Here is a 117079-nt window from a genome sequence, read left to right on the forward strand (position 1 = left end):
ACACAATATTAGCTAAAGTTACACGACCCAATTTATTAAGGAGTTTACCTTTCTATGAAGCGAGCTTAGACACCACTTTATCACAAACCTCCATGGATTACCTCTCTAATAGTCATTCTATAGTGCATTTTGAAATCCCAAATACTATTCAAGTTTATTAGTGAACTTAATGTTTGCTATCTCAAGCTCCCCTTTGACGGTACTACTCAAATCGCCAGAAGCATATGTTATGGACTTGGAAAGACTAATTTTTAAACCTGAAAAATGAGCAAAAATCATTTAAAAAACATAGAGATAAAACGAGCTTAAGAATTCTTAGCTCACCCTTGGTAAGATAGTGAATATACTAATTCTTATATGGCATCTCCTTATCAATTATATGACCCAATCTCTCAGAAACTACTCATCTCCATTTTGTTTTTGCTCATTCACACGCCAACATGAATTAACTCACGATGAAAAATGTTGAATGTGAGTTAACTCACATTGAAAAAGCCGAACGTGAGTTAACTCACCATGGACATGATTAATGAAATGAGCAATTTTAAAAGAGAGAAGAGCAATTTTCCAATCTCTCCATAAACATCACGAGTAAATAAGGACATAACGGATCCCCAAGACACATGCCCCAAATCGGTGTAAAAAGGCATCTACAATGTTAGAACTAAAATTTTGTTCTTCAATCATTTTTTGTGGGTCCATGGATGACACATAAGATTTAAGAACCATCGCTTATTTTTACTCCAATGCAAGAACCATATTTGTGTTCTTATATTACTTTTTAGGGTCTCACAATAAACCCAACATATTTCTATATTAATAATAATAATAATATAAGGCTTTATTGCATCCTACAAAAAGCAAAACAGCTTTTTGTTATGTAGAACCAGTTCTTATGGTACAACCGTTCTCCACCTTGAATGACAAGTGGATGTTCTCCAATGCTAAAAAATATCAAAAACAGTTTTTGGGTGTGTAAAACATGCATTGAAGTTGCTCTAAATCTTATTCTCATTCGAGAGAAGAGAGAATGATTTAGATGAAATGTAACTGGAATTGATAAATGGACGGAGCTAAACACTTTATAATATACTGTAAAATATTCCAACCCACCTAATCATTAACCTTATCCAAATCAAACTTATCGATCACATCTCCCTTTTTTCTCTTAGATTTGTGCATATGGCAGATGAATTCATGGAGAATAATGACATTGTCCATATTTTCCCTTCCCAAAATAAATATAATTTGAAGAGGACTCACAATCCCATTCAACGTAGGTCGGCAGCGAGCCACTAAAACTTGGACACAAGTTTGTAATTCACATCACAAAAATTAAAAAGCCTAGACTTTTTTAAGGAGTGAGGGTTATCCACTATGAAAATGAACATCATAAGAGTTGCAACATAATAAGGATCAACGATCCCCCTTTTGAAAGTGCTACTAACAAAGGAGCATACATTATTACCAATAACCTCCCAAAACATCTTATAAAAGATTGGTTGGAATTCATCTAGACCTGGAACTTTGTAGGACTTCATGCTCATGAGAGCTTGATAAATCTCTTTGTTACTAATGAACACCAATAAGCTTGTCTTGTGCACTTCCCCTAGAGGATTAGGATCCACGATCATAGTAGGATGCACAATATTTTCCTTGGAACAAAAAAGATCCTTAAAATAACTTTAAAACTTCAATCTTCAACAACATTATTTGTACACCATTCACCTGTTGGAAGAGTGATCCCGCATTTTTTTTTCCCGATAGATAGTAGTTTGAGTATGGAGAAAAGCAATGTTCCTACTTCCAAAACGAACCCACTTCTCTCTATATTTTTGGAACCAAAGGGTTTCTTTTTGGAAAAGTATATTCTCATATTCTGCAAAAGTTCCCACCGAAAAATCAAAGGAGATGTTGAGTCACACTCTCTAGGGATCTTTGAGTAGCTTGTGATAATAACTTCAACCCAACATGTTAGAGGTAAAACAAACATCCTTATTTTTTCAATTAAAAAAATCTTTATGTTTTACACTTGGGTAATTTCAATTCAAATGATGGTTTATGTCTTTCGAAAAAAGATAAATGAACTTGACATAATCGGTCATTACAGAAATATAGTAGACGTATATCAAAAATTAGTTTTGAAAAGGATAAAGTATGTGAAACCTGTGTTAAAAGGAAAAGAAATCGAGAGTAGTTTTGACTATAAAGAATACAATTTCAACTAAAAATCTCTTGACCTATTTCACATTTGCTCTTGTCAAAACTACAAGTCTCGTAGCTTTGTAATACTTTATGATTTATTCAAAGATTCGTTTGACTTTGTAGTTTTTTTCATAAAAATGTTTCCTATGAAGCTATTTATTATTTTTTAATAAAAAGGGTTCAAATTCTAAAAGTTTAAACATCATGCCTATAAGGAGGGATCACATGAGCATTTGAAAAAAATAAATACTATTTGATATTTCACATTATTTATTTTGTTCAAGGACTCCCCAACAAAAATAGACTTGTTTGAAGGAAAAATATAACAATGAATAGTGTTAAAAAAGGTTTGCGAGGAGAAGTCATAAACATTGCATATATGTTTTGAATTTTGGTTCTATTAGAAAAATATTGAACAAAACTCGATATAAATTTAAAAAAAATAGAAACCTAGATATTTCTCATTTTCACAATTTTGGTTGTGATTGTTGCATTTTAGACGACAAATAAAGCATGCATGTCATTTTTGATGATGACGACGTCGACAATGATGATTAAACACCAACAAACATAGATAAAAAAGTTGATAAAATTCAAGCATTATTTTTACAAACCCCTCCAAAGAGTTGAAAGTTGATATACTATCATTTTGAAGATCAAATTATTGAAAGCACCATTGATATGGAATAAGAGATATATTGTAGTTCAAAGAAGATGATAACAACACGATCATAATTTCTCAAATATAGCAAATATTAATCAATCAAGTCAGAATAGAACAATATTGAATTGAGATAATGATAACAAAACTCTATCTACAACAACAAGTGTTAACAGTATGAAACCTTGTTCCAAATCCAAATGATCTCTACAGACTAAAGGATGAAATCACATAAGCTCATACCAAAATGATACGTCACAAGTAAATTGATTTAAACAGGATGCCATCTTCATCCTCACAACCAAAATGAGGAATTTGTTACATGAGAAAAGGAAAAAAAAAACTACTTCCTAAGGAAGGAGACGTTTGGGGCATCTACAACGATGCAAAGAAAATAGCATGATAAGGCTCATGCAATCGAGCAAGAGACTCAAAACTTTTATTTCCCAACATGCATTCACTTCTTGAAGAATATGATGAAGCGAGATCACTCACTCCTTACTCATGTACTCTTTGATAATCTTTAACTTGTTGCAGTAATGATGAAAATAATGAGCCCCCTCTTTCACTAGCTAAACAACATGTAAAGAGTCGGTGCAACAAACTATAATTCTAATGTTTACTTCCCAACAAAGCTTGAGCATTACTATAAGAGTTTGGAGTCAGCATGTAGATTGTTTGACCAACCTACACTTCCATAAAAAACCAAAGATGATCTTCCATGTAAAGAAACCTACAATTTATTCTCATATTAAAGAACACTCCAAACTAATGTTCTTAGAAATGCAACAATTTATAGTTTTAACAATTTATTGCTTATTCTGGTGTGTTGCTTTGTTTATTTTGGTAAGGGTGTTTTGGATATGTGGATTGGTGCTTTGCTTGTATCAATTGTTGTGTTTATCTTTAGTGTTTTTTTTTTTTGTTGGTTTATGTGGTGTCTTTCATTGTTAGACATTTTGACGTGCAATTAAGAATTTTTGTTATCGAAACAAACAATAATTAAAGAAGCACGTCCTTTGAGATTAGATGTTCATTCATAGTATTTCGTTGTGTTGTGTTATTTTTTTAGAGCACTGATAGATGGACCATCTTAGGTGGCTCTACCACTCATACCACCCTTGTGTGGCACATTTAATTATTAAAAGAAATAGCTTAATAATCCATGTCATGCCAGAAAATAAAAATAAAAAGAAAAAGAAAGTTGTACATTCTCTCTCTCTCATCTCATTCACTCGGTCCTCTCTCTCTCTCCCACTCTTGTTCCATTTTCTCTAGGGAAGATGATTTCCACAACCATTCTCGCTGATGCCGTCGTCGTTACATCTTGATAGATTTTTCGGAAGGTTGATCTCCAATCACATCCTTGTTATCGCTGTCGATTTCTCTGTGCTCAGGAATCCCTACTTTGTTCCTCCTGTTTTCTCCCTCTTCCATCTTCAACTCAGGTATATTCATCTCTGGTCTTTTTGTTTGATTCACTAGTTCCATGTTGCGATTTTTGTTTGTTCCTTTTTTTGTGTGTGTGATTCAATTCTCTTGTTCCTCATATCAGTTTAATTTGAATTAAATTTAAACATTTTTTATGAAAAATATAAATCTCAATTTGGTTAATTTATCAGTTTAATTTGAATTAAATTTAAACATTTTTGTGAAAATTTTAATCTCAATTTGGTTAATCCACAGTACTAATATGGAATATAAAGTGATTTTTTTGAACCATATATGCACTTTAGCTAAGATATTGAAGATGTGTAGTTAATTGTGGGTGGAATTTGATGTTATTGGTGTTTGATTGAGTTTGATCGATTAAGTCTTTAGAGACTGGGTTAGTCTCTTAATAAATCCTTACTTTTTTTATGGAAATTGAGTCAGTTTATTAGTTAACAATGGAGGCGTAATGCAAATTAGATTTCATAATAAGATGATTTAATCAAATGTTTCTTGGTCTCTTAATTGCATTAGATTTCTGTTGTGATGTTGATAAACTTATAGGTGACCAATTTTAAATGCAGAACAACAATTTGGTCAGGCCTTTGAAAATTTGTGGCTATATGTTTCAATTATTTGGTTATATATATTTTCCTGTGAAAACAATATCAATTTTTCAATTTATCAACAAAATATCAAAAGTGACCACCTTCTATGTTTCTCGGTCTCTTAATCACGCTTATAAATGACCAATTTTGAACGCAGAAAAAAAGACTATGGTCATGCCTTTGAAAAATCGTTGTTATATGGTTTTGTTATTTGGTTTTGTGTATTTTTTTCTTCGAGAAAAATATCATTTTTGAGAATTTATCAGCTAAATATCAAAAGTGACCGCCTTCTAGGTCTCTTGGTCTCTAAATTACATTTGATTTCTGTTGTGAGTTCACTTCAAAGCTCAATTGTACAAACCATTTCTGTTGTGATGAATCTGAACATGTCTGCAGGATGCTTCAAGGATGATACAATGAGATAGTAGTCTAGAGACTATAGAGGATTTATAGAATTTGCTGCAACAAAACTAGAACGAAGGCAATTAGCCTCTACTTTGGCCGAAGCATTAGCTCTTCAGTGGTGTCTCCAATGGATCCTCACAACAAATCAAAATGGACACTTCCTCATAGAAACTGATTCTAAAGTCACAGTGAAATGTATCCAAGGTCTGATTTGGATGGTTGAGATATAAAATATTATTCCAGACTACGTAGACATTTTATCCACTATGTCCAATTGTGTTGATACTTTAATTAAAAGAACTAAGATTGTTGTTGTCCATAGCCTAGTGAGAGTAAAAAAAAATTGGTTTTAACTCATGGTTGGGATATGTCCCTAAAGTCGCAACCTCTGCTACTTGTACTAATAGGGATAACCATCTTTAATCGAATACTTGTTTGATTGTAAAAATAATTATTCATGTATCAATGTTGCACTATGAACACAGATATTGCATCTAGTCACTTAACTTTCTATCTTGATTATCATGTAACTTATAGATGAGTGATTTTGGATGCATGAAAAAAAGATGGCTACGTCTTTATAATATTGTGGTTATATGTTTCAATTATTTAGTTACGAGGAATTATCTTGTGAAAACTATATCATTTTAAGCCAATCTATCAAAGAAATACTGAAAGTGACAATTTATTATACTTCTTTGAATATAATTCCATTAATTTTCTTTTGTGAGGTTGGTAAACTTACAAATGAGAAATTTTGAACGCAGGAAAAAAATATGGTTACTCCTTTGTAAAATTGTGGGTATATGCTTCAATTATTTGGTTACCTGGGTTATCATATGAAAACTATGTCAATTTAAGTCAATTTATAGTAAAAATACCAAAAATAACCACCTATTACGTTTCTTGGACTCTAATTTCATTAATTTTCTGTTGCGAGGTTGGTAAACTTATAGTTGAGTAAATTTGAAAGCAGGGAAGAAAGATGGATATACCTATGTAAAATTGCGGCTATATGCTTCAATTATTTGGTTACCTAAAGTTATCTTGTTAAAACTATATAATTTTAATACAACTTATCAGTGAAATACCAAAAGTGACTATTTGTTATGTTAATTGAAAGAAAAAAATATCAGGGACTTGTGAACTAACCAAACAGTTGAAACGTGTATCCACTTTTTATCAAAGGAGTAACTACAATTTTTTTTAGTATTGAAATTAACATGTGACTTTGTATATCGTCTCTTAAAATTACAAGACACATAAAAGGGGCACACTCATGACATTTATCTTATAAGTTTTGATAAATTTTAAAAATTTGACAAGAACTTGCGAACTTAACAAATTGTTGAAGCATTTACCCACATTTTATTAAAAGAGTAACTGCAATTTTTTATTTTTTTTTGTAGAAATTAACATTCGTAACTTTTTTATCACCTCATAATTTTACAAGTCACTTAAAAGAGGCACACTCATGGTATTTCTCTTATAAATTTTTAGTAATTTCAAAAATTTGACAGCAACTTGTGAACTAGCCAAATTGTTGTAGCATGCACCCACATTTTATCAAAGGAGTACCTACAAAAAAAAAAGTGTTGAAATTAACATTTGTTACTTTTTATCATCTCATAACATTATAAGACATATAAAAGGGACACACTTGTGGTATTTCTATGATAAGTTTTTAGAAATTTCAAAAATATGACAGAAACTCGCGAACTAACCAAATTGTTGAAGCTTGTATCCACTTTTTATCAAAAGAGTAACCGATTTTTTTACCAAATTTCATTACATACAAAAATAAGTTACAAACTTATAAAAAAATGATAATATCTTCCAATGGAACTATAACTTAGCATGTCTTGTTATAATTTTACAATAGAACTATAACTCATCAAGTCCTATCACTAATTTACAAATTTCCTGCAAAGGGATGAACTTTTCCTTGTGATTGAGTCCACCTCATCATGTATCGTCTATGATGGTCATTAGGTTGACTTGTTGATAAGTATCACTGCATTCAATATCAATGCTCTCATTTTCACAACGTTCATGGATGTGTTGTTTTTATCAAAATCAATTTGCTAATCAATGGACCAACCTGAAAATGCATCAATGTTAATGCTTCTATATCGAACTTAAGAAAATAATAATAGAAGGCAACCAAACATGTTATTGCAATGAGCATAGTCCTTTTTTTTAATCATTACTTGTTCAATGGCTTAATGAGCAACTATATTTGTTCTTGGTCCAACTTTTAATTAATCATAATCTAACCAGGATACAAAATCTTAACACAAAGAAGCATCATTGATCGAAGGAAGTAACATACCTTTTTGTTTTGTTTCACGGTTCATGACTAAATGAACATATTGAAAAGCTTGAATAAGGAATGCTAAGTAAATAAAACTAAATCCAAATAAATTCATCACTGTATAAACTAATAGCAGGACTTAACATACAAAGCTAAACAAAAAACATGCAAAAACACCTCAATGATGCTAAAAAAGCAATGACAACAAATCAAAGAAACCCAAGATAAGATATGTGTAGCCAAAACCAAATGCCTCTACAACTAAAAGTACAAATTAGTCCAACTAGCCACACAATTAAAAGGGCTCCAATAACCCCATGAAGCTTAACCAAAGAAGATACATGATCAAATGAAACAACAAAGCAATGAATCCCAAAATTATGTTATGTGAAATATATTGTTTGGCACACCTGACCAATACAAAATTGAACATGAGACATCTCCTATGACCACAAAGTCATTAATATAATCACAAGATTCATCACCAAAAACATCACAACTCCGCACAACCATACAATTCAACCTACAAGCTTATTCACCATGAATCATTTCCGCACTTAGCCATTTTTTAACATAACTTTGACCACGAATCACTAAAGACATACTAAATAATTGGAGGAGAACTTGTGAATTTTGACTGAGAAAATAACAATGAGAGGTGAATGTTATTCTATGTATAACATGATTCACACAAACTAACAAAAGAATGACATAACTTAACCAACACAACTTATCATCCGAACCCCATTTGTAGATCCCATCAAATGCAATCAACAACATAACATCTTAATAGACAACAACCCAAAAGGCAACAATAAGACAGTAATGTAATAGAAGATTTTAACAAAATTATGACCTAAACTTCTAAATACTATCAGGTTTCAATTAACCCATAATTCTCACAAAATCAGTATCATACCCTAATATGATTAATTTCTACACCATGAAATTCTAATTCCTTTGAAGTTGGTCACAAATAATTTCAAATCAACACAAATTACCATCTCATTAGGGTTTAACAAATCATTTAAAAAAAAACATTCAATTTTGGAGAAAAACATTCAAAATGCAGACAGATAAACCATAAGCACAAATCCTATTCATAAAGTAAAATGAAAATTTGAGATTAACCTCACCTAAGAATAGAGAGATTGTGGGAAGAAAACAGTTGTTGATTGTGAACTGACAATGGCTGTGAGACAACAATTGTTGTAACGAAAACGGGTCGGTTGGAAGAGATCACATAAGAGGACAAGCGGTGGGAGGAGATCGCGCGTTGATAGAGAGACTTCTCCGATGAGGATAGAGGGAGATGAAAGATATGTTGTGTCCTTTTTCCTTTTTATTTTATTTTAAATGTTTTATAAGTTGTTTTCCATGTCACCAGGTCTCTTTTTTTAATTTTTTTTTTTGCCAACTCAAGAATGGTAGGAGGGTGTATCACCCAAAGGGTGTTCACGTATCTTTTTCCATTTTTTTAATGATTGATCAAATAATTAACAATACTCTTGTTTCCCTATTAAAAAAAAACTCATTTTTTTAGTTTCCGTCTTAAGATATCACACTAAAAAAACATACATTTCATAGTTAATTTAGCAAGACATATTGGATCATTTCTTTATTTATTTTAAGAAGGTTTAAATATGTGTTTAGTCCCTGCAATTAGGGATCATTTAAAAATTAGTTCCTGTAATCGTTAATCCTTGCAAAGTTTAATCATTTAAAATTTTGTCCCTTAACCCACTTAATGACTGTCACATCATCAAATTAACAAAAGAGCATGCGAATGGACAAAAATACCCCTCCTCCATTTGCTCTTTCTGGAAAACGAACAAGGAGAACATGTAGACATTAATATAGCTACTTGTTCACTTCTTCACTATAATTCACTATAATAGATCAAATTCATCATAACAATTTCACTATAATAGAACAAGGAGAACATGTTCTTGGAGACATTAATGTCTACTAAATGAATTGTTGATTTCACTGTTGACGTCCCTTCCTACATCCACCATTTTTCAACACCAAACAACAACAAATTCATCATAACAATTTCAATTTTCTTCATCAAATTCATCATAAATCAATCACCTAGATCGAAGAAGTAAACGAACCTAGTAAACAACAACTGAGAAACAAACAAACTCAGAGGTAACAGAGGATCTGTACAAAGCCTCAGTTTCTGCCGACGCCACTACCAGCGCACCGCCATCGCTCTTCCGGTACAAAAACACGTGTTTGTTGTTTTCTTATTTCTGATTTGTGTTTCTTGTTTCAAATCTCTTTCCATTTCGCGACCCAAAATTTCCAGAGCTTTGAGGGTTAGGAGGTGTGAATCTTATTTTCTAGCTGTGTTACTTTCGATCAATCATTAGCATTGTTGTTCTTTTGCTTTTCGATCAATTCAGTTTCAGCTTTCAATTTCATCTTCCAATTTGTTTTCCCAAATCACGAACAAAATAGATAACACTGCACAATACAAAGGTAAGCGTCGATGCCCAGAATTGGAGGAAGTGTTGTTGGTGTTGGGTACGGTAGAGAAGAAGAAGATGGTGGTTGTTGTGGTGGTTGTAACACCCCGTTACCCAAAAGTAATTAAATAATAAAACATACATCAGAGTAAATCCCAAACGGGCATGTCACACTACATTTTCAAATTTTTCTTAAATAGAAATATAAAACTATTTAATTAAACCTCAATAATCTGCAGCGGAATATTTGCATTAAGAGCAACAACATTAACTGTTTAATTCTCCATGATAATCCTTGGCATAAAAGCCTCAACAACATAAATTCAACCACTAAAAAGGGCTACAACAACAAGTTTCAAAATATGATACATAAGGAATGAAACATAAATAAGGTAAATCCATCCCAAATGTATCAGAGCCCTAGACACTTGAGCCACCACCAACTACTCAGGATCACCTGCAAGTTACCCATAGGAAGGGCAACATTTTCAAGCAGAAGGGGTGAGATTCACAACAATAAGATATAGATATTAAAATTCGTCAATTGAATCTAACACCCTAAATATAATCAGTTCATCATCTTATATGCGTATGTATATATACTTCATAAAACAACATCATCATCATCAAATCAATCATCATCATATAGGTATAAATATATACTTCATCAAACAACATCATCATCGTCAATATGGCAACTACAACCAACAACACCAACTCATGCAAAGGTCATGACCACAACGCTAAAACAACACCCTAGACTCCTCAATAAATGCAAATATGCATGTGGTACCATAATCAGGGCCGTGACCCACACCGCTGTCGAATGGTTAAAGCATTCTCATCAGGACCTAAGTCCTCACCGCTCAACACCGCTTTTGAACAACTAGTGTTCCACCACTTTGAACGACAAGGCGTTCCAGAGCCGAAGCTCTCCCACTTTGATGTTATGCAACTACCCAACCTGTGTATATCTACATACAACTCAACAAATGCATATATATATGTATATGACTCAACTCTCCATAACTCCACACTTGTATGATTTAATGAATGTAAACATACAACACAGTTATCAATAGTTCATCATTAATCAATCCAACAATCCAGAAAAATGCACAATTTATCTTAATCATGCTCATACATCAAGCTCCATTCAAAACGTTCAAACAGGATTCAACAACTCAAGGATATTAGTAATCAACAACATCAATTATATTAGCTTAGATACATTGAGAGGCTATACCCTTATAGACAACTTCCATCCCTACCCCAAGGACCACTCATGAACTCATTAGACCCTTATACAACGTTATATCTTTCCTAAAAACATCTCTATACGTTTAGGATAAATTCCCTACACTTAGGAAGAAGTTTGGAAGCATTTGGAGTGAAGAAAATTGCATTTTAGGGTCTATGGTAAGACAACATCAGTCATACTAAAATTACACATTTTCTGTCAAAATCGCCTCATGATTTCGACAGTATCAGACATACTAAAATTACAGATTTTTCTGTCAAAATCGCCTCATGATTTCTAGAATCGCCTCATGATTTCGACAGTATCAGACATGCTGAAATCACAGATTTTCTGCGATTTTCTACCATGGGAGCCTCCTTGGCTTCAATTCTCAACCCTAAACTCTCCAAAATCATCCATAAACATCACCGTATGATTACCCTATCATTAAAACGTTAACCCATCACTAACCTACCTGATTAACAACTCTTTTCACCATTCAATTTTATGGTTTCTACACTTTTTCATTCAAAAACCAATAATCAAAACCTAATCCCAAATTTCTCAATTTCTACCAGAAACATGTTAAATCAAAATCAGAATTACAATCTATACTATTGAAAGTAAATCTCAGCCTTACCTTAGTTCAGAAAATCGCACGACACACGGTTGATCTTGGTTCTACTTGTTCTTCTCTCCCCTTGTTCTTGGTTTTCTCTCCCAAAACTTGTCTGTTGTACGTGAAACTGCTTCTGACCTTTTCTTTTCCTAACTCCCAAACTATAACTCCCCTTTTATTTCATTAAACTCCCCTTAATTCTATTAAATCCTAATTAACTCCCTAATTTCTAAAATAATAATAATTCCCACTAATTTTAATTATTATTTTATTAAACCATATATTAAAATGCACACACCACATAAATCACCAAAAATCATATAAAATCATATATGAGACTCCAAATAATTCAAAATAAAATAAATAACAACTAGGGCGTTACAGTGGTGGTGATGAGGTGGTTGATGGTGTTGGATCTGTCACCAAAAAGCTTCAAATTGACAAAGAATTCATGTGCGGGGGTGAAGGATAAAAAAAGGAGAGTGTGGTTGGATTTCCTTTATTTGATGTGTTGCGTGATTGTGTAGTATGGATTTAACATGTGATACATTTTTTTCTTGAAGATTAAGTGTGTGTTTGGGAAGGCTTTTGGAACCTAGAAACCACTTTCCAATGCACTATTCACACTTTCCAATGCATAAAAAACATGAAAAAGTAGAAGCTCCAATTTGGAGCTTTAGCCAAAACGTGGTTTAAGCTCCCCCCCCCACCGCTATACCAAACAGGCACTAAGATTAAATGTTTTGCGTGATTAGTGGAAAAAAAAATCTGGATTTGTGTTTGCTGTTGATTATAATGTTCAATGGGAGAGATGAAGGATTGATGTTGATGATGAAGATTGTTGGATTGTGGTGGAGATGAAGATATAAGAAGAAGGATGATGAAGGTATTTTTGTCTATTCTCATGCCATTTTGCTAATTTGATAACGTGGGAGTAATTAAGTGGGTGTAGGGACGAAATTTTAAATGATTAAACTCTGCAAGGCTAATTTGCCAGGATTAACGATTACATGGACGAATTTTTAAATGACCCCTAATTACAGGGACAAAACACATATTAAAACCTTTTAAAAAAATCAAGTATAATGACGGAAGACTGTGACAGTACCATACCCAAATCGGGAAGCACTTCAGTGCCATTGTGCCATTACCCCAATCAAATTTTGACACGTGGCAATGCTAATTAAAATAATAAAAAAAAAAGAAAAATCAAGTTTAATTGAAATAAAACAAAACCTGATGCACACAAACACAGTCTCCCCCCTTCTCTGGTTTTCTTCAACCCCATAAGCACCACCACTCGTCCCCATAGGCACCACCACTTGTTTTCTTCGCCGATCGCCGCCATGACCTGCAACCACCGCCCTCCGCCGCACTGTCGAACATCAATTTGTCACAGGTTTGCTTTAGTGTGTTTTCTGTGTTCCACCGGCACCGGTGTAATTTGCTCCTTGTTCTTTTTTCCGCCCGCGGATTGTAATGTTATTGGTACAATTACGACGTAAATAAATTTGCATTCATTCTTTGTTTCATTACCCATCTCCCAAAGGCTCAAAAGACTTGAAATTCTGTTATAGCAGAACCGAAAAAACCAGCACAGGAAAAGAGAGGTTGCCAAATTGATTTGAAAACAAAATTCATTGCATATGCACATTTTTACTTGAAAGGGGGAAGAAAACGAGTGGTGGTGCCGATGGGGTTGAAGAAAATTGGCGAAGGGGAAAGACTGTGTTTGAGTGCATCACGTTTTCTTTTATTTCATTTAAACTTGCTTTTACTGTTTTTTTAATTATTTTAATTAGCATTGCCACGTGTCAAAATCTGATTGGGGTAATGGCACCATGGCACTATGGCACCGAAGTGCTTCCCGGACCCAAATCATACTTAATGTTATGTCTAAGTTAATTCGATCAAATTAAAATTAAACATGTTGAATTGATTTGGATCATCAGATTTTGGTGTATTGGTAAATCTATTGTCATTTTCTTTTTAGCACCACAATATCTTCTTATATATTAAAGTTAACACAGAAGCATATTTTAGTCCTAATTTTAACCTAAATTTATTGCATAAATTTACTATTTTAACCCTGATGTTAAATTCCTTTGTTTAACCTTATTGAATTTTCCCCCTTCTCAATTTCTCGATACATCTTATCTTATATATTAAAGTTAACACAGAAGCATATTTTAGCCCTAATTTTAACCTAAATCTATTGCATAAATTTACTATTTTAACTCTGATGCTAAATTCCTTTGTTTAACCTTATTGAATTTTCCCCCTTCTCAATTTCTCGATACATCTTCTTATATATTAAAGTTAACACAGAAGCATATTTTAGCCCTAATTTTAACCTAAACCAATTGCATAAATTTACTATTTTAACCCTGATGCTAAATCTTCTTATATATTAAAGTTAACACAAAAGCATATTTTAGCCCTAATTTTAACCTAAACCTATTGCATAAATTTACTATTTGAACCCTGATGCTAAATTCCTTTGTTTAACCTTATTGAATTTTCCCCCTTCTCAATTTCTCGATACATCTTCTTATATATCTTCTTCTTCTTATATATCTTCTTATTCCTAAACAAAGCTTTGTTGCCCTAATTTTAACCTAATATTTTAACTTAATATTTTAGCAACTTTTCCCTCCTTCAAAACCTAACCATATTCCCTAATTCACCTCCTCCAAACCCTAACCATGATTTCCTAACTTCACTCCTCCAAACCCTCACCAATATATTTTAATTCTTTCTCTTAAACCGAAATCTCTTTCTAAAACCATACCTTTCTCTTAAACCGAAATTTCTTAATCAACATGGCTTCCAGAAACATTCAGACTTTGTTGTCATACCACTGCCTCACTGATAACCATATCTTCATTCCACTCTGGTTTATACTAAATATATAGACTTTTGCTCTTATTCCTCGCTGTTGTAAAGTATAAATCATTCTTTCAATCCCTTTTAATCTTTTGTAGGTCTGTTGGTGAAAAACCCTCTTTCCGATCTTGACAAAGCAATCAACAAGCTGAGACTGAAATACAGATCATATATCGTTGAATATGACATTGATGATGTATGTGTTTTTTGCGAAATATGCCTATTCTTAATTATTTGCATTCTATTTTATCAACGTTTGTGATGTTTTTGTTTGTTATTTTTTTAGGGTGCAATATGCTTGCCAAACATGTTTGGCGGTGATTTTGGAGATCAAATTGGGCGCTATGCAATATTGACTGATCCTAAGTCCAACAAGTTTGAAGTATTGGTCGACAGAGTAAACGGAGCATTTTTTTCTCACAAAGGGATGGAAAGCGATTCGTGACTTTTACGGAATCGATCTTGGTGCCTGAATTACCTTGGTTTTTGTTGGTGACGGACAGTTAGATACACAGTTGACTGATAGGTTTCACAAGAGTATCCCCTACCCGGTTTTTGATCCCCCTATGCATTTCCTTCTTGACAAGATGAATTTGCAAGCAACTTTCGATGACTATCTCCCCCCAATAACATCTCTTCTCGCTTATCGTCACAATATCACTGACATGGTTCTTGATTTCGAACAAAAATTAACTGAGTATGATGTTACTAAAGGTTGCATGGTATGATACACTTTTCGTGTCCACCTTAACTTCTTTTATTCCTTTTCTGTTTAGTTGATATAAGTTACATGGATTTCTAATTTTGCAGATTCTACTTTACACCGGCAATGTTCCGCAGATGCTTGATACACTCAAGACAACTGTGAATATTATCGACGATTGCGGTAACTTATGGGTGTGTGAGCTAACTTTTGCAACTTTTCCTTATGAACACTTCAAGATAGGACGGCGTTGGAATAGGTTTGTGGAAGCTCGCAGGCTCCGTGAAGGTGTGAAGATCAGAGGGGGTGCTCCGATGGTTGGGTCACATGATACCATCTACCTTAATGTTATTTACAATTAGTTCATGTTTAGATAAATTGTCCAACACCTTTCCACTTTGAATTTTAAATTTTAGTTTCTTAAGAGTTTTGGAAGCATCTATTTTTTTGTCTTTGAATTTAGCAAATGTCCCTTGAATTTCATAAATAATTTAGCCTTGCTTGCTTTGGTTTTTGATTTATATATTTGTGTTTGTGCTCCTCAAACTATATTTAGTAGCATTGCTGTGTTATTGAAGCATTTTAGTAGCATAGCTTCTGGTAACATTATTAGTAACAATTACTACCTTTTGGTGACACTTTTAGTAACATTATTACTAACAATTACTAATGCTAATCTCTAAAATATGTTTTGGGTGGAATCAAACTAAAATCCTAATCATAATTTCTCTCATTCAAATACTAAGAAATTTCATCCACATCTCTAAAGTAACTTTTTGGTGGAAACAAACTAAAATCCTTATTTCTCTCATTCAAATAATTACGGGATTTCATTCACATCTCTAAAATATGTTTTGGGTGGAAACAAACTAAAAATCCTAATTCCTCTCATTCAAGTAACTACTAAAGATTTCATCCACATCTCTAAAATATTTTTTAGGTGGAAACAAACTAAAATCCTAATCCTAATTTCTCTCATTCAAGTAACCAAGAGATTTCATCCACATCTCTAAAGTAACTTTTTGGTGGAAACAAACTAAAATCCTTATTTCTCTCATTCAAATAAGTATGGGATTTCATCCACATCTCTAAAATATGTTTTGGGTGGAAACAAACTAAATTCCTAATCCTAATTTCTCTCATTCAAGTAACTAAGAGATTTCATCCACATCTCTAAAGTAACTTTTTGGTGCAAACAAACTAAAATCCTTATTTCTCTCATTCAAATAATTAGGGGATTTCATCCACATCTCTAAAATATGTTTTGAGTGGAAATAAACTAAAAATCCTAATTCCACTCATTCAAATAACTACTAAAGATTTCATCCACATCTCTAAAATATGTTTTGGGTGGAAACAAATTAAAATCCTAATCCTAATTTCTCTCATTCAAGTAAGTAAGAGATTTAATCCACATCTCTAAAATATGTTTTGGCGAGTCAACTATGGTAATTCTTAAGTCAAAAAAAATGCCCCATCAAAAATATTAATTTCATTTTATTCATATTAATCTTTATCCAAAAATATTGAGCATAATTTTATTCCACTTCAACTACATCCCTTTGTTCTGCGCCCCTTCCCTATTTACATGCCAATTCTTAAGTAAAACAAAGTGCCCCATCAACAATATTAATTTCATTTTATTCATATTAATCTTTATCCTAAAATGTTGGCCACTTCCTAATTTTGTTCCACTTTTTTGTGCTTATCCTGATAACTAATACTCTTTATTGCTCAACCGACATATCCTACTAACACGTATTGCACCTTTTTCCTATAAATATATCATAACCTATTAGCCAAACCATCTCAATCTAAATAAGCATCCTCTTTCTTGGAAAGGAAAAAACAAGTCAATGATGTCTGCCAAATACACTCCAATCTCAGCTGTTTCTGGAGGAAGAAGGAATCTCAAGATGTGTGTGCGAGTTGCTCACATTTGGTTGATTCGAGAGAAGAAGGTCCCCACTAGCATCATTTTCATGAACATGTTACTGGTCGATGAAAAGGTTTCTATATGTTTGCACTCTTAGCTTTAAAATTAAACTAATGTCATCGTTGTTTTTTAGTTATGTAATTTAACCAGCTGTTTAATGTTGTTGTTTTCGTCAATAGGGTGGACGTATTCACGCCACAGCTAGAAAAGATTTGGTGGCAAAGTTCAGGTCCATGGTTGAAGAAGGGGGTACATATCAGCTCGAAGGACGGGTAATATCTGGTTCTAATATCGATGAGAAGGTGTTTATTCCAAGGTTATCGCTAACACCATCTGATAATAGAATTCCTTTCAAATTTAAACGAAGACAGTTTCCGATATCTGTCTCATTTGCAATGATTATTAACAAGAGTCAGGGTCAGTCGCTAGAACATGTTGGTGTCTACCTACCGTCTCCTATTTTTTCACATGGACAATTGTACGTCGCAATATCACAGGTTACTTCGAGGGGTGGTTTAAAAATATTGATTAATGACGACGACGACGATGATATCGATGTTGCATCAAATGTGGTCTACAGAGAAGTTTTCCGTAATGTGTAGGACTTTTTTGTGTACTGTTCATTTTCTTACTTATTGAAACTATTTGCATGTCAACGAACTTCAATTTCCCTTTCAAAATTATATGTTATTTTAAAGTAACAGGAACTACGTACTAGAATTATGGAACAATAACAAAGTCTTTGATATTGACATTTTGCTTTGATTCACGACAATTTTTAGATTCACGCGAACTACAGTGTCTTATTTTTCAGTGAATATTATCTTTTTTAAATGACACGTGCGTTAGCACGGGTCAATGGTCTAGTTAAAGTTAACACAAAAGCATATTTTAACCCTAATTTTAACCTAAATCTATTGCATAAATTACTATTTTAATCCTGATGCTAAATTCCTTTGTTTAACCTTATTGAATTTTCCCCCTTCTCAATTTCTCGATACATCTTCTTATATATCTTCTTATATATTAAAGTTAACACATAAACATATTTTAGTCCTAATTTTAACCTAAACCTATTGCATAAATTTACTATTTTAACCCTGATGCTAAATTCCTTTGTTTAACCTTATTGAATTTTCCCCTTCTCAATTTCTCGATAAATCTTCATATATATCTTCTTATATATTAAAGTTAACACAGAAGCATATTTTAGCCCTAATTTTAACCTAAACTTATTGCATAAATTTACTATTTTAACGCTGATGCTAAATTCCCTTCTTATATATATCTTCTTATTTTCTTATATATCTTCTTATATATTAAAGTTAACCCGTAAGCCCTAATTTTAACATAAACCATATTGAATAATTTTTCTGTTTTAACCCTAATGCTCACACCTAATCTCCTATTTTCATGAACAACCCTAATGCTCACACCTAATCTTCTTATCTTCTTATATATTAAAGTCAACCCGTAAGCCCTAATTTTAACCTAAACCCTATTGCATAATTTTACTGTTTTAACCCTAATTCTCACACCTAATCTCCTATCTTCTTATATATTAAAGTTAATTATATATTAAAGTTAACACAGAAGCATATTTTAACCTAAACCTATTACATAAATTTACTATTTTAACGCTGATGTTAAATTCCTTTGTTTAAAATAAAAATGAAGGAAGAAAAGGTGAAATGTGAATGAGGATTGCTGTTCCCACATGTTGTTTGGCTGTGCCACACGAGTAAAATACCAAAATACCCTTCGGCAGTTTGCTACCGAGGTTTTTAGGAAACCGGCGGTAGTTAACTGCCGAGGAAATTTGATTATGCAGACAGCAGGTTCTGCATAATTCTAAGTATTTCCAAGCCATTTTTTCGGCCAGTTTTTACCTGTAATTAAACCAGAGCATTCCAAAGGTAATATAATTCATATGTATGATTGAAACTCGGACATAATGAAGATAAATACAATATCTTTTACAATTGTTAATAATTAAATTAAACCGACATTTGGTTAAAATTAAACAGACGTTTGAAATTCATCAAAACATTACAAAGTGTCCATAATTAAACTACTCATTACACATCATTAAATTAAATCCATACTTACATTCAATGCAATTACATATGGAACGAACATACATATATAATATATTGTCTTCCACCATATTCCGAAACATAAATCCGACGTCGCCGTCGTCGCGAATAAGCAAAGGCATATAGCTTGCCGTTTTCCATGCGTATTCATCTCTATCTTCTCCTAGGTCTATGCATGGCATTTGACCAAACAAGTGACGTGTATATTGATTTTCACCAAGATGCTCAAAATAAGTGTGTGAGTTGTGCTTTCAAATTGTCAAGAGAGTCCGTCGGCGTTATCATAACCTTAACCGTCTTTTTAAACGCGGAGTACCTAACCCGCCCTTCAATTTGTGCAACCTCAGACATGTCTCACTTGAAAAATTTTGTAACAAAAGAATCATATATTAGAACAAAATTAAATGGAATGTAATAACGAATAAATGAAATGCGGAAAATATTAAAAAGCTATAAATTAGTATTGCATTATTTTCTCCACATAAAAATCATATTATCATATATATATATATATATATCAATATAAATTACATAATGTTAGTTATATATTGGCCACCAAAAAATTGGCGTTACAATTTCGACCCAAAAAAATACATCGGTGTAATTTCTACCAAAAAAAAATAACTAACACCGACAAAAAAATCACTCATTAAAGACCAAGTGATTGGAGAAGATCAAGTGACATAGAATCTTCCTCATCTTTCGCAATAACTTCAAATTGTTGCTTTGGTTTTTCGGGAGTGTCCAACAAAATAGGCGCCGCTTTGTTTGACTCCTTTTGTGGTTTGCACGGTTTGTTTCCACTTTCAATAGCCATGAGCTTTCGGAACAAGTCATGTCGATCCAAATACTCATCTTCCCAAGTCACCGCATCTTCTTTCTTGTGATTGTGCCACTCCGTAGATAATGGAGGTAGTGGACAACCATTCTTCAAGGAAATAAGCACAAAATGATTTGGAATTGCCCCAAGGCACAAGATGGGAGTTTTTTGATTACCCGGCGGTGGTGGCCCTCTTAGTGGGAAAAACGATTCTGATTTTCCAACTTCAAGATTTGTCAACACAACCACACACATTTTGTAATAATTAGCAACAATGTGTCCCATGTCCGGAAATGTCAACCACTTATCAACAAGATGTGCACAAGTTTTTGTATTTGCGGGAGGATGTAATCCGTTTAAAATGTAGTTATAACGATCCTCACCCGCAAATACTTCAACATAATCATCTCTATGATCCATCAACTCTTGGATAAGATGTGTACGGATCATGAGATGATTTTTTTCGGTCAAGCCCATGAACTCTGCTATAGCCCGGAATCCGCAATGTCCATCGCCGATAACATCCACCACTTTTTCAATAAATGGAACCATGAAGCGTGGCATATAATCAATAGGACGCATAACCGGGATAGCTTTAGGCTTTGGATACCGAGTAGGTGGTGGAAGTGGGGAAAGTGATGTTTTACCAAGACGAGCACCTTTTTTCCTTTTATATGATGATGTAGTTGGTGATGGTGACGGTTGGCTATCCGGATTTTGGGAATCAACAACCTCCCAAGAAGAAGGGATCCGACTAGTCGATGTAATTTTTCCTTTAGACCTCGCAATGTCGACTTTTTTCTTTGCTCCCTTGGTTGGTACTTTTCGTGGTGGTGGAGACATCAAGGTGGTTTCAGGAAATGCCAATTGCCGCAAACCCTCTTTGACCTCAAGCTTCATTTGGAAAGGGAGTTTCTTTAGACGCTCTACAATAGCCTTCAACTCAACCTCGACACAAAAAGCATCTTCATTACTTTGTTCACCCATAGATAACCGAAGCCAATGGTGGTATATCTCATCCAATAAAATTGGCTTCTCTTGAAGGAGTTTTGTAGCAATTTCACATGCACATGGTAGTCCATAAGATGTCCTTTGAACACAACCACAAATGTCATTGTCCATGCACAATGTTTCCCTACAACGTTTTTCTTCCAAAGCAATGTTGTCCAAAGCATTTCTAGACACATGACCACCTAACCCCGAGTACAAGGTGACATCTTTGAATCTATGTTCCAACACGCAAACATTTTGACCAAAGGATGTTTGTATAGCGGTGAACTGGAGCAACAACATGTGATGTATTTTCTCCCAACAAGTACCCAAATCACCCACACTATTGTCCAAGTATTTCTTCAACAAAGCATGGGCCGATTCGACCCTGTTTGTGGTCCTGCAACCAAGATGCAACACATGGTCTGTCCATGCCCTCACAATTTTGTCCTTCACTTCATCCAAGGTGGTCATGGCATAATCTACAAAAATTGGGAAATCACTACATGAATCTTTGAACTCCACTAATGCATTTGCATATAATTGTTGATTGGGAGATTCAACCATAGCTTTCCATGCGTTCATTATCTTCTTCACCACATCCCGATTGCTCACCTCTTTCCCATCCTTTTTAAAGCCCAAAGGATATTTACAATTCAAGACACACCTTTGTTTAACATTAGCTTGCACATGAAAAAAACAATTCAATGCATAACTTTCCGGAAAAACATGTGCAACCGCTTTCATCAAAGACATATCCCTATCGGTAACAATCACCTTATGCATATTCATCTTTGACGAAAGAAGTTTACGCAACATTGTTAAAACCCAAACAAAGTTTTCTTCTTTCTCATGTGTCATAAATCCAAACCCAACCGAATATGTCAAATCGGTTGAAGTCACCCCAACTACCTCAAACATTGGCATCCTATACATGTTGGTCTTGTACGTGGAGTCCATAACCAAAACCGTTGGAAAATTGTTAAACAATTTAATGGATGTTGGATGAGCCCAAAAAATATCTTCAATAGTATTACTTTCAAGTTGTGTTCTTGAGTAATAAGTATAGTTGTGCTCCTCCAACTTCGAGATTAGAAATTGCAACGGCTTCTTGTCACCCCTATTTGCCTTCCATATTTGTTGACGTTCATTGTACACTTGCTTCACATTTGTCATGCAATGTGGTCTCTGGTTCTTCAAGTGTATCAAAATATTTCTTGGAAGCATCTTGCTCTTGGTCAAGTCACGTACGATCTTCTTGTCGTCCTCCTTTAATCTACCGGCAAGAATGTGTCCTTCTAAAGCCGGCTCCATGGGATGGTTGTGAACTCCATTAAGAATGTTCAATCCCCATTCCTTTGTTTGCTTACTTTGATATCCACTAATCATGAATAAGCAACCGCATTTTCTTGAGCCCGTGTTCGCATGCTTCGGTTTTTTTTTCGGAACTATGTGACTTCCACTCCTTTCACACACTAGCCGGAACATTGGATTGATCAAGCTTGATCTTTGTGTGACAATGGTAAATCCCGCCTTATTTGCTTGTCGGCGCACCCACTCAAGCAATTCATCTCTATTTTTCGACTTAACGTCGTCTGAAAAAAACTTAGCCGTGTCGACCTCGTGGGGTTGAAGTGGGAGTACACCGGAGCCGCCAACATACTTTGAAGCTTCAACATGGACGGAAGCTTCATCTATGTTTGTTTTCGCTTCAAAATTAGGCGGTTTGACATCTCCAGAATTTTCGACAAAATTTTCGTTTGTCTCTCCCGGAACATCTTTCGCATTCTTTACCATTACTATAATTAAACAACACATAAATATGAATTAACAACTAAGTAATGCATAAACATCAATGCCATAATGAATCAAAACAAAAAAAACAAAAAAAAAACAAAAGAAATTTTTTTTTGAAAATTTGGCAGTGGCTGCCATTTTTTCGTGGTGAAAATTTTCACCAAGAGTTCCTCGGTACCTAGCTACCGAGGTTTTCCTCGGCACTAAACAACCTAAGTTTTCCTCGGCAGTTAACTGCCGAGGATTCCCATGACAGGGTTCTACGTAACTGACGTAGATACCCCTAAAACACCCAAAAAATGACTCAAATAAAACGCACAATACCTGTTTTTTTACGTCAATAGTGTTTTGATACCTCCTATGCTTGATGCTTGAATGATTTTGGATCAAAAATTGATTATAGAAAAAATGGATTTTGGGATTGAAATGAGGTTGGAAATGAAGGTGATGAAAAATAATGTGTAGGGGGAGCAGGTAGCTGTTTCATCGTATGAAACATTTTCCTCGGCAGTTAACTACCGAGGAATTCCTCGGTAGTTAACTGCCGCCGGTTTCCTAAAAACCTCGGCAGTTAACTGCCGAGAGGGTATTTGCGTAAATTACTGGTGTGGCACAGCCATACTATATGTGGGAACAGCAAAACTCAATGTGAATTGTGGGTGGGCTTATGAAGGATGGGCCAAATGAATGAGAGTGCCCGACCCGGTTAAGGGTTTAGAGTGAGTGAGTCTCGTATCGTATATTAGAAAACCTAATTTCATTTCACTATTACCTCTCTCTCACTCAGCTCTCGTCTTTCCGATCAGATCTCAAACGAGAGCTGCGCGTCGGAAGCCATGGCAGCCTTGGTTAGTATAGTTACTCTCTGTTCTTCTTCGTTTTCTATTTTCAATTACTATTACTACTTGTTGATTATTGTTATGATTTTACAATTTTGGTATTTAGATCCTTCACGCTCCCAACAACGGAAACAAAAATGTTTACAAAACTCTGATTGCTGCTGAATATGTTGGTGTACAAGTTCAATTGACTCCTGATTTTCAGATGGGTGTTTCTAACAAAACCCCTCAATTCATCAACATGAACCCTATTGGAAAGGTACTATTCTTTATTATTCATTCTTTCTTTCATCATATGAATCCTCAATTTCTGCAATTAATATTCCTTGTTTCTTTCAGGTTCCTGTCTTGGAAACTCCTGATGGTCCTGTCTTTGAGAGTAATGCCATTGCTCGCTATGGTATGCTATGCTTCCTGCACTTTACACATTCAAATACCATTATCTCTCTTTTTTTCTTCATTTATTCATTCATTCATTCTTGTAACTTACTTTCTTGCGCAGTTGCCCGATTGGGTCACAACAATTTGTTTGGATCATCTCTTATTCATCAGGTAACATTTGTCTTCTATTACATGAATACAATATGATAAAACAAAGGCCTTGTGGTGTCTTGGTTTTCAGAGGAGATTGTAGTTTAGATGAAATCTTAAATTCACACTTACTTTTTCTCTCATTACTATTGCAAGTTACAAAAACTGTTTTATTTGATGTTAAATATAAATTAAATTTACACAAGTATCCTTATATTTTTTGGGAAAATTCAACCAACTGCCAACAATGAATCTTTTTAATTGGTTGAAGTATCCCTTGTATGTGGTTTATATATAGAGGGTAAGGGGGGTGTATTGGATTAGGATTTTAAAAGACTATTTTAATAAAAAAAGTCTTTTAAGATTTTAAAAGACTGTGTGAGATTTTATACACTCAAGATTTTAAGGGATTTATGACACTGACTTTTAAGAATTTCAAAGGATTTTATGGGATTTTAAAATTTCAAAGGATTCAATGAATTTTAGGGGAAAAAGAACAAACTTACAAGCGTGAATGATAAAAATGATAAAAATAATGAACAAATAAATTCCAGCGTTTGAATAAAGAAAAATAAAACCAATAAAAAATTCTTTTGCGGTAAAAAATTCAGTCAAACCTTACCTTCTGATTTTACCAGAAACTGAGTTTACCTTAGAGTTAACACGATTTTGGTACCTAAAAACGTAAATTCGGTAATCTCGGAAAGTTAACACTCAATTTGCGGAACATTGATTACAACATACTCTCTATCATAATACTCACAATACAATTTTTTTTTGAGAGGGAGAGAGGGGGGATGAGAGATGTGTGAGAGAGAGAGAGAGAGAATGGAGAGATAGAGAAACGAAGAGAAAGGAGAGAATGGGGAGGGGGAGGGGGAGAGAAAGGAGAAGAAAGAGATAGTAACTTTTAAAAGAAAAACAATCTCATGAAATCTCATCTTTTCATGAAAGACTTTTTCTGTTAAAATTACACTACAAAATCCAATTTATTAAACAATCAAACAATCCTTTGAAGTTTGAATGATTTTGAATACCACGAGACTTTTTTTAAGTGATGAAAAGTCTTGATTGAATACCTCAAGACTTTTTAAAATTGACAAAGAGTCTTGATTGAATACCACAAGACTTTTTTTAAGTTGCAAAAAGTCTTGATTGAATACCACAAGACTTTTTCATAATTAAAAAGTCTTTTAAAATCTCATAGAATCCTAATCCAATACATCCCCCTAAAAGATTGCATATCCCTGTGTTCTATTATTACTGTACTTGGTTTATCTTCCCTGTCTATCTTCCTTGTCCGTTTAAGTCGCATGGAAGTTATTTGTATTTCTTTGTTTCAGGCCCAAATTGACCAGTGGATTGATTTTTCTTCTCTGGAGATTGATGCCAATATTATGAAGTTGTACCTGCCAAGACTTGGATTTGCCACCTACTTTCCTCCAGTAAGTTGTGTGCCCATGTTAATTTTTTTCGATATTAATTTTCTTTTTTATCTTGTTTGAAGTTTCTAGTCTAGGGTATTGATAGCAATCATATAATATTTGAGTTGACCGCAATTATTCACAAATGTTTTCTGAAATCAATTAGTTTGGTTACCTATCTCTTCCAACATCTCAGATGGTACACTGTTATTATTCGAGTCTTTGCAATACAAACTTCCCCTTTTTTGAAATTTGTGTCTAAATGATGGACTGGTAAATCAATTACTCAAAGTGTTTTTGCAATACCAACTCCCTCTTTTTGAAAATATTCAGCAAGTGCTTTTTTGAAATCAATTAGTTTGATCATTAACAATCAATGTATCTCTTTTAACATCTCAGTTGGTACATGTTTATTATTTGCGTTTTTGCAATACCAACTTCCCCTTTTACTGAATATTTTCCCTTTTTGAAATTTGTGTCTGATTGAAGGTAGAGGAGAATGCAATTTCTTCGCTCAAGAGAGCACTTGAGGCATTGAACTCTCATCTCGCTCACAATACCTACTTGGTTGGGCATTCTGTTACCCTTGCTGACATTATAACAACATCCAACTTGTATATTGGTTTTGCTAAACTCTTGGTTAAAAGCTTCACCTCAGAGTTTCCTCATGTTGAGAGATACTTTTGGACCTTGGTTAATCAGCCCAATTTCCGAAAGATATTAGGCCAGGTTAAGCAGACTGAGGCTATGCCACCTATTCCATCTGCTAAGCAGCAGCCTAAGGAGTCTAAGCCCAAAACCAAAGATGAACCAAAGAAAGTGGCTAAATCAGAGCCCGAAAAGCCCAAAGTAGAAGTTGAAGAGGAGGCACCGAAGCCCAAACCCAAGAATCCTCTTGACCTTCTTCCTCCAAGTAAGATGATTTTGGATGACTGGAAAAGACTCTACTCTAACACTAAGAGGAACTTCCGTGAGGTCGCAATCAAAGGTATTGTGCTCACATTCCTGTAGTTTCTTTTTTTCAAGCTTTTGTAGCTTCTAGGATTATGATTGTAGCTTATATCCTTTGGAAATATACTGTTATCTTTTTTTGGAAACTTGATTCTTTTTATCATGACTCTACTGTAGCAAAGAATGTCAAAATTTGTTAACGAGATTCAATGATCTAATTCCTCTGTTTGATTTGCAGGATTCTGGGACATGTATGATCCAGAGGGATACTCTCTCTGGTTCTGTGATTACAAATACAATGATGAGAACACTGTTTCTTTTGTGACCCTGAACAAGGTTGGTGGATTTCTGCAGAGGATGGATCTGGCTCGTAAGTATGCTTTTGGAAAGATGCTTATAATTGGATCAGAGCCTCCATTTAAGGTGAAGGGGTTGTGGCTTTTCCGTGGGCAAGAGATTCCAAAATTTATCATTGATGAATGCTATGACATGGAGCTCTATGAGTGGACCAAGGTTGACATCTCTGATGAAGTTCAGAAAGAGCGTGCCAGTCAGATGATTGAAGATGCTGAACCATTTGAGGGAGAGGCTCTTTTGGATGCCAAGTGCTTTAAGTGAAAACTAGTTCCAGGAGTATGTTTTTGTCATAACTTTGGTAGAGTTCTGTTTTTTTTTTTCTTCTTCTTCCTATTTTCTGCTATAGTGATGAAGGTCTGATGCTTTGTGATTTCGTTGAAACTTAAATGCTTGATTGTGGTAGCTTAATTTTGATGGTAACCAGAGTTACAAATTCTATATTTCTCTTTCAACTTAGGCATGTATGAAATTTTGTTTGATTCTTTGAACGAGGGTGTGTTTATCATAGAAGAATGTCGAAATGATATCAGGACTTGCAGGTTTTACCCTTTTTTTTTATTACGTTGAAATGATATTAGAACTTGCAAGGTCCGTACCTTTTTTTTTTTTTTTTTTTTCATTCTTCATTTTCATTTCCGTTGTTTTTTTTTTTTAACTTTTAAACCTTTTAAAAAAAAGTATTTATTTTGACAAGTAAAGCATTTACTCTATTTTTGTCTTCAAATTTGTAGAATAAAAGAATTTTTGGCTTTGCATATTGCCCTTACAGAAATCAAATAAGGATTAAAATTGAATAAATTTCGTGTAGGAATTAAAGTCTTATTTTTTATTTTTATTTTTATTTTTTATGAAGTGGTTTAGTTAGCTAATGAATCAATTAAGTCGTCCAATTCATTAACTACTATAGAAATATTATGATACGTTTATCAAATATACTAGTATTAAATATGTAAGTCCGTGTTTTAATTGAAATAGGCATTAATTTATTAATAATGCAATAATAATATAATAGACAGGTAGTTATTATTTGTATGTAGTTAACAAGAAGAGTTGTCTCCGTGAGCATAATTTATTTGGCAGGGACATGCATTGTTATATGCATGGACCAGAGTTCGAATCCCGGAGAATTCTAGCCACTAGGCTACCTGACAAAAAAAAAAAAAAACAAGAAGGGGTTTTGAAAACGGTAGTCATGTAGGGTGTGTTTGGTTGTGAGAAGAAGTTGAGAAGTCATGTAAGTATGATATTTCTCTCCAATTTCTCTGTTAGCAACCTCTCTCCCCTATTTCACTACAACCAAACACAGTGGTAAGCTCCGAAAACATCATCAAAGAGGAGATTATTGAGCTCACTATGATTATGAGGGGTCTTCAAAACAACAAAATCCCAAGAATATGTGGTAAGGCTGAAATTAGCAAGCCAATCAGCACTTCTATTGCCTTCTCGTCAAAGTATGATGAATCTCAACGTGCCAACTATTGTCCAACAAATTTTTAATGTGGCAATGCTTGGAAAACAGGGTTGGAAGTTTCAAACTGATACCACTAGTCTTGTGACTCGTCTGTTCAAGGCGCGTTATTTTTCTAATAGCAGTTTCCAGGGTTCTTGACTCGTTGCTAACCCTAGTTATGTGTGGTGAAGTATCTTTAGAGCTAAAATGGTGGTGAAACAAGGTGCTATATGGCAATTTTCTTCTAGCTCTAATATACTTTACTTGACGCACCATGGCTTAAAGACGAGCTTTCACTAACAACTGACAGCCCTATGTATGTGCCTCTGGCTCATGTCACGGTTCAGGATAGCATTGAACCAACACCTAAGGTGTGGAAAGCTTCTTTAATATACACTCTATTTGATCAAAATATTGCCCAACTTATTTTGAATACCCCTCTCCAACCTCTTGTAAGAGAAGATAGATTAATTTAGAAGGCCGAAAAGAGTGGTAATTATTTTGTCTGTATTGCATATAGAATTTGTGTGAATGAAATTGCAGATAATTGAACTTGATTGAGTGCGCATCCATTGTTGAAGCTTGTTAGAGATCGAACAAGGGACAGTGGATACTAGTTTGTTGGAACTAATTTGTTATTTTGGAAGAAGGAAGGAGAGAATTGTACTTGATTGAAATGATCAAAATTTTATTGATTTCAATGTTATGAGATACAACATGAAAATTACTCTATAAAGCAGATATAACAAGAAACTAACTCAACAGTTGTTACTTGCATGGCACGTAACAGTTAGAAAAACTAACTAATTACTAGTTTAACTAACTCAATCTAACCAACATTGAATTACACTATAACAGTCGAATTTACAATATTATTTACATAATATATCACCATTCTTGATGATGATGATGATAAATAATAAGAAATTCGCATGAGATCCTGAAATGTATGAAAAAGGTAAAAGAGACGATTGGAGATGACATGAAAAAAAACAAGAATATTTTAAGCGGTTGCAAATGGTAATTAAGAAGGCAAAATAATGAGATCGCCGTTGAGTTTCCTTCTTGCTTACTCTTCTTCTTCTTCACTTCTCATTCTAGGTTGTTTCTTCTTCCCTTTCCAATTTATTTATTTTGCAATTTCTTCATTCCCAATAATATATGAGATTATTAACATGGAATGCTTTTTATTGTGGATGTCTTGCATATTTATCTACAGGGTTTTGTGATAAAGGCTCAAAGCAGTGCTTTTATGATTCTTTTCATTGTCTTTAATTGTGGCTGTGCTATTATCTTCGTTATCATATTTACTTTTTAAGAAGAAAAGGGAAGACCAATATGCTCGTCTCTTGAAATTGTTTCAAGAGCTTGAATTTTTTTTTTTAAGGCATGTGTATTCAACACATTTTGAAAGTCTCACGTGAATGTCACTTTTATTAGGTATTCACCTAATAAAAGTGTGATTGTTGAAAAGAGAGCAAGAGTAAATGTTTCTAACACTATTTGTTTTAATACAATTCTAAATTAATACTAGTAATTGAATTTGCAAAACGTTTTGTCAAGTTGCACCAGTTAACAGAATTTAAGGCAATCAATATACACTACTGGATTCTCACCCGTGAGAATTTAACTGAAGGCAGTCCAGTGCTGATCTACACCTTTAATTTTTTTTAAACAACCTGAAGTGCCTCTAATAAAAAAAATAATGAATGGCCCAGATTTCAGCATCTATATCAAACAAAATCTTCTGTTTTTAAGAGCACAGTGTAAGCATTATCAATAACCTAACTAGAACAGTGATTATTTGACACTAATTCTTTGGCGGCACACGTTCTTTAATATAAGTTACATCAAAGAAATAAAAATGTGGAGCAGTTCAAGGCAACATTTTTTAACGTAAAAAAATATATGCACTAAATGATCCATCGCAATATTGCAGGCATTTGAATCTAGCATAAACAATAAAAATATCGCAAGAACATCACTTTAAAAGATTGCCTTCATCGCTGTTTTTTCTTTTCTTTTAAAATTCCACAATCAAAATCCGGTACATAAAACTACCACAATGGTTACTTGCAAACTCAAATTAATGAAATGAATGACAATCATTAAACAATGTCAACATTATTGATGTCACAATACAATCAAAGCCACTGATACATCTGTTTTATTTAGCTTGAGAGTCAATTCCATGCATATTTAGATATACACATGTAAGAAATTTAATAATTTGACAATGCAATTTTTATAAAAAAAAATAAAAATAAAAAAGTATCAATCTAGAAATATGCTACTAGGTAGCACCCGCAACTTAGTTAAGACTGTACTATAACTTAGCAATACGACAGTCAATATTCTAGCGGTTAATACAGCAAAGAATAGACATCAAAACGAAATAGAGAAATTAAGCGGATAAACCATCGACCAGCCCTGCAAGCAGGTTGAGAAGATTCAGACCCTAAGGAGGTGTTTCTGGTGAATAAAGTCATCAGAAAGGCCACCATAATTTCTAAATCAGATGGTCATAATCTAGCTTGGGAAAAATGTAAGATTGACTGTTAACATACTGGGGTCATCTTCCTGTCTTGGCACGTTTCATTCCATTACTATTGAAAGGTGACATACTTGGACTCATACTAGGGCTCATGCTTGGACTTTCCTCCCTCAGAGTACCATTGATCATAGCTAACTCCCTCAATTGCTGCTTCTTGTAGTGATCAAGTGATTCATCCTGGCAGGTTACCAAGCATTAGAAAGACTAGCCCTAAAAAAGGGAGATGTGCAGTTAATTAAAGCAATCAGATGTGAAAATAATCTATACCACAGGCTTCAAAAGATTTTCTAGTACTGCCACAGCATGGTCCAAGCGGGAATTGATTATATCCTCAGGAAACTCTGCCTCCACCAACAAGTGCAATGGCTCTTTAAGGTGCTCATACCCAGGTTTATCTTTAAGCTTCTCTTCCTATAATAATGAAAATATAGGAAAGGTGAAACACATCAGGAAAAATGAGGCGGTGTGAAGCTCCATTCGTATGAGAAATAAAAAAGCAGCAGGATGGGGAATCAAATGCAAAATACCAAGTTGAAAGATGTGATAACTTGAAGAATTGCCTAAATTTATTTAGTCAATATTAAGAAAAATAGTGTGCTTTATGTCCGTCGTATCACTTTGTGCAAGTCAATGACAACAAATTTACAGATAATAATGTTTAAAAAAATCAAGTTACTGAAATTAGCACTATATAATTCTTCAAATTGAAGGAGAAACCTAAATGCAGCAATTGCAAGGTAAAAGGTGCTAACAATAAATCCACCACGGAACTGAAGGACACTACAATGGTAAGAGCTTTATGGAATCAAGCTCCCCGTTTTATAGCTCTTTAGAGTGCATACATAAATACAAATTTTACCTTAATCGAATCCTTCACAGAGCCACAGCCTCTGATGTAAACCCTACATTCTGTCATGGCTTCCACTCTTTTCAACGAGTTCCCGCGAGGTCCCAGAATTCGACCAACAAAATTATACTGCTGTGATATGATTAAAAAAAAAAACATATTACATTGAGAAGATAAACAGACATGATTCGGAGTGAAAAAACACGGTTCGGACTTACATTTGGATATTTGTCGACAGGGACGTCAAGCCTGATAACTCTCTTCACTATAGGAGTCGTCGGAATTCCTTGTGGCCCATGCCAACCCACTGGAGATGCTTGAAAGGATCCCATTCTTTGGATATTCCCATTGTCCTGCATAGGGAACATTGGTATTGTATAAAACTCCCCTTCTATAAACATAAGTTGTGATCAAAACTCAAACTCTCTTGCCACCAATTTTCCTCACAACACAATAGAGTTTTTTTTATCACGCCTGGTATATTGCCCATGTGTGAGCATTTAGTCTATCAATGCATATGCTAAGACACTCACAATTTCAATGCCCCCAAAGAGCCCAAGTCTAGCAACAACTAGCTACAAGAACAGTAAGACTGCCTAAAATAAAGCCACAACGGGTTTGGCCCTTTCGTGATCTTGCTATTACAGGATCTTTATAGCACTAGGTTTCCGTAGGATTACAGAGCTATTTAAGAAGCATATTGACTTGTTTTAAGGAAGTTAAGATATATAGCATTTTCCTCTTAAGACTTGTTCAGAACTTAAGATCAAGAAGGCAGGTCTAAAACCTAAGATCAATTTTGAAAAATGGTAATTGAAGTGCTGAGTTCCTAGTTCTTCTAAGGACAACGCAGCATACTTCTAGTATCCTGGATGTTTTTCGTGATGAAATGTCCAACAAAAACAAGTTACACTTGTGTATTCTGATGCTTCTCATACAGGTCCTTAGAAGACCTGCATCCCTGCTTCATATACGGGCCATTTTTAATGCTTGAGTGAATAATAATTAAGAGTGTGCAATGCATTACCTCTCTATGGGGCCAGTCGAAATCCATAGGCCTGGTAATAGGATGTTGAGGTAAGGGGGGCCTGAAAGGAGTGGTAGAAGAGTCAGGGTGGTCATGTTCCATAATAAAGCCGCTGCCAGCGGATGAGATACGTCTGATTTCCTGAGTTAAGAGTCGGGTAGATTGTGGGAGAACTTGCAAAAAGGGTCCCAACTTTTGTCTCTCAGCCAAGAGTTCGGCCAAATATCTAAAAATGATTGATTGAATGATTAATAATAATAATAATAATAATAATAAAATGATGGGAAAGTAAGGAGAGGTGAAAAAGCAAAGCACCTTTCGCGATCGGAGAACCTGATAGGAGAAGGAGGGAGTCCATGTCCATGACCATGTGGGGGATGAGGAGGAGGAGGAGCAGAAGCAGGAGCATGAGGAGGGAATTGGAAATAACTTCCATTATTATTCCCAGATTGGGGGATCCACTCTCCCATCTTCTATCCTTCTTCTTCTTCTTCTGCAATCAATCAATCAATCAATCTTCAAAAACACAAAACCCTAGTTAAGTGCTAAGTAGGACCCACGCACACACCATTCATTCATTCATTCAGAATTTCAGATGCTACTACTCACTTTTAGTTACTTACAACCTATTATTATTTATTAAACAAGCAAGGATCGAATTCGAAGAAAGGTATAGAAATTGAAAATGAGAAATGACAATAACAACAACAACGATGATAAGAGATAGAAACAAATATAACGATAAAAGGTTGATTTAGTTTACTTACAGAGAAGAGAAGTGAATGAGTGAAGGTGAGCCACGACACCACAGTCAATCACCACGCCACACTGCCAAACTCCACACGCAGCGAAGCCAAGAGAAACCCAACTGCTGCCGTCTCTCCCATTTTATATTTTTTTTTTTTTTTATTTTTTTATTTAATTTAATTATAATTAGGAAAATGTTAACAAGTATCTTAAGAGCATTGTTTAAGCATCTAAAAGTAGCAATTTTTGCATTGAAAATTGTACGGTTATAACTTCAATAAGTGTTTGACTTATATTTTCAAGGTATAATTTCTTTTTATGAGTTCCTTAAACAATGCATTTAGGGCACTTGTTAACAAGACCCTTCACACTTTCACTGCATTCTAAGGCTCGCCAAATGATCGTGGCTCAACTAAATCCGGTTTAATCAAATCGGGTGAATAAAGTTGGTTGGGTTGGCTAGCTTGGGCCCATTACTCTGATTGAAGTGGATACACATGAGTCGATTCGGTTCATGATTATTAGGCCAAATATTAACAATTCATAACTCCTAGGCTGTTCGCGGTCAATCACTTGGTTTCAGGAGGTACAATCCGATTAACCTGGATATAACATAACAACAGAGTTCAATTTTCTCATGAGTTCTTGAAGAAAGCTTCCTCTAAAAGTCACATCTTAACACATAAAAACACTTTTTTTTTTTTATTTCAACCGTCGATTTGTATTCATTTATGCTCGCTTACACTGATTTTACTAACAGTTAAATGCTAATTTTTCATGTCGTGATATTTATGTTTTTTTGTCGATAAGTAGTCCATATTAATGTTATTTATCATTGAGTTGTCTCACAAATTTGGTTGAATGTTTGTAACACTTTGGTTGGATGTGGTGTCAAATTTTGAGTGTGTTTTAGGGTTGATTACTCAGTTAAATTTGAGTGTTGAGTGTGTTTGAGTAGTTGAATGTGTAAAGTAAAGGTTTTGTATTATGCAGATATGTGTTTTAGGACGTATCAGATCCTAAATTCAAATGTAATGGTTGATACGATAATTTGACTCCATTTCCCTCAAAGTGGTCGCTCACATGTTTATTACACTTTGTTCATCAAACAACTCTTTTGTGTTTGACATTTGTATATGTATTGAAGATGAATTAACTTGTTTACTAAGATCAAACCTTTCGATTTGAACATTTGCTTGAGGTGAGTGTTGGATAGTGTTATAACCTTCTTGATAAGAAATGATCGAGATTGATCGATCAAACTTAAAAGTCTATTAAAATAAATATAATGTAAGATGTACTCCCTCCGATCACATTTACAAGAGAAAAACAATTTTTTAAGTACATTAAATAAGTAATGAAAAATGTTAGATGGAAAAAAGTGTGTAACTTGTTTTTTAGGGAAGAAAAAAAAAGATTTGGATATGTGTCCCGATACGAGATCAAAAAGAAAAAGATTGGTATTTTCGGGTAAAAAAAAAAAGAGGAAAGGAAGCGCAAAACGAATTATTGTAATTTAATTTAATAGAGGAAACGAATTACACTGGCACGCACGAAATAGAAATAGAAATAGAAACAGAAACGGCCAGCAGTCTTGTTGTTGTGTCGTGGTTATGGCAAGTTGGGTGAGATTAGGGCACACAGTTTCAATTTAATTAATTAATTAATTTATGAATTGATTGATATCATCCTCTTCCTCAAACAAAATTGAGAAGCAGCGGAGATGTGATAGAATCCGATAATTGAATTGAATTGAATTGAATTTTGTGATGTCGGATCGTACGAAGGTGGTGATTCGGCACTTGCCTCCAACAATTACACAAGACTCTCTTTTGCCTTTAATCGACTCTTCCTTCGCTGGTCGTTACAATTGGTTCTCTTTTCATCCTCCTAAAATCACAAGGTACGCTACTTTTACTTATTCTATTCCTTGTTCCTCAATTCAATTTTCTTAACTTTCTTTCTTTCTTTCATTCAGCCACAACCATACATCTAGAGCTTACATTGACTTCAATACCCCTGATGACGTTATAGATTTTGCTCACTTCTTCAATGGTCATTTATTCCTCAATCAAAAAGGAACACATTTCAAAGTCACTGTTGAATATGCTCCTTCACAGCGTGTTCCAAACCACTCTTCTAAGAAGCCAGAAGACGCTCGCGATGGTACCATATTTAAAGATCCCGACTATCTCCAATTTCTTCAACAAATTGCAAAGCCTGTCGAGAATCTCCCTAGTGCTGAAATACAGTTGGACAAAAGGGAAGCCGTACGGAAAGATATTCCTATAGTCACACCACTTATGGACTTTGTCCGCCACAAAAGAGCTACCAAGAATGGACCTCGGGTAATTTTTCTTATCATCAGAGTTGGTTCATGCATGCACTCCTTCTTAGCAAGTCATCCTTTCCTTGCTTACTTCATATCTGTGCAGCAGCAGCAGCATAGATCATTGTCTAATGGAAAAGTCACCAGAAGATCTCTCACAACATCAAATGGAAGCTCTACTTCTGCCCCATCTAGACGTGGTTACACAAAGAATAGACTTTCCACCACAATGGTATTATTATGCAATTATGCTTGTAGCTTTTAATATATTTCCTTCACGAGTTTACAAAGAAATAATAAGACTTTTTATTGCTAGAATGAATAATTTTATTTATTGGGTGTACAAGGTTTCTTCCTGAAGATAATATCATGATCCTTTGATTATACTCGATATCTCTAGTGTTAAGAAAATCGTAGATTTTATTTTAGGAAAATGCTAACAAGTTTCCCTGCGGCATTTGTTATGGAACCAAATATGTTAAAACTATCTTCGGACTTGTGTAATCAACCTCTTAAAAGTGTAAAAAAATACTCTTTTCAATACAAAATTTCCTTTTTTGTTTCCTTAACATGGGCACTAGTTAGCATGACAATTTATTTTATTACTCACATGAGAATTGAAAGTAGCCATAGGTTCAAATGTTAGTTAAAACTGGCTTATTCTTTTGTTTCAATTTTGCATTTTGCTCTACTTACAATGCTAGACTTCAGAATCTTCCAAGCAAATTTTTCATAGCAAAGGAAAGTTAGATAGACATAGTTCATTACTAATAAAATGTTTCTGTCTCAACTTTTAGAATAATGGAAACAACATGAGTATTTGATACTTCTCTGGTCGCAATTGCTTGCACATATCCATATGAAGCAACAACACTTGGTTCTTACTCTTTTGTGTTTTAACATGTCAAACTTTTGCTTTTCTGGTGAACAGTATGTTGCAAGGGACCCAGGGAAAAGTTCAACTGTACAAGACAAATCAACTTATATTTTGGTTCCTAGGCAAGGTGATCAAAATCCTTCAAATAAATCTTCAAATACAGCTTCTTCAGATGGAAACCAAACTTTTGATGAGAATGGTGAGGTTGATATTTTGTTCAACTTTTCATGTGAAACTTTTTCTCTGTTCTCTCTCTGGGTTTTATTTTTTGGTTTGTAGTCAACATTTAATTAAATGTAACTTCCGATATTAATATCTCTCACCTTTTGGTGCCCCCTTCCTTTAACGTTGTTTAGAAGTGGCTCTCATTCTCTAAAGATTCTGATATGTTAGTATTCAATTATTGAAGTAACTGCTTGTTTTTGTATTAGAGAGAGAGTGGGGGTAGCACCTATGGTAGAAAAGTTTGTAGAAAATAGGATTTAGAGGTCAATGAGTTGGATCCAAATTTGGTGTATGATAGAACACTATGGCGTCATTTGATCCATGTAGCCGACCCCACTTAGTGGGATAAGGCTTGGTTGTTGTTGTTGTTGTATGGGAATTTTCTTACCACCTTCTCCATCATTTCAGGAATTGCTGGAAGTAATGATTCTGGGAAGAAGAAGTTACTGCTTCTTAAAGGGAATGAAAGAGAAACAATTACTGTAAGCTTCTGATTGGTATCTTCATAATTCTGCTCTGTTTATGTGTGGCATATGTTGGAAAAGGATTGACATAAGTTGCTGAATACTCCCTTTCCTGTTGAAGGTCAACATGTGCCAATAGACAGCCTGACCTAGGTTGAATGTAAAGTTGTTGATTGTTCTTATTCTGATTGCAAGCAACTTGAATTTATTCATTTAGGCAAACTCTTTTTTAATAAACAGGCAAATTTCAGCCAATCTTGAAATTCTTGTATTAATACGTGTAATTGCTGATAAACTAAGGTTGTAATTTCATCTTACTCCTGTTAAGAATGTTAACCAGAGACCAAAGGCTAAATATGTTTCTGGCGGAGTCTCGCATACACATCAATGAGCTTTACAAACCACTAGTAAAAATGTGAATTGAAGATATAATGATACAATAGATTTCATAGGTCAAATAATACTTCTTACCAAAGTGACTGTCAGGATTTGTTTCCTATAATCTAATGCTCTGTTGCTGCTTGATATCTGACATATGATGAATCAGTAATGCATTATAGATTCTGGTATGGATGTGTTTTAGTTCATTGCTAGTCCTTGTTGGATTCATATGTCAGGCTCACATTTTTACTGCCGCTCTTTTACTAGTCTATTTTGCTTTTGTTTGTTTCTTATTATGCAGGTATCTGACTCAGATAGCATGTCACAACATCATACATCTTCAACTAAAACAATTCTCAGTTCTACAGCTCTTAAACAGAATCAGCGGCATGAAGGTAGGGGAAGGATTATCAAAAGCATACTCACAAATAAGGATTTTCGACAAAGTCAGTCTTCCAGGGCCCATTCTGAGCGGCAGATCCAAACATCTAATCTAGAAAGAGAAAAACAATCCACTCGCCCTGTACATGTGCAATTGATTTTGAAGGGTACTGATGGTGCGCCAGAGAATAGGATTACTGTGCATGGTTTACACGTTTCTAGTGAGAGACAGGAGAGGCGTTTTAGACATAAAGATCGACCTGACCGTGGTGTTTGGACAAGTCGTTCCAATGGAGGTGGTGAATCTCTGTCATCCTCAGCTTCTTCACAAGTAGATCCTTTGGAAGGTACACGCTTTACTTTTTCACTTTGCAATTGTGGGTTAATCCTCTTTGCTTATGTAAAGGGGGAAAGATTGAAAATCACTTTTGCAAAGAGGATTAACCCACAATTGCAAAGTGACACACCAAGTGTTGTTAAGTTTGTTACAGCCTTCTTACAGTTACATGTTCTTCACCAGTTAAAATTTTTATTGTATTGTATGCAAAACAGGAGGTCATACTGAGTTGAAACATGACACACCAAGTGCAAGAAGTGGGGAGGTAAAATCTCTTGGAAGTTTCCGTGCCAGTCATTCATCAGAAAATGGTTGGTTTTTGGCTTTGAAAGCATAATCTAAATATTTTTATGCTTACTTTCAGGTGAATATATGTTTTAATTTCACTGCTCATGATTATTTAGGTTTCAGTAAGCATTTTGGTCGTCGTGGACCAATATATGGGGTGAAGGATGTTGATGGCTATTCGATTTTGAGTGAGGGGAAGCATCCTAGAAAATCTAGTACCTCTGCTTATGGTTCCAATGAGGTACCTAAATTTGATTTCTGCATTGTAACACTGCGTATTCTTTTCTGTTCCAATAAATGATCAAATCTCTTTAAATTGCAGAAACAAGTTTGGGTCCAAAAAGCAAGTTCTGGGACCTAGAGTATTTAGATTGGTGAGACACATTCCTTTCATCAAGTCTTTAGTTTCATAGCTTAGAATGGTGCTTGTTGACGAGCCAATCTTAAAACTTAGATGATTGATTCTCTATGACGTTTTCAAATTTCTTAGTGCAGCATCATCATTCTAGGATATAATTATGACCATATGACTCTTGATCCAGCTATCATTGTTTTTTTGTGTATCTTACTGTCAACCAGTTTTCTCTATACTATAATGTTATTATTAGTTCTTTTGAAATTTTTTTAACCGTAAAATGCGATTTCACTTGCTTTTAATGAGGATATGGATGATGTTCTTTTGGCATGACTTTCTTTAATATATAGTCTAGTGACGTAGCTGCATATGATGTGGTGTATTCTATTTCTTTGTTCTTGTGCACGATGGCCCTTTACTTTGATGCCTTTCCGTAGAAGTTGTAACAGTATTTCAATAATTGCTTTATGTTTACAAAGTCAATATGAAAAATCTCTGTTTCATTCACATGCTCATTTAAATTTTAGCTTAATTTATTTTTCTTGTATTTACTGGTGCCAAAGTTGATGATTTTCCCATGCAGTGCTAAGCTTGCTGACATACAGTTTTGGAGCATGCATACATTTGCTAGCGGCCGGATTCTGTCTCTTTTTGGTTGACAGATTCTTATAACTGAAGGAGTTAGTGTGGTTAAAAGTTAAAACAATTCTTTTACAATACACGGGAGGAAAGTACTGTTATGCTTTTGATTTGGCTTAAAATATATGGACATAACTTCATTGAAGATGGCTGAGTTAGAAAGAGAATTGAAAGCAGTGGAATCACATTGCGCGGTGTCTCATTTTCAAGTTACCTGTTTGAAGAATTATGCATAGATCATAGTCTGACAAGTTGTCTGGCTTTATATCTCAAGTAGTTTTAGTGTAAATATTGCTTCAATATATACAATCCCTTATTAGCTAAGGGTATTGGTATCCTTAGTTTCTATTTATACAGTCATATTTTAGCTGTTTGCCAAATACAAGTCAACGAACACTTCATCGATGATGTAGCAGGCTTGTGTCTTCGGTTTTTTGTTGACAGCGAGGTTTCTTGTAGAGCTGAAATGCCTTAGATGGCGATATGGTGTGTTATTATTGTGTGGATTTCAATTTTCTATAAAATATCAATGTACAGTATGGTGTTGCATATCTGAGAATGTTGTTTGTTTATTGATTATGTTATCCACTGTGTCTGTGTGAAAGGCCAATCCTTCAAATTTATAATCAAAGTTAACTTTTGTACCATTTGTTCAATATGGCCTGCTGCTCTAATAGATGGAACATTTTAAACCATGATTTTTTATACAATTTTTTTATTTTTAGAAGATCCTTTGAGCTGCTGGTTGGGGGGCATCTGCCTAAGATTATGAAGTGAATTGGATTTGGGAAACTATAATACTTGCCCACTTTCTTGCTTTAGTTGGTGCTTTATAAATGCACATATAGAATTTATGAAATTAATTAGACATTTATACACTAAAGCTATAGTGATGGTCACCTTCTGTTTAATACGCATTCCACACTACTTTCTCGGCCTCAATGGATCTACTCGTTGAGCATTTTTAACTACGAAGCCAAGGTAGTATCATTATCCTCCATTTATGTAAATCTCTACTATGTTACATCCCTTTTAAGAACCATTTTTTTACTCTGTTCATGATATCTCTCTCCAAAAGGTTCCCATTATTAATCGGTATTTCATACGTTTTCCAATTATTTATTTGTTCTCTTTTGCAATAACGATATTATTTTTTTATTCTAAAACACCCAAGAACAATGTCTTTAAAATCTCACTTTAAGTACCAGTTTCTAACAACTTTTTTGTGAAAAAGTAAAACATTTTTTAAAGTTTTATATTTGTTTGCTACAGTTTACAAATAAAATGAGAATTTTTAAAAAAATCTAAAGGAGCTTCGAAAGAGAAATTAGCTTTGAAAAAAAAAAATTAATCAGAAAAAATCAAACACAAAATAGCTTAATTTTTTTTTAAAAAAAAAAAAAAAACCTCTTAAAATTAAGCTCTAAATTATTCATTTTTTTTTTCTTCATAATCTATAAACAAACAAGTAAATCCAAAAATGCAGGAGCACCCAATGGATACGTTCGATTTTATTTATTTTTTAACAAAGGAAAAACTTCTAGAATATTAAGAATCATTTAGAGTTGTTTAGTAAAGCAGCACTGCCTTGTGCATAATTTTTCAAATAGAACTGAAGTTTTTTTTTTTTTGTGGTGATCAGGATTCGAACCTCAAACCTTGCATATATTATGTATTGTCCATACCAACTGAGTAAAAAAATAAATAAATAAATGTTATAATCTTGTGGTTCAAATTTGAGAACATTTTTAATGTGTAATTTCAGGTTCGATCCCACATCACCACACTTCATCGTATATTTATTTGAGTATGTGTTGAATAAATAGCAAAATGAAAAGAAAAAAAAGTTGTAAATATTCATTTTTCTCAATCCTCCCTGGATTTATACAAGTTTATTACTGATAAATCACACACTCACATATAATGCGGAGAAGGTTTTCGATTTTGCAAGTTCATTCGTATGTCATTACCTACCTTTCTTATACGGATATATGCAAAATCTCTAGCCTGCAGTATATACATATACAGATATGCAAAAACCACACAACAAACTAACACGAAGTTCCTCTCAAGAAAAATTAACTAGAAGTTAAATGTATGCCAAGCCTGCACAAATAACCATCTTTTTAACTTGACTTTAATGATCGAAACAAAAAATTTGTATTGTGTCAAAAAACCACACCAACCGAACCAATCCAAAGAGCATTGGTTTAGTTCACATGCATTTTTAAAAGTTAACATAACCAAACCAAACCGCATGTTTTTTTTTTATCTCGTGACTTAAACCGAATCAAACGGGACTGCGAACAACCTTAATAATAATATTAAAAGTATAAAGGAACATTATATGTAGATCATGTTCTTCAAAAACAAAATGCAGATGTTTAATAGAGGAGAGAGAGAGAGAGAGAGAAAGAGAAACCATTATTCAAGAAAACCTTAATTAACCTATAAAAAACCCTTGATTAAAGAGTTTGTATTGATTAAAATTTTACATTTATTGCACCTTAAACTATGCAATGCTTGTATCGATTAGAAAAAACACATTTATAACTACACTAAAAAGTACTAATGAGATTTTTATAATAATTTTTTCTTTCTCTCTCTTAACCAAATTAAGACTTAATAGTTTTATAAGTTGTCCCATAAGTACTACTACAATTTTTTTATGTTCATATATCATTACTCTTCATTTATTTCCTCTCAAAAAATGCATTCATTTATTTATCACCGCCAAAAATCAGAATAAAGATTGGAACAACAAAAAACATTGGGAATTTGGGGGGGGGGGGGGGGGGGGGGGGGGTGTGTGTGTGTGTGTGCGTGTGGAATTGAGAACATGTATGCAAATAAAACATAGAAATTGTCATCAAAACTCCAGAATCTAGATTAAGTGCATAATGATGAAACGGTACAACAACGAAAGACAGAAAACAATATCCTTTAAAAAAACAGAAAGTTGTAATACCGAGTAAATGGAGTAAAAGCGATGTCAAGCACGAACTCCCCTAAGGCTAACCATGCGGGTTGAAGTATCTCCGTGGGGTCCCCTCAATGTTGAACCCCCTTGAGTCCTCCCTGAATTCTGATAGCCGCCTCCACCCGTTCCCCGTCCTCTAGAATAGCCGCCACTCCCACCAGCTTGACTGAACGATAATGCCCTTCCTCCACCGTATCCCGTGCGTCCACTGCCTTGCCTTGTTTGAGAATAGGACAAGTCTTGCCACCTGCCACCTGAAGACGTTCCACTGCCACCGCCAGCAGCTGCAGCGGCATAATCCTGCCCATCTCTCCGCCTTGGAGGCAGATCCAACCCACCACCGCCTAACCTTGCTTCTGTAGCTCTTTCATTACTCTCTGCAAGGATAGATAATTTCTCAGTCAACTGGAATGCCAAAGCCTGCACCCTTGAGTGTTCAACATTTCTGAAAATAATGCACCCAGTTGGCTGATCCCAGCTTGCATGAAGCTCCTCATTGATCATCATCCTACTGACAATACTATGAACACGAGGAAGAGAGAGATCGAAAAAATTTGTGAGCTGATCCACACTCAAAGAATCATATGATGAAGAGAAAGTAAATAGGTATGTCCTAAGCGCCTCCTCCTTGATTTTGTCCTTCAGCATTTCTAGCACGGTGTCACGATTTTTCACAAATTTCCAAACCTCAAGAGATGCAATAATGTCAAAGGCCTTCTGGAAATCTCCATTAATAAGAACCCTTGTGGCAGCCATAACATGATCCCTGACAGTTTCAGGAGGACCGGTGAATGTTTGTTTCTCACTGACCTCAAGCAAGCGGCGGAAATTCTTACTGATGATCTTACGCTTAGCATCATGAACATTGGCTGCCATGTTTGGAACTTCCAGCAGCATAGCAGATGTAAGATGCACTGATTCCAGGAGCTCAAGATTTATATGCATATGATATGGCATCTGCCGTCTTCTTTCCAACCTTTCCTGAAAGATAATTAAAGAATAGTTAACAGTATGTTAAAGATTAAACCCTTACATTTTCATGGCAGCTGAAAGAAACTGAGCCGATAGAAATACGGCAAAAGTTGCCGATTAGGATTTCAAAAAATCCAATATAAAGTTTGAGACATTATTGTTTTAGTGGTATTAACATCATCATAAAAATCGTAATCCAAAATTTTGAGGTTTGAACCTACCAAGACAGGAAAACTACTTTCTGTGATATCTAATAAAATGTACTCAGCTAAGAAAAAAATGCCATGCTCTGATTACACTATATGGTTATCTAAAAATCTCACAAAAGTTCCCTCATCAATTTCAGTTATGCTAAAATTCAGGCACACTTTGTTAGCAAAACTGAACTACCAGTGGCAAAAATAAAAAATCCTGAATCGAGTGGGGTAAGAAAAGGAAACGCTTCCCACTCATGCTTTATTAGTTTAACACTATCCTTTCCTATTCCCTTAATTTGCTATGGTTTATACAACAGGGAGACTCTGACACAATATTTGTAAACAAAATAGCCCCCCAGTAACCTCTGTTGTCAAAGCGGAAAAGCGGCGCGGCCACCCCAAAAATTGACACGGCACGGTATGCAGGCGCTATTTCATAACGCGGACACTAATATATTTAATATTAAAATACCATACTATACAAAAAATATACTAAAATACCTTACATAAAAAATATGCTAAAATACCTTACATATTACTTTAAATTTATGTAGTATCCATAATTTGAAATAAAAGCCACAAGTCTTAGACATAATTGAATAGAATCATTAGTATATATATAATAACAAGGACTAAGAAAGTATGAAAAAATATGTTTAGTATTAATATAAATGAAAAATTAAAGATGATTAATTTTTTTTTTTAGTATTAAAAACTATAATAAAATGTATTTAATAATTGCTATCAATATAAATGAAGCATATATTTATTATTATTTTTTAACAATATATTTATTAATTTATTAATATAAATGAAAATTTTATTTTGTATTCATATTTAGTATTAACACCATTGTTATTTACTTATTTAAAATCTGTAAGCTAATGTCATCGTTGGGCCTAGCCCAATGACCCAATCCAATCAAGAACAGATATGGAATTTTACCACGAGATTTTACACACGAAGCAAAACGCGCCCGCTTTGACCCGATTTCGACCCGCTTCGCTTCACAGAAACGCGTCCGCGAAACCCGCTATTGACCCGCTTTCCACAAACGCATGACTCGGTAGCGTTGTGACGCGGCTCCTTGTTTTTGGCCGCGGTAGCGCCGGGAGCGGCCGCGTTTGACCACAGAGCCAGTAACAAGATAAAAAAAATAAAAAAATAAAAAAATAACCTTAGAAACAAAAACAAAAGATATATGTGATTCAATTGAAGATTATGATTCAAATGAAATGCAGCAGCAAAGAGAACGGAGAAATATGCAGCCAACAATCAAATTTAATTTCTGTTTGAAGTAGCCCAGTTGAGCAATAATATTATACCTCAAAATTGATTAATCCCCACTCAATGTCAATGTAAAGATAAATAAGGCAACTAAACTGCAATCCAGATCACCTTTTATTTTTTCTATTTCTATGAAAAATCAGACAGAGATTTCTTTAGAGCAGTGACGTTGGATATATTATAATTATATTACTGAACATCAGATATAATTTAAGCACCTGTATGCACTTAGATATCTATTTGAGAAAGAAAAAAAAGCTGGGATTTAGTACCTGTTCTGGAGTCTTTTCATGATAACGGCTCTGTGAAACTCCTTGCGCAAGCAATTCTTTCACACGCCCACCAGAATAAAGTTCCGACAAACAGCCATGCGCTTCAGAAACCAGCCCAACCCGAAAAGCACATAGACCTAACTGTGACATAGCCCTGTTAAAAAGTATTTGTGTCGAAATGTCCATGTGGTGAACATTTTCTTGCAAATGACTCATAAGCAACAAATCACGGGCTACTGTGAACTCGTCAAGAAGAGCATGGTGATATATATCACAAAGCATTGCGCGTGCTTTAGTGCGCTCATCTCCGTATTTGTATATCAGTGATACTAACACATCCATTAAGGTCCTGCTATTTTCCGGGAAGGTTGGTTTCCGCGCCACAAGTTCCGGGGTAACAACAAATGGAGCAGGAATTCTTGTATCCTCAAAACCTTTTGACTCCTCACTCATCTCTCCATTATCTCCCTCAACTGTCATCTCAGCCAATTTTCTCGTTGCTTCGTAAACCTCATGTGGCTTGTAGTAAATGAGTTCAACCCTCTTCAAGGCCACCTTAGAAGAAGCTTTGAAATCTCCAATGCTTTCAAGATATTCCTGGACATTCTGTGCAAGAACAACAAACTGAGGCTCATCCCTGAGTCTCTCAACATATTCACGTGTGTGGGGATCAATGCACTGCAAGCTCTTGAAAAACTCGGCATCTATTTTTTCTAAGAAAGCAACTAAGTTACCCCAGACATGAATGGGTCCGTCATAGTCATCCCCTTTCTTAGTTTCATTCTCGTCTAGCTCCACAGAATCATCAACCTTTATGTTTGGGTGCTGCACGAGAATGTCGAGGATGACCAGCATGTTCTGCACACACTTTTTCCACACATTTATGGGCATATGCCCACTGAGTCCTGGATTAACATCAAACTGAGCAGAAACCACACTGAAAAGAATTTGCAGCTTCTGAGCAGGTGTTTTAGCAACTTTTGTTAGGAAAGTAAGCTGCTCAACCTGTTCAAACCTTCCAGTTCCCTTCCTGCCCCTGGCTTCCAGAATCTCTTTGAACTTCTTGTTAACAGTGTCCCATGTGATCTCACTAGGTTTTTTCATGAACATTTTCTCCAAAAGCCTGTCTTTCTTGCTAAGCTTTTGATCCCAAGGAGCATCGCCATCATCACCAGGCCTATCATTACCAAGCTCAGAAGTTTCAGAATCGGATATGGGCTCCGGCTTCCTGAGCTGATCAGGTTCAATAATCTCATCATCGGAGTCGTAGTCGTCAGAGTCGTCATCATCGTCATCCTTTTCCCCCTCGCTCTCAGGACTCTCCCTGCATTTGATAATCAAGTCCTCGTATTGCTTATTGTTCTTCTTCAGTTTCTGCTTCATTGAGTTGAAAGCTTTGGCATTGCTGGGACTCATCTTCTTTTTGGCATCCTTATTAGCAGAAGCCTGAGCGAGGAAATCTTCAAGCATTACAAGAGCCTTGATGTAGAGATTGGGGATCTTTTGGGACTCGATAACACGCATAACTTTCTCGAGCTGTTTGTTGATCTTGTCAAAGCTCTCTTGCAAGCTGACCCAGTCATTGATCTTGATGGCATTCTTGATCTGATCGACGGTGGAAGCCATCTCATCAAAACGCTTATCTTTAGCAGATTTAACAACACGCTTTTGGCCATCATCGTCGTCACTGTCATCAGCATTACCATCAACGTAGTATTTGCTTTTACCGTTTGGATCTGTTGGAGCGGGTTCAGTATCACTGGGTTCATCATCAATATCAGTGGGTTCATCGTCGGTATCACTGTGATCACCACCCTAACAATAGAAAAGAACATATTATTTGATAAGACAGTGAGTGAATGAGTGCGAATAAAACAACAAGAGTAAGAAATGAACATACCTGGTAAAAGAATCTGGAAGTCATTTGGCTTGAAAAGGACAGTAGCAATACAATCGGCAACAAAAAACCTACAACCACAAAAATCATAGAGAACAACACAACATGTCAACAGCCAAATTTTATCCCATTGATCGTAGGGTAATCACATAGAACAACAACAAAACCAAAATACCCTTAAAACATGCTCTAAAAAGACTTAACTTCTAAAACAATGTTAAGAGGTTAATACGAGGTAAGTGGGTCAATATTAAGTAGATCGAATAAAAGTGTTGATAGCAATAAATTAGTGTCCTTGCTTCAGTCTATCAAATTAATTTCCAAATTTGTGCACCATTTTTTCATCAAATCGGGTCATCCAATCACCGAAATACTCAAATGAAGATCAAAATTCAACTTGATATTATGATCTGTACAATCTCGATGAGAGGGTGCGTATGGCTTGACATGTATTTTATTTTATGTCCAAAGTCGAGAGAATAACAATTGTGTGTTTATCGAATAGATAACATAACATAACATACGAATACGAAGAGAATAACAATAACAATAATAAACAACAAAGTCGAGAATTAAGGTTATGGCGTACATACCTCTTGTGCGATTGTCTTGGATGCTGAAGAACCCTAAATCAACAACAGATTAGCCGGGGAAAGATGGATAGATAGATACGGTGTTCGGGTTTTGTAGTTTGGGCCCTTTCAATTCAATGGGCCAAACCCGGATGTACACCCTAACCTCTTTTTTCCATGACAAACCTGTATAACTTTTTATTTTTAAAAGGAACAAGTTGTGTACTAATGAATTTAACTTGACATGTTAATATTATATATTTTTTCGCAATCAAGAGTAAATAATATGTTGATAGCATGCATGATATAGATCAAGTGCTTCACCTAAAATAAATAAATATGTTGGGTTGACGACATGCAATTTGAGTTTAACTAAAAAATGGCAGTCGACATCTTCAACAAAGATGGAGAAAATGATATGGAATTTGGATATGTTATTTCAGTTTGTGTACATAGTTTTGCCTTTTAGTTTTCAAACTCTCGTGTTTAGTCTAGTCAAAGACAAGTAAATTAGGTCCATCTAGCTCACACGTTAGCACGGGCAGCCGTATGATTCAGTTAGCTTTATTGCTTATCTTGATGCACCAGCATGTATAACCTTGATTCTTGTAAAAATAAATAAATAAATAATATATTGAAACATAAACTAACTCTATTTGACGATAAACTTGTAAAAAAACAATCAATTATTCATAAATATAACATTACTGTATATATCAACTTTTTTAATTGACAAATCATGTTAGAGTTCAAAAATAAAGTTCTTTCCTTGCACTACCTGGCACATTGAAACTTTTCTTTAGAGTTTTCACCTCAACTCTCAAAGGTCTTATGCATATAATGCACATTCCTTGTTTGTTTCAACATGATTTATCTTGATTTTCTATACTAAACTTGTTGTTTGTCCGTTGTCGTGGCCACCTTTCCTCGTTCTCACAGTGAGTTCAAAAATATTGATGGTGTTTAAGAATATTGATGGTGTTTAAGAAATACCGTTCTTTATTTTGTATCGTTTCAGGTCTCTTTTTGATTGATTGTCTCACACATCATCCACCGCCTCTAAATACCGTTCATATAGTTGTGATCTCAGTTGCATAATTAACCCATAAACGCTCCCTCGAAATCGACATGACAACTTTGTGTGCTTGGTCATTTCATTTCATCATTCTCTGGTTCTAAATGTAAATGCCTTAGTTGGTGATTTTATGTATTTCTTATTAGGCTTAATTACACTTTTGGTCATCGTGTTTTGGCCTACTCACGAAACTGGTCCTGCCTTTTAAAACAGAACAAAACGGTCCTTCAATTATCATTTTTGTTGCATTTTTCGTCCTACCCCCCATTTTATTCTCCAAAAACGCAGAGAAATGACAGTTTTAGACCTATCCCCTATGCTCAACCATGAAATAAACAAGGAATAAAGCATGTGGGTACAAAGAATCCACTTTATTCACCACACTAACCAAAAAAACCCTAATTTCTAAGATATATTTCAAATTAGGGTTTTTTTGATTAGTGTGCTGAATATAATAGATTATTTGTGCCCACATGTTTTATTTTTTGTTGATTTCATGGTTGAGCATAGAGTTAGGTCTAAAACCGCCTAAAACTGCCATTTCTCTGCGTTTCTGGAGTTTGAAAATAGGAGGTATGACGAAAAACGCAACAAAAATGATAATTGAAGGACCATTTTGTTCTGTTTTAAAAGGGCAGGACCAATTTCGTGAGTAGGCCAAAACACGAGGACCAAAAGTGTAACTAAGCTTTCTTATTATGGGTGTGTTTGGTAAAAATAAGCTATAAGCTATCTGATAGCTGAAAAACTAGCTTATAGCTGATGGCTGATAGCTTATAGCTGAAAAAGCTCGCTTATTAAAATTAATGTGTTTGATAAAGTTACTGGTTGAAGTTGCTGGTAAATATAAAATGACATAAAAGTACATATCTATTTTATTTATTTATAAACAATTTCACTTAATATATTTATTTTTAAATATTTTAATTATTTTAATCTTTAAAATGATAAATGTGGTATTAAATTAAATTGTGATTTTTGTGTAATTAAACATTTTAACTTTGATATAATATATCTTTTTTAAAAGAACTTTCATATAATATATCTTTTTTATTTTTTGAAATTACATAGTTTTATTTGAAATTATAAATAATATATATAAACTAATAGAATGCAAGAGGATCTATATATAAAAGGAAAAAAAGAAAGTGCATGGCTGTTGAGCAAACCGGAAAAGAAGAAACAAATGGCAGTTACTTTGATAACGTGGGTTTAGTGCTCACTTGTTTACAAAAAATAATAAAATAAAAATAAAGGTTAAAAATGGAAGAAAGCTATAAGTTAAAAAACTACTTGAATTAGCTTATTAAAAAACGCTATAAGCGAATAAGAAAAGCTTTTTACCAAACACATCTCATTCTATCAAAATAATCTTATAAATTAGTCCAACAACCTACGAACTAGCTTTTCTGTGTTATCAAACACAGCCTATGTTTCTTTGTTTGTTTTTACTATTGTTTCTATTTTGTTTCAAATTTGTAATTTGTAATTCACATGTTTGTTGAAGTTTATAATAATGACGTATTTTGTCGATATCATATTGACTATTGAGTAAACAAGTTTACAATGTATAATTGGATTGATCATGTAGACATTTATAATTTCTTTATTATTTTTAGCATTTTTATGAAGTTATTATTTTTTATTAAAGAAAATGAATTTAATTTTTTAATTTAAAAAAAAACTTGTTTTCCTAACAAAAATGTTTTTATTGGTCTAAATTATTTTTTTGTCCGAAGTGATAATCCACTGAATTTTTATTTTTTTTTTGCACTTCTAGATTTTATTGGCCTAATTTATTTATTTGTGTATAAAAATAAAAATGGAAAGTGGGTAGAGAGCATAGGTGGAAGAAGCAGTTACAAGTGGTCCATCAAAAATATAAAAAAAGTAGAATAATGAATGAATAGTAAGTAAAGAGGGAAAAAAGAGTAAAGTAGATTGAATTTGCGATCCATCATCGGTCCGTCGATTTATCATCTCGAAGACAAGAAATGAAGTGAATTATGCAACGGGACTGCTTGCTTCTCATCATCGTTCCTCCCCGTTTCAGTTGCAGTTGCAGTTGCAGGTACCTACCTTTTCATTCTTATCTTTAACTTTCATAACTTTGATTAGATCTGATCTCAACAAATCTAATTCATGTCTTTATTTGTTAGTTAATTTGATAGATACTATTATTCGAGTGATTGTGTGCTTTTGGATTGGATTGGATTGAATTGAATTGGATTTGACACAAGACTGAGTGAGTGAGTATTATGGCGTCTGCTAGCCTTGGAAATGGCGGTATCGGCAGCAGTTCAAGGTCTGCTGCTGCCTTAAGAGCTGCTTCTTCTTCCGTCGATTGGCTTGGCAGAGAGATGCTTCACATGAACCTCAATCGTGATCATGACCACGATGACGACGACGAGGATGATGCCAGAGAGAGTGAGCCTGACATCATTGATGGTGTTGGTGCTGAAACTGGACATGTTATACGAACAAGCATTGCTGCACGAAACGGTCAATCTAAGCAGGTCTCTCTCATTTTTTCCATCATTTCCTATTGGAAAACTAACTCCTGTCCTGTTCTTTTATTATGTCACCATTTTTCTTTTTCAACCTCACAGAATGTTAGTTATATTGCGGAACACGTAGTTGGGACAGGCTCTTTCGGAACTGTTTTTCAAGTAAGCCATCCTTTTGCTTGCTTTTCATATCGTTTGCAAATGTTATGCTGTTATCTATCTATATATCACACACAAACATCTTTTTTCAGGCTAAATGTAGAGAAACAGGAGAGATTGTTGCCATCAAGAAGGTTCTCCAGGACAAGCGTTACAAGAACAGAGAGTTACAGATTATGCAAATGCTCGACCATCCAAATATTGTCGCCCTCAGGCATTGTTTCTTTTCAACCACCGACAAAGAGGAGCTTTACTTGAATCTTGTACTTGAATATGTTCCTGAAACCGTCAATCGTATTGCAAGAAACTATAGCAGGATCAACCAGCGAATGCCTTTGATATACGTGAAACTTTATACGTACCAGGTATCTGGTTACTTCCTTGTTTGTTAGATTTGGGAATGGAAAGCTGCAAACACATACATTATACATGTAAACTTAGGAAGTCACAGTTCCCCAAAATATTTGATGGCTATCATATTTAAATATAAATTACATTCTGCACATAGCAATATATTGTAAAAATAATATATGATCAGTCCATGAAAACCCAACTCTTTTAATTCCTGTCTGATTTTCTTTCTCATATCATATATTACATTTCTCAATTTTAGATTTATCTCATCTGGATAAGTTGAGTTCCGGTTTCACACACGGAATTCTTTTTCAAAAGAATCGTAAAACCTATTTTCCAAACAAAATCATAAAAACATTAAAAAAAAACAAATCATAATCGATACCACTTTTTATATATGGGTGATAGACTTTTAGAAGGAAAGGAAATAAAAGAAGTATAAAGTTTACACAGTTCAAATCGCCGGTCATTTTTTTTTTGTCAGTTGATAAGTTTCTCTGTTCTTTTCTCTGCAGATATGCAGGGCCCTTGCCTACATACATAATTGCATTGGCATCTGTCATCGTGACATCAAACCTCAGAACCTACTTGTAAGACATTATTTGAATAACTGAATTTTTCTTACATGGGAATCATTAGTTTACTAAATACCTCACAATGGGCTTGTTTATTATGATATTGTTTTTTCACATGCTAATTTTGAAGTTGAAACATTTCAACACTCTTATCAATTTAAATCGACACTGAAAGGAAACATTACTGAGATGACCACAAAGAAATAATTAATTAAATATTGTTTTTACAGCTTGTTTGGTTCAGTTTCCATTTTATTTTTGGTTAAGTGCTTGCCTGCCTGCTTGCTGCTATCCTTATATGTCTGTGCATTTTCAAATAAAGGTGACTTACTCTTTCAAAGATTTTTCAATTATACTTTACTTTGATCAGTTTGTGATTTCTTCAACTTTTCTCTGATGTTTTCCCTGGAATGGATAGTTTTACGAATGCTGGCTTTAGTTTATACACTACATTTTTTGGCCATGCCAAAGACAAACTCTTGCAAATGGTTGGAGCCCCAAAACTGGCTTTATACCCAATCTTGATCAAAGAAACTGGTTTAGTATGTGAAGGACCTACTACCTCAAAACTTGAACTACTAGTTGGAGAGGCAAGCCGTACAAATACGGCTTTATATTACCAAGAGTATGCATGTCACAGCTTTATGCATGCTGGTATGTCGTGTCACTGTTTTCTGGTTGAGATTATCTAGTGTAGAATACACAAATTGTCTCTTCTGTTAATTTTATCATCTCGTTTTCTCTGCCAGAGTCTGTTGTTCTCTATCGTGAATGATATGTGAAGGTTTTTGAACCTTTACTATAGTAAGGGAAATACAGAACAATTCAATTATCAGTATTCATCTATTGTATATATCTGTTTAAAAATTACTTGCAAAACAAACCTGAGTCTGGGGTACCTTGTTTTTTTTTCCCTTCTTCCATGTTTCGTTTGTCTCTAGCTTTCTCTGTGACATTGAAAATTCTGGCTAGAGGATAATAAATATTATTATTTTGGCCAAGTATTGAACTACACGATTGGATTTAAATATAGTCCTTTTAAGGGGCATATCTGTTCCTTCTCACTGTCTTCGGACAGTCAATTTGAAAATGCTTAACCCAGTTGGAAGATGATACAATATATACCAGTATACCTGTGTTTGCATCAGTCAGTCAGTTGCTAATGGTTGTTCTCAAATGCACGTTCTCTTGCCAGGTGAACCCGCACACCCATCAGCTGAAACTATGTGATTTTGGGAGTGCAAAAGTGTTGGTAAGATATAAAACCCATTAAACTGATGGTTGATGGAAGTTACTTTTCTGCCCCTCATGTTTCATTCTTGTTTTAATTCATCAGGTGAAAGGAGAACCTAATGTTTCATATATCTGTTCAAGATACTATCGTGCCCCAGAACTTATATTTGGTGCCACTGAATATACAACTGCCATAGATATATGGTCAACTGGTTGTGTAATGGCCGAATTACTTCTTGGCCAGGTGATTTGACACTCCCCACTCAGTTCTTTGTTTTTCCATCGTCTTTCTCGTTTTCTTGAAATACAACTTAAATTGCAGCCCTTGTTTCCTGGAGAGAGTGGAGTCGATCAGCTAGTTGAAATCATCAAGGTGAGGATTTACCATCAATGTTTTTCAACCAGTCTTTTGATTTGGCCATGCAAGTATTACTTAGAAATCACAAGAGATTACTTACTATTCCATTTTTTGTTATTTCAGGTTTTGGGAACTCCTACCAGGGAGGAGATTAAGTGCATGAACCCAAATTATACCGAATTTAAGTTTCCGCAGATAAAACCTCATCCATGGCACAAGGTTTACTCTCTTGTGCTTTGCTTGCATTCTGATGTTTATTGTTTAATGCTTGTAATTATTCAGGATTTAGGTTAATTATTTTATGCTTATTCTTTGTTGGCAAGCTAGATTCTAATATATGTTGAGCCTGTATTTCGAATGTACTATTAACATTTAATTTCTTGAATGTTGATTGTTTCTTGTGTGATAAAGGGAGATGTTTCATGGAAAAAAATAATGACGTTTTGTATAAATGCGAACGAAGCATAATCCTTTCTAGAGTTGTATTTCCTCCATATCCCCCGAGAGTTTTAATTATATGAAAAGTTAAAATAAAAGTAGCATTCCTTCCTTTCCTACTATTCTTCATTTGGGGTGATAAAAACAAAGCTAGTATTGATGAGGTAGTGTACCTGTCTTCTTTATGAGGATTGTATTTTGATATTATTTTATGCCGTGGGTGTTAGCGCATTGGTGGTTGCTTAGTGTTGTATCCCAAAGGGACAGAGTTCAATCCATGGTAGGGACTGTATGGCCTCCCCCCTCCCCCTAGATAAAAAAAATAAAAATAAATAATAATTATTATTATTATATTTCCCTCCCCCTATTTCTAAAAAATATAATAAATCAATAAAACAGTATTTTAATCTGACTTGTCTTTCTGAACTTTGCCTCTACATTACTTATTTATCGGCACTTCTATCTAACTACATTTTCTCTCTATTTGATTCATGTACATGTGTTCCACATCCAAGTATTACTTCAATTGTACATGATATAAATTGATATGGTCCTAGTCCTGAGTTATTATGGCATTAGATAGATTTGAGTATGAATCATGTCATCAACTTATTTATTTTCAAGTTTTGTATGTCCGCCTCACTGGATTGTTGATCTGACATGTGTTGGGATCAGTGTTGAAAAATATGAAGGACCATATGAGATTATTGCTAGAGTAGTGTAGGTAGGTATTGATGGCATGTCTTAGTTCCCTGTCCGGAGATGCTTGGAGAGCTGAACAGTAGTTCGTTAGCAATCAAATAAGTTTTAGGCTACATTTTTCAAAGTCAGGGATGGGCATTAATGGTTGGGTTGAATTCATATTATTATAAATTAGTCTCAGTAATGCACATGGGTCTGACGTTATTCAGTTTGAGCAAATGCAAAAAATCCCGTGTATGTCCGGCCTACATTATCTAAAAGATTTCTTGTTTGCAAGAGGGATTGACTTTGACATTATCCTGATTTGACAGGTCTTTCAGAAACGTTTGCCCCCAGAAGCAGTTGATCTTGTCTGTAGGTTCTTTCAGTACTCTCCTAATTTGAGATGCACTGCTGTAAGTTTAACTTCCCACTTTTTGTACTTGTATTCTATTCTTGTCTTGTATGTACAATTGTTATTGAAAAATTATTTGATGCTTGCCATCTTGTGGCTGCAGTTGGAAGCTTGTATTCACCCCTTCTTTGATGAATTAAGGGACCCAAACACCCGCCTTCCCAATGGTCGTCCACTGCCTCCGCTGTTTAATTTTAAACCCCAGGGTGAGTCTAAGTGCTACGATAGGCTCAGAGATGAGCAAAATCTAAAATTGAAGTTCTCTCCATGTTTGGTAGGTATCATGGTGAGCTGGGCAAAATCATGGCACCGTGATTTTGCTGAACACACCGCGGTACCAAACAAGCTCTTAAAAACAAATCTATTTAAAGCAGTTAACCATTAATATAATTGTGTGAAACATTTACATGATTTGTTAGTAAATTGTGTTTCAAATGGATGAAAGGAAATGGAAATTTTTTGTTTTAGTTCCATAGTTTGGGTCACCGACTCCCCGAGTCATGATCATAAAGGAAATCGTGTGCGGTTCAAATCCTGCATACGCACGCATAATACATATAACTTTAAGGACGAGTTTTTAATTTTTTACCAGAAAAGGATGAGTTTTATGATGCTTGGTTTTTAATCATCAGTTGTAACCATATCTCTGGCCACAGGAGTGCACGATACAAGGTTTTCATACTTGGTTTTTTTTTTTGGGACAAGTTTTCGTACTTTGTTCTTACTTTTGTTTTTGCATTTATAATTCTACATTCTTCCATATCTTACTGTATTATTTATTATTCGCTTGTTTTTGCCTCTAGTCTGTTTTAGAGCACCTTTGGAGAAACTATGAACCTCTTTTTGTTTGAAAAAGTTTTTTTATTTTTTTATTTTCTGTTTTCATTAAGAATTAGAAAAGCATCGTTCTTTTTAATTAAATTTTATAGTGATGTTTTAACCATTTTCTACGTATATACTGTATTTGCATGGAGGAAATAAAGTGGAAATAATGTGAAGTTTTTTATAATTATTATTGCAGTAAGAACCTTCCTGACTTATATGTTCATTGTTGCAGAACTTTCTGGTATTCCACCTGATGTCATCAACCGGCTTATTCCAGAACATGCTCGTAAACAGAATTTATTTATGGCTTTGCACACCTAGCAATTTATTTTTGTCCTCGTTGCTTACTAGCGGGCTGTAAATCATCTGGTGTATCTGAGGAAGAGTGCTGCAGAAAGAGTTCCTCCTAGGATTACATTTTTAATATTATAATGATTCTATTTTTTTTTTGTCTTGTCAAAGGAGCTGTTTACTATTCTTGCTCAGGAGTGAACGTTTTCATGTATATTTATCGCAGGCCCTTTTGGTACATCCTATCTTATATAGAGTGTAACTTGATAGTGTTCATGATATAAAGTGATATACTCTGTATTAGTTCATAATATATTTTTATAGTTTTTAACATCTGACGAGCCTCGTATGGTATGACTGAAATAATTTATCCCGCCCAGTTTTGTTGTACAATACCATGAGGAGAGAGTATAAAAAAATTGGGTAAAATGACGATTTTACCTACGGAAGTGTTTGTTTTAGGTCAGAGACACAGTTATGTAGAAATTACTTCATACTCTCTAATCTATGATCTTGCTTTTATATAGTTGATGTGACTCTGGTAAACTATCAGCTGGGTCAACGACGAGGGAATATACTCCCTCCGTCCCTATATTTAAGCTCCATTGGGTTTTTTCACATTTTTTAAGGAAAGTTGTTAGTGTAATTAATGTGTCTATTTTGTGTGTTAATATTATAAAATTGCCCTTTGTTTGTATGTATATTAAATTTGACTTTTCATATCTCAAGACAAGTTAGTAGTATTGATTAAGGGTATGTGTAGGGAAAAAATAATAATTGCATCTACTAATTTGAAAAGGAGTTTACATTTAGAGATAAAACTAAAGTCAAATGGGTGCTTAGATATAGGGACGGAGGGAGTATTATACTAAAGGAATTTTAATCTCGAAAGTATAAGTCAAACATTTGCAAAAGTAATAAACAAGTTAGGGGTAAGACTTTATTATAACCACCAAAAGCCTTCTTGATGGAGTGAAAAGTAGAGGTCGTTCGACTAAGAATATTTCAGAGAAAGCGACCACAATCATTGAAAGATTCTCGGGTCTTGCTAACAAGTGTCTTAAGGGCATTGTTTAAGCAACCCATAAAAGGGATTTATATCTTGGGAATAAAAGTCAAACATTTGCAAAAGTAATAAACACAGTTTTCTATGTAAAAGTTTATTCTTTTGAATTCTTAAACAATACCCTAAGGGTACTTGATAGCATTTTCCTATATCAAATGTAAAGATGAGACAACACATCCTATTACCTCAAAACAGTTTGGCAATCAAACCCACAAATCATATTTATGAAACCATGATTCCAAGCAACATCGAGATCAAGACCATGAGAAATGACTTGAAGATTGACATTAAAATTAGAAATGAATCCACAACTTCTTGCAAAACCTGTGCTTAGAAACATTTCTCAAAAGACCACCAAAACTGAATAACCAATAAAGCTACCCTCAACAACGACCTTTATCACATTCTTTGAGGGAGAGTGTTAGAAGACAAGAATAGGGGTCGAGACCTTATTATAACCACCGAAAGCCTTCTTGATGAAGTGAAAAATAGTGGTCATTTGACTAAGAATATTTTAGAGAAAGCGACTACAATCATTGAAAGATTCTTTGTTGTGACATTTCTGGATCATCCAAGACCAAGTCATAAGTTGAATTTAAGATGGATTAGTTGATATGATGATATAATTACTTGATACAGAAGACTCACAAATAAGAATATTATATAAAGCTTCATTAAAGATATCAATCATCTCGTCTTTATCTCTTGAGGAAGATCCCTTGGTTGTATTCCTTATTGACCTATTGTTGACTTTATAGCTATAATTGAAAATAAAGTGTGCGTGTGCGTGTATATATATTTGTGTAAGAAGTTGACACAAATTACAAACTAATAAAGAAGTTGACGCAACAATAAAACTAAATATAACTTGCATATGAAGCAAACTTATTTTAATCAGTTTTTTTTTTTTTGGCTTATTAGATCATTTGGTCCCTTAAGTTATTTCTTATTTTCATTTTGGTCCCATATTTAATAAAAATGTCGAATTGGTCCCTCAAATTTTGCTCTGTTTGCCAAAAAAATCCTTTATGTCAATTATTTTCTTTCTCGTTAGTTTATGTACATGTGGCTAATCCTATGCGGCAGATATATAAGCTTATAGACTGCATAAACCCAAAAGTAGGTGTTATCATGGTTTTGGGGTGTCTAGCCATTAATTGGACTTGAACCTTTTGACCGTTGATATCTCTCTTTTTTCTTGGGAAGGGTAAAAGGAGAAAAACCCTTGAGTTTCCGGATTCGGGGGTCGTTTTCGCTACGGGAAGGTGTTAGGCACCCGGAGCGATTATGGTATTCCATAAGAGCCGCTCTCCTAAGTTTATTTCTACGCTTTAGTTTTATTGCTTATTTGTAAAAAAAAAAGAAGGTATGATTAGTGAAGAATGGGGGTGAGAAGAAGTAGAATTTGATTTTTATTTCGGCTTGGAGGAGTTTTGACTCCTTGCCTACGTACCCTTTTAAGGGATCAAAACCGTTCGTAGTTCATTCTCAAGAAAAGCTTTGTTTTTGTTGGTTGATTTTAAGTTTGAAAAGAGATTTTGAAGAATAGAGATGAGAGGCCTCAAGGGCATGAGATTTGAAAAAAAGTGAGGTGGAATTAATCGTTTTGCTAAATGAAGTCCAAGTATAGTTAAAGTTCATTAAAGGTTTTACTTAAGAGAATAAAAGGGAAAAGTTATTGGAGTTTTGACTCCATTTTTCATAAAAATATTTGAAGTGAATTTATTTGCATATTTTTGGAAAACATTGGATTTTCTCTAAGTGTTCAAAACTAAACGTTCATCTAATCATGCAATCCTAGCCATACATCCATGCATACAATCTTAAGCATACATCTAAAGTGAGTGTGTGCGTGTCGGTGCGTCATAGTGTCCATAGTCCATATTACAAAAATTCCCTAAATACATTCTATGGCCTCTTTGCCAAGCTACAAACCAATGATAACAAATTACATCACCAAATGAATTAAAACTTGCAAAAAATAAATGCTAGGCTTAAAGAAAGTGGAGAGTGGAGAGGGTGGTGGAATGCTATGAAATGTATGGCACATGAGATGAAATGGTTAGTAATCATAAAGCACAAAATAGTAGGAAATAATCAAAAGGAAATGCATAAAAATGGCAAAGAAAAGGTAATAAAGTGGCAATAAACCTAAAAATTTTGATGTGATACCTAAAGGTGCTTGTAACCCATAATCATCACATCATGGCAATTTTGAAAGAAATTTTGTTTCAAGCCATGACATGAAATTAATGGAAACACATGCAAGCAAGGTATCACACCAAATTCATAGAGAAATTTGACACTCTATTCTCTAAAACAAACACTTGTTGCTTGTAAAACAAGAAATCCATAAAATCATATTCAAAAACAGCAAACAAAAGCACATTTCCAGAGGCATATTCATCACCATATTAGGCATCATTCATCCATGTCATAATATCAAAGTGTCAAGAACAAAACATAGCAAAATGCATACCAAAAGTGTAAAAACACATAGAATTAGTTCATGCCATTTTAACATTTTTTACATGCAAGAAAACACCATAAAAATGCCAAAAATATACCAAGAAACAACTAGGATTTTTTAGGAATTTTTATAAAAAAATGTAGGCAAGTAACAGGTTCAGATAGCAAGAAAGGCAGTGCAAATAGCAAGAAAATAACAAAAAAACGTAAAAAGAACTAAGCCCAAACCAAAGCCCAATCCTACAAGGTCCGGATGCACAGGAGCCACACGATTGATCCAGGGTCCTGAAACCCTAGATCAAACGGCCAGGAATCAAAGGGGAATGGACCGGATTGGACCGGTCCGGTTCGCTGGCTATATAAGGGAAGGAGCTCCGGTTTTCTCCATTTTCCACTTTCCTTTCTCTCTCTAAGTCCTTCTCTCTTCTCTCATCTCTCACCTCTCTCTAGAACCTCGCCGCCGGTGAGGATGAAGTGACGGCGGAGACCTTGAAGGTCCGCCGGAATCTTCATCTTCTCCGGCGAGCTCAAGCAGTCTCCGGTGACCTAATTTTCCAGATTTCAAAGATTCTTGCATATTTTGATTCGTCCTTTAACCCTAAACACGAATCCAGCATTTGTTTTTTCAAATACGGCTTGAAACGACGTAGATCTTGAAAAAAACTTTTACGGTTTTGAAATGATTTTTGATTTTTGAACGAGATCGTTTAGATCTTTAAAGATCTACATCGTTTCGTCGTTTGATTACTTTTTGACGCTTGTTCTCGCTTTCAAAACGTTGATCCTTACGGATCTAGATTTTGATGTTTACGGTTATAGTTTTCTTTGAATTCTGGAACCTTTGGATCTGTTTTGCTTGCGTGATTTTTAGGTTTAACAGTGATATTACTTTTGAAAAAGAGGAAATGAGTTTTACCTGAAGTTTTGGTTGAAACTTTTAATGGAGGAAAATTTTTGGAAAGAAACTTGAATGTTCTTGATGATTTTGATTCTTCTGCTTGCTCTTTGGACCGAAAATAAATCGGTTTACCGGTTCATCTTCTTCATCTTCTCTGATTCTTTCTCTGCTTCTCTGTGATTACGTGCTTGAGCTTGCTTCAATGTTTCTTAGATTTACGTGAGGAAACCCTGTGATCAGTGCTTGAGCTTGCTTCAATGTGAGCTCGCACTTGGAATTGCAGGAAAATCTTCAATCCGGTGATGAAGATTCACACGAATCTCTGAGGATTGATGCAAAAATGTTGATTCTGATGAAAATTAGGGTTTCTGGAAAACGGTTAGGGTTTTTGTTCTTGGTGTTCTTGAGAAATTCTGAGAAATTTTCTGTTTTTGATCTAACTGCTGAGAGAGAGAAAGTTGGAATTGTGTTTATGAGTTGGCGTGTGGTTATTGCTTCTGATCCTGACTTGTACAGTAAATGCGCCTTTTATAGGCTGCCATGTGTACTCTTGGACCAATAGGAAGTTGACACCTGGACTTGTATGAAAATGGCACGGCTTGGACTTGAAATGAATTTGGGACCTTTCTACAAAAACAAAAACTTAAGGACTAAACTGTAATTAACCAAAAAGGACTGAAATGAAAATTGGAAAGGAAACTGGACTGAAATGCAATTTTGGGACTTCAATTGAGGGACCAAAATGCAATTAAAATAAAATTGAATAAAAAGCGTAATTTGACCAAACGTAAAGCGAAACAAAAATAAAATTGACAAAACGGACTAAAACGAACCAATGGCTTAAATGAGGTACTTCAAAGTAACCTCTCTATGCCAAAATTTTGTGTGAAATGACCAAAATGCCCCTAGTGCTAAAAATGACCTAAACAGATTCAAATTGACTTGACACTGACTCAGATGCAAGTTTGAAATGAATTTAACAAGGTTTACTGATGAAATGTTAAAAATCAATCTGAAAAGACTCAGAGACAGTCACAAGGATGAAAATGGGTCCCACTGCAGGAAATGACCAAAATACCCTTCTGTACGACTTTTTGCAAATTTTGGAATAAACTGTAGAAAAAGCAATGTAATGATTCAGAGACACTTTTGAATGACTTACAAGACAAGTAAGGACATTTCGAAAGGTTTTATGCAAGAAAAACATAGGTAAAATTGTGATTGAAAATACTGCGAGGCAGAGACAATTTGAACTGTGCAGTTGAAATTTGATAATTGACAAAGTTTGAAACGAAATTGGGCCCAGTATTTTTAGGTCCAAAAACAGGGTATAACAGCTGCCCCTATTTAAGTTTCTTTGTCTGGAGAGTCAAGAGACGGAGTCTTTGGCTTGACAGGACGAAGATACTTAAATATTAGCATTTGCACTGTGTTTGGACGTAAAAATACGCCTACCCATTTTCAAATAACATGCATGCCATGCATCATTTGGATTATGAATGCAAGACCTCATGGGGATTGGAATTAACAAAATATGTCATATCCATTGCGGGATTGGTAGACATTGACAAAGATAGTGAATAGCAGAGTAACGGGAAACTAGAAACAAGTTGGACAGGTACAAGCTGTTCTTGGATTCAAACTAGCCACTTGACCGGGAATGAAACAAACAGACAACTGCGAGTTGTTCTTATGGATTCGAACTGGTAACTTCACAGGGGATAGAGGTTACTGGACAAACATGAGTTGTTCTTATGGATTCGAACTGGTAACTCACTTGGGGATATTGGAAAGTGCGAGTTGTTCTTATGGATTCGAACTGGTAACTCGACTGAAAACATGTAAAATTGGCAGGTACGAGTTGTTCTTATGGATTCGAACTAGTGACTCGACTGAAAACATGTAAAATTGGCAGGTACGAGTTGTTCTTATGGATTCGAACTGGTTACTCGACTGAAAACATGTAAAATTGGCAGGTACGAGTTGTTCTTATGGATTCGAACTTGTTACTCGACTGAAAGCAAGGCAAATAGACAGGTGCGAGCTTGTTCTTGGATGCGAACTGGTTACTCCACCGGAGACAAACAGATAGATAGGTACAAGCTGCTCTTGGATTGAGCTAGTCACTTGACCAAACGGAAACATATTGACAGGTACAAGCTGCTCTTGGATTGAGCTGGGCACTCGACCGATAACATAAGCGAATTGATAGGTACAAGCTGTTCTTGGACTTGAACTAGCCACTTGACCAAACAGAAACATATTCACTGGGGATTAGTTTGTTTGACAAAATATAGATTGAGATTGACTTGACGTCGATTTGAATTGAAAGGCAGAAATTGACCGATATTATTGGCTCACAAGGTTTTGACAGAGAACCTGACATGAGTATCGAATTGAGACTGATGTTGACATTGGAAATGCGATATGCATGGATGATATAACAGTTTCATTAAATGCATGGGTACGCAATATGCATGATTATGCATGTATGAATGCTTGTAATGCATGACTGTTGGCAGTTTGTAGGCACGACTTCACGGGGAAGACAAGACATTAGAGTATTGGGCACGTAGTGGCTCGTGCTATATTACACATTCTTGGAAATCCTCTTTGGAGATGACGTCGTTGGGAGACGTGTCGGAACCATAGCTGAGGGCAGGTAGATATACAACTTGCTGGAGATAGAATCTTGGAAGACCTGACTGGGGAAAATGCCGTTGTGCTGGACATTTCAGTGCTGGGTATGTTGTAGACATTGCATCTGTGGTCAATGCTTTTTGCATGTTATATTCTCAATTTCATTCATTCATTTTTTGCATCCCATTTTTGCCTGGATCGCCCTTTCGGGTTTTCGATCCACCGGGGAAATAAATTCTTTTCAATGCCCCATTTTTGCCTGAACTGCCCTTTCGGGTTTTCAATCCAGCGGGGTGCTCATTCTTGCCTAAGCCGCCCTTCCGGGTTTTCAACTTAGCGAGCCTTTTCATTTTCATGCATTCTCATTCTGTTTTTTCATTCTTGCCATTGACCACAGACTATCCTGGAGGAGAACCTGCTTGTAACACATATTGAAATAGACATCAACATACTCTCACTCATGCATGTTTCATTTGAATGTACCCTGTTGCTCAGGTTTGCTTTTCAAAATAGACAAAAGTTTTCAATTTTCAAAATGTTTGTTTCAAGCATTGTCATTATCAAAATAGAAAGAAAATGTTTTGTATATAGCTTTGAAAGTAGAAGAAAAAATAGAGTTTTCAAACAAAAGCAAAGGCTCAAATTGATGTATAAGAGTGGTGGTCAGCCAAAGGCATGACTCCACGGATTCACAAAGCTTGGAAAATGGTAATTTTATTGGTTGGTGGTACATTGAACACAGCAATCATTACATTTCCTGGAAACTTTGAATTCGCAAGCGTAGGAGCTTTAGATGAAGATAGTCATCGACGGCAGCAGATGCCCCAAGGGGGACGGTGGCTGGCCAGATATAGTTACTTGCCTTTTGTTTCAATCTCATTTTTGCATGAACCGCCCTTCTGGGTTTTCGATTCATCGAGACGCTCATTCTTGCCTGAGTTGTGTACAATCTCAGCGAGCTTTTCATATTTGTTTTTTTTTTGTCCCTTATTTTTGCCTGGACCGCCCTTTCGGGTTTTCGATCCACCGGGAAGCGCATTTTTGCCTAGGCCGCCCTTTCGGGTTTTCGACCTACCACGCTGTTCTTTTTATATTTCTAGGCAAAGTATTTCTTGACTATATCGGCATTCACTGGATTTGGAAGTTCTACACCATCCATGTGTGTAAGAATTAAAGCACCACCGGAGAAGGCCTTCTTGACAACATAAGGACCTTCATAGTTAGGCGTCCACTTGCCCCTTGGGTCGGGTTGCTGGCTTATCCTCCTTTTCAATACAAGTTCCCCTACCTTGAATTCTCGAGGATGGACTTTCTTGTCAAAGGCAGTCTTCATTCTTGTTTGATATGACTGTCCACGAGCCATGGCATCCATACGTTTTTCCTCAATCAAATTCAACTGATCATACCGGCTTTGGCACCATTCAGCCTCAGATAACTTTGCTTCCATTATCACACGGAGAGATGGGATCTCCACTTCCAAAGGAAGAACTGCTTCCATACCATATACAAGAGAGAAAGGGGTTGCCCCGGTTGAACTGCGCACGGTAGTACGGTAGCCATGCAGAGCATAGGGTAACATCTCATGCCAGTCCTTGTAAGTGGTTACCATCTTCTGGACAATTCTCTTGATATTCTTGTTGGCGGCCTCAACTGCACCATTCATTTGAGGTCTATAGGGAGAAGAGTTATGATGCTCAATTTTGAATTCTTCACAAAGAGTTTGCACCATATTGTTGTTCAGGTTGGTACCATTGTCGGTAATAATCTTGCTGGGAACACCATATCGACAGATGATATTGTTCTTGATGAACTTAGCTACCACTTGCTTGGTCACATTGGTATAAGATGCTGCTTCAACCCACTTGGTGAAGTAGTCAATTGCCACTAAGATGAAACGATGACCATTCGAAGCCTTCGGTTCAATTTTTCCAATCATGTCGATGCCCCACATTGAAAACGGCCATGGGGATGAAATAACATTGAGAGCATGCGGAGGCACATGGATCTTATCAGCATAGATTTGACATTTGTGGCATTTTCTGGCGTACTGGTAGCAATCATGCTCCATGGCCATCCAGTAGTAACCTGCTCGTAACAACTTCCTTGACATAGTATGCCCTGTAGCATGGGTCCCGAAGGTACCGTCATGTACATCATGCATTAACTGCTCTGCTTCATGTTCATCAACACATCTTAACAATACCATGTCATAGTTTCTCTTGTACAAAATATCTCCATCTAACAGGAATCTACTGGCCAATCTTCTCAAGGTCTTCTTGTCTTGTTTGGAAGCACCCGGCGGATACTCACGGCTTAGCAAGAACTGCTTGATGTCATAGTACCAGGGTCTATAGTCAACCACATTTTCACCAGCCTGATCGACCACATCCCCAATAGCAAACACATGTGAAGGTCTTTCAAGGCGTTGCACTTTGATTACTGGCACATCATTCCAATGGTTTACTCGAAACATGGAGGATAGAGTAGCAAGAGCATCAGCCATTTGGTTCTCATCACGAGGGATATGGTGCAGCTCAACCTTTGTAAAATATGTCAGAAGACGTCTCGCATAATCACGATAAGGAATCAGCTTAGCATGGTGTGTCTCCCATTCTCCCTTTATCTGATTGATGACGAGCGCATAATCTCCATAGATGTCGAGGTGCTTGATTCTCATGTCAATTGCTTCCTCGATCCCAAAGATGCATGCCTCATACTCAGCCATATTGTTGGTACATTCGAACAGGATTCTGGCGGTAAAAGGAATGTGATGCCCCTGCGGGGATACAATGACTGCCCCAATTCCTTTACCATAAGCATTGACAGCACCATCAAAGACTAAACCCCACTTACTATTAAGATCTGGACCTTCATCAATCAGCGGTTCTTCGCAGTCTTTTGATTTCAAATACATGATCTCTTCATCGGGGAAATCGAATTCAATTGATTGGTAATCATCAAGAGGTTGGTAGGCAAGATGATCGGCAAGAATGCTACCTTTGATTGCCTTTTGAGTTTTGAATACAATATCATATTCAGACAAAAGCATCTGCCAGCGTGCAATCTTTCCAGTAACGGCCGCTTTCTCAAAGATATACTTTATCGGATCCATTCTGGATATCAGCCAAGTTGTATGATTCACCAAATAATGACGCAGGCGTTTGGCAGCCCAAGCTAGAGCACAACAAGTCTTCTCAAGCATTGTATACCGAGTTTCACAGTCGGTGAACTTCTTGCTCAGATAGTAGATAGCATGCTCTTTCTTTCCAGTTTCATCTTGCTGACCAAGCACGCATCCCATGGATTCATCAAATACTGCCAAATACATGATCAACGGCCTTCCTTCCACGGGTGGGACAAGGATAGGTGGTTCCAGCAGGTAATTCTTGATGCTATCAAAAGCTTCTTGGCATTCATCATTCCATACAACAGGCTGGTTCTTTCTAAGCAGCTTGAAGATCGGTCCGCAGGTTGCGGTCATATGAGATATGAATCGGGAGATGTAATTCAAACGCCCGAGGAAACCTCTGACTTGCTTCTCTGTTTGTGGAGCTGGCATTTCTCGGATGGCCCGGACTTTATCAGGATCGACTTCAATGCCCTTTTGGCTGACAATGAAGCCTAACAACTTCCCGGATCTGACACCGAATGTACATTTGTTGGGATTCAATCGAAGCTTGTATTTTCTCAACCTTTCAAACATCTTCGTTAAATATTCAACATGTTGCTCCTCGTCTGTTGACTTCACAATCATATCATCCACATATACCTCGACTTCTTTGTGAATCATGTCATGAAACAGAGTGGTCATTCCCCTTTGGTAGGTAGCACCAGCATTAATTAGACCGAATGGCATCACTTTGTAGCAGAAAGTACCCCATGGAGTGATAAAAGATGTCTTTTCTCTATCTTCAGGAGACATTTTGATCTGATTATAACCGGAGAAACCGTCCATGAAGGAGAACACCTTAGACTGAGCAGTATTATCAACAAGCACATCAATATGAGGTAATGGAAAGTTGTCCTTTGGACTGGCTTTATTCAGGTCTCTGAAGTCAACACACATCCGGACTTTACCATCCTTCTTTGGCACAGGCACAATATTGGCAACCCATTCAGGATACTCAACTGTCATGAGGAAACCCGCGTCAATCTGCTTTTGAACCTCGCTCTTAATCTTGAGAGCCATATCTGGATGAGTCCTCCTCAATTTCTGCCTAACGGGAGGACATTCAGGCTTGGTGGGGATCCGATGCTCCACAATCATAGGATCTAGACCTGGCATATCTTCATAGGACCATGCAAAAATATCCGGATATTCCCGGAGGAGCTGGATGATCTTCTGTTTAACCCCTTCCTCTAGAGTAGCACCAATCTTGATTTCTCGCTTGTTTTCCTCGGTACCTATGTTGATAAGCTCAATCTCTTCCTGGTGAGGCTGAATGGCTTTCTTTTCTTGCTCAAGTAACCGAGTGATCTCATATGGTATGTCATCACCTTCCTCATCTTCGGCTTCATACACAGGGAATTCAAAATTTGGAGGAACCGTAGGATTACTGTGTTCAACGGGTTTATTATGGTTCAACCTGCATATAATGATTGGATGATTTTAGAAAGAGTTTTTTTTTTCATGCAGATTTTTGAAATTAATAAGAAAATACAAACGTTTTGGTTTTTTCTGGCATTACCATTGTTTCCAAGGGAAAAAGCACTAAAAAAAAGTAGTCGTGGAAGAAACGACAAAATTTTATTAATCAACGGCAATGCCGAAACAAACATGCCCTTACAGAAAATATCACTCTCGCTTTGGGCAGAGCGAGAGGATTGTTATTTTGAAAACAAAGCATTAAAGCAACAAGACACATTACTCAGAAACATGCATGATTGAAGGAATGTCAATGGCATCCCAATCTGTCGCAATGCCTCCTGGCGTAACAAATACAGGCCTGAGACCAGATCCAGTGGCTTCTTCAGAAATAGCATTAACAAACCCTGCACTGTGGAAGACTCCCGAGGAAACCCTTGATGACGGGGAGAACCCGAGACCTTCTTTACGCTTGTTCTCACAGAGCTGTATCATCTTGCCCCAGCCGGCAGTCTGACCTTCTTGGATGGCTCTCTGAGCATCTTTCAATGAAGCCATAGCAGCCCCAGCTTCCTTAGGCTCTGCACCTTCAATGGTCAACCCTTGGAAAGCAGTCCCTTCAGCAGACCCTGCTTCAATACAAGAGAAAGAAGTCAGCTGGCTGACTAAGTATGCTTCTTCACCATGGATTGTAACGAGTTTTCCATTCTTCACAAATTTCAACTTCTGATGTAAGGTGGAAGTAACCGCACCCGCATCGTGTATCCACGGTCTTCCCAGCAGACAACTGTAGGATGCATTAATGTCCATCACTTGGAAAGTAACCAAGAAATTCTCAGGGCCAATGGTTATTGGCAAGTCTATCTCCCCCAGCACATTCTTTCGAGATCCATCAAAAGCTTTGACCAAGAAAGTACTTCTCCTCAAAGGGGTCCCACGGTAGCTCAACTGATCTAGAGTTGTCTTGGGCATTACATTGAGTGAGGAACCGGTATCCACCAACACATTTGATATCAAGTCTGATTTACAATTCACCGAGATGTGCAAAGCCAGATTGTGACTCTTTCCCGCTTCTGGCAACTCTTCTTCACTAAACCAGAGGTTGTTACAGGCAGTAATATTTCCCACTATGCCACCGAAACGATCTACCGTAACTTCGTGGTCAACATACGCCTGCTCCAGTACTTTCAACAAGGTATTCCTGTGAGCCTCAGAGCTTAAGAGTAATGACAAGACAGATATCTTCGAAGGAGTCTGCAGCAACTGATCAACGATCTTGTAGTCGCTCCTCTTTATTATCCTCAGAATCTCATCTAAGTTCGAATCCTCTATAGATTTGTCGGACTGGTTCACATCTGTAGCAATGGGCGAAACAACGGTTGGAGTTGCTTCTTCAACTGGTGGAGTGATTGGCGTAGCTACCTTCTTCTGAAATAACGGCGGACGGACTTTCCCGCTTCTTAGCGCTGCAGAAGTCCCTTCAACAATATTGCTTACTGTGGCAAAGGAGGCTAGAGGCACCTCTACTCCATTTTCTATCATAGTGGCATTGTATTTGTATGGAACTGCCTTGTCCGAAACATAAGGAATTGGTCCTGGCAACCTTATCACCAAAGGCTCAGCATTCTTCTTCAAAGGTACACTCTTGACAGGCGGATCGTGAAAAACTGGCACAATCACGCAAACATCACTGACAGTCAGAAGATTATCATTCATCAAGCTTTGGATGTCGTCTTGAACAGTATGGCAACCCAAAGGATCACGGAGGCATCCTAGACACTTGGCATGATCGTGGCTGAACAGAGAAGCTTTGCACAGCTTGATGTGTAGAGGTACCAGAGGAGTTACGACGTTGCGGACATCAAGTCTAGGAACTTCCTCGCACACTTCGATCATATTCACAGCGGCATGATTTGGAAGAGGATTGTTGAGGACATGCGGGACATTATTCTCAAAAGTCAGCTTTCCCTGATCAATGAGCTTCTTCACGATATACTTCAAAGCATAACACCCCTCGACATCATGACCTAAGGCACCTTGATGAAAATCACATTTGAGATCAGACCTGAACCTTGGAGGCAACAGATCAGGTGGGGGCTTACCCTGTCTAGTCGTGCAGTGTCCTCTCTGGAGTAAAGTTGGAAGAAGTTCTGCATACAACATTGGTATAGGAGGAAAAGTTGGTTTGGTATATTGCTGCTGCTGTTGTTGTTGTTGTTGTTGTTGAACTGGCAACTGTTGTTTCATCTGTTGGGCAATTGCATTGACGGGCACTTGAGGTTGACCCGGTGGCAGAGGGTACTGATGATAAAACGGTGGGAAGAAAGGATGCTGAGAATACGGCATGTATGGGTATGACGGAGGCATTTGAGTTGCATTGATAGGAGCAACAGTAGCCATTGATTGACCGGCTCCAGCTGACACCATCCCCACTTCCGTTTCTTTCTTCTTGTGGTGTCCATTACCATACCTCTTCGATGCATTCACAGAGGATTCAGCTTTCTCAAACACAATGATTCCATCCCTGACGGCTTCCTCAAGACGGGTTCCCATAGTGACCATCTCCGAAAAGTTGTTCGGGGCAGCGATGATCATTCTCTCAACATAATCTTTCTTCAAGGTCTTTAAGAATGTCTGGGTCATTTCTTCTTCATCTAAAGCAGGAGTGATACGGGCAGCTGCCCCTCTCCACCTTTGCGCATATTCACGGAAACTTTCTTCCTTTTTCTGAGATAGGGACCTGAGAAACTCCCTATTCGGCTTCAATCGAGTGTTAAACCCGTAGTGGCTCTTGAAAGCAGTGGCTAGCTCATCAAAAGTATGGACATCATCTTTGCTCAGACTAGTATACCACTCCGCAGCGTCTTCCATCAGACTGTCTTGGAAGTAATGGATCATAAGGGAATCATTGTCCTTGTAGTTGCCCATTTCCGGACATATTTGACAATATGATTTTGAGGACAAGTCAGCCCGTTATACTTGTCGAACTCCGGGACTTTGAACTTTTTAGGAACATCCACTTTCGATACTAAGCAGAGATCCTGGGTTTTAATGGAGTCTCCATTTCCCCTGTTGGCCTTAATTTCCCGTCGGAGCTCTTCGGCAAGTTCTGCCATTCTCTCTTCCATAGTTCCGGTTGTGGCAATACTCCCGTGGTGCGCATTAGCATGGACAAATAGAGGCACCGCATTCACAATGGGCTCGGTAACAGTTGTTGCAGCTTGAGTCAAGGCGGTACTAACAGGAGTTAAGTTTGCTCCTGGATTGGGCCATTGTTGGTAGTACCAGAGGTCCCTGCCCCTGTATTAGCAGTATAGTACAGCGGAAGCCCGTAAGGATACCCGGATGGCATGATAGAGCGGGGATCAGTTGTTACTGTAGGAGTCACATTTGCAGCTGTAGAAACTACAGGAACTGGTTGTTCCTGAGCAGCCAACAGAGCAGTCATAGCATCATGAGCTTTGGCCAATTCCTCCCTTAAAGATGCCAATTCAGTACGAAGCTGCGTGTTCTCTTCTTCCATAGCCCTTTTCTTTCTTCTGTATTCTCTGGTTCGATCAGTTCTATCAGGTTCGTAAATCCTCTGAGCACGAGCCACTTTTCACACTGAGGCAGAGAAACCAGGAGATAGTGAGCACTTGGAAGCCTTTGTGACCAATGCATGATGCATATGATGCATGATATGCAAATGCAAATGCGAAAGACTTATTTTTTCATCGAAGGATTTTTAAACAAATTAGAAATCTTGCAAATAATCAAAACTACATAGCATTTTCAAAAGGAAGACTTTGAAATTTCAACAAGATAAACAAATGAAGCCCTCAAGCATAGGAAGTAGTCGGAGGATCATCGGACTCGGAATCTGAATCACAGTATCTGGCAAAGAAGTCTCGTCGACCTCGAGCTCTCTTGGAATCCCTCATAAGCAGCTCGTCTTTCTCTTCCAATTCCCTCCGGGCCTTAGCTAGTTCTTTCCTCAACATCAGATTCTCATGAGTCTTCTGCTCATCTCTACCATCCAGAGTCATGATTAGGTTTTCAGCTTGATTGTACCGAGCTTTCCACACTTGCTTCTCACGACTTTCCATAGCTAGATGCTCCTGATACATATCCTGAGTCGCGGGGAGTAGAGGTAGAGGCATAGATGGAGTGGATGAAGACACGTATCTCATAGCTGGATAAGGCATACCAATCTCCTCAGCTCGATCTATCACCCACTGAGTATAAGCCTCATGAGCAACGCCAGATCTCACACCTAGATGCTTCACACTCTTCCTTCGAACCTTGGACCAAGCATCCATGAAAGCTTTCCTTTGTCCGGTAGGAGCATTCGTGTAGAAGAAGAACTCTGGAGATGTAGCAAGATTGACGGGCTTCGACTTCATAGGGAAACCAAACTGTCTCATAGCAAGCTCGGGATTGTAGTTGATTCCTCCACGGGTACCAAGAAGAGGTACATTGAGAAAGTCTCCACAACCCATAATGATTTCCTTCACTTGAGCGGCAGGAGTGAGCCAGACGACCTCATTAGGAGTGAGGGCCATAATCCGCTGCGAGTAGGACCAGTTCTCCGAGTTGTCATGGAAGGAACTCCGAAGGTGCGAAATAAACCACCTATACAGAAGAGATATGCAGCAAGGAATATACCCACGGCCCTTGAGAGTCCTGTCATGAATGGCGTGGTAGGTATCTGCTAGCAAAGTAGGAACCGGGTTCTTGGAATGAAAGATCTCGATAGCATTCATGTCCACGAAGTTGTCGAGGTTCGGAAAGAGAAGGAGCCCGTAGATAAGCAAAGCAAGAATAGCCTCGAGTGTATCCTGACGAGTAGTACTAAGATTAGCCTGATCATGAAGATACTTGGAAGTGAACCCCCGGATGTGGGACTTGGTAATAAGATGGTTAGAGACGTCGGAAGTCTTGAGGTAGAGATCCTTAGCAATAACCAGAGGAGTAAGGGGAGTCCCGGGACCGGTGAAATGTGTCTTCTCGGCTATAGGTAAACCCACTAGATTGGAGTAAGCCTCGAGAGTAGGAACCAACTGGAAGTCCGGGAAAGTGAAGCAACGGAAGCTCGGATCATAGAATTGCACTAGAGTGTGCACTAGCTTCTCGTCCACATCGGTTCGGAGCAAAGTAAGCAATCCCCCATACCGGAGTCGGAACCCTGTTTGACTCTTGACCTTGAGTGCCAACTCTCTCAAACTAACCAAATCCACTTCCTTGAACTTGTAGCACTTAGTCTTCTTCATACCTGTGGTTATTTACAAAAATTTCCATTTGTTTAAGCCCTTCGATGAATGCATGAAAAAATGTTTATGCATGAATGCATGTATGCATGATTGTGTTGTTAAAGAACAAAGTGGGTTGAGTTTCAAAGTAACGGGGCCACGGATGGACACGGCGTCCGGTGAACTAAGGCTTTGTATAGTAGTAACCAAGGTTCTAACACAGTTCCCAAACTGCAACCTCTCTCACATATATCATGGTAGTACAGGACGACACCCGTTCCATGATTATTTGTGAGAAGGTCTAGTTTGAGTGTAGTATCGCGTGACGACTAAAGTTTGAGACAACACTCAATTTAGCCACCGCACTACGTCCTAAAAAGGCTAGGATGGGTTTGGTAACTACGGTTCATAGCTTCGTCGAACAATTGAAAGTGAAGTGCCTAAGCATGACAACACACGCCGACAATATCACCTTCAAAATGCCTCAGCTATGTGAGATTGATCGCATAATCCAATACACGAGGCAACCCCCGGATCGAATTGTCGATTATATCTCTACCTAAACATAAGTTCACTCAGCCCGGGTATAGGACTTTTGATATTCTCACCCCACACGTCAAATGAAAGTAAACAAGTATTTACAAATGCAATAAAGCAAAGCGTAAATATAAACTAAGGAAAACTAGGCGTGACCCGCTAAAAAGATTCCCCAGTGAAGTCGCCATTTCTGTTATCATGGTTTTGGGGTGTCTAGCCATTAATTGGACTTGAACCTTTTGACCGTTGATATCTCTCTTTTTTCTTGGGAAGGGTAAAAGGAGAAAAACCCTTGAGTTTCCGGATTCGGGGGTCGTTTTCGCTACGGGAAGGTGTTAGGCACCCGGAGCGATTATAGTATTCCATAAGAGCCGCTCTCCTAAGTTTATTTCTACGCTTTAGTTTTATTGCTTATTTGTAAAAAAAAAAAGAAGGTATGATTAGTGAAGAATGGGGGTGAGAAGAAGTAGAATTTGATTTTTATTTCGGCTTGGAGGAGTTTTGACTCCTTGCCTACGTACCCTTTTAAGGGATCAAAACCGTTCGTAGTTCATTCTCAAAAAAAGCTTTGTTTTTGTTGGTTGATTTTAAGTTTGAAAAGAGATTTTGAAGAATAGAGATGAGAGGCCTCAAGGGCATGAGATTTGAAAAAAAGTGAGGTGGAATTAATCGTTTTGCTAAATGAAGTCCAAGTATAGTTAAAGTTCATTAAAGGTTTTACTTAAGAGAATAAAAGGGAAAAGTTATTGGAGTTTTGACTCCATTTTTCATAAAAATATTTGAAGTGAATTTATTTGCATATTTTTGGAAAAAATTGGATTTTCTCTAAGTGTTCAAAACTAAACGTTCATCTAATCATGCAATCCTAGCCATACATCCATGCATACAATCTTAAGCATACATCTAAAGTGAGTGTGTGCGTGTCGGTGCGTCATAGTGTCCATAGTCCATATTACAAAAATTCCCTAAATACATTCTATGGCCTCTTTGCCAAGCTACAAACCAATGATAACAAATTACATCACCAAATGAATTAAAACTTGCAAAAAATAAATGCTAGGCTTAAAGAAAGTGGAGAGTGGAGAGGGTGGTGGAATGCTATGAAATGTATGGCACATGAGATGAAATGGTTAGTAATCATAAAGCACAAAATAGTAGGAAATAATCAAAAGGAAATGCATAAAAATGGCAAAGAAAAGGTAATAAAGTGGCAATAAACCTAAAAATTTTGATGTGATACCTAAAGGTGCTTGTAACCCATAATCATCACATCATGGCAATTTTGAAAGAAATTTTGTTTCAAGCCATGACATGAAATTAATGGAAACACATGCAAGCAAGGTATCACACCAAATTCATAGAGAAATTTGACACTCTATTCTCTAAAACAAACACTTGTTGCTTGTAAAACAAGAAATCCATAAAATCATATTCAAAAACAGCAAACAAAAGCACATTTCCAGAGGCATATTCATCACCATATTAGGCATCATTCATCCATGTCATAATATCAAAGTGTCAAGAACAAAACATAGCAAAATGCATACCAAAAGTGTAAAAACACATAGAATTAGTTCATGCCATTTTAACATTTTTTACATGCAAGAAAACACCATAAAAATGCCAAAAATATACCAAGAAACAACTAGGATTTTTTAGGAATTTTTATAAAAAAATGTAGGCAAGTAACAGGTTCAGATAGCAAGAAAGGCAGTGCAAATAGCAAGAAAATAACAAAAAAACGTAAAAAGAACTAAGCCCAAACCAAAGCCCAATCCTACAAGGTCCGGATGCACAGGAGCCACACGATTGATCCAGGGTCCTGAAACCCTAGATCAAACGGCCAGGAATCAAAGGGGAATGGACCGGATTGGACCGGTCCGGTTCGCTGGCTATATAAGGGAAGGAGCTCCGGTTTTCTCCATTTTCCACTTTCCTTTCTCTCTCTAAGTCCTTCTCTCTTCTCTCATCTCTCACCTCTCTCTAGAACCTCGCCGCCGGTGAGGATGAAGTGACGGCGGAGACCTTGAAGGTCCGCCGGAATCTTCATCTTCTCCGGCGAGCTCAAGCAGTCTCCGGTGACCTAATTTTCCAGATTTCAAAGATTCTTGCATATTTTGATTCGTCCTTTAACCCTAAACACGAATCCAGCATTTGTTTTTTCAAATACGGCTTGAAACGACGTAGATCTTGAAAAAAACTTTTACGGTTTTGAAATGATTTTTGATTTTTGAACGAGATCGTTTAGATCTTTAAAGATCTACATCGTTTCGTCGTTTGATTACTTTTTGACGCTTGTTCTCGCTTTCAAAACGTTGATCCTTACGGATCTAGATTTTGATGTTTACGGTTATAGTTTTCTTTGAATTCTGGAACCTTTGGATCTGTTTTGCTTGCGTGATTTTTAGGTTTAACAGTGATATTACTTTTGAAAAAGAGGAAATGAGTTTTACCTGAAGTTTTGGTTGAAACTTTTAATGGAGGAAAATTTTTGGAAAGAAACTTGAATGTTCTTGATGATTTTGATTCTTCTGCTTGCTCTTTGGACCGAAAATAAATCGGTTTACCGGTTCATCTTCTTCATCTTCTCTGATTCTTTCTCTGCTTCTCTGTGATTACGTGCTTGAGCTTGCTTCAATGTTTCTTAGATTTACGTGAGGAAACCCTGTGATCAGTGCTTGATCTTGCTTCAATGTGAGCTCGCACTTGGAATTGCAGGAAAATCTTCAATCCGGTGATGAAGATTCACACGAATCTCTGAGGATTGATGCAAAAATGTTGATTCTGATGAAAATTAGGGTTTCTGGAAAACGGTTAGGGTTTTTGTTCTTGGTGTTCTTGAGAAATTCTGAGAAATTTTCTGTTTTTGATCTAACTGCTGAGAGAGAGAAAGTTGGAATTGTGTTTATGAGTTGGCGTGTGGTTATTGCTTCTGATCCTGACTTGTACAGTAAATGCGCCTTTTATAGGCTGCCATGTGTACTCTTGGACCAATAGGAAGTTGACACCTGGACTTGTATGAAAATGGCACGGCTTGGACTTGAAATGAATTTGGGACCTTTCTGCAAAAACAAAAACTTAAGGACTAAACTGTAATTAACCAAAAAGGACTGAAATGAAAATTGGAAAGGAAACTGGACTGAAATGCAATTTTGGGACTTCAATTGAGGGACCAAAATGCAATTAAAATAAAATTGAATAAAAAGCGTAATTTGACCAAACGTAAAGCGAAACAAAAATAAAATTGACAAAACGGACTAAAACGAACCAATGGCTTAAATGAGGTACTTCAAAGTAACCTCTCTATGCCAAAATTTTGTGTGAAATGACCAAAATGCCCCTAGGGCTAAAAATGACCTAAACAGATTCAAATTGACTTGACACTGACTCAGATGCAAGTTTGAAATGAATTTAACAAGGTTTACTGATGAAATGTTAAAAATCAATCTGAAAAGACTCAGAGACAGTCACAAGGATGAAAATGGGTCCCACTGCAGGAAATGACCAAAATACCCTTCTGTACGACTTTTTGCAAATTTTGGAATAAACTGTAGAAAAAGCAATGTAATGATTCAGAGACACTTTTGAATGACTTACAAGACAAGTAAGGACATTTCGAAAGGTTTTATGCAAGAAAAACATAGGTAAAATTGTGATTGAAAATACTGCGAGGCAGAGACAATTTGAACTGTGCAGTTGAAATTTGATAATTGACAAAGTTTGAAACGAAATTGGGCCCAGTATTTTTAGGTCCAAAAACAGGGTATAACAATAGGGTTTTCTCATCTTCAAAACATCCTTCTTTCTCATATTTTCTCTTCAACAATCTGATCTTTCTCTCCAATAACCATCTTCGAATCCACCCATCTTCGAATTCGAATCCCCAATCTTCTTCATTATCGTCCTTCTTCATCTTCGTTCTTACTACATCTAGGAAAATTGATTTTGTTCGAATCTGAGAGATGTCGAAACAAATGGGACAATCAATTGGTTCAGTGGGTTCGAGCTTGAGAAGAAGAACAATTGTTGAATGTAGGTGTGGTGAAGAAACTGTGATTCGCACTATAACTGATAACACAAATCCAAATTGTGGAAAAAGGTTTTGGGCATGCAAAAACTACAAGAATCAATGAGATAAAGGTTGTAGCTTTTTCAAATTGTTGGATGAAGAGGTTACTGATGATAGGGATCTGTTGATTTCAAAGCTGCAGAAAAAACAAGTCAAGTTGAAGAAAACAAGATCATGGTTGAAGATGTCTTTAATTTTTGGGCTTGGAAGTTTTGGGGTTTGCCTGGTTTTATGGACAGTATTGGTCTGCAAGTGTAGTGGATCATGGAATAATTTGTATTTGAAATAGTTGTTTAGAATGAATGAATTTGTAATGTCAGATTGTAATGTATGTCAGTTTGGAGTGAATGAAATTGAAATGTCAGAATGAATGATTTTGTAATGCCTATTTTTAATGAATGAATTTATGTTTGAGTTATCTATTGTAATGGTAGCACAACAAAACTGATTGAATTAATGAAATGGAAAATGAAAAATTATGCATATAGTTATTGTAAATCTCTACAAAAGTGATTAATTAGAAATGAAAATTTTTGCATGGTTCTGGTGTAGTTATGTGTCATACCCTGCACCAAAAATGCAGTGGTTGCAAATCAAATTTGGCCCAAAAAAAAGACCTAGACTAAGACAATGTCTAGATCAGAGCCACCTAGACTCTATAACACCGATACCGGAGAAAGCTCCCGATATCCACCAAGCACAAAAACTCACCGAGCAATTAATCCTGTACAACGTCTACCCATCCATACAGACAGGTAGGCGGTCAAAACCATTGGGGGTACATCATCATAATCCAAATAACAATTAACATGAATAATTAAATATAAACATCATGAATTTGATCAATAACAATATTCACATATATACATATACCATGATCTCAATAACTCACATCAATTAATCACCAATCACATGTGTCATGAACAAGTATCAAATCACATATATTTATGCACAATTACCAATCACAATTCACCAATAAGACTCATGCATGATGTGTACCTAGACCGACACATATATGCATGTGGTACCATTTCACTTCAAGGTCGTCACTTATATCTAGACCGTCAAAGGTCTCTGCAAGGCCGGAGCCCACAAATCTAGATCACCAAAGATCTCTGCAAGACCGAAGTCCACAAACTAGATCACTAAATGATCTCTGCTAGGCCAGAGCCCAAAGATGCAACAAAAACATCTTATCAAATCTCAACTCGACTATGATGCATGGACATGTAACAAGACTCGATAATGCGACCACAATTCACAATTTTCACCACAATATATAGGACAACTCCCAATTATATTGATCACCTCCACAACATTTGCATTATCAAGAAAACATGTCCATACACAACCAATCAGAGAATTATTCATCACACATCAACATGATTTACCTCATATGGTTTCACCATTTCAAGCATTCCTTACACTCTAAGTAAGATAGCATACACAACTCATGATAAACATCATATCCAAAATACAAGCATTCATTTATACAACTTCACTTAGTCATACAAGAATGATCACAATAACTCATAAGACAACTGGCTCAAGAAACATTTCCGACCAAAACCATATCAAGTGGCAAACGACCAACATTGATAAATCCCAAGACAAAACAACATAGACTAGTTGAAGATTCTCAAACAACCTTAATCATTTATGCAGCCATGAGCTTAAGCCGCCTCCGGATCATTAGACATTAATCCAAGAACAACTTAAGTTCGTACGAAAAATTTTCACAATCTTTCACATTCTCACCCGAAATATCACTTTTGACTTGATTATGATGTTTGACTACTCTTACAAGTCTTACCTAAGTCTATATGAGTTGTAAGTTCAACTTGTAAGTTCCATTATTTGCAAAAGTTTATTTTCAACAAAAAGTTTAAAATTCCCAAAAACTTCCAAGTTAAGACTCAAATGAACAATTTCAAGTTTAGGCAAGCTAATCATTGTTCCAGTAGGTATAGGGGATTAAACAGTAGTTAAACATGTTGAAAGAATCATTTTACTAAGCTCGAATTGGCCTCCAAAGACCCGGAACAAAAGATTAAAGTGGCTGAAACTGGGCTTGTTCGCTTAAGCTACCACCTGGTTCGCTTAAGCGAACGAGTTCCAGTAACCAACAACATTGTTCGCTTTCAGGTCGCTAACCAGTTCGCTTAAGCGACCTCATGTTCGCTTAAGCGAACGAGTTCCAGAAGCTACCTGAAATGCACGCTTACCGGTTCGCTCGCAGGTCGCTTAAGCGACCTGAACCCATAAAAATGTATGAATGCTCGCTTACAGGTCGCTTAAGCGAACCTCTAAGCGAACATTCACAGTTCAGTAGAAAATGTTACGGGTTTCAACCCCTTTTCACCCAAAATCCCCAATTTTGATCCCTCATTGCGCAAATGTGTTTCCAGATGATGTTTATAGGTCAATATGACTAAAAAGACTCACAAAGACTCAATCAACATGAAAACAATTGACATTAGGACCAATTCACCAATTTTCACCAAAGCACCAACAACATCTCATTCCTCAACACAAATCATGAATCATGCAAACCCAAGCTATGAATTATCATCAACAACATGACATATCAACAACAACATCAATTGATCATGAAACTTATCACAATTCAACAACAACAAAACATAATTCACCAATTGAGCATATTTTCAACACATACCCATTTCATACACTTTGAACATGTAATTCAACTAACAACAATTCAATTATCCATAACTTCATACATCCAAACATGTCATCATAATTAGAGCACGAATTTCTTCATTTATGAATAATTAATCAATTCACCCAATTAAGCACTTTTCATACAATAATTGAAAAATTGCAATAATGATTATGATGAATTCTAACCCCCTTACCTTAGTTAGGTTAATCTCCTTAGCTTAGGCTTCAATTTTGCTCCTAGCTCTCTTCACCCTTTGATTCTTCAAGTCCTCTTCTCTCTAACCATTTTCTCCTCTTGCTCCTACTTTCTCTCTCCAACTCTCACAAAATATCTTATGAATGAAAGTGTGTGAAAATTTCTCATAAGACTAGGTTTTTATAGTAGGTCTCATAAATGGGCCTAACCCTCAACTTAATGGACTTAACCCATTTCTATTCAAGTCAAAAATATTTTTATCCACACAACGGTAATTCACTAATAACGGTCGAATAACGGTCGACATTTTTATTAAATATGGAACCAAAATGAAAATAAGAAATAACTTAAGGGACTAAATGATCTAATAAACCTTTTTTTTTTATACCTCAAAAGGTTATGTATATTTTAGCTCAATTTAAAACCAAACCTCAACGGGACTTTATCTCATTGAGAAATATTTTTTCCAATTATAACTTAATTTTTAAAAAATTCAAGATATAATTATCAGCAATTTAAATAGTGCTATAAAGTTAAAAATTAGTTATTTGAATGTATGATGTGTTTGAAATGAAATTAGGTAAATATATAAGAAGGGGGCTTAAAATAAATCATGTGATGGAGCATGAAACAAATTGCCGGTTGGTTTGAGGATGAAATAGAGACCGTAGATTAGAAATGAAACGGGAAATGATGAGATGATTCTAGAATACGTGTAATGATATAAGACGATGTAACCAAACCTATCCATCCTCACCAAAACAAAACCCATTTCCATTCATTATTATAGTTTCACTATTTCTCTTCCACTTCTATCTATCCATTTGGAAGTTGTTGTTGTTGTTGCTTCTTCTTCTTATCCTTCAAACAACTCCAAATTAGGGTTAGGGTTTCATCATAAACATAAACATGGCTTCCTCAAGTGCTGCCCAAATACATGGTCTAGGTTTCTCCCCACTCCGAAAACCTTCTTCTTCCACTTCCAATTCTTCTTCCTATTCCAAAACCCTTTTCTTCGGTCACCGTCTCAATTCTAATCACGCCACCTTCCCTCGCGCCGCATTCCCCAAATTATCCACCAATAGGAAGCCTTTCACCTTCCGTGTCGTCAATGAGAAAGTCGTCGGTATCGATTTGGGTACTACCAATTCCGCCGTCGCCGCCATGGAAGGTGGCAAACCTACCATCATCACCAACGCCGAAGGTCAGCGTACCACTCCCTCTGTCGTTGCTTACACCAAGAACGGTGATAGACTCGTCGGTCAGATTGCCAAGCGTCAGGCCGTCGTTAATCCCGAGAACACCTTCTTCTCTGTGAAGAGATTCATTGGTAGGAAGATGTCTGAGGTTGACGAAGAGTCTAAGCAAGTCTCTTACAGAGTCATTAGAGACGATAACGGCAACGTCAAACTCGATTGTCCAGCTATTGGAAAATCATTTGCTGCTGAAGAAATTTCTGCTCAGGTACTTTTTCAATTACTCAATTATTATTCTATGTTCTTAGGTTAATTAATTAATCAAGTATCTCATATAATATAATATAATATAGGTGTTGAGGAAGCTTGTAGATGATGCTTCAAAGTTTTTGAATGATAAAGTAACTAAGGCTGTAGTCACTGTACCTGCATACTTCAATGATTCACAAAGGACTGCTACCAAGGATGCAGGCAGGATTGCTGGTCTTGAAGTTCTTCGAATTATCAATGAACCAACTGCTGCATCCTTGGCTTATGGTTTCGAAAGGAAAAACAATGAAACCATTTTGGTCTTTGACCTTGGAGGTGGTACTTTTGATGTCTCAGTGCTTGAGGTTGGTGATGGAGTCTTTGAAGTGCTCTCTACTTCTGGTGATACACACTTGGGTGGTGATGATTTTGATAAGGTTCCACCTATTCTTCCTTACTCTCTAGCACTATTAATTATATGGTGATTGATGAACATATATCTTTACGACTGTTTCTTATTTTCATATGTTGACTATAGAGAGTTGTTGATTGGTTGGCTGGAGACTTCAAGAGAGACGAAGGTATAGACCTTTTGAAGGACAAACAAGCTCTTCAGCGTCTTACCGAGACAGCTGAGAAAGCTAAAATGGAGCTTTCATCCCTCACTCAAACAAATATCAGGTATTTGCTTTCTCATGGACCAATCTTTAACCAATTCTGATAGTTTACGAGTTTGCCTTTCAAGCTTTGTACAAATTACTAAGCTATTAATACACATGTTTTCAGTTTGCCGTTCATAACTGCCACAGCAGATGGCCCCAAACATATTGAGACCACTCTTACAAGGGCTAAATTTGAGGAATTATGTTCAGATCTTCTTGACAGGTAAAATCATAATTTACTGAAATTTTTTGTTACCCTCTAATTTTGAACTGCTCTGCCCCTGATATTGAACGTCACAAACTGATTTTGTTGCTTCCTTGAAGCTTTATTGCAAAAGCTGAATAAACTAGTAATGCTTGTATTGTGTTTCAGACTCAGGACACCAGTGGAAAATTCATTGAGGGATGCAAAACTCTCAATCAAGGATATTGATGAGGTGATTCTTGTTGGTGGATCAACACGTATCCCTGCTGTTCAGGAGCTTGTAAAGAAGATGACTGGAAAAGATCCAAATGTCACTGTCAATCCAGATGAAGTGGTTGCCCTTGGGGCTGCAGTTCAGGTCGGTTTAACTGTTCTCATCAAGGAATAAATTGATTTTTTTTAATTTTTTTTTCTTCTAATTTTGACAAGTTACACTGAAGTGGGAGAGAATGATGTTTCTTTGGGTACTATATTATATTTGTTGATTATTATTATCAGTATCCTCATGTGTATTTTTTGATTGATTTAGGCTGGTGTCTTGGCTGGAGATGTCAGCGACATTGTGCTGTTAGATGTTTCTCCATTGTCCTTGGGTTTGGAAACTCTAGGTGGGGTGATGACAAAAATTATTCCCAGAAACACTACCCTTCCCACCTCAAAATCAGAGGTTTTCTCTACCGCTGCTGATGGACAAACCAGTGTAGAAATTAATGTCCTTCAGGGTGAGAGAGAATTTGTTAGGGACAATAAATCTCTTGGTAGCTTCCGCTTGGACGGTATTCCTCCTGCTCCCCGTGGGGTTCCGCAGATTGAAGTGAAGTTCGACATTGATGCAAATGGCATTCTGTCAGTTGCTGCCATAGACAAGGGCACAGGGAAGAAACAAGATATTACCATTACTGGTGCCAGCACCTTGCCTGGTGATGAGGTATATCTTCCAATCATTCATTTGTATAAATTGTTTGTAATCCTTATCTGCTTGCTACTTCTGGAGGATTTTTTTTGTTACTCCAGCATTGATGTGGGAAGCTGTTCCGGTGTTTATAATTATCTCTTGGATGATGTACAGGTTGAGAGGATGGTCAATGAGGCTGAGAGATTTTCAAAGGAGGACAAGGAGAAGAGGGATGCAATAGACACAAAGAATCAGGCGGACTCTGTTGTCTACCAGACTGAAAAGCAATTGAAAGAGCTAGGAGAAAAGGTACCTGGCCCTGTGAAAGAAAAGGTTGAAGCAAAGTTGGTAGAGCTTAAAGATGCTATTTCTGGTGGTTCAACCCAAACTATGAAAGATGCCATGGCTGCCCTCAATCAGGAAGTTATGCAGCTTGGACAGTCTCTATATAACCAACCCGGAGCTGCAGATGCAGCAGGACCTACACCACCTGGTAGCGAGTCTGGCCCCACAGACTCATCATCAGGCAAGGGAGCAGATGGAGATGTGATTGATGCTGATTTTACTGACTCTAAATGAGTTATAGAGATTATTTAGTAGGATTGTTTTATTATGTGCTTCTTCCGTGCTAAATGGGTAGTGATTTTTGTCAATGGAGAGCGAGGGTTTTATTATAATTTAGACTTTTCTTATAGGTGCTCATTGACGCACGTTTCTGTATCTTTGGAAATTTTGTCTGTGAAATACAGGTATTATTGTGGATGGAATTTACAGTCTGAAAATGTCTTAATTTGATGTGAAAAACTTAAGATGATTTTACAAATACCTATTAAGATACGCATGATTGTTTGCATGTTAAACAGAAATGATGCAACTTTGTATAAACGATTTGTCATGATCGGCTAGATTGGGCGATGGTGTAGGTGACATTTATTTTTGATTTTAGCCATTTTTAGTTTGCTCTAAGCACCTACTATACAAATTACCTACCATTAGCGAGCCGGACAGCAGTCTTCACGCTCGAGGAACTCTGGTCCAATTCCTCTTGGTATTCTGGTTTCTCCGGATGGTGTAGATATTGTGTTGCAAGTTCATGGAAAACTCTGCCTGTGATGAATAACTCTGCCCTTACAACCATTAGGTATAGTATTTTCCTTCCTCGTTATTCTCTTTTATTAATTCATATTAGAATACATGATTTTTTATTTTTCATTTTCAATTATACATACCCTTAAACTAATTTGTCTACAAAAGTGTTATATTGTTGGTGTTATTGAAAAATACAAAGTATATTGTCATCTGTTGTTCGTAATTTACATGCATTAACGCAATAAAAAGAGCGTAGAGAATTCTAGGTAGTAATCAACATTATTAACAACCAATTCTCGAACATCGGAATCAAAGTGCACAATCTAATCTCCCAGTTTCTTAATCTTTAATCACAATACCTAGTTTGGAAGAAAGAAAAAAATGAATATCATTATTTACAATTCATTGATTTACATACAACATCAGGCAACACTTTTGTTTAAATTTATGTACTTATGAAACAAAGGATGTAATTAGTTTGATTATCATTCCCATATAGACATTCTGGGACTTCGGGGGACGGAATGAACTCTTTCAAACTTAATATGACCAACAGGGTCATCCTGGTATGCATATGCTTTATGTGGTCTGTTTGCCGTGGAGTAATAGTAACTAATACCCCTACTGCTGCTACTCATATTATTATCTGTCATCATATTCATATTCATTGGAGATAACCTTCCCATCCCCATGCTTATCCCTTGTTCTTGTATGGGTCTGAATGCAATAGGGGGGTTGTGGTGATAATGACTATTACTACTAATACCATGATCATGCTGCTGTTGCTGTTGCTGCCGCTGTTGGGGTGGTGATTGTCTATTATTGTTGGTGTTTGTAATATTAGATAAATTGGGCGAGCTTCTCACTCTTTGTATTGTATCCCTACCCTTTAACTGCTGCAAACCGTGGTGGAAAGGCGAGTCTGTGTTCGTATGCTTATCTGGGGAGATTGATTTTGGTGAAGAACATGCAGAGTATGGTGCAAACTTAGACCTGGGGCTTGTGCGGACGATTCCATTGATGGCATCAATGTAGCGTTTCTCTAACAAATATGGTTCAACAGATAGTGGATGTAGTCCTGGTGGTTGCCCTTGCATTTGATTATGACCCTCGAGCAAAAGTGGCTTCGAAGGAAATAAAAATGCGCGAAGCAATGGGGCTCCTCCTGTCTCATGCCGATCATGTTCCTCAATCATGTGCTTCAGATCCTCATTTGTTCTAACGGACACCAATGCATCAAGCTCTTCAGGGATCAACTGGTACTTCAACACCACCTCTCCACCAACCATGCTACTCACCTTTTTCATCATATCTGATAATATACAACATTATTACAAACACACATCATTCATTTTCTTTTTTCATTACATTCTGAGTTTGATAGAGAAAGAAAGGAATAGAATATGAATGTTACCGGAGAAGGTGACGTCGCGAGGAACACAAATGACACGAGTCTCCCCGCCCACATACTTGAGGACCCCATCGGAGGATCGTGGTAGAACCTTTCCACCATAACTGCAAAGGAATTTTACTTTATTCTTTGGAGATTCGTCCCCTGTTTTCTCCATCTATTATTATTATTATTTGTTTCTCTCTACCCCTCAAAAGTGTAAGAATGGAGAGTGATTTTGGGATGAAAGTAAAGGATATAGATAGATTAGATCAGATCATAGGAATGGATAAATATAGTTTGCTATTTCTGTGCTTTCATCTTTATCCTATTTATTATTATTAGCATTTCTCTCTGTTTTTTTCCCTCTCAATTCAACTTATAATAACTAACTTCCCCTAACAAAATTGAATGCACATTTGACGTAGAAAATAACTTTCTCCTCTCCTATTTATTATTTTATTTAGTACGTAATTAAAAATTGATGACATTGCATTACATTCTTAATCAAATTCTTATCCACACAGACACGGCATTGACTTTTGTTTAGCAATGGACAACTCCAATTCAAATGCAAAACACTGTTCCTCAAATAATTACTATTACTAATTAAGTTGAGGAATCCAAAAAATTTAGTAATAGTTTCCTCTTTGGATTCCAGAAGAGGCATGTCATTATTGGATGGTACAATGAATGAACTTTGTTATATTCGATTCCAACCTATGCTTTAAAATCAACGAAAAGATCTCATTGCCCTTGTCGTGTATGTGCTAATTGATGATGCACGTGTATATGTATATGTATATGTATATGTATATGTATATGTATATGTATATGTATATGCTAATGCATCCTAGTTTGTTTTTATTTTATGTCACTTGCAACTTTACATCTTATTATTATTATGCTTCCGTCTATCACTATGATTATCATTTGATACTTGATCAAATTTCTTTTTTAATCTTAGGGTACACATACATACATACGATTCACTTTGTTGTGTGATATGATTATTATTATTATTAAGTAGTAAATCGCAAGCACAACAAATCTTGATTAGGTCTCATGGATAATGATCTATTCTTCTTGTCTTGGAGTTGGAACGAAAGAAGACCATATAATATAATAAAACCTACTTTTACTTTTTACAAGTAAATTAATAAGGATATGAGTAAAAGCAGTGACTGGCTGACCAAGAGATTCTGCCAAAATGCAAGTAAAGTACTTGAATACTTGAATTGTGGAAAAGAAACTTTTGAAGAAAAAATCAGGAATAAACTTGTCATTAAATGAGTTCTCAAGAACAGTTAATTCCACTTTGAATCTCATTATTATTATTATTATTCATTCCATAATTAATACTACTAAGTAGCTAGAGTCCAAGCAGGCGCTTACAAGCTTTAAGGATCTTCTTGCCTCCCTTCTGTCTTCTCTTCTCTGTCGTCTTACCTTCACCACCATCATTGATTATTATGTCTAAATCATGATCTGATGCTATTGCCATGCTTTGATCATGGATCCTACAGTATCTCTCTGAAACTGATGAAGATCTTCTTATTGAAAATGCCCTCTTCATTGTCGTCTGAAATCCAGAAGCAGTAGAAGAAGATGATGAAGAAGAAACTGAACAGCTCTTACCCAATATCACCCCAAATCTCTCTCCTTCACTCTGACTCTGACTCTGACTCTGAGGGGGACAACAATTGTGGTCATTAGATTCTTCTTGTTCATGCTTGGTTGAGGGGACAGTTTTCCTAACTGGAACTGGTTTTGGTGTTTGAGGGAATGAGAAAAAATCTATGGATCTTGATTTGTGGGTATCAATCTTAGAATAAGCATTCATTTTCAGATATAGTACTATGTATAGTAGATAGAGGTGAGTTATACACAAGAGAGTGTGAATGGTGGTAGCTATATAATGAGGAGGACCTAAACAAAACCAAATAATAGTTTGACTAAATTGTCGGATTCATGAAGGAAGTGAATAGAAGTAATAGATGAATTGAGACCTCTCTCTCTTTCACATGATAATCACTCACTCTATTGTTTTGTTGTGTAGTGTAGTGTCATCATAATAGTAAATGAAAGGTAGATTTAGAATTTGAGGTAAATTTCCAAGGATAGGTAGCTGAATACGAGACCCACCGTGAATGACTTGGGAATTTCATTTTCCAAAGTAAAACAAAACATTCCCAATACAATGAGTTTTTTACACGCATGGTCAAAGCAGTAAATTATTGAAGGTAGTAAGGTTTTAACCATAATTGTCGGTTGACGTAGGAATGCCAGAATGACATTGGAACTGGACCTAACGTGTTCTCATGTGACGTTTTCGCCAATTTTGCATCTAACTCACCTTAGGATTTTGTACTAATATCACCATCAAAATTGGCATATTTGATAATCTAATTTTGCATTTTCACATGTATGATTTCAGATAATAAGACATATTAGTAACAAAACATTATTTTTTTTTTATTGAGATTTAAAATAAAAAGGAAAAAGTGATTTCCATTATTCACCTAACATAGTCGGTCAGTTGTGGAAGGAGGTAAGACTTTTTATTTTATTTTTTATCAAGTAGTATGGTGGTTAAAATTCACCTTTTTAAGATGAATAAGTGGGATGTCCGGGGTTCAAACCCCGGCTCCTGCATATAACAAGCATGTCCATACCAACCGAACTCTGTTCACGGAGATTTTTTTTTTTTTTTTTCTTTCTCAAGTTAGAAAGCCTGTCCTTTGTTTTGAACCAATCACAAACGTTCGGCTTAACAAAAAGTGCCCATGGGTTACGGTCTAAAGAAATATTTTACCCTTTAATACTTTGACGCAGTCGAAAGCATAAGCTAGCAAGCGCTATTGAAAAGAAATAAGTTTGTGAAAATAAGGTTCTTGAATCCATCGAAAATTGAGAAAACTCTTTAAAATATCATTGAATTAATAAATATTCTTCATAGACTACAATTGTTAAGCTTAGATAGGGAAATAACAAAACTCTAATGTGCCGAAAATAACAAACTGAAGCATAAACAGAAAATTACTAAAATTGAGTTGAACTAATAAAATACTAAAGAAACACTATGGAAACTCTTCTACATCAGTCTCCTCCACCTCTGAAGAACTCGACCCCGAGTTCTCATTCTGATAAAGAGCTTCACATGCATGTTGAATCCTCCAATGAACAGAGACCATCCTTCTGGATCCCATTGAGTGAAATGCATAGATGGTTTGATTTGGAAAATATAGCAGTTGCTTTTATGCCATTGAAGAAATGTAGTAGCATGCTGAATAAATGGAGCAACATGTCGATCCGATGGTTTCTTCGACAACGGTGGTGGCGATTGAAGATCTGGGAGTTTCGGTGGCAGAGACGGCACCGGGAAAACATAGATTGGCGATGACTGATGTTTGACGATACTCTCTATAACCTTTTTCTATTTTCGACCAAGCTGATTGTGAATCTTCCCATGTTTAATGCTAGTTATCATACCAACAAAAGAAAGCTCAAAGCAATTTGCATCATCATCAAGCATGTGACACTTTAGAAATATATTGACGTAAGATATGAGATCCCTATAGTAAATTGATCTGTTCTTGACATGAATTTCCTTTAAATCTTTAAAGACCGAAGATAAGATTCATAGCTATTGTGCATAAAACATAAGGTAAGATCTTTGTTTAAGCCAATTACATATTCAAACAATTATTTGAACGTCGACATTGCAAATCTAAAAGCATGGGGTAACTTAGAATTTATCATATTATTTGTATATTTTTTTGCCGTTGTATGCTATTAACTTGGGTGCTGTGAGTTTGTTCGCAGATTCACCCTTTACGTTTTCAGTTAATTTAAACATGTTATTGCATCTGATGTACTCTCAGTTTGAATGAATATCGTCTTGTTTTTGTCAAAAAATGGTAAGATCTTTGTTAGAGAAGATCATGGCTAACAGGACTTAGACTTTAATATTTTTATCGATAAATAGCATTTACAAATTTCATGTAGGCACACTCAATCAAACAACTTACTCCATCTGTTATCAATTATAAATAAATTTTGATTTTTTAGGTTCATTCAATTAATAATGTATGCGGTCAACAATATAGATCAAATAAATCATTAATTTAAAGAACTTAAAAAATCAAAATTTGCTTATAATTGACAACACAGAGAATATTTTACTTGCATTTATGCATGTTTTTCGAGTTAAGATATAAACACAAAATTAAAGTTGTAACAAACACTATATTTAAGTTGAAGTGCGAGAGTTTGACTAAGTACAAACATGACAAAAATCAGTATGCCACTTTTGAAATCGTCGAAAACTAAAATCGTCAAAGAATTATTTAAATTTTAAAGTCTCATAAAATATACCTATAATTTTAATTTTTTGGATGGACCACTACACCACTTTGTATGGTTTGGCATCTGCTGAAAACTAAACCAACACAAAATTGTTTAAAATCATGCTGAATAGACTTATAGTTGCTAATTTTTTCAGATGGACCAAAGGATCTGCCACTAAGTTAAGAAATCCACATATGAGAAATACAATTTCTTTTTTTAAGTAATCATTTGAAAAAAGATTAAATCATAATTGAAAGCTATTAATCGAAAGTTTGACTAACTTTCAAGTTCGATAAAAGAGTTTAAAGTAAGAATTTATAAATTTTGTAGCCACTAAAAATATATTTTACATTTCATATACTTTTCTAAAAAAATTCATATCTATACTATAGTTAACTGGTACGTATACAACAAAACCTCCATTAATATTGATTTCTTTTTTCATTGTTCTTGACCAATCAATTTTTATTTTTTTTGTCAAGTGACCAAATTTTTTTTTTTTTAAGGAAGTGACCAATTATTTTTAGATTGTGATTACATGGTTTTTAAAAACTTGAGGGTATAAAAAAACTTTGCTTTGAATTCGTAAAAACATTGTGTTGAATTTACATAATTATCCTTACCGTTAACGGTATAACAAAACCATCAACAATCTTCTAAATATCTTTGAATTTGAAGCTTGAACTATTCTTATGCAAGAGTTTTGATGATGTGGCATGTCTAAATGAGCTATAATTTATCATTCTCTATTGATACTTTGCCACTCTCTTTTAACCATTATTACTCTAATAATTCATTCATTATTTAACCCCCACTAAATCAATTAATGTTTAGTGAAATATGAATGGATAAATAAGAATAGGTATAATCACAAAAAAAAATAAGAATAGGTATCTTTCTTGATTCTTCACTTAAGTTGAACATAAATAAGCATTTGCGACTCAAAAAAGTTACAATATAGCGGTTTTTTACTCAAAATATTTGCACAATTTTTCTTATAAAATTTATTGCCATTTGCCATGTCTTTATTCTTGAATAATGATATCTTAGCTTCATGTTTACGCCTAAGCTCAAGAACCATAATTCAGTATACCTGCGATTAAACCTACAAAATGGCATTAATATGGTATAAACAATATGAAGAAAAAAATGTTTTGAAAAATAAATTTATTGATAGAGAATACTCTATATAAGTTTGCAAAATCTCATACACTTTTATACTTTTTAAAAAGCAACCCATGGGTAATAAAATAATATACACTACAATTTTAACCACACAATTAATCAATTAATTACTTACAATTTTAAGTAATGTCTATTGTCATATTTTTTTTAAAGATATTTTCATATTATTTTAAAAAATAACTTTACCACATCAATCAATTACTTTTAAACTGCAATTTGATTCATATTCTTTAACTTCCATTCCTTAAATATGACTATTCATTCACTCATTGTATTAATACAAAATTTTAATAATAAGTTAGTTATAATTTCATATTCATAGTCATGATCATTGTGTGTATAAATATGCGATAAGACTTTGAGATCTTTTCATCTTACCCTCCATCCAACAAAATGAGTGTCCACATAAAGAAAATTAGAAGAAAAAAATGGAGCAGGGAGAAAGGGCTCAATGGTGAAGTTTTGGATCATCATCACTTTTTTCAAAGGATTTTTGGATGATACGCTTGAATTTTGTATGATACCCTTTGTTTCTCTTTCTTACTACTCTTCTTATATTTCTTGACTATTTATGAGTTTTTGTGGTAGACAATAGTGACTCAAGTAACTCTATTATATAGATATAGATTTACCAAATGTTTCACTTTCTTTTTATCTTATTGATGATATTACATTTATTAGTATACATTTCTATCTTTTTTCTTATTTTATTTTATATTTTAATATGAATAATTGTTTCGTGTAGATGAGGAAAAGAGGATAAAAGAGACTTTTATTTATGTTTTTGGTGCATCAATAGTATTCACATCAATTTAATATGAATAATTTTTTCGTGTAAATGAGGAGAAAAGAAATTTATATTCGAGAAGCCTATAAAATTACAATACAATTTCAATATTTTCTATCTATATCCGTTTTATATTTCTCTGATTTAAATTAATTTATTCAATTATTGAGTTTACTCATTTTAAATTATAGGTACTACCTTGAAGTTTCACTATGAATCAAAAGAAAATCGTTGTTGGAGACATTCAGTCAAAACAGAATAACCTGATGAGTTTATGAATATAGATATGTGTCTTATTTTTACTGTTATGTTGTCTAAAAGATGTTAATGATCTACTTAGGTTTCATGAAAATGATAGAAACAAAATCAAAGTCGGACATAAAGATTTTGAAGTTGTCGTATAAAAAAAATATTGATGCAACTCAACTAAGAAGTTCTCCAGATAGATTATATTTGTACATGTATTATGGGCCTAAACACGATTGGTTTAGTAGAGTTTATATACCGGCATCTAATGATTGTAGAACAATTTCATCTAATATAAAATACTACTTACACATGACAAAGTTAATTCGAAAAGCTCTTTGAACATTTAATATAACCTACCTATTGTAAAAGTTTGAATGTTGATGTCATATATTTATTTTTACATTTAACTTATTTGGCCTAGATATATAGAAATAATTTTATTTTTTATAAGAAGTTAAGATTCAACATGTCATCTTACTCTTACAAATATCTCACTCTTGCATTTTAAATTGTCTATCAAGGACGGTGTCTTCTATATACATAAGAACGACACATAATTTATGTCAAAAAAACTTTTAACTAACTCTCTTACTTGATAATGACTGAAGTTTAAAAATATTTCAAAGGTCATTTTTTTAAATTAAAAAATGATTGATTACAGCTTCCGAAATTGTTATTTTCAATAAATTTATAAAAAAAAAAATCCTAATAAAACCCGTGCAACGCAAGGGTTATATACCTAGTATATATAACAAGAGAGTGGTAAAAAACAATACAACAAGAGAGAGAAAGTAAATATGATTAATGCATAGGAAAGTTTAGAATGGGTATTTTTTTTTTGTGATGGTCGGGGTTTGAACTCCAACCTTGAATGTATTATGCCCTGTCTCCTAAACTCACGAAGACTAGAAAGAGTCTTTGTATTAAGGAAAGATATATAAACGATGAGTTTTATAATTTAGGGACAAAAAAGAAGATATTTTTTTTCTTCTTTTCATTTTACATTTTCTATAATTCATCAATGATTAAACTGTTGTATTTTTCTACGGCAATATATTGTCTACTAGTCATAAAGATATTTGTCTCGCTAACAAGTGCATTGAGATACTCTTTAAAAAAATTAAATTAAGATATTATTTAATTAAAAATAATACTTCAAATGATTGAATCTCCGAAGATTAATCACTCGAATCTACAGAGACTATTAAAAAATATCTCAAATGATCAAATCTCCTTCATCAAGATATTTTTTGGCGTAAATTAAGTATCATCCGCGTGCATATACGTAAACATATCACTCTAATCTTTTATAATCCAAATGATCAACAAACCCTCTTTAATAATTTTCAATGATTTAGATACAATTTTTAGTATGAAAACTTTTCTTTTTTGGTTGAATGAAAACTTTTCGTTTAAGATATATTTTTTTTATAATGGTTGGAGTTTAAACCTTCGAACCTACCATATATTATACATTGTTTTTAACAATTGAATTAAGCTGGACTATTATTCATAAAAACAAAAAAATTAAGTTGGACTCTATTTAAGATTAAAAATGTTAACAAGGTATTCGAGCATTTCTCCAAAAATATTATATAATTGAGCAATGATATATAAACAACCATTGATGACAACTTCAATTTTCTCTATTTCTATTGGTCAAAAATAATAGAGAGAAAAAAAGAAAGAGAGAATAAAAACATAATATGAGTATGCGAGAGAAAGTTGTTCCAAAATGAATGTACAAATATCATTTCTCTAAATAATTATTGTTGTGTTTTTTTTTTTTAAGGAATAATTATTGTTGTGTTGGTTGGTACTTTGTGGTAGTGCTTTTGAGTATTAGTCATCAGTTCGGAAAAGTCAACCGAACATTACTCATCTAATGATTATTTTTATTTATTAAAAAAAAGTTCATTTTTTGCTTAATAAAAAAAAGTTCATTTATCACACAATAAACAATTTGAAAATGAAATGTACTCTTAAAAAAAAAAAAAAAGTGTAATAAATTAAATTAAGGATAAAAAGTTAAAAACATACCAATAGTATTTAATAATGAGGAATATTTATTACATATCTTATGTGAGACTTAACACAAACTCAACTTTATATAAAATAAAATTTATGAGGCTTGTTGTTACTTGTGTGCCTCTCGTCGGTTCACAGGCTTCATTTGTTCTCTCTCCAAACTTAAAAAATCTAATTTTTGGTTTAGGGTTTGCGAAAATCTCTGAGACGCACTCATCCGCAAACAGTAATTAGCTGGTATGTTTGTTTTTTTGCTTTAAATCTGCAATTTTTTTGATTAAACTAAACATGTTTTTGTTTTGTCTCTCTTTGCATGTCTTGTTGGTGTGGGACATCAAATTTGCGTGTTGTACACTTTGCACAATTTTGGAAACTTTACTAATACTATTATTGTTAATTTCAATTCATTCATGGTTTTAGCTAAGTTTTGTAATTTATTGAATTAATATAATATGATATCAGTGAGAGTTATTTACTTACTATGGCACCTAAAGAAGATGAAGCTCATAAAGTTGCTGAGATTGCAATTGGTTCCATTGGTCGTGGATATGATATATCTTCTGATATAAGGCTCAAGTTTTGTAAAGGTGATTCTATTCATTCACGCTTGATTGAGATAGATGAAGATAATGATTTAAGAGAGGTGGTTTTACCTGGTGGAGTTTCATTACCAAATGTTTCCAAATTAATCAAATGTGATAAAGGTGAACGCACCAGGTTCAGGTCTGATGTTTTGTCTTTTCAACAGGTAAACTTTCAAAAACATCTTATTTCCTACTTGCTTTGCTTGCCCTGCAGTGATTACATTTCTTCTTGTCTCTCTTTCACCAGATGACCGAGCAGTTCAATCAGGAGTTGTCTTTGACTGGCAAAATTCCCTCTGGACTTTTCAATTCAATGTTTGAATTTTCTGGGAGCTGGCAGAAAGATGCAGCTCATACCAAGACCCTTGCTTTTGATGGGGTTTTAATTACACTTTACACTGTTGCATTAGAGAAGTCTCAGATGCTACTTTGCGATCATGTTAAAAAAGCTGTTCCATCATCATGGGACCCACCTGCATTAGCAAGGTGATTTGAGCTTTGTTAATGTAATCTTTATAAATGGTGTAACTATCTTCAATTTCCATGTCAAGTGAAGTATTATTTACACTCTGATGTCTATAGCCAACAAGGGTCGGCTTAACTGGTAGGATGAAACTGAAAGAAATTGTGTTTGATATCTGTTTGTAATCCTTCCTTGATAGGTCATATTTAGGCAATACACACACACTTCATTTTGGAATCGTGAACCTGTTTCATTTATAACTGCTGTTCATTTATATTTCTCAATAGTTTTGAAGAATCATAATGGACTATTTTCTTTATTTTTTTATTTATAAATTAATGGTGGTGATGAAATTTCTTTTTGTGAATAATTTTTTTTGTTGACATTTTGAAATTCTATGTGCATTTGGCTCGCTTTGAACCGATTCATTGTATCACGTAGAGTTGTATCTCCATTATACCGACTGTTGTTATGCTCCAGGATTTATATAACTGCAGTGTATCATTTAAACTTTTTTTCTCCAGTATTTTTGCATCTATCCGTGTTTTCTTCAGTTAGATTTAGTTTTGTTATGTCAACATAATTTTACTTAAGCTTTACCTTATTTCTGCTTTATCATATTCTGATTAAGCTGGGCATTGTTGGTGCATTCCAACTACAATCCAATTTTCACCTGATTAAAACTTTATGTTGGCAATTGACATATCTCCTCGGGTTTCAGTTGTTTTTTGCATTTAATGTTAGAATATGATACATGATAAATGGTTCTAGTTAAATTAGGACTGGTTTAGGACTGCAATCTTCTCTTCAGTCTTAATTTAGTTTATACTTTATAGGTTCAATCTTTGTATTGACTTAATGCAACAATTCCGTTGAGGCTAACTAAAGAGTGCAACTTTAATTGATCGTCCTAGAGGTTATTTAATTCAATTAGGACCAACTCTCTACCCAGCTCCCATTTATTTTTTAACCCTATTTGGACTTGAGACTCTTGCCAACTATTGCTTTTCATAATTAACCCGGATTTATCGATTGCTTTTCATAATTAACCCAGGTTTATCGATACCTTTGGCACCCATGTTATTGTTGGTATGAAGATGGGAGGAAAAGATGTAATATATTTAAAGCAGCAGCACTCATCAACTCTCCAACCTGCTGATGTTCAGAAAAAATTGAAAGAAATGGCAGATAAAAGGTTTCTGGATGCCAATGGCCAATATAGCTCAGCTTCTGATCAAGTATTCCCAAATGAAAAGGTTTGTGAAATTATGCTTTTCCTTTTCACGATATGTTAAAAATCCCAATATTGAGAATCATTATTATTCGTTTTTCTTTCACATTTCTGTGTGTGATGTTTATTTATACAGATTATGACTAAAGATACAATTCGTGATAGAATATCTCTTCATTTATTGGTCACTAGACCCTCTTTACCGCAAAGTACTTCCACAATAAGAATGAAATACAAATAATAAAAGCAGTAGCTAGCTTTGTACGTGCCAGTTTTCCCATGTGATTTTCCTGCCCCAAAGAGACTTCAACTAGGGGTTCATAGTATTTGTTTGAGACTTTCAGCCACATGTAGGTTATTAGTTATATATTAGAGGCTCTGAATTTTCTGGAATTAAGCAAGGAATTTGAGACCTAGATCCAAGAAAACATGTGACTCGAGTGGAAGTTTAAGAGGAAAAGCTTTTAGTTTTGAGCCAGGAACAGTTTGTAATTCAGCCTGCTATGTAGATGCGTTGCTATTTCATGGAAGCATCGGAATATAGTTTTTTTCTGAGTTGATGGTTCTGAGATTTGATTTTCTTACAAAGTTTTTTTTGGATCTGTATATATCATTGTTAAACAATAGAAAAATAAAGGAAAAGACAACTGCACAAACTATGTGAGGTATGGGTACAGTCTAGGGATGCACTATTAAAAAAATGTTACTGTGAGGTCAAAATGTTATCCAATGACTTGCATGGGAGAATGAGGAGTGTGCGAGTATACGGGTCCGTTAGTTTAAGATTTTTGAAAAATCATTTTTGATCTTTTAGTTATGTTTGTGTGTAAGCTTTTCTCAAAAAATCATTTTGTTAAAAAATGATTTTGAACAAAATAATTTTTATGTTGAAAATGAAATAGCTATTTTCATTAGCTTTTGAAGAAATTCATTTTTAATAGAAGAGAGAGAAAAACATAGTTTATGTTGTCTATTTTAAGATGCACAGTTTTCAACTTGAATGCTTTTTCAACCATGGTTTATACTTTTCTTAAAAGTCTAGAATAATTTCCAAATTATTTACAGCAAAAATGATTTTGAAATAATCTAAAACAAATGGCCCCAAAATTTGTGCTAGTTTCATTACTTAAATAAATTTGTAAGGTTTGTGAATCGTTGTGCCAAATTAATTGATTTCAAATGATAATCTCTAATTTGTTACTTTAGTTCACGTCAACTCTTGTTAGGTTGGAGATACCCTAACAATTTTATTTTCCTCACAGTTTGGAATCAGGATGCAGAGACTAACATTTGCTAATATTAGTCCATCAAGTTCTTATTCACATAAGGAGGTATGCTTAGAACATTTACTTGGAATATTTATATATTTATAATAGTATGTTCTTATATTTATATTCACAATAGTAGTTGTCCTTATATTATTTTTGTTTTTGCAGGATATAGTAAGCTTTTGCAAGAGGAGAGGTGGAAGTGATGACAAAAATTTATCACATAATCAGTGGTTGCAGACCGTTCAGTTGGAGCCTGATGTGATCTCAATGTCCTTCATTCCAATTACCTCTCTATTAAACGGAGTTCCAGGGAGTGGATTCTTGAGCCATGCCATAAACCTTTATTTACGATGTGAGCAAAGTTGCTAATTTTATTTGCTTATATTCTACGTGAATGACATTATTACGATATTTTTATTTATAACTGTTGCCTGTGATGTTTTGGGCCAAGCTGTTATTAATAAATTTTGTATTCCTTATATGTAAGTAGGGGGTTAGGAGGTAGTTATGGTTTGTATTTGTTAGTTTTGGAAAAAGTTCATTCTCTGTTGGAGTTTCGCAACTCCTGGACAGCATGTTGCTATAGTTTCTCTTTCCTCTAGCTAGCTATGCCTCTATATAGCATATCTATATTCTCTTTCCTCTAGCTAGCTATGCCTCTCAATTGTTGTTTACAAGTTAATATCTCGCCCAAAGGTAGAATCGACCCGCATAAGTAGATCATTATGACTTTGTTTACCACTAGTTTTTACAACCAGACCCAGGCAGGAACCCATAATGCTTGTTGATGTTTTATTTCATTTTGGAGTTAAATTGCTTTTTGTTGTACAAAATACTAAGCATCTACCTCCAAAACCAAATGACATTTTGTTGGAGAAATGTGTGTGCTAGCTTTAGGAGTGTGTATAGGTGGCTCCCACAAGGACTTGAAAAATGCTGAAGTATTGCTTTGTAATAATAATATTAACTTATTAAGTACTGAAACATATGGACACCCTTATTACAGAATGGTAATTTATAATCCATATAGATTTAAGCCTGAATTTTGATTTCATGAAATTAAATTCCCATGGATCACCCTCTTTTAAATTTGTTTCCTTCATTGTTGACCGAATATATGCAAATTACATGAACCAGTTTGAAATGTTTCATGTTTCATCATTCTGCATTGATACTTACAGATAAACCACCAATTGAAGAGCTCCACCAATTCTTGGAATTCCAGCTTCCCAGGCAGTGGGCACCTGTATTCAGTGATCTTCCTCTTGGTCCTCAATGGAAGCAACGGAGTTCTGCATCCTTACAGTTTAGCTTCATGGGGCCAAGGCTCTATGTGAACACCATACCGGTAAATCTTTATTCCTCTGGACGTCTAGGTATTCAGTGGCAGACTGGAAGTGCCTCGTCTAATCATAATAAATCATGCTCATGTCCTTTGGTTTGTGTTGGAGGAAAATTACTAGATCAGTGTGAAGAAGCTTTTAGGATTTGTTTATATTCACATGTAGTGGAACCTAGTCTTGCAAATAAAGATGCATCTTTTTAGTTCATGCGATATAAAACTAAAGCACTGAGCATATTTAATAGTTCATATTCATCAATTCACTGTATTTTAACCTTGGACATTCTGAAGTTTGTTGTCATTTATTGATTTGGTTCTCTGTGTTCTGCAACATTTATTCTAAAGCCCGGAATACTTCTCATGTTATAACAGGTTGATGTAGGTAAGAGGCCAGTGACTGGTCTCCGTCTCTATCTTGAAGGTAAGAAAAGCAATCGGTTGGCCATCCATATGCAACACCTTTCATCTCTTCCAAAAATCTTCCAGCTTGAAGATGATTCAAATGAAAACTTCAGACGGAAGTCCTATGATAAGAGATTCTATGAGAAGGTTCAATGGAAGAATTTCTCTCATGTGTGCACTGCTCCTGTGGAATCCGAGGAGGAGCTTTCAGTAGTAACTGGAGCACAGTTGCAAGTTGAGAATTATGGCTTTAAAAATATACTCTTCTTAAGACTTAAATTCTCAACTGTGTTGGGAGCTAAGGAGGTAAAACATCCCGAGTGGGATGGGTCTCCCGGGCTAGGGGCCAAGTCAGGACTTATATCCACTCTTATTAGCCAACACTTCACAGGGGCTTTTCAGAAGCCACCTCCTCGTCCAGCAGATGTAAATATAAATTCAGCGGTCTATCCGGGCGGCCCTCCTGTTCCCGTACAAGCTCCCAAGCTTCTAAAATTTGTTGACACAACTGAGATGACTAGAGGACCGCAGGAGACTCCTGGCTATTGGGTTGTCACTGGAGCAAGACTTTTGGTTGAGAAGGGAAAAATTTCTTTACGGGTTAAGTATTCTTTGTTGACTATGATATTACCGGATGATGATGATGACGATGACATGTTGGATGATCAGTAGCTGACTTTGTTCTTCGTTAGGCCTTTCTGGCCTTCATCAGCAGAACTAAGTGCTCATTTTTTAGGAGGGAGAGGTTGGGAAAGAAAGGAGGGTATCCGTTATCAAGATAATTGGTTTTAGTTTTCCTAATCAGGTAGGGTGGCCTTTTTACTGTGATTAAAACACAAGTGAAGTTCATGAAGAGATACATACAATGGAGGGATTTTTTTGAAGAGATTGATTTGAAGGGATAAGTTGTAAGTTATTTTAGGAGTGTAGGGGCTTTCCACTGTTGTAATTCAGCTTTTAATGTAGACTTTTACAGTCCAGAAAAATGACTAGCTGATTTAAGTCCACGGGTCTCTGGCGAATGATCTTCCTCTTGTTTTGATTAGATAACTTGGAGAAATTATGTTGTAAAAGCTGATGTATATCAATTTAACACGTTAAAAAATTATGTCGATTTTATTATTCTCATTATTGATTTGAAAATTATAGACGAACTTTGGTGATCAAGAAATGGTGAAGTGATATATGTTAGAATGTTTTTGTTCTAGAAGCAACTTACATATTTAACTGGGTGTAATATTTTTGCTTCTAGTCGAATTAAAATTTAGAAATGAGCATACTCTGAGACAGTGGTTTTAAAGCCAGAACAGGCGAAATGAGGCATACAAGTGGTTAAAGTGAGTTAAAAATTGAACAGATAGATAGATAGGATAGGAGAGTATCAAGAAAACATAATATGTCAGGTGAAGTCTTAACACTAAAATGAAATGAAGGATGTTTAGTATAAATAAATAAAGGATGTTTTGTTGAACTTCATTAGAAAATTCTGTTGCAGTTTGACAAATTTGAAGAGAATCCGTCATCATTTACTCATTGACTTTGGAGAACAGCCAATTATAGATATCTAAATATATCCCAATAATCTCTTAGTCTCTGAATAATGTATACAGATAAATCGATTAATAAACATTTTGTAGGTTAGAAAAATTTGTACTGCTAGTTGTTAAATACAAAATGATGTTGGTGAGAAGGCCAATAAGCTCCTTCCCTTGGACAAGGCAGAGGAGCAGGTTGGGCAATGTAAGTAGGATATTGCTGCCCCGGCATCAACACTGACAAATCACATGCATAAGACGATGATAGAACCTGTAATAATAAATAAACACACACATTACATATGTTCAAAAAGTAAAAAACACATGAAATAGGGTAGTAAAAGGGACTTACTGATTGTGCATTTCCTTGTTTTGTGGTTGGTAGTGAGTGGTGTTCCTGATAAGTTGGCAGCATAGATTCTGGCGTGGAAGAAAACTGTTGCGTGGGTTTAAACAAATGTTCAAATATGGCCATTATTAGAAACATTGAAATCAAAATGGCTGTGGCAACAAAACCAAATGATATTGCACTCATAGAAGTCCCAAAGCTTTTCCATGGACCTTCCTCATCAACTCCTCCTCCTCCTCCTCCTCCTCCTCCTCCTCCTGTCTGTGAATGTGACGGACCTGCGTTTGAAGCCGTGTATACGTTCCACATCTTTGATCTTTCACTGTTTAAATCGCTCATCCTATTCAACCTGTTTTGTCTTTGTTCTAATTCTAAAGGGAAAAGCAACAGATAATAAAGAATCAGATAGAATAACTAGGATAAGCCAAGTTAGAAATGTTTTGAGAATATAGAATAAACTTACAAACCTTAAGTTTTTCACTATCATGTGAGATCAGAATGAAGTGTGGTTTTCCAATTTCTTAAATGCTTCACACAGACATGATACTAACCACAGTTAGCTAAGCTTTATAACCAATAAAAAAAAAATGTAAAGACAAAGGTGTATGATGAGAATAATTAATTGTATTGCTTTTCTAGTTATGTTTATGATCCTCAACTCAACTGATGCTTAACTTAATGAATACTATACAATACATACCTTGTCAGATGAAGCAAACTTAAAGAAATAAAAAAGAATAATGGGCCTTGCTGTCTCAAGAGGCAGAACAAGAATTTTAAATAAATGCTTTGCTTTTAAAACATAAAAGTAACACTCATATTTAAGGATGAATTTCATCTCATCTCATGTAGTCTAGGTTGTTGTAGTTAATCCAAACCTTTAAGTCACATGAATAGTGCCTTGTGGGACAAGTGCAACCAATTATTTCCAACCACTCCTATTCCTATTACATTAGATATGACAACATTCCTTAAGATGAATCTCACTATTATTATTATTATATCCATATCCATAAAGAAACATCAAATTTTATGATAAACATAACTATTCTTTAAAATTAACATATATCAAAACACCTAATAAAAAAAAATGTGCGGTTTGAGTTTGACAAATACAATTCAGATGGTAAAAAACTGTAGAGACATTTTTGATATGTTGGGGTCAGTTCGAACAAGCAGTTCCACACTTTTGACACTTATTGTGTTGTGTATGTGAGATTTGCATTTAGTAGGCTTTATGGAACAAAAAAAAAAAGGAGATACCCGTGAGTTTGGGAAAAACAGGAGGCATGAGTGTTTTGATGACATCTTTGAGGATTAAAGGCTAAAGTCTCTCTTTGATATTGATAGTAAATTAAATTAATGTTAATTAGAATCCCTCCCTGGCCTGCTACATAACCATTGACATGGTAATGATGAGAAAGATTGCGGTATGAATCTTTGATAATCTCATAAAATCTCCACATGAAGATATTATAATTATTATAAAAAGAAGAGAAAAAGGCTGCTTCAGTAATAGTATCGTGCATAAAAATGGATGGATATATAACACTACTAGTAGTAAATGATTCTTACTAATAAACAAATAATAATTAGGAAAAGGAAGTTGGACAGCTAAGGACCATGATTGTAGTGAAGAAAGAAATGTGTTTATACTTTCTTTATAAGGAAAAAGGTGCATTGCATTGATGTATTGTAGGCCACTTTTATTCCTCATGTCAATCACAAAAATAATTAACCTAGTTACTTAATTTAAGGGTCAAAAGCCAATGACTATTAACATTTAACACGATATATAATTAAAAGTAATCAGTGAAAAGAATGAATATGCAATAATGAAGAGAAAAATGATAAAACATTAGTGTCAACGAGGCAATGACAGTGTCTGTCTAAGGAATAAGAAAGCTTAACTAAAACTAAAACATTCAGGGTACAGTACAGTACGTAATAATAATCAATCAATTGGTGTTAGACGACATACATATTGTTGTATGAAAGTGAAATGAACAACCTTACCCACCAATAATAATAATTATTGCTAAGTTGAAAATCAGAGAAGAGTGCAAAATTTGAAAAAGAACAAAATTACAATACACAACACATGTAGTGTTTGAATTAACAGCTAAATAAAAGGGTCGGTGGTGAAAGAAAAAGAAGAAGACCGTTGTGTTCGCCAATTTATATGTAAGACATGTTTTTAACAAAAGATGGTGGCCCCATGAATGACAAGATACCGCACTAAACAAAATAGTAATTTGTATGTCTCCCTCTAACTTCTTCTTAATTAATTAATGTTAAGGAACCTTGACTATTTACAACAAATTATATATGGATTTCTTTCTTCTAGTTCAAACAAGATAATAAGATATAATAATATAGTAATTACTGAGATGATGAACATTGAACATGAAGGGTGTGCAATCCACTGCTTATTTTTTATGATAAAAAAATAATAGTTAACTTACTTTACATCTCTATCTATCACGTTTATGCTCTGTAAGTTTCATCATCACACCCCAATTTCACGCTCCCTTCATGCAACTTTCACAATTCACATTATTACTATTTATTGTAATATTATCAAATATCACTCTCTTGCTTGCTTTCCTTTTATATACATTTTTTAAACAACCAACATTAATATTGTTTGTTATTTCTGACTTTGTTATCCCTATTAAAATATTAATCGATAACTGTTGTTTAGAATTTGAAGTGCAGCTTCTGAACATGAGCTTCTGAAGTACAGCGTCTGAAGTGTAGCTTCTGATGTGCAGCTTCTGATGTCTTCAGAAGCAGAGTCTAGTAACCAACCTTGATTAGTGTGTTAACCAGGATAGTTAGTTTGTTAGAGGAGTTTGTTACAATGTCCAGTTGTATATATACTCACTCATGTGTTGTAAATAATAACAATCATTAATCAATTTTTCAGTTTATCATAATTTCTCTGTTATTTTCATCTTGCTCTTAAACAACTTATTTTATAAGCACTTTCCGCTGTGCATAGAACATAGCGATTGTTCTAACAATTGGCATCGAGAGCCTGGGTTTGAATCTTAGGGAAACGCGAGTGAAAAGTGAGGGGAATCATCATTCGGAATCACATAGTGAGGTGTGTGTATTGATTTCTCTGTTTTCTTGAGAATTTAGCAAGATGAACACAAACGGTTTTGGATCAAATATCTTGATTCTTGATGGCAAGAACTAGGAACAATGGAGTGCTTTGATGAGATCATTGTTTGGCGTGCAAGATGTGAGTGATCTTGTGCAGAATGAGTTTGAAGAACCTCCTGCAAATTCCACTGATGTGCAGAGAGCAGCTTACAAAGAAAACAAGAAGAAAGATTGTAAAGCTCAGTTCTACATTCAACAAAATGTTGATAATCAACATTTTGAGAAGATTTCAAAAGCAACTAGATCCAAAGAAGCATGGGATATTCTGGAGAATTATCATAATGTGGGAGAAAAGGTGAAACAAGTCAAGCTGCAATCATATAGAAGGAAGTATGAAATGATGCAAATGGAAGAAGATCAGAAGGTGAGTGACCTTCTCGGATCAGATGATAATTGAGAAAGTCTTGAGATCTCTAAGTTAAAAGTTTGACTTCATAGTGGTAGCAATCCAAGAAGCAAAGGATGTGAAGACTATGAAGGTTGAAGAATTGCAGAGTTCTCTTGAAGCACATGAATTGTTGGTGATTGATAGAAGTTCAGAAAGATCAGTTCAGCATGCTCTTCAGGTTCAAACAACCAAGAAAGAGGGAAATTTTAAGAATTTCAAGAAGGGAAGAGGTAAAACAAACTGGTCCAATAATGCAAAATCCAAACCTGAGAACAAAACTGAATCTTCTAAAAGAGGAAGTTTTGGAAAAAAAATCAAAACAAAAAGAGGGATTTTGACAAGAGTAAAGTTCAGTGCTATAATTGTGAAAAATTTGGCCATTTTGCTGATGAATGCTGGTTTAAGAAAGATCAGAAGACTGAAGAAGCAAATATTGCTCACGAAGGTGACCCTGATGCTGTGTTGTTAATGGCTGCTACATATAAAGATAGGATGAAAGGTGAAGAATGGTATCTTGATTCTAGGTGTTCTAATCATATGACAGCTCATAGAGAGTGGTTAACAAATTTTGATGCTAGTAAGAAAACAAGTATCAAGTTAGCTGACAACAGGAAACTTGCATCAGAAGGCAGTGGTAATATAGTGATGAGGAGCAATTTTGGTGGTAAAGTAATAATTGAAGATGTGTTTCATGTTCCAGATATGAAGTGTAATCTGAAGAGCATAGGTCAATTAGTGGAGAAAGGATTCTCAGTTTCAATGGAAGGTGATTCATTGAAACTGTTTGATCCAAAGAAGAATCTGGTGTTCAAATCTACTTTGTCGAAAAATAGAACCTATAGATGCAACATATCAAGTGATAAGATGTTGTGTATGTATGCAACTATCAGTGAAGATGTTGAAGCATTGTTGCATTTGAGGTATGGTCACCTAAATTTTAGAAGTCTTAGTGAATTGAACTCTAAAGATTTAGTGCATGGCTTACCAGAGTTGAATATGAAGAAATCCATATGTGAAATATGTGTGAAGAGTAAGCAAAGTAGATTACCATTTGTATGTGATGCACCTAAAAGAGCAAGTGTGTAACACCCTCTTTAATTATTTGATTATTTTAGTGAGTTTAGAATATACTTATATGATTTATATGATTTATTTTGATGAGTGATATTTTGTTATGTTATATGTTGGTATTTATTAGTATAGAAATATATATGACTTGTTGTAGAAATATATATGATTTGTTGTAGAAATATATATTATTTAGTGTGGAAATATATATACGTTATAGAGATATATTTGTTATTTGTTATAGAAATATTTTATATATATTTATATATATTAGAATAGAATATTAAGATTTGGATATAAGAGAAAAAAATAAGTAGGTTAAGGATTTTTATAAATAGGAAGACCTAGTTTAGAAAAACGTAACGTACGATCAATTTTGGAGAAAAGGGAGGAAAAACCAAGAGAAGGGAGAAGCACATAGAGGCTGCGATTTTCATATTCTAAGGTAAGGGTGAGACTAACTTGCAATTCTATTAAGTCTGTGAATCAACGGTTACATTTAACATGATTTAGGATGAGTTTAAGAGGAATCGGAAATTAGGTCAAAAAGAGAGAATTGATGATTAAACGGTGAAAACTTGTTAAAAAGATGTAGAAACTGTCCTTAGACCTTAGATAATGATTATGATGAATTATGGAATCGAGATTAGGCTTAAAACCATGAGAGTTGATGATTTTTAGGTGAAAACTGCATTCTGCCCGTAGCGACATTCATCGCTCGCCTCCCGAGCTATGATCCTCGCCACGGCGAGTGATGAACTTCCCACCTCGCGAGTTGCACGTCGCAACTCGCCATAGCGAGCAGCTGAACTCGCCATAGCGAGCTTGACCAGAGAGCATGCAAGATTTCGTGATTTTGACTTTTGAGTTGATCCTTAGATGCTTTTGAGTGCCTGAACATGTCTAATAATGATTAGGAAAGAATATAGGATGAGATTGAACCTGGAAAGATTTAGAATGAAACTTGTGGGATTCTGACCTGAACTCGCCACGGCGAGTAGAGGCTCTCGCCTCGCGAGTGACCCAGAAACAGAGTGACTTGTTAGATTTTGCGACCTTTGTTGCACGAGTTGTTGAGGATTAAACCTTTGGGTAGCATTAAGACTTAATGAAGAGGTTAACTATAATATGTGAAGCTGTATAAGATGTGTTGTTATTAATTATGATGTGATATAATGTTTTATGCATTACTTGAGAATTATTTGAATATTTAAGATGTTGTTGAATTGCAATTGATATATTTATGTCATGCTGATTTTGTATACTGCCTATGTTGCTGTTTGTTATTTAACTAAGCTGCATGAGTCGGTCTAAGTTGATTAAGATGATGAAGTTTCAAATTTTTGGATTATACAAGAGTTGTCGATTTAACATGTTTAAGAAGTCGAGTCCATGCATTAGCATTCTTTGTTGGGGGCTTGATGCTCTGGAGTATATTAATACTTAAATGGCGATAGGGGCTTGATGCTCTGGAGTATAATAATACTCAAATAGCGATTGGGGCTTGATGCCCCGTATTGGTACCACATGCATATAAGAGGTCTAAGTTGCATAGTCGAGTTAGAGTCGCATTTGTCGAGTCAAAGTTGTTAAGTTGTCAAGATGTTAAATTATGATTTGATGTATATGAGCTGTTAATGATGTGATATATTATATATTATTATCTATGATGAATATTATGATGATTTTTAAGCTGTTAAATATAATTGTTGAATTATATGCTTAATATTATTGTTTTGTGAAATCTCACCCCTTCTGCTTGGAAATGTTGCTCTTCCTATGAGTAACTTGCAGGTGATTGTTAGTAGGTTGCTGGTGTTGCTGTCGTGAGTGACTTATTCCTCACTGAGTCTTAGGATGCTCTGATACGTAATGGGATGAGATCTTTTGTTATTGCTTTTCTATTCATTACGTATTGTTTTTGAAGATTTATGACTATGTTTTAGATTGGATTTTTATGAGACATTTATGAAGAGGCCTTCGTGCCAAAGACTGTTTTAGTTATTGAATAAATTCCGCTGCGAAGTATTAAAGATTTTGTTATTGAATTTTAAAGGATAAATAGTTATTTATTCAGTTTATGATTTTAAGAAAAGAATGTGACATTCTGTTTATGTGAATACTCTGATTATTTTTATGAAATTTTTAAGTTGGGAAAACGGGGTGTTACAAAGTGAAGCACTGCAAGTTGTTCATTCAGATATTTGTGGGCCTTTTGAAGTACCTTCTCTTGGTGGCAGTAAGTATTTCATTAGCTTTATTGATGAATTCACAAGAATGATTTGGATGTATACTATTAAGCTTAAAAGTGAAGCTTTAGAAATATTCAAAATCTCAGTAGAAAAGGAAAGTGATAAATCTATTAAGATTTTGACGACGAATGGTGGAGGTGAGTATACATCAAAGGAATTTGAAGCTTTCTGCACAAGTCAAGGAGTTGTTCATGAAGTAACTGCTCCATATACACCTCAACATAATGGACTTGCAGAAAGAAGAAACAGGACCCTGCTAAACATGACAAGGAGCATGCTTAAGCAGAAAAATTTGCCACACAAGTTTTGGGGTGAAGCAGTTACTACTGCTGCTTACATCCTAAACAAATGTCCCACTAAGAAGCTAATGTTGAAGGTGCCAGAAGAAGCTTGATGTGGAAGGAAGCCCAGTGTTAAACACTTTAAAGTGTTTGGTTCCTTGTGCTATAAGCATGTACCAGATGCTAGAAGAAGCAAGCTAGAAGATAAAAGTGAAATTATGATACTCATAGGGTATCATCCTACTGGTGCATACAAACTATATAACCATGTGACTCAGAAAGTTCATATTAGTAGAGATGTGATAGTGAATGAAACTGAGAAGTGGAAGTGGAAAAGTGAACCTGAGTATAGCAGTGAGATCAAGGAAAGCTACATATACCCTGATTCAAGTGATGAATCAGAAGGTGAAGAGGATCATGAAGTGACTGCAGATGATCAGAGGAAATCATAGTACCAGCAAGACCTATTAGAAACAGACAGGCACCTGCAAGATTGACTGATTGTGAAGTAACTTCTTATGATGTAGTGAATGAAGATGGTGATCTCATTCACTTTGCATTATTAGCAGATGCTGAACCAATTAATTACAAAGAAGCATTGAAGACTAATGTTTGGAAAAGTGCTATGGTTGAAGAACTACAATCAATTGAGAGAAATCAAACCTGAGAGCTAGTTAACTTGCCAGACAAGAAAAAGAAGATTGATGTCAAATGGGTTTTCAGAGTGAAATTGAACTCTGATGGATAAGTTTCTAAGCACAAAGCAAGATTGGTGGCTAGAGGTTTTCTTCAGAAGCAAGACTTAGACTATAATGAAGTGTTTGCTCCAGTTGCTAGAATTGAAACTGTGAGGTTAGTAACTGCTATTGCTTGTAAGAATGAATGGTCACTCTACCATTTAGATGTAAAGTCAGCATTTCTAAATGGTCCACTAGAAGAGGTAGTGTTTGTGTCACAACCACCAGATTTTGAAATTGCTGGGAAGGAAAATATGGTGTATAAACTGCACAAAACACTATATGGATTAAAATAGGCTCCTAGAGCATGGAACAGGAAAATTGATCAAGTTTTCATTCAAATAGGCTTTAAAAATTGTTGAGTTGAGTTTGGAGTATATGTTCAGAAGCTTAGTGATGGAGGAACTGTTATAATTTGTCTGTATGTTGATGACTTACTCATCACTGGTAGCTCAACATCAGAGATTGAGAAGGTTAAAGAGAAACTGAAGTTGGAGTTTGAAATGACTGATCTTGGCGAGCTTTCATTCTTCTTAGGAATGGAATTTGTGAAATTGAAAGCTGGGATAGTGATGTATCAGAAAAAAATACATTGGTGAATTGTTGGATAAATTTGAAATGAAGAATTGCAATTCAGTTTCAAATCCATCAGAAACTAACTCAAAGCTAGATGAGTGCAGCAAAGAAGAAAAAGTAGCTTCAACCATGTTCAGAAAAATTGTTGGATCATTGAGATAACTATGTAATAGTAGACCAAATATTTGCTACTCAGTAAGTGTGATTAGCAAATTCATGCATGATCCTAGGAACACTCATCTGATAGCTGCTAAGAGGATCCTTAGATATGTAAGAGGAACTATGGAGTATGGTCTGTTATTTCCTTATGGAGCTAAGAGTGAAGTGAATGACCTCATAGGTTATTCAGACAATGATTGGTGTGGAGATCTAATTGATAGGAGAAGCACTTCAGATTATGTGTTCAAATTCAATGATGCTGCAATCTCTTGGTGCACCAAGAAGCAACCAGTCAATGCACTCTCATCCAATGGTGCAGAGTACATTGCAGGAACATTTGCTACTTGTCAAGCATTATGGCTGAATTCAGTGATGAAGGAACTTAAGTGTGAAGTGATGAAGCCTCTAACACTGAAAATTGACAACAAATCAGCCACAAGTCTTGCAAAGAATCTAATCTCACATGGCAGGAGTAAACACATTGAGACCAGATTCAATTTCATTTGAGAGCAGGTGACTAATGGAATGATTGAGCTGCACTACTGCCCCACAAAACTACAACTTGCTGATGGTTTTACAAAAGCAATGAAGCTTGACAGATTTGAATTCTTGAGGAAGAAATTAGGTGTTTTTAATATTCAACAGTTATGATTAAGGGGGAGTATTGGAATATGAATCAATAACTGTTGTTCAGAATCTGAAGTGCAGCTTCTGAACATGAGCTTCTGAAGTGCTGCTTCTGAAGTACAGCTTCTGAAGTGCCACTTCTGATGTGCAGCTTCTGATGTCTTCAGAAGCAGAGTCTAGTAACCAACCTTGGTTAGCGTGTTAACCAGGGTAGTTAGTTTGTTAGAGGAGTTTGTTACAATGTCCAGTTGTATATATACTCACTATGTGTTGTAAATAATAACAATCATTAATCAATTTTTCAGTTTATCACAATTTCTCTATTATTTTCATCTTGCTCATAAACATCTTATTTTTATAAGCACTTTCCGCTGCGCATAGAACATAGCGATTGTTCTAACAATCCCTTCACTCACCTCAAATACCAACCAAATCATCCTTATATATAATTGTCAAAATAATAAAAGAAACACAAAAAAGTCTTGCTATTTAACATGGATTGCTTAATTCTCTATTTAATGTTTTATGCGTATGTATGTGATGTAATATGAATTGGAATTGCAGCCGGAGCTCAAGAGTATAAGAACAAGCCAAAGTTGCATTAATGACAATGAATTGGGATCCATGGAGTTGCTTAAAACACAAACAAATGATTAAAAGTAGCCAATCAAATAAGTTACTCGCCTAGATATGATTTTGTCCATACAAAATAATCATCATAAGGTTGAAAATAATTTGAGCAAAGTTAAACTTTGCTCAGCTCAACTCGATACAATTTAATTTAAAACTTGACATGAGTTTAATACGAATATAATTTTTAGCTTAAACTCAACACAAGTCAAATACAAAAAAAAAAAAAAAAAACTTGTTTCAACTTGTTAGCTTGAACAGTTAATACACACAAAGTAGTATCATCCACTTCACATAACTCTCTCTTTATAAAAAAAAAAAAGCTTTACATAATCAACACACAGAATCGCAACATAAAAATCTAACTATCACAAACATATTTTACCAACAGTTCGAATAAATAGAATTAGTGAACAATTGTAATACTAGCAGCAATAGTAGTAGAATGAATTCTGCTCTTCCCCAAGCACAAAACACTCGCGTCCTGCAGCTCGGACCAAAATACCCGTACATTAGTTAACTAACGCAAATGTAAAAAATGTGACTTAGTTTTCTTACACATGTGTGACTTAAGTCACGCCGCATGAATTAACTCACGCAGGTGTTATACCCCACGTGAGTTAACTCACGCTGGTTTATATTCCAAATTCAAGTGAATTGCTAGCAGCCAAGCAACGCATGGGAGCCAAAGTGAATTACTTGGGAGCCAAAGTGAAACCGACCAATCCAATTTGCATTTGAGAAGGATCTCTGGCCGGTGTTATAGGTACAGAGGAAACAAATTGGCCCACTCTAAGTTTTTGAAGTGCTGCAAATGACTCTCTTTTGGCTGACATGGCTTCAAAGTACCGAGTGCAAGATGCCAATGCTACAGGAATTGGTCGAAGCATCTCTGGAAAAAAGAATGGATTTTCGGTTCAGATGCAAGCAGAAAACACAAATTATAGTCTATTATTCTTCATAGAGATGTCCTCAATGCAGCGCCTCTATGCAATTTGTTGCCTTTAAAAACACATTGAAATGTGGTACACGTAATTCAATTCACTTTGGCTCCCATGTGGCTTACTTGGCTGCTAGCAATTCACTTGAATTTGGAATATAAACTAGCGTGAGTCAGTGGCGGAGCCAGAAATTTTATAGAGTTTGGGCAAAAAAATTATCGCAAAACGTTACTTCTTATCTGCGAATAATTTCACATTTCCTGCAGATAATTTCACATTTCCTGCGGATATATCTTTCCTGCGGATCCTAAAATCTTATGGTGTTACCTCACATGGGAACCTAAATCCTTGGCAAAATCTGCAAGAAATGTGTTTCCTGCGAAATTTACACAACTCCGCAGGAAAAGCTAAAAGTTCTAGTAATGGCTGAGCTTGCTACAAAGAAAGTTGGAGCTGAGCTTGGGCTAGTGCCCAAGCTAGCTGGGGGGTGGCACCGCCCCTGGCGTGCGTTAACTCACGCAGGGTGTAACACCTGCGTGAGTTAACTCATGCAGCGTGACTTAAGTCTTAAGTCACGCATGTGTAAAAAACTAAGTCACGTTTTTTACACTTGCATTAGTTAACTAACACAGGGGTATTTTGATCCAGATTGCAGAGCACGATTGTTTTGTGATGGGGGAAGAGCAGAAATCTAGTAGAATTAGTCAGACAATTTCCAACATAACAACTAACAGGCCCAAACATAATTTTTATATAACAAAACAAAATAATATTAGTTCAACCATAGATTCTTAACGGTGTTTGATTAATTAATTCATCAATTATGGATCGACATTAATCAATTATTATGAAATTATTATTAATATAAGTTATGGTTAATTGATGAATTCTGTTGGACTTTGTTTTTGAATGGACCATGAAGGATTGAATTGTGTTGTTAAGTCTAATGAGAGATGTCTACCCTCAATCATTTAATTATTTAAATGTTGTTCCATTTAAACGTTTGGCATATGGTGAATACCTAATCTGACATTGAGACTGTTGTTAGGGTAGTTCAATCACTCATTCTCAAAAGAGTTGTGATATTTTAACAACCATTTTGATACAACCTTTGAGACAACTTTGTTGTTCACTCTTCTCATTGGTCAAAAACAATTGAGAGAGAAAAAAGAAGAGAGAGAATAAAAACATATGAGAGAGAAAGTTGTACCAAAATGGTTGTACAAATATAATTTCTCTTCTCAAAATCATGATTTCCTCGTGATTAATCAATTCTCATGGAACCTAAGGAGGGTGTATTGGATTAGGATTTTAAAGACAATTTTTGTTTAAAAAAATCTTGAGGATTTTAAAAGACTTTGCAGGGTTTTGATAACTTTGAAGATTTTAAAAGACTATTAAGGATTTCAATGGATTTAATTCATAAGATTTTAAAGGATTTGAAATGATTTTATGGATTTCAAGAGATTTCAACGGATTTTATGAATTTTACGAAATAATTGAAAAAGATATCATAACATAATCTCTTTCACAAAATCTCAATAAAGACTCTTTTATTTATTTTTTGAGAGAGAGAGAGAGAGAGGATAGGAGAGGAAAAGAGAGTAACGAGAGAAGGGAGGAGAGAGAGGGCGAGATAGTAAAATCTTAAAAGAAATAAACAATCCTAAGAAATCTCATGTTTTCATGAAAGACTTTTTCATTCTAAAATTTCACTAGAAAATCTCACAAAATCCATCGAAATCTGATTTATTAAACAATCATTCAAAATTTGAATGATTTTGAATACCACTAGACTTTTTTTAAGTGATTAAGAGTCTTGATTGAATACCACAAGACTTTTTTCAAATGACAAATAATCTTGATTGAATAACACAAGACTTTTTTTTAAATTGGAAAGAGTCTTGATTGAATACCACAAGACTTTTTCATGATAAAAAAAGTCTTTTAAAATCGCTTAGAATCATGATCCAATACACCCCCTAAAAGTTATATACATTGTTTCTTAATCAATTAGTATTTGTTATGTAATAATATGCTATAAATTGTATGAGCAATGATATTTGAACAATCATTTGGTACAATCTTTATGACAACTTTTTTTTCTCTCTCTTCTTATTGGTCGAAAACAATGGAGAGAGAAAACGAAATAGAGAGAATAAGAAGATAATATGAGTATGAGAGAAAAAGTTATACAAAAATGGTTGTAAAAATATCATTTCTCAAATTGTATTTATGATTCATGGCCAATTGTTGACAATTCTATCACATAGCTGCAAAAAATAATCTAACAAATTAAAGAACGATATAGTGTATGTTTCTGTCTAAGGTTTATGCTAACAAGACACTTGTTAATTATTCAAAAGAGGAAATGATTTATAAATTTATGTAGAAAAAAATTCATTTTAAATTTTCAATATGTTCAATACACAATTTCTAATAAAATATTTTTTCTTTTAACTTCTAAACAAGTGCATAAAGGGAATTTGTTAGCATTTCTTTTCTTTCCGTGTAATATAAAAATATATATTCCCTCGTTTCAAACCTGTCATATATAAGAACTAGGAATGTGTTTGGGTTTCTATATATGACATGTTTGAAACGGTAGGTAACTACCATTGACCAGCAAACAATAGTTAATGTTGTTGGAGGTATTTTGAGTGCCTGGGAGCAAACGAAGGGTGTCTAAAGAGCAAGTTTCTCATAAAAATTGATAATTTCTATTTGTGGACTATATATCCGATTGGTGTGTATTTACATTTTGTTGGGCTTTTCTCTAAATGTTTACTTTCAAACGATCCAAAAATTGTGGTTTTTCTAAATGTGTACCCTTGAAGTCGGGGTGGGGAAAAATTCCTCCCATTTGTTAATGGCATATATATGAACTTACTTTTTGTAGATACATGCCTCCCTCTCGGTAGTTTTAACTCTTTTATTTGGCAAAAAGAGCTTATTGCATTCCATAGGCAGTTTTAACTTTATTCTTCTTCATGACTATGAACTACGGCATAAGAATCTGCCAGACACCAAAATATAGGAGATTCATTCCAATTCAACATCCACCACTAAAGCATGTTATTTGGTTTTGATCGAAACATGAAACCAAACATGATGTTTAGCAGACCAGAGTCACAAATT

General features: G+C 35.3%; 9 protein-coding genes and 1 long non-coding RNA gene across 20 annotated transcripts; 6 read left to right on the forward strand and 4 right to left on the reverse strand.

Moving 5' to 3' along the window:
• Positions 1-4058: 4058 nt before the first annotated feature.
• On the forward strand, positions 4059-5796 carry LOC120578427 (uncharacterized). The gene is made up of 2 exons (XR_005644242.1): positions 4059-4314; positions 5302-5796. It is a non-coding gene; the product is annotated as an uncharacterized lncRNA (long non-coding RNA).
• An 18078-nt stretch (positions 5797-23874) lies between these two features.
• Positions 23875-27797, forward strand: LOC11419764 (elongation factor 1-gamma). The gene is made up of 7 exons (XM_003592853.4): positions 23875-24033; positions 24131-24283; positions 24364-24424; positions 24527-24576; positions 25899-26000; positions 26469-26967; positions 27169-27797. The coding sequence occupies exons 1-7, from the start codon at positions 24022-24024 to the stop codon at positions 27546-27548; spliced, it is 1257 nt and encodes a 418-aa protein (XP_003592901.1). The 5' UTR covers positions 23875-24021; the 3' UTR covers positions 27549-27797.
• A 3048-nt stretch (positions 27798-30845) lies between these two features.
• On the reverse strand, positions 30846-34064 carry LOC11430327 (KH domain-containing protein At1g09660/At1g09670). 2 transcript variants are annotated; one of them, XM_013606923.3, is made up of 7 exons: positions 33933-34064; positions 33481-33658; positions 33166-33391; positions 32357-32491; positions 32151-32267; positions 31559-31702; positions 30846-31468 (listed from the first exon to the last, which is right to left on the reverse strand). In XM_013606923.3, the coding sequence occupies exons 2-7, from the start codon at positions 33633-33635 to the stop codon at positions 31310-31312; spliced, it is 936 nt and encodes a 311-aa protein (XP_013462377.1). In that variant the 5' UTR covers positions 33636-33658; positions 33933-34064; the 3' UTR covers positions 30846-31309. The 2 variants fall into 2 exon arrangements, with proteins under 2 accessions (XP_013462377.1, XP_024632585.1); XM_024776817.2 differs by having other exon boundaries at positions 32151-32270.
• A 1384-nt stretch (positions 34065-35448) lies between these two features.
• Positions 35449-40772, forward strand: LOC11430328 (regulator of nonsense transcripts UPF3). 2 transcript variants are annotated; one of them, XM_024776310.2, is made up of 10 exons: positions 35449-35815; positions 35891-36260; positions 36351-36473; positions 37173-37317; positions 37752-37825; positions 38490-38916; positions 39122-39217; positions 39311-39435; positions 39517-39568; positions 40133-40772. In XM_024776310.2, exons 1-9 carry the CDS (start codon positions 35682-35684, stop codon positions 39553-39555), a joined length of 1533 nt encoding a protein of 510 aa, XP_024632078.1. In that variant the 5' UTR covers positions 35449-35681; the 3' UTR covers positions 39556-39568; positions 40133-40772. The 2 variants fall into 2 exon arrangements, with proteins under 2 accessions (XP_024632078.1, XP_024632077.1); XM_024776309.2 differs by having other exon boundaries at positions 35450-35815; positions 36348-36473.
• Positions 40773-43028: 2256 nt separating this feature from the next.
• Positions 43029-48543, reverse strand: LOC11428517 (eukaryotic translation initiation factor 3 subunit C-like). Its single transcript, XM_039830182.1, has 4 exons — positions 48387-48543; positions 47797-47864; positions 45897-47711; positions 43029-44149 (listed from the first exon to the last, which is right to left on the reverse strand). Exons 2-4 carry the CDS (start codon positions 47818-47820, stop codon positions 43181-43183), a joined length of 2808 nt encoding a protein of 935 aa, XP_039686116.1. The 5' UTR covers positions 47821-47864; positions 48387-48543; the 3' UTR covers positions 43029-43180.
• A 2738-nt stretch (positions 48544-51281) lies between these two features.
• On the forward strand, positions 51282-57609 carry LOC11430329 (shaggy-related protein kinase kappa). Of its 2 annotated transcripts, none has more exons than XM_003592861.4 (12): positions 51282-51511; positions 51600-51956; positions 52050-52109; positions 52199-52471; positions 52976-53050; positions 54231-54287; positions 54372-54512; positions 54591-54641; positions 54750-54845; positions 56078-56161; positions 56264-56366; positions 57218-57609. In XM_003592861.4, the coding sequence occupies exons 2-12, from the start codon at positions 51699-51701 to the stop codon at positions 57304-57306; spliced, it is 1287 nt and encodes a 428-aa protein (XP_003592909.1). In that variant the 5' UTR covers positions 51282-51511; positions 51600-51698; the 3' UTR covers positions 57307-57609. The 2 variants fall into 2 exon arrangements, with proteins under 2 accessions (XP_003592909.1, XP_039686117.1); XM_039830183.1 differs by having other exon boundaries at positions 51282-51505.
• Positions 57610-82393: 24784 nt separating this feature from the next.
• LOC11433850 (stromal 70 kDa heat shock-related protein, chloroplastic) lies at positions 82394-85651 on the forward strand. Its single transcript, XM_003592865.4, has 7 exons — positions 82394-83113; positions 83199-83531; positions 83633-83775; positions 83881-83979; positions 84130-84319; positions 84491-84889; positions 85031-85651. Exons 1-7 carry the CDS (start codon positions 82559-82561, stop codon positions 85433-85435), a joined length of 2124 nt encoding a protein of 707 aa, XP_003592913.1. The 5' UTR covers positions 82394-82558; the 3' UTR covers positions 85436-85651.
• Positions 85652-86280: 629 nt separating this feature from the next.
• Positions 86281-89385, reverse strand: LOC11421587 (uncharacterized). Of its 2 annotated transcripts, none has more exons than XR_005644037.1 (2): positions 87360-89385; positions 86281-87257 (listed from the first exon to the last, which is right to left on the reverse strand). XR_005644037.1 is itself a non-coding variant. In XM_003592866.4 (2 exons), exons 1-2 carry the CDS (start codon positions 87511-87513, stop codon positions 86431-86433), a joined length of 981 nt encoding a protein of 326 aa, XP_003592914.1. In that variant the 5' UTR covers positions 87514-88461; the 3' UTR covers positions 86281-86430. The 2 variants fall into 2 exon arrangements, 1 of the variants encoding a protein (XP_003592914.1); XM_003592866.4 differs by having other exon boundaries at positions 87360-88461.
• Positions 89386-96017: 6632 nt separating this feature from the next.
• LOC11418811 (MACPF domain-containing protein At4g24290) lies at positions 96018-102370 on the forward strand. Its single transcript, XM_003592869.4, has 8 exons — positions 96018-96171; positions 96397-96682; positions 96766-97004; positions 98036-98237; positions 99475-99543; positions 99649-99835; positions 100665-100831; positions 101198-102370. The coding sequence occupies exons 2-8, from the start codon at positions 96416-96418 to the stop codon at positions 101897-101899; spliced, it is 1833 nt and encodes a 610-aa protein (XP_003592917.2). The 5' UTR covers positions 96018-96171; positions 96397-96415; the 3' UTR covers positions 101900-102370.
• A 287-nt stretch (positions 102371-102657) lies between these two features.
• LOC11423561 (uncharacterized) lies at positions 102658-104658 on the reverse strand. 7 transcript variants are annotated; one of them, XM_039830187.1, is made up of 4 exons: positions 103579-104230; positions 103115-103482; positions 102864-103033; positions 102658-102832 (listed from the first exon to the last, which is right to left on the reverse strand). In XM_039830187.1, exons 2-3 carry the CDS (start codon positions 103448-103450, stop codon positions 102884-102886), a joined length of 486 nt encoding a protein of 161 aa, XP_039686121.1. In that variant the 5' UTR covers positions 103451-103482; positions 103579-104230; the 3' UTR covers positions 102658-102832; positions 102864-102883. The 7 variants fall into 7 exon arrangements, with proteins under 7 accessions (XP_039686121.1, XP_039686123.1, XP_039686119.1 ...); XM_039830189.1 differs by adding an exon at positions 104375-104658 and having other exon boundaries at positions 102723-103033; positions 103115-103476; positions 103579-103639; XM_039830185.1 differs by adding an exon at positions 104375-104657 and having other exon boundaries at positions 102723-103033; positions 103579-103639.
• Between the last annotated feature and the right edge of the window lie 12421 nt (positions 104659-117079).

Source organism: Medicago truncatula, chromosome 2 (assembly GCF_003473485.1).
Source record: "Medicago truncatula cultivar Jemalong A17 chromosome 2, MtrunA17r5.0-ANR, whole genome shotgun sequence".
NCBI lineage: Eukaryota > Viridiplantae > Streptophyta > Magnoliopsida > Fabales > Fabaceae > Medicago > Medicago truncatula.

What these genes read in the sequence shown, in the direction of transcription:
- LOC11419764 (XM_003592853.4), top strand. An exon ending in ACATGAACCCTATTGGAAAG is followed by an intron (nt 24,284 to 24,363) that starts GTACTATTCTTT and finishes TGTTTCTTTCAG; the next exon opens with GTTCCTGTCTTGGAAACTCC. An exon ending in TTGCCACCTACTTTCCTCCA is followed by an intron (nt 26,001 to 26,468) that starts GTAAGTTGTGTG and finishes GTCTGATTGAAG; the next exon opens with GTAGAGGAGAATGCAATTTC.
- LOC11430327 (XM_024776817.2), bottom strand. Translation starts at nt 33,635, where the DNA reads ATGGGAGAGTGGATCCCCCAATCTGGGAATAATAATGGAAGTTATTTC. An exon ending in AGGTTCTCCGATCGCGAAAG is followed by an intron (nt 33,392 to 33,480) that starts GTGCTTTGCTTT and finishes AATCATTTTTAG; the next exon opens with ATATTTGGCCGAACTCTTGG. An exon ending in CTGTGAAGGATTCGATTAAG is followed by an intron (nt 31,703 to 32,150) that starts GTAAAATTTGTA and finishes TCATTATTATAG; the next exon opens with GAAGAGAAGCTTAAAGATAA.
- LOC11430328 (XM_024776309.2), top strand. Translation starts at nt 35,682, where the DNA reads ATGTCGGATCGTACGAAGGTGGTGATTCGGCACTTGCCTCCAACAATT. An exon ending in CATCCTCCTAAAATCACAAG is followed by an intron (nt 35,816 to 35,890) that starts GTACGCTACTTT and finishes TCTTTCATTCAG; the next exon opens with CCACAACCATACATCTAGAG. An exon ending in ACAAGTAGATCCTTTGGAAG is followed by an intron (nt 38,917 to 39,121) that starts GTACACGCTTTA and finishes TATGCAAAACAG; the next exon opens with GAGGTCATACTGAGTTGAAA.
- LOC11428517 (XM_039830182.1), bottom strand. Translation starts at nt 47,820, where the DNA reads ATGACTTCCAGATTCTTTTACCAG. An exon ending in CTTCCAGATTCTTTTACCAG is followed by an intron (nt 47,712 to 47,796) that starts GTATGTTCATTT and finishes TTCTATTGTTAG; the next exon opens with GGTGGTGATCACAGTGATAC. An exon ending in ATGAAAAGACTCCAGAACAG is followed by an intron (nt 44,150 to 45,896) that starts GTACTAAATCCC and finishes ATTATCTTTCAG; the next exon opens with GAAAGGTTGGAAAGAAGACG.
- LOC11430329 (XM_003592861.4), top strand. Translation starts at nt 51,699, where the DNA reads ATGGCGTCTGCTAGCCTTGGAAATGGCGGTATCGGCAGCAGTTCAAGG. An exon ending in AACCTCATCCATGGCACAAG is followed by an intron (nt 54,846 to 56,077) that starts GTTTACTCTCTT and finishes CTGATTTGACAG; the next exon opens with GTCTTTCAGAAACGTTTGCC. An exon ending in GTTTAATTTTAAACCCCAGG is followed by an intron (nt 56,367 to 57,217) that starts GTGAGTCTAAGT and finishes TCATTGTTGCAG; the next exon opens with AACTTTCTGGTATTCCACCT.
- LOC11433850 (XM_003592865.4), top strand. Translation starts at nt 82,559, where the DNA reads ATGGCTTCCTCAAGTGCTGCCCAAATACATGGTCTAGGTTTCTCCCCA. An exon ending in CTCACTCAAACAAATATCAG is followed by an intron (nt 83,776 to 83,880) that starts GTATTTGCTTTC and finishes ACATGTTTTCAG; the next exon opens with TTTGCCGTTCATAACTGCCA. An exon ending in TGTTCAGATCTTCTTGACAG is followed by an intron (nt 83,980 to 84,129) that starts GTAAAATCATAA and finishes ATTGTGTTTCAG; the next exon opens with ACTCAGGACACCAGTGGAAA.
- LOC11421587 (XM_003592866.4), bottom strand. Translation starts at nt 87,513, where the DNA reads ATGGAGAAAACAGGGGACGAATCTCCAAAGAATAAAGTAAAATTCCTT. An exon ending in TCGCGACGTCACCTTCTCCG is followed by an intron (nt 87,258 to 87,359) that starts GTAACATTCATA and finishes GTATATTATCAG; the next exon opens with ATATGATGAAAAAGGTGAGT.
- LOC11418811 (XM_003592869.4), top strand. Translation starts at nt 96,416, where the DNA reads ATGGCACCTAAAGAAGATGAAGCTCATAAAGTTGCTGAGATTGCAATT. An exon ending in AAGTATTCCCAAATGAAAAG is followed by an intron (nt 98,238 to 99,474) that starts GTTTGTGAAATT and finishes TTTTCCTCACAG; the next exon opens with TTTGGAATCAGGATGCAGAG. An exon ending in CATAAACCTTTATTTACGAT is followed by an intron (nt 99,836 to 100,664) that starts GTGAGCAAAGTT and finishes TGATACTTACAG; the next exon opens with ATAAACCACCAATTGAAGAG.
- LOC11423561 (XM_039830187.1), bottom strand. Translation starts at nt 103,450, where the DNA reads ATGAGCGATTTAAACAGTGAAAGATCAAAGATGTGGAACGTATACACG. An exon ending in AACAAGGAAATGCACAATCA is followed by an intron (nt 103,034 to 103,114) that starts GTAAGTCCCTTT and finishes TTATTATTACAG; the next exon opens with GTTCTATCATCGTCTTATGC.